General features: G+C 40.0%; 6 protein-coding genes across 10 annotated transcripts; 4 read left to right on the top strand and 2 right to left on the bottom strand.

Annotated features, from left to right (window-relative positions):
• The first annotated feature begins 10551 nt into the window (after positions 1-10551).
• itprip (inositol 1,4,5-trisphosphate receptor interacting protein) lies at positions 10552-14468 on the top strand. The gene is made up of 2 exons (XM_010870119.4): positions 10552-10683; positions 11652-14468. Exon 2 carries the CDS (start codon positions 11726-11728, stop codon positions 13331-13333), a length of 1608 nt encoding a protein of 535 aa, XP_010868421.2. The 5' UTR covers positions 10552-10683; positions 11652-11725; the 3' UTR covers positions 13334-14468.
• Positions 14469-20185: 5717 nt separating this feature from the next.
• Positions 20186-40826, top strand: cfap43 (cilia and flagella associated protein 43). Its single transcript, XM_034292930.1, has 36 exons — positions 20186-20278; positions 20890-21143; positions 21266-21362; positions 21463-21630; positions 21820-21970; positions 22092-22233; positions 24249-24325; positions 24489-24620; positions 24706-24822; positions 24917-24997; positions 26073-26221; positions 26314-26417; positions 26864-27016; positions 27136-27299; positions 27448-27612; positions 27789-27919; positions 28133-28304; positions 28543-28653; positions 29243-29320; positions 31159-31284; positions 31379-31483; positions 31860-31976; positions 32135-32326; positions 32472-32678; positions 32767-32856; positions 33903-33983; positions 34200-34328; positions 34454-34573; positions 34676-34783; positions 35049-35135; positions 35228-35316; positions 35442-35652; positions 35897-36009; positions 36177-36336; positions 39102-39266; positions 40684-40826. The coding sequence occupies exons 1-36, from the start codon at positions 20250-20252 to the stop codon at positions 40777-40779; spliced, it is 4671 nt and encodes a 1556-aa protein (XP_034148821.1). The 5' UTR covers positions 20186-20249; the 3' UTR covers positions 40780-40826.
• A 27-nt stretch (positions 40827-40853) lies between these two features.
• Positions 40854-41339, top strand: LOC117594592 (cilia- and flagella-associated protein 43-like). Its single transcript, XM_034292832.1, has 2 exons — positions 40854-41017; positions 41164-41339. Exons 1-2 carry the CDS (start codon positions 40855-40857, stop codon positions 41337-41339), a joined length of 339 nt encoding a protein of 112 aa, XP_034148723.1. The 5' UTR covers position 40854.
• A 6-nt stretch (positions 41340-41345) lies between these two features.
• Positions 41346-46839, bottom strand: sfr1 (SWI5-dependent homologous recombination repair protein 1). 2 transcript variants are annotated; one of them, XM_010870121.4, is made up of 4 exons: positions 46635-46700; positions 43575-43761; positions 42808-43122; positions 41346-41765 (listed from the first exon to the last, which is right to left on the bottom strand). In XM_010870121.4, exons 3-4 carry the CDS (start codon positions 43108-43110, stop codon positions 41574-41576), a joined length of 495 nt encoding a protein of 164 aa, XP_010868423.1. In that variant the 5' UTR covers positions 43111-43122; positions 43575-43761; positions 46635-46700; the 3' UTR covers positions 41346-41573. The 2 variants fall into 2 exon arrangements, with proteins under 2 accessions (XP_010868423.1, XP_010868422.1); XM_010870120.5 differs by lacking the exon at positions 43575-43761 and having other exon boundaries at positions 46635-46839.
• A 4403-nt stretch (positions 46840-51242) lies between these two features.
• col17a1b (collagen, type XVII, alpha 1b) lies at positions 51243-83201 on the top strand. 2 transcript variants are annotated; one of them, XM_010870130.3, is made up of 55 exons: positions 51243-51401; positions 53118-53185; positions 54131-54181; positions 54326-54445; positions 54563-54898; positions 55031-55078; positions 55360-55398; positions 58079-58129; positions 58313-58459; positions 59055-59252; positions 59583-59669; positions 59757-59825; positions 60072-60224; positions 60310-60405; positions 60635-60676; positions 63282-63425; positions 63644-63910; positions 64006-64056; positions 64239-64265; positions 64360-64386; positions 64524-64577; positions 64731-64835; positions 64988-65050; positions 65201-65236; positions 65368-65421; positions 65528-65563; positions 65724-65759; positions 68527-68580; positions 69972-70007; positions 70559-70630; positions 70782-70808; positions 70928-70963; positions 71045-71080; positions 71166-71246; positions 71339-71374; positions 71482-71571; positions 72756-72878; positions 72979-73041; positions 73163-73222; positions 73887-73913; positions 75136-75195; positions 77583-77660; positions 77779-77826; positions 77987-78112; positions 78591-78713; positions 78798-78905; positions 78991-79122; positions 79238-79342; positions 79428-79589; positions 79703-79858; positions 80219-80467; positions 80563-80727; positions 80882-80962; positions 81103-81174; positions 81271-83201. In XM_010870130.3, exons 2-55 carry the CDS (start codon positions 53128-53130, stop codon positions 81312-81314), a joined length of 4845 nt encoding a protein of 1614 aa, XP_010868432.2. In that variant the 5' UTR covers positions 51243-51401; positions 53118-53127; the 3' UTR covers positions 81315-83201. The 2 variants fall into 2 exon arrangements, with proteins under 2 accessions (XP_010868432.2, XP_019902974.2); XM_020047415.2 differs by having other exon boundaries at positions 55357-55398.
• On the bottom strand, positions 82292-109625 carry slka (STE20-like kinase a). Of its 3 annotated transcripts, none has more exons than XM_010870125.5 (19): positions 108810-109625; positions 105044-105208; positions 103473-103521; positions 102351-102500; positions 101016-101088; positions 100614-100808; positions 100408-100489; positions 100049-100180; positions 98736-99932; positions 98466-98596; positions 96691-96814; positions 96059-96238; positions 94448-94540; positions 91558-91687; positions 90484-90608; positions 90108-90299; positions 88481-88606; positions 86015-86128; positions 82292-85480 (listed from the first exon to the last, which is right to left on the bottom strand). In XM_010870125.5, the coding sequence occupies exons 1-19, from the start codon at positions 108960-108962 to the stop codon at positions 85334-85336; spliced, it is 3558 nt and encodes a 1185-aa protein (XP_010868427.2). In that variant the 5' UTR covers positions 108963-109625; the 3' UTR covers positions 82292-85333. The 3 variants fall into 3 exon arrangements, with proteins under 3 accessions (XP_010868427.2, XP_010868428.2, XP_010868429.2); XM_010870126.5 differs by lacking the exon at positions 94448-94540 and adding an exon at positions 93483-93554; XM_010870127.5 differs by lacking the exon at positions 94448-94540.
• Positions 109626-110511: the final 886 nt, after the last annotated feature.

Here is a 110511-nt window from a genome sequence, read left to right as displayed (position 1 = left end):
TTAATACATCCACAGCATAATACAGATATAAAATGCCTGATTTGTTATTGCTAACGATACTGCCCCTTTCATAAGACTTAAGAAAAGCTCCCTGGTTTTGCGGGAAATTAATACTTGAGTCACTTTCAAGATGTCTGTATGGGGGGACAGAGGAAGGGGTAAATCACAGATTCTCAAAATCCCTGTTATATTTTAAAGCCAATATTACTTATTATTTAAACCAAATTTGACTCCTAAATTAACTAAGGTTTGCCTAAATAATTATGCATCAACTGTATCTTTTAAAAGGAATGCATCTTTTTATTTTCACTTAAGAAATTATAGAGTGTCTTGATAAAGCGCCAAAAAACCCGAAACTATCAATCACAGTTAATGCAGGGCTTCTCAATCTTGTTGTTTGGAGGGCTAGTTGTGGATTTTTTTTTTTCAACCCCAGTTGTGAATGGCATAGTTTATCCAGGGTTGGGGTTAGAGAAAACCTCCAATAAGGCCCTCTGGTAATGTAACACAATGTGTAAAAGGTTTTCAACTGCTAGACCTGGAATGTCATTCAAATCCACACTTAACACAGGTGCATTTTAACGCTACAGTTTGTGGGAGATGATTGTGGTGTTGACAGTCCATCAAGAATGCAAACTTACTGAGGAAAGCCTCAAAAGCCATGTTCACCTGTGATCTATGCTGATACAATTTTGGAACTGAACTGAATGAAAGATTGAAAGAAGTGGCTAGCAATGTGAAAGTTAGTCAGCAAAGTATAGTTTTGAAATTAGGTAGGTTTTCTTTTAACTCCGGAAGAATTAGGCAGGTTGAGTGGAACCAATTGCTACAACATAAAGCCTAATTGGCTAATCAAGATTAAAATGTTACAACCAAAAAACTTAAAACATGTTGTCCAATTTTTACAAATGGTGACAATAACTATTACTAAAACAAAAATAATTTTCAATAAACTTGTAAAGAATTATAATATTTGTAATTGTATTAATGTAAGGTCTTTGCATGCCACAGGATGCTGACCCCTGAAAGCAAATCATTCATACTTTAATTGGTCTTTTCAATGTAATCACCAATTAAGAACAGGGTGGGAACTTTTTCTTTATTTACAGTGCCTTTGGAAAGTATTTAGACCCCTTCACTTTCTCCATATTTTGTTGTGTTATAGACTTAATTTATTTAATATTTAATTTATTTGTTGTCAATTTACATAAAAAAAATGTTTATAAAAGTTTGTGACTGAAGTATACTGAATTTATTTAGTGAAAATACAAAACTTAGACATCTGATGTACAGAATGATTTTGACCCTATATTCAGTACTTTGTACAAGCACCTGGCAGCGATTACAACTTTGATTTTCTTGGGTATACCTGTTTTCAGATCTTCGGGTCTCCCCACTGATGATCATTTGGGTTTATGTACAGGCTTTGACTCTGCCACTCAGGGACCAACAGGGACATTCACTAACTTGTTGCAAAGCCAATCCAGCACTGTTCTGGCTATGTGCTTCAGGTTGTTGGTGAATTTTTGCCCCACCAAATTCCAGGTCAACCGATTTCAACATCTATAGCAATTCTTTGGAGACCAAAACTAGATTGATCGGTTTATTGTAGTATTTTCTTAAAATAAAAACAATTACAACAATATGCCTACTGAATGAAAGATAAACACTTGTAACTTACCATCATAGATTCAATAGATTATCTGCAATAAATAAGGAAACCTTTTCAGTTTGGTTTAAATAATGCAAAAAACAACGGACTTGGACCTCAAAGAAAATTTGTGCAAACAATTTTTGGACGGTGTGTCAGACCTAACAAGTTGCGCATCTTAATAGTCGAATACCAATAGCTTTTTATGCTGAAACTGGCGGCCAGGGTTGGGTAGGTTACTTTTAAATGTAATCTGTTACAGTTACAAGTTTCCTGTCCAGATTTGTAATATGTAACCTTACTTTTTGATTACTCAAACTCAGTAACATAATCTGATTACTTTGAATTACTTTTAGATTACTTTAATATTAAGAGGCATTAGAAAACAAATAGGAATAGCCTATAACCAATTGAACACATTTTGCGGGACCAATCAATGTTAGAGTTTACATAGCTGGCCAAAAACAGGATCACATAACCTACCTCTATGGACGGAGTTGGGGTTGGCTGCGTCAAATGCAAATCATCATCATTATTTGGCAAAATGCTTCCCAACACATTGTCTCCTCAAATGTCGTGACAAATTACTTATAATGTTTTATCTTGAAGGTAGCGCCATGTTACAGTTTCAAACAAATAGTTGCCTAATCTTCGAAACAATTTATTTCTGAGTTCGGTGCTTTAGACAAATAGACCTTAAACTTGGTAGGCCCAGTTGCGTCGTTAGCCCTGGGCGTCCGCTATAGCCTCGTTTCTTTTATGAATAGCCCCAGATCTCAAATGGAACAAAAATAATAATAAAAAATAGCCCCTGATTTATTCATCTATAATTCCAATCGAGCATTATGACAATGTAGAAGTGTAGGGCGCTAGTGTTAACATCGATATTTTCCACATACATATTTGAAGTACCTTCTGTCCCGGGGCGGGCTGGAGGGTGGGCTAAGCCCCGAATGTATTGTGATCCTATAGCGACGCCTCTGGGTAGGCCTATCGCCGATCATTGTTCTGAGAAAGATGCGTCGGGTCAACCTGGGTCGAGTGGATAACTAAATCACGTTTTATATGGTTAGGTTTATATTATCGTAGACACACTCTGTTTTTACCAATTAAACTCGCTTCGTCGGTCACTAATCAGGTTATGCGCGCCCACCTTTGCGCGTATGATGATAACACCCAACAAATCAGGCGCGCAATTGTTATTTTGGTTCAAATAACGATGTATTTAAAACATATAAAAATCTAACATGCAACGTGTCATACTTTCATTTGAAGTAATTCAAAAGCAATAATATATTTTTTCAAAAGTATCTGTTATCCGATTACAATATTTTAGTTGGTAATGTAACCGATTAGAGTTACTTTTTTTCTGTAATCCTTGTAATCGGTTACTCCCCAACTCTGCTGGCGGTTGTGCTTGAAACTCCGGCTTAATTACCAGAATAATTTATTTATTATTTTTACAAGGTTTCTCAATGGAAGAGGGTAGCATTTTCTCAGTCTTGTTACCAAAACTCTTACAACTATTTAAATGTAAATTAAAAGTCATGCCAACTAGTTTATTTGTTTTTCTCTCAATTAAGAGGGTATTTTACAGAAATAATGAAGGATTCTAATCATTATATTTCTTGGTGAAGTGTGGTGTTAGAGAGTGGGGATGAGCTAAAAATCATATTTTTTCAGTGTTCTAGGTGGTTTTTATCAAGGTTATACATGATGTATCATCAAATTGCAATTAGGACAAAGTGCAGGACAATTTGCATGATAATATATTGTGTTAAACATATACTTTTCATGCATATTTATGCTTGTACAGTAATGGCCTGAGGACGGAAAAGGCACAGATTCGGCGGAATGGCACATAAAATTATCCCCGCACCTCATCGTTACTACGACAAAGGTGTAGCTGGAAGCAACTCAGCTGACAGTTCAACATGCTTGAACGCATGAACACAGCTTGGCTCAAAACAGGTGTGAGGTGTCTTGAGCTGATCAATGACAAGATACATTTTAGGCTTTTCTAACCAGCCGGATAATCTTGGTCGTTTCATGTATAGTCAGTGGTTTGCTGTGATGCAACTTGCAACTTCTCTATTGCTTGGGTTCATCCACAGAGTTGGTGGGCCACAACACCTAGCAGAAAAGCTTTTTAAAAAGCCTTTTATGTGACTGTCAAAGTCACTAGTAGCCTACATTATTTGCAATTTGGCCTTCTAGTTAAACAAATAGGGTAGTAGGGGGTATCTAGCCCCCTGGGGTAACTTGCCCCCCCTACATGTAATTCACAAAAATTACCAAATTTTTTGCCCAACACTTTCCCTGGCTGCCACTGGTTTTGCTTAACTAAAAATGTTCTCTGTGTCATCACAACTTTTGGACATATTTCCACAAAATGACTAAGTTTGTTTGAAATGTTTAAAGATTTCCAGATACACTGATCAGCCATAACATTATGACCACTGACAGGTGAAGCGAATAACACTGATAATCTCATTATCATGGCACCTGTCAGTGGGTGGGATTGATTAGGCAGCAAGTGAACATTCTGTCCTCAAAGTTGATGTGTTAGAAGCAGGAAAAATGGGCAAGCGTAAGGATCTGAGCGACTTTGACAAGAGCCAAATTGTGTTGGCTAGACGACTGGGTCAGAGCATCTCCAAAACTGCAGCCCTTCTGGGATCCTGGTCTGTAGTGGTCAGTACCTATCAAAAGTGGTCCAAAGAAGGAAAAGCAGTGAACCAGCGACAGGTTTCGATGGCGGCCAAGGCTCACTGATGCATGTGACTGAAGGCTGGCCGTGTGGTCCGATCCAACAGACGAGCTACTGTAGCTCCTATCGCTGAAAAAGTTAATGCTGGTACTGATAGAAAGGTGTCAGAACACACAGTGCATCACAGTTTCTTGTGTATGGGGCTGAATAGCTGCAGACCAGTCAGGGTGCCCATGCTGACCCCTGTCCACTGCCAAAAGCACCTACTATGGGCACATGAGCATCAGAACTGGACCACCGAGCAATGGAAGAAGGTGGCCTAGTCTAATTAATCATGTTTTCTTTTACATTACATGGATGGCCGGGTGCGTGTCACTTACCTGGAGAACACATGACACCAGGATGCACTATGGGAAGAAGGCAAGCCAGCGGAGGCAGTGTGATGCTTTGGACAATGTTCTGTTGGGAAACCTTGGGTCCTGCCATTCATGTGGATGTTACTTTGCAACGTACCACCTACCTGAGCATTGTTGCAGACCATGTGCACCCTTTCATGGCAACAGTATTCCCTGATGGCATTGGCCTCTTTCAGCAGGATAATGCGCCCTGCCACAAAGCAATTTTTTTATGTACAAGTAGTAAAGCCTTCAGATAAATAATACACTTGTTTATAGAGAACATTTTGAATACTTTTTTAAATAAAAGTAGTAATATGTTAGATGAGTGAGCTGGGGGTAATTGACCTCCTTATACAAGGGGTCACTGGTCCCCAGGGGCTAATTACCCCCTTTATGGTTATGCATGTCATTTGTACAATCATAAGCTCAGTTTGTGCTTGCTAACTGTAATTAGTATTAATTACAAAAAATGTATGCATAAAACTGATTAAATGGATTTTAATACATGTGTAAAACCCTATTGGGTAACTAGCCCACCCTTTACCCCTGTACAATTTTACCCCATCTTATCCCACCTATTTGGTTATTTAATTCACCAGATGAAAATGATAGACCCAGTCTGAACAGCATCTATTTCCTCAAGATTGTCTGAAAATAATTTAGACCTTGATATTGTGGACCTTTATTTAATGCAGAGGACAAAATATATTCACAGCTTATTCTATAATATTAATTTACAATAATTTTCTCCATAAACAGTTTATTTCATACCTAGCTATGTATATCATGCCAGTGGGATGGCAGTCTTTTTCTTTCCTTTTGTCCAGATTTTCTCAATCCTACTAGCTGAATAATAGCTAACCATATCATATCCTGATAATTGTGATTAATCCCTGTAGAGAAAGTGCTGCCTGTGCCTGGATAAATTAGCTTCCTCCACTCCTCACATTTATGTGGCTCCTTAAATGAAAGAGTAATAGGATTAACTACCATGTCATTTTGATAGGAGTGACAGAGTGGCAGGACCCTGGCTACACCATGGCCGGGTTCCCTGATAACAGAATAAAACACTGTTTTTTATTTTATTTCTCACCCCAGGGACCAACAGTAACACAATCCCACTCTGCTCTATTAAAAGTGACTTCCCCAGACTCCTCATGTTGATCAACATCAAAGACACATGCCTCGGCAGCAAATGAGACTGTCAGGAGTCGGTGGGGCCTTACTGTAATTGGCTTGAGCAAATGAAGAGTCTCTGGTTTGATTAATAATGAATGTTTTTTGATGGGAGAGACCAACAGAGAGAAGCCTCAGTCCTCTGTGGGCGAATGAAGACTGAAGTGAAATACATATTCCTTTCTAGAACATTCCAGACATGTTGTCTTGAAGATAATGAATATGATTCCTCTAGAAAAGGTATTTCTAGTATATTGTTCTTCGTTGAATTTCATTGAATCTCTTTGGCTTAACCATCGCACATTTACTTGCACTGTGTCTCTTTCAGAGTCTAAACTTATGAGGGATAGAGCATACATTAAATATAGATTACACAAAATGTTATAATCAGATGGAGGTTAATTTATCCTAGAAAGGTGAAAATAAGCCCAAACCAGCAACCAGTTTTTTCCTAGCAACTGCTGCTACGGGATGCAACATATGTCTCAACAAAGAAAGCCCTGGCAACCCTCTCCCACCTCTCTTTTCCTGACTGCACAGCTGCATTGCATTTGGATTAGGTAAAGAAGGAAACAAGTCTATATTAAACTAAAATGGTGAAAAAACACAGCTGATGCAAGTTACTAAAGACATAGTAAGCATGACTGACACACTGTGGAACAAACACACAGACACAGTACACTTCAACCTACAGGGCTTGACATTAACCTTTTGTCTTTTGAACAAATGGGTCAGATTATAAGTATGCTTTATACAATACAGTACATTATAAACTGAGTGGTTCAAACCTAAAATGCTGATACTGTGGTCCGAAAGCTGTTGTACATGTTAGCAAAAAAGTGTGGTGTATGTCCAATACTGTACTGAGAGCTGTTCTTAGGCACAAAGCATTTATGTAATATATTTGCAATATATCACAAACAGTTAGAACCAATGCAGTTAGAACTGTAAAGATAATGTAATGTAATACTAGTGTCTCATGTACCACTGCTTTCATCCAATCTGTATTCAGGATTCAAATCTCCCAATTTATATGAGACAGTATACAACAGGTATGACCAAAAAAGTATGAATACTGTTCTAACTGATTTAATAACAGGTTTATTAGCAATAAGTTATCTTTTTATTATAGCCAATATAACACAGCTAAAGGCTGTATCCAGGCCCATTGTGTTTAGGTCAGCCCTCAAGAGTGGTATATTGACCATACTGTACGTTTGGAAAGTATTCAGACCCCTTAAATTTTTCCAAAACCAAGAAAAAACTGTTTTTTAATTCAGGTTTTGCGATTACTGCCATGAGTCCACGTAGGTGTGACGCTACAGGCTTGGCACCCTGTGTATTTGGGGAATTTCTCCCATTATTCTCTGCAGATCCTCCCAAGGTTGGATGGGAAATGTTGCTGCAAAGCAAATTTTTCATCTCACCAAAGATGTTCAATTGGGTTCAAGTCCAGGCTCCAGCTGTGCCTCTCACAGAATCCTACGTTCTCTTGTCTTTGTGTTTAGGGATTTTGTCCTGTTGGAAGTTGAACCTTCACCCCAGTCTGAGGTCCTGAGCGCTCGGGAGCAGGTTTTCATCAATGATTTGTCTGGACTTTGGTCTGTTCATTTTTCCTTCAATCCTGACTAGCCTCCCAGCTAATTATAAAACATCACAAACTCATAATGTTAAAAAGAAGACATTAGCATTCAGTTGTAACGCTTGAATTGGTAACATTTTGTGAATTTAGTCAGTAAACACACATGCTACAATATTATTTTGTGTGTATGTGCTTGTTTCCATAAATTTTCACACCAAAATTCACCAGAGTGTATAGACATTACATGAAAATATAAAACCTTGTGAAAATGTAAGACTTTTCGACAGTCCTAGTTTTGCCAGCCAATGGGTTAGCATTAGGGTTTGGTATACAATAACATTTTCATTCACACGCAATTAGGCTTCATAGTACAGAAACACACATACACAGGAATGTGCAATGTGATTGGCTTGGGTCAGGAGTGTCATGGTCAAATATCTCTTTGTTCCCAGTGTTGGCCTGTGTTTTCATTTGAACTGATTAGTTGTGTTTTTACTTTAATTGACAATAATCCTTTTTTGTTTGCTATTCTTTTTTTCGTGTTATACACAGGATATTTTTTCAAGATCTTTAGTCTGCTGGACTAGAGGATCTTGCATTTTCTAAACTGCCACATGATCAGACAAAAACTTTCAGGGGCCCAAGGATGCTCTAAGACAGTGTTTCTTAATCCTGGTCCTAGGGACCCAAAGGGGTGCACGTTTTTGTTTTTGCCCTAGACTTCACACACTTTTAGACAGCCTTTAAAGCACAGACCAAAAGATCTGAGGGGTTTGAAAGATTCTGTAAGGAGGAATGGTCTTACAGTATCTCACAAAAGGGAGTACACCCCTCACATTTTTGTAAATATTTGATTATATCTGTTCATGTGACAACACTGAAGAAATGACACTGTGCTACAATGTAAAGTAGTAAGTGTACAGCTTGTATAACAGTGTAAATTTGCTGTCCCCTCAAAATAAAACAACACAGCCATTTATGTCTAAACCGCTGCCAACAAAAGTGAGTACACCCCTAAGTGAAAATGTCCAAATTGGGCCCAAAGTGTCAATATTTTGTGTGGCCACCATCATTTACCAGCACTGCCTTAACCCTCTTGGGCATGGAGTTCACCAAAGCTTCACAGGTTGCCACTGGGGTCCTCTTCCACTCCTCCATGATGACATCACGGAACTGGTGGATGTTAGAGACCTTGCGCTCCTCCACCTTCCGTTTGAGAATGCCCCACAGATGCTCAATAGGGTTTAGGTCTGGAGACATGCTTGGCCAGTCCATCACCTTTACCCTAAGTGTCTTTAGCAAGGCAGTGGTTGTCTTGGAGGTGTGTTTGGGGTCATTATCATGTTGGAATACTGCCCTGCGGCCCAGTCTCCGAAGAAAGGGGATCATGCTCTGCTTCAGTATGTCACAGTTCATGTTGGCATTCATTGTTCCCTCAATGAACTGTAGCTCCCCAATGCCGGCAGCACTCATGCAGCCCCAGACCATGACACTCCCACCACCATACTTGACTGTAGGCAAGACACACTTGTGTTTGTACTCCTCACCTGGTTGCCACCCCACACGCTTGACACCATCTGAACCAAATAGGTTCATCTTGGTCTCATCAGACCACAGGACATGGTTCCAGTAATCCATGTCCTTACTCTGCTTGTCTTCAGCAAATTGTTTGCAGGCTTTCTTGTGCATCATCTTTAGAAGAGGCTTCCTTCTGGGATGACAGCAATGCAGACCAATTTGATGCAGTGTGTGGCGTATGGTCTGAGCACTGACAGGCCCCCCACCCCTTCAACTTCTGCAGCAATGCTGGCAGTACTCATATGTCTATGTGAGATATGGACACGTGGAAAGTGTGTGTAAAAGAAATAAACATGGTTCTGTGAAGAGTCTGGAAAAACACCCCCAAGATACTATAATTGTAAGGGTACTCATTTCCCTGAATTACCAGCCTGTCCTGCAAGGGTGAGGGAGGTTGCAGCAACTAAGATTTGGACTGTGGGTACCCTTTGTGTAAGCTGTGCCAAAGAGTGGAGATGAGTGGAGAGGACATAATACCAATAAAGAAGGTTGATTTTGTTGCATTTATTGCAGTAGTGATTAACTGAACTGGAACACTAGATAAGTGACGCCTGCTAAAATATATTTTTTAAATAATCCACTTGTTTATAGAGAAAATGTTCAATACATTTTACATAAAGTAGTAATATGTTAGATGAGTGAGCTGGGGGTAATTGACCTCCTTCTACAAGGGGTTACTGGTCTCCAGGGGCTAATTACCCCCTTTATGGTTATGCATGTCATTTGTACAATCATAAGCTCAGTTTGTGCTTGCTAACTGTAATTAGTGTTAATTACAAAAAATGTATGCATAAAACTGATTAAGTGGATTTTAATACATGTGTAAAACCCTATTGGGTAACTAGACCCCCGTTACCCCTGTACAATTTTACCCCATCTTACCCTACCTATTTTGTTATTTATTTCACCAGATGATAATGATAGACCCAGTCTGAACAGCATCTATTTCCTCAAGATTGTCTGAAAATTATTTAGACCTTGATATTGTGGACCTTTATTTAATGCAGAGGACAACAGAGGACATCTTATTCTATAATTCTAATTTACAATAATTTTCTCTATTAACAGTTGATTTCATACCTAGCTATGTATATCATGCCAGTGGGATGGCAGTCTTTTTCTTTCCTTTTGTTCAGATTTTCTCAATCCTACTAGATGAATAATAGCTAACCATATCATACCCTGATAATTGTGATTAATCCCTGTAGAGAAAGTGCTGCCTGTGCCTGGATAAATTAGCTCCTTAAATGAGAGTAATAGGATTAACTACCATGTCATTTTGATAGGAGGGACAGAGTGGTAGGACCCTGGCTACACCATGGCCGGGTTCCCTGATAACATTACACGGCCGAAACGTTTCACGAGATAGCCAGTGATCCGTTATTTACATCCCGCACAGTAGGTGGCGAGTACACAACTTTCATTTGTTTGTAGTCTGCAAAAAACGAAGAAAAAAGTAGACCCACCCCTCCTGAACACTCTCCTCATGAGCTTTCCTCGGTTCAATCAAATAGACAACTTTATTTTTCTTTGCTGTTTGTCCTCAAGAATACATTGTGTTCAACGAAATCTGACATACATTTTTAAGGTAAGTGATTGTATTTAAGATTTTTCAATGTCCTCATTCAGTTGAGAATATCTGTTTATATCCTGTTCCTTTATTCGACACGTTTTCGGTCTAAACTTTGTTGCAAATAGAGCAAACTTCGGTAATTTATAATACTTTTGTTTATCCCGTAATAAAGTGTTGTGCAAAATTCAGAGAAAATAATAACTGGTTAATTATTTTACTATTAGCTAAGCAACTTTGCAACTGTTATAGGCCTTCTCAGAAACAGGATCTCGATTCTCTAATACGGTTACTTTGACGTATAGGATGCCAGCCATAATAGGAGTAAGCCTCGATAGTGGCTCTGCCTTCATAATAAAAGCCCCGCATTTAATGTGATGAAGAAAATGGATGTGATTAAATATTTGAAACGGTACCCATTTTTAACACAAAATGGTAATGAATATTGGAATGTTGTTTAATAACAATAAATTCGAAATATTTATGACAGAAAATATGAAATTCCACTGTGGATGTAATAAACTGCATAATTGCATTGACATTATACTAGAATAGGCCTACCCTGAATATTGTACATTCAGTTCATAGTGGACTGTACATTCTAAGTTAAAGACTGTGCAATCATGAAGGGGGTTTTCAACACTCACAGAATACAACTTTGAAGAGTGAACAAATAATAGCGTCTTCGCACAGGTGTCTCATCTTAGGACACGGTTGCAATACTTCGTATTTATTTTCATCTTACTCCCTGAAATGTTGCCCTACAGTACGTCATTCTGCTCTATATCTATATTTAGAGGTGTACAGCTTTCCTAAAAAGGCTGGGTCTCTTCGGAATTAAAGTGGTTGTTCTTCTGAATCACCTCACAATGCCCAGTAAATTATCGCATTACCAAATAGTAGCTCATTAAACTAAGTGAAATGCTGTAGCTCTATATCTTGTTGTGACATTTCATAATGTTTTTTTTTGTTGTTGTATTTTTCAGGTTCTAATCAGAGTCCGTGAGATGCTGGTGTGAATGGTGACAGGTTTTGTCTTTTCCCTGAGACCCAGGGAGCCATGATGCAGGGGGCCATAGCACGGGTGTTTGTGGTAATGGCAGCGGCCATCATGAACAACCCTCTGCTCTTCCCCCGGGAGAACACCACCCTGCCAGAGCAAGACCCGGCGCTGCTGACCCGCATGAGGGAGCATGAGGAGAAGCTTAACCTGGAGAAGGTGCGGTTGGAGCAAGAGCTTTTGAATACAGACACGGAGCAGCAGGACCTTGACTCAGAGACTGGCTACAGCTGGTACTTTTGTAGCGCCCTCTCGCTGTTAATTTTCTTCGCTATTGAGGTGTTCCGGCAGGATCTGACAGACATGGAATCCCGATACATTGATGATGAGGATGGGTTTGTTGAGGGGATATCTATCAGTTCCAAGGCACTCATGCTTGATAAGGAAGTCCTAAATGGCTTCTGTGAGAGATGCATCCACACCTCAGCCCATGAGAACTGGAGGGTGCGGGAGTTTGTGGAGGGCTTTGCTGACGACCTTCTAGAGTCCCTGAGAAGTGTGTGTGACAGGGAGGTTGACATGGAGGTGGGGGACTTTGTGGGCATCGGGAGCATGTTTGAGTCGTGGAGGGTGAGCAAACCCCTGATGTGTGATCTCATCGTCCCTTTTGCCCCACCAGAACCGTACTCATTCCAGTTCCAGCTGTGGTGCAGCCCCTCCAGTGATGTCCCCCTGGATATGCAGGGCTGTGCCAGGATCAAGGTGACCAAGGTCAGGAAGAATGAGGATGCCTGCCTCTGCGGTTCTGCCAACCTGGGTGAGGACTTGTTATGTTTGCTGCATGGCAAAAATGAGCAGCCTAGAGCAGACTACACTCCAGATGACCTTCTGTGCTGCAGGAACACGCCTTATCTAGGAAAGGACCAAGTCATGAAGTGGTTTCAGGTCTCCGTGACCAAAGCCTGGGGACGTATTTCTCATAAATATGAATTTGAGCTCACTTTTCGCGACCTTGACGCTGTTGGAGCGCTGAAGGTCCGATTCCGCTCAGGAAAGGTTGTTGTGATGAACATCGTCCCTGTCGTGCAACTAAAGGACACCGATTCCTACTTTGTGTCACACTTCCCCTTTGACAACAGCAGCAGCTCAGACACTTACTGGACCCTTTCCTTCGCTGTCTATGAGAGAAACCTGCTCAGACATTTTGCTAAAAGCCTGCCTGAAAATGCCTGCCACCTCCACTGCCTCCAAATCGTCACTTTCCTACACCAGAAACAGATTGGTCTAACGGGCATGTGTGCTTTGACAAACTACCACCTGAAGACGACTCTGTTGCACCTGTTGTTAAGTAGAGGCTCCTCTAGCTGGAGCTCTGAGAATCTGAAGCACAGACTGCAGGACATGCTTGGTTTCATACACAGGAGTCTTCAGGAGAAAAGACTCTGTCACGCTATTGTCGGAAATTGCAAAGTTCCATCAGAAATCCAGGTTCCCACAATGTTCCGCACGGTGGAACCCATCAATCTTTTTCGTCCACTGGTATTACAGAGAAAGCTTTATACTGACACCCTTCAGCATTTCCAGGAGATGCTCAGGAATGCTTCTGTTCTGATAAGAGAGTACACACCTTTGTTACAAAATGGAGACATCAGAGTCAACTCAATGTAACAGTATGACTGCTTTGATGCACTGGAATTAGTGGAGGTATACATTTGTTAAAATGTTCTAAGCGATGACCAATAATTATTTTGAGATGGATGTTAAGGGTTAGTTTTTTGTAAGTTACCAAAGAGTATTTTTAGTAACAGTACTGTTTCAAAGATTTATTGATGGCATACAAATTAGCAGATGACATCTCAGGGGAACCAAAATGCTTGGACTGACCCATGAGCAACATGGTTGATTTTAATGAAGTAACTAACATAAAACAAAATTAGAAATGTTTATTTAGATATATTATTTATACATTTGAATTCTAACAAGGACCATATATGTTGTAGTATGGATATATTTTTTACAAGACAATTTTAGGATTATTATGCTTTTTGGCAGGAAAGTGGTGAAAGAAAGTCACTGCTTTCTGTGACTGTAGTGCTGTAGTATGAGTTTGAAATAGAACGTTTTTGGGGAAATAATATATTTCCCCAAAAATGTAGTTTTAAAATGATTGTTATCCCCCTTTTCATTCCTTTGTGCACCCTCCCTTGCAAAGATAACCACACTGACGTTTAAAAATGCTTTGCTTCATGCAGAGTTTTCCCAGATCGTTCAATCTGCACTTTTAGATTACCATCTTTGAATCAGTTCTGGGACTAAGGTGGCTATTGTAAATGTTGATTTCTGTGGTTAATTAACCATTTTCAATGTGATTTCAATGTGTGTGTAAGCTCATTGTCATAATAGAAGATTATCTCCTGACGGAGACAACCAGGATTTGGCCAAAACAACTTGGTACTACTAATGTTTATAATGCTGTTGACCTTAACAAGGGGAAGTGGGCTTTCAAATGGGTCTTAATTTAAAATGTGTAAAAGAAATCCGAACAAAAACTGCAGGTCTCCAGTGGAAAGTCCCAAATGTAGGCTAAGATAGTAAAATGCTAATTAAATTAGTCTACATATTTACCTGGTGTAATTTTAAAATATTTTTATGTGGACCAGAAGGATTCTTTTATACTTATTCTTATTTTATTCTTTTTATTGTTTCCACATTGGGAATACACTATATAGATCTCTCTCTCTCACACTCTCTCTCTCACACACACACGCTCTCTCTCACACACACGCGCGCTCTCTCTCACACACACGCGCTCTCTCTCACACACGCGCTCTCTCTCACACACGCGCTCTCTCTCACACACGCGCTCTCTCTCACACACACGCGCTCTCTCTCACACACACGCGCTCTCTCTCACACACACGCGCTCTCTCTCACACACACGCGCTCTCTCTCACACACACGCGCTCTCTCTCACACACACGCGCTCTCTCTCACACACACGCGCGCTCTCTCTCACACACGCGCGCTCTCTCTCACACACGCGCTCTCTCTCTCACACACACGCGCTCTCTCTCACACACGCGCTCTCTCTCTCACACACACGCGCTCTCTCACACACACACACACACGCGCTCTCTCTCACACACACACACGCGCTCTCTCTCACACACACACACGCGCTCTCTCTCACACACACACACGCGCTCTCTCTCACACACACACACGCGCTCTCTCTCACACACACACACGCGCTCTCTCTCACACACACACACGCGCTCTCTCTCACACACACACACGCGCTCTCTCTCACACACACACACGCGCTCTCTCTCACTCACTCACTCTCATTGAGAGAGATAGATATATAGTGATAAAAAAGAATATGCAAATCAGACAGCCATTGTGATTCGGCACCCAATGTTAGCCATTAAGAACTGTTGAAAAATAACTATTATTTCTCAAGCAACTCCTTTCTAAGGACTCTGGGACCAGCGGAGGCCGAATAGCCTCATCGACAGGGCAGGCTCCAGGCATAAGCGATATAAGATGTCACTTAGGTCCTCCGACGGCTAGGTGGCCTCTGAATGCTGGGGGACACCCCGACCAATTGGGGAGAGGGGGCCCCCAAATAAAATCTTGCTTAGGGCCCTCAAAGGGCTAGAGCCGGCACCGCCCATCAACGATCCACCACCATATTAGAAAGGAGGTATGGGGGTATTTTTTGCTAGTGCATTTTCATGACAGTGCCAAATCTACTACTTGTGTGCATGGCCAAAGATACGTGAATGTGAGGAGTCTGCTAAATTAAACTGCCACTTGGATTGAAACAGTTGCCTTGAGTATGAGACGTAAAAGTTAATCTCTTTGGCCACGCATTATTTGTTTTGGTATCAAAATAAGAAGTAATCTCCGAAGGCCAGTCACTTCGGCACAGACTAGCATTGGCTGGGATTGAATATGGCAAATATAAGTGCATGGTTAGAAATGGAAATTGAAAGCACTTGTTAAAGTATTATTTTTGTATACATGTTGTTTTTTATTAAATAAAAAATATATTTTTATTTACAGAATCTTTCCTATTTATTTTATTTTACCTACAGCAAAATGTGCTTAATGTCATTGTTTTCATTATTAGTTTTTCTATGATTTTTAGATGCTGAAGGCAGCTTTCTGAATTTTGTCAGTTTGTATGATGAACTGTTTATTTGTTTGGAGACCTGACATAATTGATAGCTACACATTAACTTTTTTAACCTTGGTTGAAGCTCCAAAGCTTTAAGGAAATACAATTTAACAATGTGACAGTCAAGACAGTGTGGCAATACCAATTCCTGAACATTAGAATAATCCAGTGTTTTTTCCACCATCTGTTCACAGGCCACAGGTGTTTGTTAAGTTAACCAATTTTAGCTTGCCACAGTGTATAGTTATAATTTTACTGTTGTAAATATTCTATATAGTTGAAAGGCTGTCAAGGAAAATAGTAATTCATTTCTGTCCTGTCACTTGAAGCTCTCAATCACATGCCCTTACTTCCAGAAAGCTTGTCAAAAACCAAACCTCCCAGTGAAAGGTTGTGTATAACTATTAAAGATGCAGTCTGTGATTTGAGCCCACTTGTTGTAAAAGTAGTGCTTTCTATCCAAGAAGTGTTCCCGCAAAATCAGCGATGTTGTGTATTACACATCCAGCCCAAAATGGGAGGTTTAAAAAACAATTAAGTCCCAGTCTGCTTCTTTAATCAATACGTTTTGAATGTTGGGTTTGTGTCTACCAGCTTTGCGCACATCAAGGACCCTTTATCCTTCCCTCATTTCTAAACTGGTTCCAATATTTAAAATGTGTATGTCCCTTGGCCATCTGAGAATTCCCAGCGTTCAGTCGCAAAAAAATGTTTTTTCATTGCAGGGACTTTGCTATCACTTTCCATGTTTAGTCCAGTCATCAGGAAAAGCTAGTACCTGACTGAGATTTCAGCCATGGAAATTGGTTGCATTACTGTAGTGCAGCCGATAAACGTGTACCCACCCCCAAAATGAATATTTATGGTTGGATTTTTTTGGGAGGGGATTTATAAAAGTTTACTTAACACAGTTTGCATGTCTTAAAATCTCCTTATACTCGCTTTATACAGTCGCAGTAGCATTCCACCCGAAACCATCCTGGACTAGGTAATAATTTATTAAGGCAGGAGGACGAAACAACAAGTTGTGTTATTATTTACAGGCAGGATTCAACACAGTGCCCCTTTAAGGATGGTTCTATAATCAGTGTCTTATTTGACAGGTCAAATAGCATTATTTAATGTGTTAATTTAGATTTACCTGTGCAGGACTCCAGCCTTCCTTACTGTGTGCAGTAAAATTACACATGTAATATCAAGATATTGCCACATGAGGGAGGCATAACCTTATCGCAAACGCATATCCATACTGTAGGTTATTTATTTTACTGGCAGAGTACCATTCTTGGCTGTGCACACTGCAATGTGTTTGACAATTAGGCCTAGAGCAGGCCGGCTTAAAAATATTTTGCCTTCGGCCCAGGAAACAAAAATGGGATTGGCTACTGCTACCCAATCCTCAAGTCTTTCCTGCAAAATCTCTGTAACTAAAAAAGTTGGATAACGCGGGTCTAATATTTTATAAATGAATATGTAGTATCAGATTTTATCTAAGTCAAAGACAACAATTGGGTACTATCTAGAAAGCCTTACATCACAGATGCACTGACGAACTTGCTCTATTCGTTTTCTTGAAACAGATGACCTTGGGATATCTTGTCAAATTGTGCAAGCCAGTAATGACCTTTATTTCCCAGACCTCTCTGCATATCCTGGTGCCTGCCCTGGCCTGCAGACTGAGGGTGAAAGAGGATGACACTGACTCAACCAAGAGTGACAGCAGTGCAAAACCCTTTGCTCCCTTTCAGCAGGCAAGACTGGAGCTCATAAGGGATGTGAAATACACGACGAAGCCGATACATAAGAGTGACAGCGGCGCACACACTTTCAGGTCCTGAACACCCTATCCCAATAGGAATGTTCCCAGCGTTGTCTGTGTGTCTATAATAATTTAATTGTGAAAACACTATTTTATTTTACAGCTTTCTGCAGGTGCATTTTATGATATCCAGTGCAGTATTGAACAATGTATTATTATTTACATTATCCATGCAGGGTTGAATTCATGTTAATGTTAAATGAATGTCCTGATCTGACAGCTGCAGTGGCCACACAGGAGGATATTATATCTCAAGGAAGGATTGGTCCCCTCTTATGTGATCTTTCTACCAAGTAAACTGCATTGTTTCTGACAGTCCCCCCTGGTTCTGACAGTGTCAACTGGAAAGAGTGCATCCGATATGGCTCTTGATGAACTGGAAAGGAAGGACAAAAGTTAGTTCAGCTGTTTGCTGTGGAGTCAGAAACACATGCTTCCTAGCCTTCTGCCTTCATTATCTTCACTGAGTTTCTTTCAGAGGGTCAGCCTTTTGGCTACTGTGTCTGAAGATTTCATGGTCCTCCTATTCATCAGAGTTCATTGAAACTGCCAGCCTTTTTAAAGTATTGGTGAGCCAGGTCATGGAATCTGTGGTTTCTGATGCCAAAAACGGAGTATCATCTCCACGTGAGAGGCCAGAGACCACTGTAGCACAAGGCTTTGGGGACAACACAGATGGAGAGAAGGAGGATGCCAAAAATTGTTCTGATGTAGCATCACTTTCTGTGATAACCTGTCAACCAGCCCTGATTCTGCACCTCTACCCTGATCCTCTGATCACTTACACAGTGACAATGTAAAAGATTCAATCCAAAACAGATCTGCTGACATTGCACGCAAATCACCAGACCTGATCCGAAGATCATGGCTGCCTTCTGTGCAATGTCAGACTACTCAGAGACCCAGGTTTAACCATAAAGTGTACAGGGCAATGTATAATAATATTTTGGAGTTTGGCTCAGAGAAAATTGTGCAAAAGCTGTATCACCTCAGAAGGCAACAAGGGCCACCTCCAGAACATTGTTCAAAGCTACATGACCCGAGGCTCTTCCTTGCATGAATTTATGGCCTTTCTTATTCTTTGTGGTAGCTGATAATGGGCCTTTGTACACCTATGTAGATATTCCATTGAAAATCAGCCGTTTCCAGCTACAAAAGTAATTTGCAACATTAACAATGTCTGCACTGTATTTCTGATCAATTATATATTTTAATGGACAAAAAAATTGATTTTCTTTCGAAGACCAAAGCAACCCCAAACTTTTGAACGGTAGTGTACATATTATGTAATAAATATAATTCACAGATTATAAAGTTTATCTTTTCTAACAATATCTCCAAAGTCTTTTTTAAGACCCACTGTAATTCAACATTGATGTGTCATTCAGTGAGGTAGTTAAGGGCTCTAAGATGTCTTTTTGATCATCAATCACTTTGTCTGCACCTGAAGGTCCAGATGATATCGTACAGCTACATGTACAGCTGCCCGGGGACGGCATCCACTTCCAGGTCACGGGACAGATTGAGCCAGAGCCAAACCGGTTACCGTAATCACAGTGACACCGGGTTCCCTCTAGCTGATCGTGAGGATGACAGCCACTGACAATAGGAAGTCAATTAAATATCAGGGATATCAGCTTGTCCAGTTAGGAAGCATAAGCAATTGTGAATCAATGTCACTTGTTTTGGTACAAATGAAAGTGACAACAGGTGCACTGGAGAGGCAACAGCTAGACAACCCCCAAAAAGGGAATGGTTTTGCTTGTGGTGGCCATAGACAGTTGCTCTCTCCTTATCATTCCTGAGCGTTTCTTCACAAGTTTGCATTTTGCTAGTGTCCTTGTCACTACTGGTAGCATGAGGCGGTACCTGTAGCCCATTCAGGTTGCACAGGTAGTCCACCTCCTCCAGGATGGCACATCCATACGTACCGTTGCAAGGTTTGTTGTGTCTCCCAATATAGTCTCAAGAGCATGGAAATTATACCAGGTGATATAATTTACACAAATTACACAATGTACAGTAAAGATTTTGATCATTATTTTCTTCATCGAGACCTGATATGTGATTTAAGTGTTCCTTCAATTGTTTTGAACAGTGTACAATACAAACCTATGCCCTTGGACAGAAGCCAAATAGTTTCTTCATACTGAAAAGGTACATAAGCATATTCAAAATAATTAATGCAGAACGTGTTTATATATTAAAACATTAACCTGACGATATGAATGAAACCTTTGGGAACAAATGGGTTAATCCAGTCGACGTAAACGCAAGTCCCACAGCTTTGGGCAATGTGCTGTTGCTAAACTTTGTTTTAGATATAAATTGTATGAAAAGAGCATGGTCCCTAGATTCTACATGTAGGCATTCTACTCTACGAAATTCATGTTTGTTCTATGTAGTGAATTTCTATCTGAACGTCCCAGGACGTTAAAACGTGGTGAACCAAGACCAGTACAAAGGACGTCGTAGTCAAGGTAACACAAGCAAGCCTTAGCGCCTGCATTGCCGTTCAGTTGATTTGTCTTGCACAGTTTTGTTAACTCTTTGCTACTTAGTCTATAAATATATTTTCAGAAATGGACGTATTGGGCAATTTAGAAGTCAGGTAAGATCAAATGCATAGTTTTGATGATCATTTTAATGATTTTGTTATGCTTCTTGATTCCTAAAAAGTCTCTGTTAATTTAGCCACCAGCAAATAGTACAGCTGATTCAATGTTTTTTGCTATAGAATTTAATGTTAATTTCTCTACGGTAAGCCAACATTGTTTTAGAGAATTTGGCAGTACACACAACTGGCCTCACAACTGCAGACCATGTAACCTACAGTACAGCATACGGGATCGTCTGAGACCGGACACCCGGACAGCTGATGTAACTGGTTTTTGTACAGCTGAAACAAATTGCTACAGAATCTGTCAGAAACCATGCCAGGGAAGCTTATCTGCATGTTTGTCGCTTTCACCAGTGTCTTGGCCAGATTGCTGCTCCTCACAGATGAAGCCCTGGTTTCTACTGTGCAGTTTCTTGAAATTGTTGGATATCGCATTTCTGTACATACAGTATTTGTAATAAAAATTATTTAGCAAATCAATGCCTATTGTCGGGGGTATCTCACGATTTGCTTATTTATTGGCTTTCAAAGTTTGACGCATTGTTCCACCAGACCTTTCTCACATTTTTTACCTTCTTTCTAAAATGTGCTTTGTTTCTTAGGTGGGCCCAGGGTTTGACAAGCACAAATGTTGAATTTGTTGACAAGAATACAGCCTGCTACGTCTGTGGGAACTACATCGTTTTTCTGAATATGGAGACAGAAATAAGAAGTGTTCTGCAGTGTCCTGGTCGAGGTATTGGTTCGTTCACAGCAAATGGACATTCCCGGACCTTTGCATTCTCTGACCATAAACTGAATCCCTCCATATTTGTGTACAATTATCCTGAACTTAAGCTGAAGAATGAACTAAAGGGTATGTCTTTTTCTGACACAATCATTTTAACATTACCTAATATATGAGTTACATTGCATTTAGCTTTTCAAATGCTCACTGTTATAAGCAATATTAATAAAGTGTTTTGTTTCCATTTACAGGAGCAGCCAAACTGGACTACACATCTCTGGCACTAAGTACTGCTGGTACTTATTTGGCCTGCTGCTCATCACTACCGGACCACACCTTAACAGTATGGTAACTACTATTAATACCTTTTTTGCATGTCCTTTTTAGTTTTTGTACAATTTGTATAGTAAAGCACATTTTATACACTATTTGTGGTACATTGTTTTAGGAATTGGGAAACCGGGAATCCAGTTTGCAACCAACCACAAGCTGGAAAAGACATCACCTCTTTAACATTTAACCCAGTGAATTGGCTCCAGATTTGCACTTTGAGTGCTTCATCCCTTACAGTTTGGAACATTGAGAAGTGTGACAGCTTTCATTTAATGAAACCGAGGTAACTGAGGTTAATTGAAACTAAATAAACATTTGTGATTCTACTGACATACAACCAACCTATGATTATATAAGTGACCAAAACTGAGGTTAATATTGTCAAGATGTTGTAATCAATTCAAATTTTATTGTGTGTACACTTTATTTAATGAATGTGGTATTTATTATGTTTTACATTGTTAATCGTTAGTGTGATAGAGCTTCCTGTGACGGATGGCTCTCTGGTTGAGAGGGAGAGGAACCCCTCTCATATCCCTACTGGAAAGCTTACCTACTTGGGACCTCAGATGCCAATCTCAGCCATTGCAGGGCTTGCAGGAGCCAAGACAGAAGCATTTGTGGTACTTTTCTTAATCACTGGAACTATTTGCACAGACTTGTCTCATGTCTAACCTTTGTAGTTTACTTGTCTTTCCGTTTTAATTCTTCCACAATAATTGAATTCTTTCTCTGTTTTCTAAGCCCAAAGATCACGTCAAGACCAAGCTGAAGCCTAGTGCAATCTGCTGGACAGCCTCAGAGCTTTTTGTGGGCTGTCAGGAAGGCCACCTACTGCAGGTTGACTCAGATTCCCTGACTGTCTTTGTTCTCATCAGCCCCTCAGGTACAACCTGTTTTAACAAAGCGCTATCAAGGTTGTTTTAACAGAGTTTCCAATCTTAGAAACATTGCCCAAAAGACTGTAGATCATAATCTGTTTCAGTGTTTGTTTAGACTATATCTGCATGGACATCAAATCAGTATTCTTAAATATACAGTGGATATAAAAGGTCTACATACCCCTGTTAAAATGCCAGGTTTTTGTGATGTAAAATATTGAGACAAAGTTAAATCATGTCAGTACTTTTTCCACTTTTAATGTGACCTAAAATGTGAACAATTCAATTGAAAAACAAACTGAAATCTTCAAGGGGGAAAAATGAAAAATAAAAACCTTACAATAACCTGGTTGCATTAGTGTGCACACCCTCTTATAACAGGGGATGTGGCTGTGTTCATAATTAACCAATCACATTCAAACTCACGATAAATAGAAGTCATTACTCACCTAGCTTCATTTAAAGTGACTGATTAATCACAAATAAAGTGCAGCTGTTCTAGTAGGATTTCCCTGACATTTTCTTAGTTGCATCACAGAGCAAAACCCATGGTCCGCAGAGAGCTTCCAAAGCATCAGAGGGATCTCATTGTTGAAGGATATCAGTCAGGAGAAGGGTACAAAATAATTTCCAAAGCATTAGATATACCATGGAAAACAGTGAAGACAGTCATCATCAAGTGGAGAAATATGGCACAACAGAGACATTACCAAGAATTGGACGTCCCTCCAAAATTTATGAGAAGACGAGAAGAAAACTGGCCAGGGAGGCTTCCAAGAGGCCTACAGCAACATTAAAGGAACTGCAGGAATTTCTGTCAAGTACTGGCTGTGTGCTACATGTGACAACAATTTCCCGTATTCTTCATATGAATGGGATCTGGGGTAGGGTGGCAAGACAGAAGCCTTTTCTTACAAAGAAAAACATCCAAGCCTGGCTGAAGTTTGCAAAAACAAACATCAAGTCCCCCAAAAGTATGTGGGAAAATGTGTTATGGTCTGATGAAACCAAGGTTGAAGTTCTTGGCCATAATTCCAAAAGGTATGTTTGGCGCAAAACCACACTGCACATCACCCAAAGAACACCAAACCCACAGTGAAGCATGGTGGTGTCAGCATCATGCTTTGGGGCTGTTTTTCTTCAGCTGGAACCGGGCCTTAGTCAGGGTGGAGGGAATTATGAACAGTTCCAAATACCAGGCAATTTTGGCAGAAAAGCTTCAGGCGTCCGTTAGACAGCTGAAGATGAAGAGGAAGTTGACCTTTCAGGACAACAACGACCCAAAGCACACATCCAAATCCACAAAATTATGGCTTCACCCAGAAGATTAACGTTTTGGAATGGTCTAGCCAGACCCTGGACCTGAATCCAATTCAACATCTGTGGGGTTATCTGAAGAGGGCTGTGCACAGGAGATGTCCTTGCAATGTACAGTAACAGATTTGGAGCGCTTTTGCAAAGAAGAGTGAGCAAATATTGCCACGTCAAGATGTGCCATGCTAAAAGACCCCTACCCAAAAAGACTGAGTGCTGTAATAAAATCAAAAGGTGTTTCAACAAAGTATTAGTTTAAGGGTGTGCACACTTATGCAACCAGGTTATTGTGAGTTTTTTATTTTTTATTTTTCCCCCTCAAAGATTTCAGTTTGTTTTTCAATTGAATTGTTCACATTATAGGTCCCATTAAAGGTGAAAAAAGTTCTGACATGATTTATCTTTGTCTCATTCTTTTACATCACAAGAACCTGGCATTTTAACAGGGGTGTGTAAACTTTTTATATCCACTGTACTCCAGGATGGATATCAAAGGTCTACACACATTGAAAATGCATCTTCTGATTATTTAAAGGCTGACGGTCTACTTTCTTTCATCAGTAATACGATCCTTTTACCAACAGTATTAAAGTGAAACACAAATGGTTAATTTCTCTGCAGCTTACATACATTATTTTTTTTAATAAAGGTGTGTAGACTTGATTGATAAACTGATGATAAAATATGTGTCTCTACCATTGTCCAGGTGACTGTCCTGAGTTTCAGCAAGGCAGTTTCCAGAGCTTAGCGCTACACAAAGATGGACTGTTCGTGGCAGGAAAGGTAACAATTTCTGCTTCTCACAAAAATTGGAGGATGCACAAGTTCTAGTTGTTTCAAGAGAATGACGTCTGTTTCTAGAGTTTGATGGTCTTAACCACATTTTTATAGCCATCAATAACATATCCCAGATTTGTATTAATTTAAATTGACTTCTGTTTTACAGGAGAATGTTCTACGCTGCTTGCAAATTAAGGGGAACCAAGTAGAGGTTACACAAACATGGAAATTGGAAGAACCAGCCACTACCATAATATATTCCCCAGACTATGAAATTCTGCTGTTAGCTTCCAGTACAGTGAGTACTATGTACATTTTGCTATTATGGATACGTATTGTCATTATTTCCTGGCTCTTGTTAGTTGGCATTTGTTTTCCACCAGGGGCGCATCTACAGGCATAAACCATCCCAGTCTGAAAAGGTGGTGAAAGTCCTGGATATTCTCAGTGGGGACTTTGTGGCAGCAGCTTCTCTGTATACTGATAAGAACGTCTGTGTGGTAGGAAGTCATTGATGTCAATCATGTTAAGTCATACATTAACTGTCATACATTGTCAATTATAATTTGATGTTGTTTGTTCTCCTTGTTACAGTCAGTCAGGGACTCTGGAGAGTTGCAGCTTTGGTCTGTAGATGCTGGCTTCTGTATCGGTTCCTTACCCCTTCATGTAAAGGTTTGTTTTCAGTTCAGCTTATTCCTGTGGTCTCCAACATGTCGATCGCAATTTACCAGTAGCCCATAATCAATTTAGCTTGCCCAATAATTGTGTATGTACATTCAGTTTTCCCATATTCCATAGCAAATGTGTCAAAGACAAATCTCACAACTATAACTTTCCCTTTTGGATGAAGAGCTGTTTCAAAGAAATGCCTGGAAGTTCAGCATTACATTTTTCAGGTGGGACAGAACTTTATGGCTGCTTGGTGACATCAAACGGTGGTAAATTATTTCTTAGAACAGTAAGACAGTTTCACACCTCTCTGCCAATAACATCATTTTTTGAAGGATTCTTCTTAAGATTTTAACCACTACTAAACAGCTCTGTCAAAATTATTTGTTAAGATGCTATTTTTCCTTTTGGTTATTACCATTGAAAAATTACAGTAAGGTACCTAGAAATGATTTGATATGAAAAAAACAGCTCTGAGGCCTTAAATATGATTTGAGATACATGTAAACAGATTTTATAATCCGTTTTACCAGGTATATTTATAGAACGTCATGCAGTACTTTTTATTGTATAATAAAGGCATAAACCGCCGTAAACCACTGACAGGTGAAGTGAATAACACTGATAATCTCGTTATCATGGCACCTGTCAGTGGGTGGGATTTATTAGGCAGCAAGTGAACATACTGCCCTCAAAGTTGATGTGTTAGAAGCAGGAGAAATGGGCAAGCGTAAGGATCTGTGCGACTTTGACAAGAGCCAAATTGTGATGGCTAGACGACTGGGTCAGAGCATCTCCAAAACTGCAGCCCTTGTGGGGTGTTCCCAGTCTGCAGTGGTCAGTACCTATCAAAAGTGGACCAAGGAAGGAAATGCGATGAACCGGCGACAGGGTCATGGGCAGCCAAGGCTCATGGGCAGCCAAGGCTCATTGATGCACACAGGCTAGGGAAGGCTAGCCTGTGTGGTCCGATTCAACAGACGAGCTAGCTCAAATTGCTGCTGGTACTGATAGAAAGGTGTCAGAACACACAGTGCATCATATTTTGTTGAAAAACCAAATAACTACTTGTGTCTAGGCAACCAGTTTGGCCTGCTGTCCGATTGCTCAATACGTTGCTGTGGGAACAGTGTCGGGGCATGTCCTGTTCATTGAGCTGACCAGGAAACAGCTGCCTCGTCTGGTGCACAGGGTTAAGCTCTACTACACTCCTGTGGACCACCTACTGCAAGTATCTTCAATGAATGACTGTTTTATTTTTTATTGTCCTATTATGGTGTTCCATTTACTCCATTTTAAATGTTTTGTTTTGGTGACAGTTTTGATCAGGGAGGAAACTTTCTTGTCACTGGTGCTTCGGATGGGAATATAGTGGTCTTAAATGCAAGGCCTTCCAGAACATTTGAGATAATTGGATACACAGGTACATTGATGTGCTCTCGAAATAGTCTGTTTGTTTATCCCCTTTTATTTATTTTCCCCCTTCCTTTCCAATTTTGTGATGTCCAATGTGCCATGATGGCCACAGCAACTGGTTCTGGTAGGCCGAAGATTGAGACATGTCCCCACAATTGCACATCTTGCTAAGCCATTCTGCTTCTTATCACATTGCTTTGTCAACCAGGAGTTATTTCGAAGTTGACAAACACTAGAGGAGAGCGCACGATTGAGCATGCATGCTTCTGTCCAACCACAAAGAATCGCTACTGTAGGGTGCGATTAGAGGAAAAAGTAGCAGCCCGGTCTGACATCATACCAATCCATCCAAGATGATGCTCACCTAATTTTATTTGCCCTCTGTGACCACTCAGAAGCTCCAAACTTGTAGTTCTTCACCTCACTTTAGGCCGTTACATTTGTTTTCCCCAGCTGTTGAAGGAGCCATTCTGTCCCTGTCGACCCAGTACAGAAGGGACATTAAGCAGGTCCAACTGCTGGCTCTTTGTGCCGGAGAGAAGAGAAGAGGCAACGAGGAGGGCAGACTGCTTACACATCTTACACTTCCTGTACAAGAGCTCACAGGTAAGGACTGTTCTGTGTGTGTGAGGGAGGGGCCTGTTTTACCTATTTCTTTCATATCTGTATTGACATGCTGGAACCAAAAAGAAATGGAATGTATGTGTGCTGCTGTTGGTTTGCAGAAGCAGGAGTGTGTGCAGATTTGAGAGGATGTCTGTACAATAACGTTCTACAAAGGTGCACGTATGAGGTTGCTTACCCACTCAGCTGTTCTGCCCTGGGAGCCAATAGGATCTTTGGCTACTGCCACAAGAAGAAAGTTTTCCAGAGGTTCCAGCTACCTGAGGTAAGGTCTCATTCATTACCTGACTGACTAGGGTTTAAAACCGCAAACATCTTATATCAAACAATCGACCAGTTGTTGGTGTTGGGTGGTTTGTATGTTTTGTTTTTCTCTGTTCATACCAACAACATTTGTCATGTCTTATTCCCAGGGAACAAAAAGGTCCTCTGACCAGGAGGTGGTCCAGCTGAACCCAGAGAAGGAGGTGGAGGGTCACCCTATGGGCCCCGCCTCCATCCTCCTGTCACCTCATCAGTTATGGCTGGCCTCCGTGGGCCAAGATGGGCTGCTGCGTATTCGGGAGATATCCAGTCTGGTATAACATCTTTCACTTCAGGCAGTACAGACTTATTTAACACCTTTCAATGTGTTATACAGTTAGTATTGCACGTACGTCTTAAAAGAGATCTGGTAAAGCAAGAGAAGGATATGTATTTGTTGTAACTGCTCATAATGTTATTTACATGAGTATATTGTAACTGTCATTTACAGGACCGATATGTTCAGATCCAGTGCCACTCGTGTTGGCTGGGAGGGGTGAGAAGTGTCTCCTTCACCTCAGACAGCCAGACTATAATCACTACAGGCTTGAAAGATGGCTCTCTGGTCTGCACTAGACTCAGGTGAAGTAACATCCACCAGTCTGAATGCAATGCAGCTGTTGCACCCTAGAGGTCACTGTAGCGCGTGAACATGTGGCAGTTCTCAGCTTTCCTTATAAACACCCATAGATTATTAAACAATTTCCCATTTTCTGCTGTTATAAGGAGAACGTTTCTCATTATAATACATTGAAGTATAATATATATATATTTTTTAATGTATTTCGTATGAAGTCTGAAAATAGCTGGTGCTGGCAAAGCGAATGCAGCTACACAGCACAGCCAGTCTATAGCCAACACCCAGGATAGCGTGATTACGACAGAGGACCCTGTTCTCACTAGTATGGCTGACTGGGACCCAGAGGCCCTGTCCACCCCTGGGTCAGCAGACCGACAAGGAACTGAGGTAGGCTAGGTTACCATTCTTATAGATTGTGTATCTTCAAAATTCACTTGGTACATCTCGCTGCTCCAGCTATACACCCAAACTATTCACATGGGCCTTGTCGTTTGAGTCAGTGGGAAGAAGATACTTTAAGATCAATCAAATCCTCTTTTAGTCAGCTCGTTTATCCCCTCTCTCCGATATGTTTTGTGAGTTCACACATACAGTTGAGTTAATGTGTTTGTCCCCTTGTCTTCAGGCCAGTCTTAAGGGACAGGTTGTTGATTTGACAGAACAGGAGGAGAGTTACACCACCCTACCCTCAGTCACATCCTCAGACTCTACCTGGTTGGACAAAAAGCTGCAAGCGGTCAGTAACACTGCTTACGTCTCTTTACCACGAACACATCATTCACAAGATGTTAGTATGTTCAGGTTTACTGTTTCTTTTGTGTGAAGTTCCTTTGACATGTCAAGTCTGCTCCAAGACTGAAGGTGTGACTTGGTTTCCAGCGTTACCACAGTATCGCTAAAGGAATGTTCCCATTCAGAAATACTTGTGTACCCGATGTTATATAACATAAAACTGATATCAATAGTGTGGTATTATTTGTGTTCTGGGGTTGAACATTTTTGTAAACAATAAGTAATGTAACATGAAACAGCCAATGTTGGGTATAGCTCCTTTACTTTATTCAGTATTTTATTTTAAGATAGATTTTGGTGACTTGTTTGGTGTATGCTATTCAAGTCACATCATGTTGAGTAGTGAAAGAGGGTGTAATTTTATATCTGACGCATTCTGAAATATCATAACCTGCATACCATTTAGTTGAGAGTCAGTGTTGGCCGAGGTACTTAAAAAACAATGTACCATTTTTTAACAACAAACTGACTCCCACACAAAATTGTCTTTGGACAATACAAACATTGCAACTAACACTACCATATATTCATAGGTTATGAAGGAGGAGAGCCAGCAGTTTTCTGAGACAAAGAAAAGCCTGAGGAAAAATATCAAACAGTTGCGTGACACAGTAAGCAGAGCCCATATTTTCTCCTTATGTTTTTGTTTTACATCAGATATGCATGTCCTTGACGGTGCATGGGTAAAACCAAGCGTGCCGCACAAGCCCTGAAAAGTGAAGCCAAAACGTCTCGATCGCCCCCTGGTGAGTGGTCCCAGTATAGGTCATAAACCACGCCCTCCCCATGTTATTCAATGGGACGCGAGACCAACTAAACAATTAAATTACCCTTCAATTATCTTTTTTCCGAAGCTGGTTTCTGTCATTTACTGTAGTTTGTATCACGCTAATGTAAATTCAAGAGTTTGTTTTTAAAATAAGTTGGTTTTTAGTTAGTTATTTAATGCTCTAAAAACGGTGGTGTGACGTCGTGATTCACAGCTTTGATTGACAGCTATCTGAGCCAAGGAGCCACTGAAGCGCCATCCTCCTTCGGAGGACTGAGGAGATTGGAGCTTAACATTTAATCTCAAAATTTCTATAATTGAAATAATTTCACACGGACATAATGGGTTGTTCTGCAGTACATTGTGCTAACCGATCTGGCATTTCCAATCGATCTTTGAATTTGTTTCGGTAAGTAAAATTTATAAGCTATTTAATTAGTAAATAAATGTAATGGGCTAGCTAACTTTAGCTAAAAGACAACAAGCCTCGTTAATAGCTAGCAGGTGATCGTTAGCTAGAAGTTACCAATTCTTTTTGTATTAGGCCTATTCTAAATTAAGGTTAAACATGATGTAAGTTAGGCTTTAACATATCGTCTAGGTTTAACAAGCAAAGGTTCTACTGTACTTGGACTTGCGATTGATTACGGTATGCGCATTCTGCGAGGGAGAGTGAGGGCGGGGCACAGGGGAGGGGACGTTGATTTTGCGGCTTTAAGGCTTTACTTCCTGCTCGCTACTGCGCATAACTACTGCGCAGAACTGGTCCCAAGATCGCTATCTGCGCAGACGCAAGTCCAAGATGTCAGCGCCGTATCGGGACACTGGCGGCTTCAGTTTTCACCAATGGAAAAGAGCGAAAGGGCGTCGTCTATGGGTAAAACCACTGGTGAAACCAAATAAAATATAGCCACATTTTAACCTATGTTGTGATAATTGTGTTGTTTGCTCTAAGCTGTTATTAGGAAACCAACAAGGCAACAGTTGTTAAATACATTCATTCACACATTTCTTTAATCACAAAACTGGAGAGCAACATCTGTCTGGTGAAGTCCATAAAGCATGGCCAAGCAAATTCATGTGTTTTAAAAGTACCAGTAGGCTTCTTCATGTCATGCCCTGGCACAATGGGAATTAAGCACACTCTCTCCCGCAGAGTTCTTTGTTATCATTGCCATGACCTGTGTCCCCTGATCACCTTCCCTATTAAAGTTTCTCCTTCCATGTGTTTGTAACCCATTCAGTTTTTACCTTAATTCCTATATCTTGTTTTGTTCATCTGCGTTTCTTTATTAGTTTATTAGCTATATCCACAAAATTTTATGTTTTACCTCAAATGTATAAATACCGCTACATTAAGTTATTAGTAGCTATCTACTACTATTAAACGTACAGTAGTTAGCTAGCTAACCAAATGGCACTTGTTTACATTATCCAGACTATATGCAGGCCCGGCTCCAGGATGAAATGACCTGCGGGGTGGGGGCATATCTAATTCATATACCATTTATCAGTGTTTATGGGGGAAACAAAACTGGGGAGGGGCACAAATTGCCCCCTTTTGCCTCATTGTCGAGTCGGGCCTACCTATATGCCTGAAAGTCCCAAAATGCAGCTGCTGCCATCATTTTGGGGGGAGTTGTAGGAGAGGAATTGTATTATTTGTTTAATTTTTTCTAGATCCAGATGATGATGAGAGAAAACGAGATGTTACCTGTCATGGAGAAGCTTGAGCAGCAGGAGTTCAACCTGGATGTTGATGAGCAAAAAAGACTGCAGGCAGAGGGAGAGCAGGAGGTTACCAGGGTAAGACACACACGTACACACACACACGTACACACACACACACACACACACAGTGAGAGTGAGTGAGATAGTGTTCTTCATGACTGCCTTTCAGGTCCGAAATGAGATTGAGTTGGAGAACCTAGCCAAATGTTATCTACGTGACGTCCTCAAGAAAGAATGCTGGGATTCTATGAAAGTCAAAGGGCAAGCTATTAAGGTAACTTGAGTCACATCCAAAATGCGATCTAAAATGAATCTTGGTATGATGAAGTGCAAAGACCCACCTGAACATCAAACCTTTATAAATTAAAATAAAAATGTATTGGAATGTATTGGGTGAAAACACTGTCTATTGTATTTTTTTATACTAATACAATTGTTTAGAGAAAGTGTAGATTTTTTTTCTTGTGAGGATAAGTACTGGGCCATTTTCTTAAAATGTTTTGCATTGGGCAGGATGATCGAGCTTTCCTCCATATACTGAGTCTTTCTACAGTAGGTCCTTGATATCTTTTACTCCTATCAAGGTGGTCAAGTAATTTCAAAACCCTACTATATCTTTTACAACTTCTTGTTTTTTGGCCTTGCCTTAGGCCTTCCACTCTGAAAACGAGGTGAAGAACTACCCTATGAAGGAACGGACACAGCAGGAGCTTGGTGAACTTCACAGAGTGGAGAGTATCAGGAAGATAGAACGTGCTGATAGCATTGTGGGTTACAACGTGCCTGTTATGTTGCTATAGTCCTAGTGCAGTTGTTGAGGTTCTGGCCCATCCGGGTACCTTCACTTGCAATAACCCTAAGCCATGTATACTGTATACATATCATTCTTTTTACCTGCCATTCAACCTCTACCCAAACATTTTAGCTCCAGCAGGAGATTCTGGAGAAGAAAAACAGGAGTGTGGCAGAAGAAGAGGAGGAGGAAGGACGTGAGATGGAGAGTGCCGCCCTCACAGGTAGCCTCAGTGCACAGTACGGAGGCTCAAACCCCTACCTCTACAATCAGTTCAACTTGCACATCAGAGAGCAGAAGATCAACCAGATCACTTTGCTACAGGTGAACATACTCTTGGGCAGCATTTACTCAACATTTAATTATACATGCATTTGTATGAAGCCTGTATTAACAACAGTGAGTTTAAGTATTTCACTAAATGACTTGCTAGACTCCATTTGTACTCATGCCTATACTTACAAACTAGGATGTTATCTACAAAGTGAAGACAGCCTTCAACACAGATTTTGATAGAGTGCACAAACAGAAGGAGCAAGAGATCAACCGTGTAATGGATAAAAACCGCCGTATTAGAGAGATCATGTCAGAGCTGGACCTGAAGGGGGAGCCGTGGGAGCCTAGCCTGTCGGACAGCGAGCGGCCAGAGAGGGCGCTGTCTGTGGAGGACTCTGAGGTTAGACTTGGTTAAACAGTTTTTTGGGGTTTAATACCAATATGCCTTACTGCTTCTCAAATTATGATTTATGCCTCCCCATCATCAGATTCCGTTTGAAAAGCACCTTACCCCAGATCAAAGAAGTAAAGAAGAAGAGAAGAAGAAAGAAGAGGAACAAAGACGGCTTGCGGCCAAGGTAATGTTTCACTGGCTTCTTACCTTTCCTTCTCCCAAATCAGTATGTATCATATCGCACTTAATCCATGTTTACTTATTGGCAGTGGTGTGGTGGAGGCTATACACAGTTATTCCTATGTTTTTTCAATAGGGATTGCACATACGTAATATATTTGTGTAGTGGAGGTAAATGGATAATTGATGAAGGATGATTAAACAAATCAAAATGTTTAGCTTAAAATTATTCTAAATAATGTCTACATAATTTAAGCATAGCAATGTGTATATGTCGATAGGCCAATGTGCATTACACAGTAAAACACAGTTCTACTGTGCAGAGATTTCATGGACAGAGATGGACATATATATATAAAAAAAACATTATGTCCTTCCATATGTTTTGTTACACCTTCAGAAAAAGGCAACTACTGGCAACTGAGCTGCCACCAACTTTAAGGTGACAATCTTAAAGGGGTTTTTCACCAAAACTCACCCACTTAATGTACAAAAATGTTTTGGACGCAAACAAAACTGTTCAGAAGAACGTACCTTTTTAATTGTAAACTGTTTAAAACCATAGTAACACCATATCTTTGAAACACCAACATTGATGTGGTGTTCTGTGCCTGGCTGTGCTAAGTGAGTGCATAAAAGTGCCTGGCATTTTGATTGCCTGGTGGTGTAGCTCTTTGCGCTTTGATGTACCCCTTTGTTTCCAGACCTCACGGGTAAACACCTCTTTTGGATTTCATGGATGCCTTCCTTCCAGTGATACAGTAAATTGAAAAAGAATTCGACCACAAATAAGCTATTTATAACAGAATGTGGTGTCTTTTGGTGCTGATATTGCGATATTTGTTTATTGGAAAACTATAGAAACACAACTAACCCAACAACTAGGTGTTCTCCTGATCTAATTTAAGCATTGTGATGGAGCCAGAACATAGAAATCTTCTGTTACAGAAGCGTGAACTTTAGAGCAAACAGCTAAACATTGTCTGAAAAATCATAAACCTTTGAATTGCTTATTTACTGATATAATTTGTAGTACTTTTTTAACCTTAGAGCGACAATATAAGAGAGAGAGGTCTGGATCAAATGATGGCTGGAGTACTTGAGCTGAAAAAAGAGGACATCTTGAGGATGGTATGGTGGTGTTCTAAATAAAATACTGTAATCTTAAATGTACTGTAGAAAGGGATATTGATTGAAAAAAGTTTGCATGATACACATATTTTAACTGTGTGTTATACACATGTATTATGTATTGACATCAATTTCATAAAGAGAAGTAAATTGAATTACACAAATTGTAGTGAATGTGTTTGAATGTATTTTCTGACTCTGCTCTTTAATTTCAAGGAGGTGCCTCAACCTGAATTCATTGTGTCAAAACCAGACATTCAGTGGAAAGAGGATGAGAAAAAGATCTACAAAGAGTATGAGAAGAGAGTTAAAGAACTGAATGAGGAGAAGGAGAAGTACAGAAAGGTATGATTCTGTTGTGAAAACATCCTCTTTTCAGTTTTATAAAAATAAATATGCAGTATAACAACAAACATAAAGGGACCCTAACTTAATGTAAGTCACATGTTGCGTTGTCTTTCTTTTTCCAGACTCTGGAAGCTGAAATGAAGAAACTCCAAGCGTCCATCATGGAAGCGACACAGGGGTTCGATGAAACCTTGACCAAGCTCTTTGAGAGGAAGGTCAAATCTGAGATGGTGATATACCAGGTAAGATAGCGCAGATAAAGAAAACATTTTTGAAGCAAATATGCAATTCATAATTATCACGTATCAGTGATATCAGTGTTGTTTTATTATATAATTTTCTAGGAAGAGCTCAAGATTGCCAATCTAGTATACTCCATTTTGATAGAGGAGGAAATGATCAATAGAGAGACAGAGCTCAGCCTCAAACTTGAAGAAGTAAGGGTCTACAAGGTGAGATTGTTTTACTATTTACATATAACTCATTATTCATATAGTTTCTCATGGAGATGGTATACAATTCTTCAGTAAGAGCTCTTAAGTTAGCTACGCATGTCTGCTTTATCTTCAGGAAGATATTAGACTGTTGCTCTGTCTTAGATTGGCATATTTTTCAAGTGCCTACAAGTGGCATTTTAATGTCTTTCCCTTCAGGTTTTCTTGAGTTCTAGTAATCCTTCACCATGTCTTAACATTCCCTATTACATTCCCTATCCAGAGTAAAACTGGAGAAGAGCTCAACAAGCACAAACAGAACGTAGAAATGTTCCGGGAGACCTACGACAATGTTGTTGCAGAAGACAAAGTATGGCTGGCAGTCACTTCTACCCTCTCATGTCAGTTACTGTTATACACTAATTGATGCAAGTTACTATCTGACACATTTTATACCCCTAGCTTCTTGACAGGGGATTCAGGAAGGAGTTCTTTGATGTTCCAGGCCATGTTGTTGATCAGCTGTTTAAGTTATACAAGCGCCGTCCCAGGTACTGCATATAGGAATGAAAGGACTACAATGTCATAAAGTATCTCCAATACAAGTGCTTAGGTAGGTATTTAGATGTTTAGAGGAGGTTGCCACTGTGTAACATCACAGTCCTTGATTGCCCAGAGTCCAGAGGATGAGGACCCAGGCAGACAACAGTACCAATCCTTTTAAAGAGCGGCCCCTTCAGGGCCCAGTGGCAGCCGAAGGCCTCTGTCAGATGATGAAGGCCATGGAGGAGCTGGACACTCCAGAAAACATGCCTGAAGGTCTGGATCCATCAATTTGGGAGAGGTTCTGCCTTGCCCGCAGAGCCAAAGTAGAGAGTGAGCAGCAGGTAATGGAAAAGAAGTCAGGTTGTCTGAGGAAATGTCAATATATGGACTTTTTTGTAACTGATAGTTACAAACCTACTTTGTAAACCTACTTTGAAACCTACTATTCATTTAATAGAATAAATAACCTACTTTCCAAGAATGACAGATCCGGCCTGTTAATTATCCTGTTTTGTGGAGTAATGTAATAGATTTACTTAATTCCCCCGTTAATTATTGTCTTACTTTATGTATTGTTTTTTTTAGGTGAAAATAAAAGCTTTGATTCTGGCTGAAATTCAGGCTTTCCTGCAGAAGAGGAGTGATGAGGATGAGAGTGCAAGACTGGAAATTATAAGTTTAATTGATGAAATCAATGGGTAAAAGTGTTTTAGAGTTCTATTCTTAAATGCACAGTAAATTGTACTGTGAGCACAAATGTTTCGTTTGTACAGTTCTTTTTGGGCAATTGATACAGCTTAACATGCAAGGCTAGTTCAGGTGTCTCACTGACCGGTCATGGTCTTTAAACCCTTGGTGTCCACAGGCTGCGAGAGGAGAAGATGCGTTTCCGTTTAGACATCATGGTCCAGATCCTAATCAGACAGGGCCAAGTTGAAATAGAGAATGGGGACTTCATTGCCGACTACTCGGACTCTTTGCTGATCCATAAGTGTGTGGTGGAGGATCTCAACAAAACCATCCGGGTAAGACCCATAGATATTCTCTATTCATTTACACACTGCCAAACTTGGAACCTTTGTAAATGCGGGAAACCAGGCAAATGAATAGCAAATTCCAAAGTCATAAGCCAGTATTATTTCCATGTCTGGTCACACATTTCCTCGTTAGCAAAAGTCCAAATTCATTGTAATAAACACCCAGCTCAGTGACCCATAGACATTCTTTATTTTAATTGACCCTAGGTGAGTCATACTAGCACTGTAGCAGATTTAAAACAGGGCAATATTTTTCCTAAAGTATGTAATGTGTTGTCTGCTCTGATCTGTCTGATAACAAGCTGTGATTGTTTGAAATTATTGTTGTAACAGCATAAACATTTTAATAATATGTAAAATAACAATACTAGTGGTATTAGTAGTAGTTATCAGAATTGTAATAAACCTTAGAGTGCACTGAAATCCACAGACTACAAATAGATGTTAATAGATGGATATATAGTTGGAACACTGGCAGTTTATAATTAAACTGAATTGCTGTACAGCTTACATAAATGAACATGATTAAGTCACTAACACAGGCCTAAAATTATCCAGAGGTTTAAGACTATATATGTATAGCACGTACTGCAGCAGCTTGAATCTGGCCCCGCTCTTTCAGCAAAACATCAACAGAACTCTTTACCCAAACACAGGAGAGAATTGTGTAAAAGTCTTATATACACAAGTGCCCACCAGAATGACTGCTCCCTTGGAAAATATGAGGATAAAAAGCAGTGGAAATATATTTATTTTATCAGCTTGACCTTTAATAATGAAACATTGTTCTGAGAAAAAGAAACATACATTATCTCTCATAATTAGGAAAACATATCTTAATTACTAAAATACAATGCATCTCAGTAGAGCATTGATTAATGTTAGTGGACAGTCTGCAGAAAGTCTCAGATCAAGGTAAGCTGACTAGGTGGTTACCTGCAAGCTGATTGTTGTCTAGTCAGGGATTTTACCAGTTTCCCACCACATTCCCTGCAATTCAACACATTTTTTAAAGTGTGATCACATGATACCAATGATCAAATCCAATGATAAGTTTCAAGGGTTCACATTTTTTTGTTTACACATACATACATACAGTAGATATAAAAAGTCTACACACCCCTGTTAAAATGCCAGGTTCTTGTGATGTAAAAGAATGAGACAAAGATAAATCATGTCAGAACTTTTTTCACCTTTAATGTGACCTATAACGTGAACAATTCAATTGAAAAACAAACTGAAATAACCTGGTTGCATAAGTGTGCACACACTTAAACTAATACTTTGTTGAAGCACCTTTTGATTTTATTACAGCACTCAGTCTTTTGGGTAGGAGTCTATTAGCATGACGTGACAATATTTGCCCACTCCTCTTTGCAAAAGAGCTCCAAATCTCTCAGATTGTGTGGACATCTCCTGTGCACAGCCCTCTTCAGATCACCCCACGGATTTTCAGTTGGATTCAGGTCTGGGCTCTGGCTGGGCCATTCCAAAATATTAATCTTCTTCAGGTGAAGCCATGCTTTTGTGGATTTGGATGTGTGCTTTGCTTTTGGTCGTTGTCATGCTGAAAGGTGAACTTAATCTTCAGCTTTCTAACGGACGCCTGAAGGTTTTGTGCCAAAATTGCCTGGTATTTGGAACTGTTCATAATTCCCTCCACCCTGACTAAGGCCCCAGTTCCAGCTGAAGAAAAACAACCCCAAAGCATGCTTCTGCCACCACCATGCTTCACTGTGGGTATGGTGTTCTTTGGGTGATGTGCATTGTTGTTTTTGCGCCAAACATACCTTTTGGAATTATGGCCAAAAAGTTCAACCTTGGTTTCATCAGACCATAACACATTTTCCCACGTGCTTTTGGGGGACTTGATGTTTGTTTTTGCAAACATCAGCCAGACTTTGATGTTTTTCTTTGTAAGAAAAGGCTTCCATCTTGCCACCCTACCCCATAGCCCATTCATATGAAGAATACGGGAGATTGCTGTCAAATGTAGCACACAGCCAGTACTTGACAGAAATTCCTGCAGATCCTTTAATGTTGCTGTAGGCCTCTTGGAAGCCTCCCTGGCCAGTTTTCTTCTCATCTTTTGATAAATCTTGAGGGATGTCCAGTTCTTGGTAATGTCTCTGTTGTGCCATATTTCTCCACTTGATGATGACTGTCTTCACTGTGTTCCATGGTATATTTAATGCTTTGGAAATTATTTTGTACCCTTCTGCTGACTGTTATCTTTCAACAATGAGATCCCTCTGATTGTTTGGATGCTCTCTGCGGACCCTGGCTTTTGCTCTGAGATGCAACTAAGAAAATGTCAGGAAAATCCTACTAGAACAGCTGAACTTTATTTATGATTAATCAGAGTCACTTTAAATGATGGCAGGTGTGTAATGACTTCTATTTAACATTATTTTTTATGTTATTGGTTAATTCTGAACACAGCCACATCCCCAGTTATAAGACCTGGTTGCACACTTATGCAACCAGGTTATTGTAAGGTTTTTATTTTTCATTTTTCTCCCTTGAAGACTTTTTGTTCACATTATAGGTCACATTAAAAGTGGAAAAAGGTTTGACATGATTTATCTTTGACCCATTCTTTCACATCACAAAAACCTAGCATTTTCACAGGGGTGTGTAGACTTTTTATATCCACTGTGTACACACACATATATACATTCATATACACATACAAATCAGGCAGTTATCTATAGAGCTCATAGGATGCATATTGACCTGTTCTCTTCTGTCAGGCTCTGGGAGAGCAGAAAATAGACAGCATGGTTGAGTGCAAGGACTTCCGTAAGGGCATCATCCAGCAGGAATGGGAGCACAAGAGAATGAGGATGCAGATGGAGGACCTGAACAACACCGCTAGGGACATCCAGATGCTGCACGTCTCTCAGGAGCTGCAAGAGGTATGCTGTGGTCTGGTTAGCTCCGTTTTTCTCATTAATACCGATATGCTAGAAATACCGTGGTCAGGTAAGTTGCTGGTACATGTGTAGATTTATAAACACCCTTTGCCTTAAAGGAGAAATATGTAGAATATTTGCATAATAATTGCAGTACATTTCTGTAATAGTGGAATAACAGTTTAACGTTATTTTTTGACACAGACAGGGTACCCCTCTTGTTAACAGTCAAGAGTTTTCACTGAGTCAGTCCACAGAAAAAGAGGTCCTTCATGTTTAGTAGTAATGACACTAAGAAAAACATAGGGGCTGACAAACTTGACACAGGTCTGCTGGTTACTGCTGCCCCTCTGATCTCTGGAGCTCTAGCGCATATGTTTAATCTAACTCTCATTTCTGGGGTTATTCCAAAAGAATGGAAAACTGCCCGTGTGCTGCCGCTACTTAAGGATGGGAATAGTGACCTTAACCATTATTGTCTGATCTCAAAATTTTCTTGCCTGCTAAAATTCTAAAATGCATAATTCTTATCTGACAGTCATATCCAGAACTGTATTCTTTCCTACAAAGCAGCTGTAATGATCGTGAATTATATTGCCAAAACTTTGAAAGGAAAATCACAGTGTTGCAAATTTTATGACCTGTCAAAGGCTTTTGCGTCAGTGCTGTCGAACAATAAAAATTATTTATCGTATTTAATGATTAAAAAAAAAATCTGTTTGAAAACCTTTGAATTATCTTGACATTAAATTAAGTGCAGGAGCTGTTTCCCCCCCCCCCCCCAATCGATCCAATCAGTGTGTCATGGCCCTTAGATTTCTCCCCACAAATGACCTATTATCTTCTTTCACTTTTGTAAATTCTGCTATTAGGTTGTTTTGGAGGAAACACGACTGGCAACAACATTAATGTGTAGCTTAAGCTAGAAAAACATTCAACAATAACTTACCATGCCACAAACTAGGTGTAAGCAGGTGGATTCACACACACACACACACACACACACACACACACACACACACACACACACACACACACACACACAGTCTCGTATCCATTAGCAGAAGGGAGGCATCTTGTTCACAGGATTTTTGGAACGAGACAGGATTAAGGACATAATCAGAGATATTCTAATTTACAACATCCTAGATTATAGTGATATGCTTAATTTGCCCACTTCAGCATCAGTAATAACACCTTTGTACTATGCAGCCTTTCTTGCTGGTCTGAAAACCAGCAAGAAGCAGAAATAAAACAGGAGATCAAGATCGACCACCTACGTGAGACAATTAAATGCATTCATTAATTTCCTTAGACGTCTAACATCTGACATATTTCGTGTTGTTTATTTCATACAGCCTTTTCTCATTATCAACAGTGCCAATCATTTTAGATGACAGTAATGTTTTTTCACCCACAGTATCTAAGTGAGACGGATCATGACAACCGCATATCAAAGCAAGTTTCAACTGTAGAGAAAACCATAACATTACAGGAAAAGGTACATTTTATATAATTTCATAGAACGGATTTCATAAATTTTATTGGATTGTCAAAACGTAACATGTGCTAATAAGAGCTACACCTATGTATGTCAAAGACTCACCAGAAGAATGTTCAGAAATGTAAGAAACTGATCAAACAGCTGAGCAGACAGGCAGCAATAAAGGCAGAGAAGAATGCTGCTTTGGACGAGCAGCTTGCCAACATGCAAGTGACTGTGGCTGAGAGGAGACACATCTATGAAGCCATAGGTAATAAGCAGTCTACTGCATTATGGCTACAACGCACGTCAGCTGTACTATGCAGAGATGGTGGATACTTGGTGGTACCCTTGCACTATTTTAACCCCTGACTGGCGCCTTAATAATCACGTCCTGCTGTTTGCTACTCCGCTCAGCTATGGAGGAGAACCAGGAGAGTGATGCAGAGGAGAGGTACCAGGAGATCATCCAGAGAAAGAAGCTGGTAGACCTGATCAGAGCACAGGCTGAGGAAGTGGCTGTCCTCAGGGCAAAGTTGGAGCGCATGAGGATGAAGACCTTCCCTGTTCTTGACCAGCTTAAACATGACTGACAAGCATTAACATTATTTTACATTCTTTAATAAATCTGAACAGTAAACAACATTTGTATCTTGAAATATGGAACCAATAATAAATAAAACAATGCCAGTATGAAATCAAACAGTGTGTTATGCTTTTTATCTAAAGAGTTGTGTTTCGAATAGTGCATTAGGGGGGAAACATTCTAGTAAAATGTAATATAATGTAAAAGTCTTTGTGATGATAGCAACAGAATAGATGTGGGTCTACGCACTAGTGAAGTCCTCTTCTGTCCGGTCAAAGTGCAGTATGCCGTCCTCTAGGCCAAAGAGGTCAATTAGCTGGGATATGCTCGTTTTCTTGCCGTCTACAAGGACATCTGACTGGAGGTCATACAATGCAGCCTGGCTGCAACGCCGCCACTTGTCAATCAGAATTCTCAACTGTGTCAGGTCATTCTGGGAAGGAACAAAAGACACCAGGAGAAACAAAAAGCTTCAGCACTGGAATATTCACCACCAATTAAGCCACAACTTGTTTTCGAAACACCAGAACTGGAGACAAATACTATCTTAGGTATTAGAGTTATACTTCCATGATTACAAAAGCAGTCTTTTGTATAGGTTTTCCCAGTACCGGTCTTATCTGACTTTGATTGCAATATGCAGGCCACACACTACAATTGCATCTCATGAAAGAGACGATGTCATGTAACATGTCAAACATTCAACATTGACCTTTGAAGATAACCCCAATGCCAAAACAATGGTACTCAAATGTTGTTACTCTAGTAGCAACTGGCTAAATATTGGGTAAATGTGTATTCCAGACTTTCTGAGGATTTGTAGTTGGTGGAAGAGAAGTGTTGAGATAATATCCAGTTTGTTTGCTGTTAGTGGCAACATTTCACCAGCTACATCCCTTAGCAGTTTACCAAAACAGTGGTCAGGTAATTGCCCCTGGTCAAAGAATAATATTATAATAAGAATGGATTGATTTGGTTAGAACATGTATTCAATTAACTATTTTACATGATTAAATTCCAAGGGTATTTAATACATTTTAGAAGAAAGTGTTTCAAGAGGTATTCCAGAATTGTAAAACTACCACAGATGCACTTGGAGGGGAGATAATAGATGAAAAGCAAGGAAAGATTAATGTGCAGGGTAGAACATTATAAACACTGTGTGGTGTGGCTTTTTAACTTTAAATCCACATGAGTGCCTGGAATAAAAAAAAAATATATACAACCCAGTATACATTTTTCCTTGCTTTTAAGGTGTTTCATATATGTTTGATGAAAAGAAAGATGAAATGGTTTTCAAATAGTGATCCAGAAAATAACTGATTAGGAAGATGGAATTTTATTATTAAATAACAAAATCCCTGAATAAAATCGTTTTGGGCTGTGTATTTGAAAATACACAGAAACAAGTGATTTTAATAACATTATTATTATTTGAACCCAGGACTCAATTTGAATTTTAGCGCAGTAATTACCTTGCCCCTGTACATTTTCACCATCTTCAGTCTCCGTAGAGTCTCTGTCCTTTCTTTAACCTCTTTCTGCAGTTGATTTTGTCGTTCTAGCAAATCTGTAGAACTGGGTTGAAATGTTTCAGGCATGCAGCCAGGGACTTCAGCTCTTCTATTCTCTGTGGGTTGTGTATCATTTCTGTTGTCAATATTCATCTGCGGTTGTTGGTCATCATCTTCAGAGATTTTAAGACGTTTGACCACGGACACTGGAGAGGTAAAAGAACGTCTCGACCTTTTCAGTCTCTCCTTCAGAGAAAAGCTCATCTGCTGTTTTGGCTGAGAGAAAATGACACTTATTATACAATACAAAATATAAAAGCATTAGGCCTACCTTATAGAAAGATCCCAGGATCCTTGTTTTGTAGGCTAAAAATAGCTTCACATTTGCACCTTCAATCTATATAAACACATCTATAACATATGGATTCCACAGTTTGAACTCACCACTCAATGTCATTTGCAGACAAGATGCATGAAGCAGAATGGGAACAACCATTTGTAATATAGGCTACAACTCCCACAACATGCATGTCTACCTTCCAACAGCCCGTCTGTGTAGGAAATACCTTTTTCCAATTCCAAAACAGCATTCAGTAAAAAAAGCAGTGTGATCTAAATGAGTTGTTTTTTTCAAATCAGCTTGTTGAACATCAAATAATTTTGTTACAAAAGCATTTGTTATCGATACAATCCATACAAACATCTAATGTTACCATCATTTGACTCACGCAGAGCTATTGTTGTCTATGACCTGGTAAATGTTCTCCTAGGCTTCAATAGTGATGCAAAGTTGAAGAGGCAGCTAGATCCCTCAGAGCGACGTGGATGTCCAGCACGGTCACATGGACGTCCTCGCTAGGGGGAGCCCTCGAGTGGATGTTTAGCAGGACGGACGGAGGATCACGGGATGTTGAGCTAGACGGACGGCGATGAATAATGTTTTGTAATGCAAGCCGGTGGAGGGTACCATTAGGACCAGCACTGCAACCTGTTGCTCACTCGAGAAGTCTGCATTCCCTATTTAGTCCTAAGATTTATCATATTATGTTTAATTAAATATAAAAACTAACAAAAATAGTGGCTACGTTAATATGTTGGAAAAACAGAGTGCCTTATCAATTGATAATAAATACTTAAGAAAAGTTAAACACTCTGTTATGACATTTGTTATGACACAGCAAATATACAAAGTCTACATAAGTGAGCAGTGGACTGTTCTACAATATTGGCAACTATGAAATGTATTCAACGACATTTCATATATTAAAACAGAGAAAACATTTTAGTCAGAGGAAGATTTCAGCAAGAAAGCCGACGGCCTCGACTGTGGATATTGTATCGCACAAGAAGGTCAACGGCACTGGCGAGCTCTCCTTGTGTAAAGGCTCATCTCCTGGTTCTCCTCCATGCTCTTGAGACTGTACTGGGAGACACAGCAAACCTAGCGACGGCACATATGGATGTGCCATCCTGGAGGAGCTGGACTGCCTGTGCAACCTGAATGGGCTGCAGGTACCCCCTCATGCTACCAGTAGTGACAATGACACTAGTAAAACGCCAAACTAAAATGCTGTCATTAATAATTATTTTCTATTTGTAGCACTTACACTACCGTTATTGTTTTGTTGGGAATTTGTATTTCTATTTTAAACATCTAAATAAATCCCCCCAAAAATTGAGTCTAATTTAAAACTCGATACGTAGAAATTACTATTGTTATTCATTATTTTGAAGTGACAATAGGGGGAAATAATTAAATAAAAGGGAACTTGACAGGTTATCTTTCAATTTTTGCGTTTATTCGGTATAAGAAAATGTAAGGTTTAAGCTTACATTTTTCGAATGCATTGACTGATGATAGCTTCATTATCCATTTTATTACATTCAAAATATGCCCAAGACATCCTTTTCGCTTCAATGTTACATCCAGCACAGCATCCCTCGTCGCTCGTTCGTCCGGCTCAACATCCCGCATAACGTCAGTCGTCGCTCGTCCATCCTCCTAAACATCTACTCGAGGGCTCCCCCTAGCGAGGACATCCATGTGACCATGGTGGACGTCCGCGTTGCTCTGAGAGATGTAGCCCCTCCTGCAAAGTTGCGGTATATTGGAAGGAACTGGCACGCCCTCTGTCCAGCGCAGCCCACTCATGCTCAATGGGTGACATGTCTAGTGAGTATGCAGGCCATGCATGAAAATGCATGAGCCATTGTTAGCTTCCAGAAATTGTGTGCAGATCTTATACAAAAACTTCAACTGGTTCAGAACTCTGCCGCTCGTATCATCACCAGAACAGTTCTTCAGCAATTACATTGGATCCCTGTAAAGTACTGCATTGATTTTAAGATTCTGCTCCTCACCTTCAACACCATTCACAACTTCGCTCCTCTGTACCTCACTGACCTCCTTCATATCAACATACCCACCCGTACTCTCAGGTCTTCTTCTATTCACCTCACTGTACCTCCTGCCTTTTTGACCACAATGGGCTTTACAGCCTTCAGCCGCTCTGCCCTCGCCTCTGGAATTCTCTTCCAGCAAACATCCGTAACATCAAATCACTTTTTTCAAAACCTGTCTGAAAACTCATCATTCACACTGATATATCCAACATGATCACTTAACTGCTTATAGCAATGTTCATCATCACGATTAATTCTGCTTTTAGCAATGTTCTGTTTGTTTTTATCTTTATTGTGATTACTGTCTTGTATGGTGACCTTGAGTGCACCATACAAGGTATGGAAAAGGCGCCTAAAAATAAAATGTATTATTATTATTATTATTTAGATCCTTATAACGTAGGGGCAAGCATAACCATGCTGACCAAATGAGGTTATGGTGGCAAATGAAAGGCACGAAAATCTTTGTATTCAAATATGTTGTAGATCAAGTGCTGCTAGTTTACATTGTTATGTATGTTGATATTATACATAATTTATCTTGTATATTGCTATACTTGCTATATCTAATATTCAATAATTCTACCCATATTGTTCACATTCCCCATCCTATTATTTTTTAATTGCTGATAGTTTTGCATTTTACATTATGTATATTATTGCTATATTTTTGCTTATATATAATCTTAATTCTTACTACGTAGATCTTAATTCTTACTACGTAGATGTCGTGTGCCATTTCACATTAATTTCATTGTGCAGGATAACGCTGTGTTATTCGATGCATTTGATCAATAAACTTTGAACTTGAACATGTTTGTTGTCCGTAGCCATACGCCACCACTTGTTCACAAATTCGACACCGGGTTAACGCAATTCACTAACACGCAGAACAAATAACACGCTTTAAGGCACCCCCGGACATACATTTCCAGTGTACTAGCTGTCTGTGAATCCCACACCTACCACTCCGCTCTGTGTACTTTATCCTGGCTCCCAATTGCTGTTTAGAGACACTTCCAGTGTTGTAATCAAGTTTGCATCAATTAAGGAACACACGACTTGAATTATACAATTCAAGTAAAAATGTCAAAAAAAATGAATGACCTCCCTACAATGATACAAGCATTACACTGAATTTAACAAACTGTAACTGTAGAAGAAATGTACCTCAATAACAATTACACAATAGTTTAGGGGTATTTTTCTATATTTTACGTCTGAAATCAGAAAATGTTTTAGTTACTTTGCATTCCATCGAACTCATGGAGGCTGAAAGTATGCACACATCATTGATAAATGTACTCCCTCATCGTTGGCGAAATTTCTTTGAAATCAAGCTTGGCTGCATAAATTGGAACTGGGTTGTTCTAAATCGTCTTTACCTTTTGCGCACTGGATTCACATGGACTTGTCTCCAAATTGCAGGGTGTGCTATACACAGATGTTAATTTGTTTGTCTTTTGTGTGTTCTCCATTTCGTTCACTACTATTAGCTACATCTAGGCATGTAAACCTGTATGAGTTGAGCTTACCTAGCAAACAAATAACATTGTAAATCTGACTACGAATACGATCGACGTCATAAACAACACAAAAGTTTACTTCCGGGTTATGACATATCATAATAAAAGTCTCTTGCGTAAATGTAGAACATGACAATGACCTGTAGTTACTCGTGATATATGAAAAAGGTAATTGTCTAAATATGAACAATTACAAATTTTGCCGTCAGTCAACACAAAGTACCCCATAATGACAAAGCAAAAAACAACATTTTAGAATTTTGTGCCAATTTATTCAAAATGTAAAATGGGAATTTGTAATGTACAGAAGTATTCAGACACTTGCCATTACACTCCAAATTAAGGAATTAAGATGCATCTTGTGTCCTTTAACCATTCTTGAGATGTCTGTTCAACTTTAAGTCCACTCGTGGCAAATTCATTTGATTGGACATTATTTAGACAGGCAAACATCTGTCTGTCCCACACTTCACAGTGTATGTCAGAGTAAAACCAAGCCGTGATGTCCAAGGAAATCTCTGTACACCTAGAGAATTTTGTTGAGAAACAGATCTTGGGACAGTTATAAAAAAAATGCTCAAGCAATGAAATTTCCTAGGAGCTAAGTGGACTTCATCATTGTGAAATGGAAGAATTTTGGAACCAGTAACACTTCCTAGAATTGGCTATCCAGTCAAACTAAATAACCAACGAGAATGGCCTTGATCAGGGAGGTGAGCAAGAACCCAATCACCCCTCTAACAGAGCTTCATAGTTTTTCTGCAGAGATTTCAGGAACTGCCTAGAGGACAACCATCTACAGTATGTAGCACTCCATCAATCAGACCTTTATGGTATTGACTGGACGGAAGCCAGTACAAGTTAAAAGGAATATAACATTCCACCTGGAGTTTACCAAACAGCTCTTAAAGGACTATGAGATCACAAGGGAAAAGATGATCTGGTCTGATAAGACCAAAATGTAGCTTTTAGGCCTGAAATATAATTCGCTACATCTGATGATAACAAGGTGTCGATCACCTAGCTGGCAGGGATTGGGATACTGGTTAGGTTTGAGGGAAGGATGAACAGGAAAAAATACAGCTGCCTTTGAAGTAAACCTGATCCATAGTTTGCAGTACCTCAGACTGGGGGCGAAGATTCTTTGTTCAGCATAACCACGAACCAGAACACAGCCCACACAATGCTGCAGTGGCATCAGGTCTGTGAATCTTCTACAGTGACCCAGCCAAAGGCCAGACACGAACCCAAATTAACATCTGCTGATAGACCTCAAGATTAGTTCTCCGATGCCTCCCTCCAATCGGACAGAGTTCTGCAAGGAAGAATTGGAGAAACTGACCACATCTAGGTATGCAAAGCTGGTAGCGGCATACCAAATTTTTAAAAATAATGTTTTATTATTATTTTAAATATGTAGGGCCTAGCTAAGCCTAGAACATAAGGATTTAATTCCCAGCGATAGTGTACTTCAATGCTTTGGCTTCACTGCTGTGCCAATTGGTAGCCCCATCAAACATAAAAAATCCCCTTGTGGGGACCCTATCAGTCGAGGGCTCCCTAGCAGTTGGAGGCCCCTAGCGGTCCGGGGCCCTTAGCGACCACTTATGTTGCTTATGCCTGGAGCCAGCCCTGGTGTTAGGTTTGTTCAAATAGAACTTATATTTCCCCTAAAAAATGATTGTACACCTTGCTAAAATAGGCAATGAAAAAATTTCACTGTTGTTTATCAGCTTGAGTTATGAGATAATTGTATAATTCAGCCCAAACATTTTTTTATTATTTAATCTCATATGGCATCATATGGTTTGCAATTCGTGTGAGTTTGCTTTAGCTGTGACATTATACAGCCTTGGGGAAAAAGGTGTGGATTAAAATTCTTTCCTGTGTTGACTTGAACATTAGTAGTTGGCCGTCTGTTATTACACTCCTTAGGTAAGGGATATACTGTGTTGAATGAGGATTCTCCCTGAGGGGCTCAGTTGATGATGATTATCCTGTCTGAAGTTAGGAGAGAAGTTTTTTTTTCCCTCCAGAAATTAGAATGTAACTAAAGAAGTGCATGATTAATTTTCTTTAACCACAGTGTTCTTTCAGAGACCATCAGAACAACTAATATCAGGTAAATCAACATAAACATTGCCTTTTGAACTATTAGAAGAAATATTGATGAAAACATGATCATTTCAACACAAAAGTACAAAGTTCCTTAAATAATGAATGAACATGTGTATATAGCTCTAGGGAATGTCTTTGTTGTTGTGGGGTGTGATGGGAAACTAATCTACCAACCAGTGTTCTAGCACTGACGTTTGAGGTTGTTCTGAGGCACAAGTTCTGAGGCAGTACCATGACAACACCCATATAATGTCAATATTTAATGCTTTCAAAAGAAATGTATTGATTATTGACCTCTAAATTAAAAGTATTTCACATTTAACATAATTGCATTAACATAAGCATAACATAAGTCAATATACTGTACGTAGATGCATTTTCTGACACTTTCTGACAGACTGTGTAGGTTTGATGCTACATTAGTCTAGTAGGCCTTATTCAATTACTGTTAAGTGGTATTTAGTTTCCCAGGACAATAAAGACATCCAGCTAATTGAAGTCCCCTCACACAGATGTAATCTTTTTTCTCATGGGAGATTTCAACACAGGTTCATGACAATTATGCTGTGCAATTGGATGTTGGACTTGCTGGTATTCACAGCTCACCTGTGGACATGGCTTAAGCCTAGTCTAGGACTAAAACAATCAAGTTCAAACAAAAACTCCATTGAGCTGGTTGTTTTAGTCTCAGACTAGGCTTAATCCGTGTCGGCGAAACCGGCCCTTAATCTGTATTTGTGCACTTCCTTAGCTAGCTACTGTTGCCAATACATTGCCTACAATTGTTATCAGGGATGTTTGTCTGTAATCCTACTACATTTTTGGTAAGTCCATGCAATTCTGATCAGACACTATGTCAGTCCAGTAAATCATGTCCATTGTAGTGTAAGGAATAAAGTATGTTCCAGTGTAGGTATATAATTACTCTCATTTCCATCAGTGTCAACATTTTACCCACGTTCATAACTGGTTAACTTTTAAGGCAGCCATCTAAGTGAATTGAAGAAGTGGAGGCAACTGACAATTAACAGACAAATTTGGCGCAAACACAGATTCCTTAGCAATTCAACATTCAAGTCTGCACATACCCTCACACGTGCTTTAAGGGCCTCAGGCTTAAATACACTATTTGTTTTTTTTGAGAAGTGCAGATTATGTAGGAGGGGTGTATCGCTGAGAGTCATGGGGTGGGTGGATGTTTCTAGAGGGTGTGGTGGGTGGAGACTGGTACCCACTTGAGAAGAGTGGGATGGGAGCTGAGTCATCTAACCCCTTAGGACAGCAGAAGATGAAACCTGGGACTGCAGGGGCATGGACAGCCTCCCAAATGAAACATTCTCATTTTAAATAGGCGAGCCTCTGTTAGCACCCTCAAGAAACTGGATACTGTGTGTTATGGAGTATCAAGGTTCATTGCCAATACATCTCTGACTGAATTTAAAGTATTGATTGATGAAAATAATGTTGATTTTTATGATTGTTTTTAATAGTTTATTTTGTGTTGCGGTCTTGTATTGCATGTACATACTGACCTTCTTGCCAGGTCCACTTTAAAAAAGAGGTTTTTACCTCCAGGGTTTTCCCCTGGTTGAATAAGGCTGAATAGTCTTTTTTTAAAACAGGTGTTTCATCCTGGCATTCGTACATGCTCCATCTTGTTCTACAGGCGATTGGTGGAAATGGATCAAGTAATTTTGCTTTCATTAACAGGTTTATCTTTCCCTATTCTCACCCAATATCCATGCATCACAAGTATTTTCAAAATAATTGCTAGCTATAGAACATTATAAAATATAACCTAAAGGAAAATGTATTGAAATGTGATCATAAATCAATACTATTCAATTAGAAAAGTACATCTCATACATCTGCGAGGAATACATTTATATTACAGTGTAATAAGTCAAATCTTGTTCAGAGTCGAGCATGTGTGGTGGTATTTTACTATCCTGAGGGGCCCAAAAAAATCTGCATGTGTGTGGGTGTGTCTGTATGCAATATTGAGAAATAGACTGATATAGACTGAGAAGTAAAACTGTAATAAATAAAGAATAATAAATCATGTAAATAAATGCATAGCCTAAAGAAAAGAAGGAATATACAAAAACAAGTAGTTTTTTCAACATTGCATTTTTATAATCAGCTTATCCACTTAGTCTATCACACGGAACGTTAAGAGTGATAGAATGTTTCGAGTTATAGAACAGTTAATTTGCCATTCCCGAGGGCACTGTTTTTTTTCAAGACATACTTGGTAACCTGCCTGTTACCTCCCAAGCAACAGTAATGGGCGCGGTTGGGACAAACCCCCATTGCCCTGTTATGACTTGTCTGCTTAGATGGAGAAAAGTGGGGAGAAAAGAGCCAGATGAGGACAATAAACTTCAGTATCGTGCAGCCATATTTACTACCTGACGAATATTTGTAGGACTGACAGAAGATTTACTGGATTTTATTTTACACTACACTTTTGTTTAGTAAAGATTTTCTTATTGATACATTCTAAAGGTAGGCTATGATGATCATTATATTTTGCTTTTTGATGAACTTTCAGGTTTTAGAATACGACTGCACTTTTAATGCATACAAATAAATTTTTGGTACAAATATCATTTTTGTTTGTTGCTGTATTGAATGCCTGTACATTTTTCTTTAACCCAAAGAAAACTTGATTATTTGTGTAGCTTTAGGCATAACTTACTGTTACATTAGCTTGACTTTAGGACATCACTAGGACAAACTCATTTTGGGGTTGGGTTATCTTCAACTTTCTTCTATCGTTTCTTCATTGACATTCTGTCCAAAGGTAAGTCTAGATGTAAAGTCCAGTGAATAATGAAAGAAGATTTAGATGTTTGATCATTTCATGGACTTTTGATGGATTTAAAAATGCATATTGCTCTGATCATTCAAAAAAATAGATTTTTATAAATTATATTGTGCGTGCTATTGTTGTTTTTTGACCAGGTGTTGGGGAGCTTAGAATTGTGATTTTGCATAATGATTGAGGTCTACTCTATCAGGTTTCTGAACCGATAAAGCGATCAGAAATCTCTACATTCTATAGATGTGGGTGTGTTATAGACAACCTACACTAAGAAAGAATGGTAGTTTTTGTCTTCAGAACTCTTTAAAGCCAAGGCTTTTGTTCTATTGTTACTACGGTTTCTTCAAAGCAGACCAAAGATCTGTGACCTTAGGCCTATTCAAACCTAGTCGCTTACTCATGTGAACACAATCTCCTTTGTGAATAGCATAGCTTAATGGATGATTTTCAATTTACTTATTTCATGCACTTAAAATAAATATTTACTAACACACTATGATTACACAGTTTCTCTTTCAACCAATTCAATTCGCTATGTATATAACCTTTTTCTGATCAAAAAGATCTGGAGCTTTCTGAAGCTTTTGTGCATGTACAGTGTATTGTGCATATTCTCTATGCCCAAGGACACATGGGAAATTTGCTATTTTACTAAGTTATTTAGAAACATTTTAGTGACTCACAATAATGACCAATGTGAACAATATATGTTATGTATATACATACAAAACACAAATATGCAAAAAACATGGATCCTATGTGCAACACAGGGATAATGGGCAAATACCACAGGTGTCAGAAACTCTTAGAGACTTTTGACCCATAGCTTCTAAAGGTGTTCCTAAAATAAATCTTTTTTTTTTTTACTTAGCTAGTTTCAAAAGAGAATGAACACATGAGCAGAAGATTTGGGAGGTTTGGGTAAAGAGCATGACCTGCTGCCAGAACCAAACCCAGGTGTCAGAGGCCTACTTAATGACAAAATAATTATAAAATGTTCAGTATCTACTGGAAAAGTATCAGTTAGACTATAATAGCTATAGCAACAGGTAACCCTTTGAAAGTATTGTTATGTGTCTGTGTTTAATTTGCATTTTCTTATTGTTTGAAGTACATTTAGTATACATTTACATTGAAATAAACCCAAGCTATAATTGCTTTCATGAAAGAATTGACTAGTGTATGGAACAGGGACAAAAAATATGTCTTTGAGTTGTATGCTAAATTTAATTGAAAATTCTTTCAATTAAGGTTGCAATAATTTCAGCCCAAACAGCATTACACTAACCTTGGTATCAAAACAAATTACTTGACCACAACTTAAAGCTTTGAAAAGTTACTAAATACACTGTTGACATTGAACATTTATTTCCCTTGATGTGGTCTCACCTCAACAGACAACATGGGATGGATGATTTAACAACAACACAGAGAAACCCCTTTGGAGAAAGCTCTTGGGGGAACGGTGAGAATGACCTTCTTACAGTTGTATATTCATTCTTGACATACAATCCCATAGAAACTCTATCTATCTTTGCAAATCTTTTGGATCTTAAAACCAAAACCTAATATTGAATGCAGTGAACCTAAATGAATATTTCACTAATACAATATTTCAAGTTATGCAACGCCAATGGAACCATGTGAAAACAAGATTGTCGCTTTACATTCATTATGCCAATGACAATATGTCCTGTAGTTCAAATCAGCTTCTCACATCTGCATGAATTTTGTTCCACAGTTCTGTACAGAACCGCTTTATCTCAGTGGAATTTATGTTTATTTTTCGACTGAGGTACATAATGTAACTTCATTGATGAAAGACTTTCCCAGACTTTCCCTTTCCCAGTGCTTGTCACTACCTAAAAACATGTGATGATTCAAGGCATTTGTGTATTGCATTGAAGGGGCCCACAAATGCTGTGTTTGATTTGAGTAAGAGGTTCACGCAAGAAAATCATTTGTAAATCTCTAACCGTGTGAGTTAGAAAGACAGTATGAAAGCAGAGAGTCTAACCAAACGGGCCATTGTCAGGAGTCTTTTGGACCTTATCACATACAGAACTGTCTGGGTGGAGGAGGGAAGGCTGATGGGAGATTCCTTGCTCTCTGGCAACTCTGTAGTTGATTAACATAGATTAACGTTGATAGCAGAGTGTTCTTCTCTAAGCATGTCGTTCTGGCTGACTTCTAGGTGACTCCTGAGCCCATTTAATATCGCAGGGAGCTGCTGGGATATTACTGCTATGATGTTTTGTCTACATACACTATTGGATTATAACATTTTATAACAAAGATTTGAAACATTGTAACATTGCCAATTGTGTCACTATTGTTTATAATTACATACAAAAATCCTAATTGAAATTCTGTACACATTTGTGAATAATATTTTTCCTTCTATCACTAGTTGAGACAGAAACTACAACTTCAGCAAGTAGATTGCTATCTTTACCTCCAAGTACGTTTTGTGTACTGTTCAATTCAGAAGAATTCAGTTTCAAACTTTTGACATTTGATGATAGTTTTGGTAATGCAGATTTTGTAATAATTAGATTATTGCAAACTATCTCTAAAACCTTCCATGTATTTCTGTAATTACCAGAGGGTGGCAGTGGATCAACAAGTACCCACAGGACCCACATGTCCAATGCTGGAGGCCTGGGGATGGAAAAGAACATTTTAACCCAGAACAGCAGTGGAAGTTATTTTTCCTCATCCTCATGTGAGATGAGATATTTTTTCCCAATTTTCAGCTGTATATTCTAAAACTGTAACACAGACAATAAGTTATGAGTGAAAGTATTCAGGAGGATTAACTTGTGAACTTTGCCCCCCTCAGCTTCTGTAGGCGTCAATGCTGGAGGATCCAACTCCTCATCAGGTATCCACCTGGGACGGGAATATTCTGAGGGGGGTGGGAATGGAGCAGGTGGAGGGGGTGGCGGAGGAGGCGGAGGAGGGAGAGGAGGCGGGGGAGGCGAGGGAGGCTTAGGAGGTGGGGGAGGCGGGGGAGGCTTAGACTATGGAAGAATTTCCGGAGGAAGCTCAAGATCAAAGCTGAAGACAAGTGTATCGGGGGGATCCAGGAAGACCCAGAGCTCTGCCTCAGCTGGGGGTCTTTCACCTATTTTCCTGGAAAGGAAGAATACGGCAAGCCGCTCAGGAGGCTACGACGGTAAGGGAGAGTTGATTGTTGGTTGAATTGTGTCTCTGTCTGGCTGTATGTGTGTGTGTGCAACTTGTGTATGTGTGTAAACTATTGTTGTCAATGCCAGTGGCTAATATGTAATGACATGTTTTCATTCAGGGAGCTCAAGTGGCAACTCCTCCCCTGAGTTTACACGGAAAGACTATGGTAACTGTTTTATATCACGCCTTTTTTACATTTTAGTAATGTGTCTGTATTTTGACCCCGTCGTCCGCAGCACAATAACAATTGTTAAGGAACCAGCACATTTGTACTGTATGTGAACATCTTGTTGAGCAAACTAGGAACAATGGTATTGCAGCCTTACAATTGTACGCTGAATCAAAATATTCTTTCATCCATTTTGTCCACTTTGTAATGATGTCTCTGTAAAATACAACTTGGTCAAAATCTACATGAAAATATTAATGCATGTATCTTGTCAGCAGGTTCAGGTTCCACTAGACAAGGGAGGAGCCAGAGCAGAGGTATACCAATTCAATAATTCTACCAGACCCCGGGCTGTAGTAAAATGGGCCTTAATGGGTTGGGAATTCTCTTTTCAACTTGTACGTTCTGAGACCTTTCAGATGCATTTGCATGAAATTTAGTGTGAAGATTGGCTCTAAACACTGCTATGATTGTTGGTGTTAGTGTAGGTCTCAGGAGGAGTTTTCCACTAGTTGGAAAGTTGGTCAAGATGATTTTTAACTGTTGTATATGACGAATTCTCACTTCCCACTTGTTTAGGAATGCCTCATAAATAACGGTTGGAGGAGGCTATCTTCTGCACTGTTCCACTAATCCAGTAAATATGGAGGATGATTTAAGATGGAGTGTTGCTGTGTAAAGCCAGCTGTCCAATACTTTTAGAACCCTAAAATAAAGGGACTATGTACAAAATGTGCTAACATTTCTAAATGGTTAATCCTAAATTGATGGTTACCCTCAAATTAAAGCTGACAGTCTACACTTTAACCTCTTAGTCACTGTATTTCCAAGCCAGAAAGCTGAAATGGAAAGCCAAAAAATTAAGAAAAATGGTTTTGTCCAATACTTTGGAGGACTGCAATAATGACAGACTGGATGGCTCAGAAATATTCGCATGACCCTTGCCTAATGTTGTATGAAAGTACTGACCCTGCTCCTTAAAAAAGGATTAAAAATAATGATTATGATTAGAAACAGTCATTGTAGCAATACTGTGTTTACAAATGTGGATAGCAACATTACCACATCAGCATAGTTTTGTGACATGCAGAGGTAGCTGTCAGACAGTTCAGGATTCGCCAACTACTATCAACAAACAAAATCCCCTTGCCTGTCTTACAACATTATAACGAAAACCGGCTGCAGACCATAATCAGCTACTGTAGGAGAAAATTTGATATTCTACATTTCCATGAAACATTTTATTTTAGCAATGAGACATGAAGTGGTGTGGTATATGGCCAATATACCACAGCTGAAAGTTGTACTTTGGGAGCATTTAAAGTGTAGTGCATGGATACAGCTCTTAATGTAGTACATTTGTCATAATAACACAAACCCCTAAGATGCCTTATTGTGATTTAGTCTTCCCACCTTGAACCTTGTATTGAAGGCATGACTTGCAAATCTCTGAATGTCACTGCACTTTTTTATGTTTTATGACACTTCTCTTTCAAGTCACATTTATTCATAAAGCACAACAAGTGTCAACCAAAGTAGTGTACGATGAAGTGTCTAGGACAGCCAAAAGAAAACCACACATAAAACATATAGCTAACTAAACATGTTTTCATAGAACATGACAGACATAAACACAACTTCCTAATCAATTGCTGACTCAAATGATAAAGAAAAAAAAGATTGGCCTTAATGTGGGATTTAAATGTGTCACTACTGGTTGAGGAGCTAATATACTGTATAAAGGTGGCCTATTCCACATCTTGGAGCATCAACAGAAAAGGCACGTTCTGCTTTAAACTTCAATTGGGAGTGGGGAGCATTTCATGCAATCAATCCAGAGGAGACCCATAACTAATTTACACCGAATGAAACATTAAAATAATGGGGCTTTCGATGGAAATGTAACTGCAGCTTACACTCATGACCTACAGTTGTGTGCAGTTGTACTTCCTTGAGGATAAGTATTCAGTTGTTTAGACTAGTCTAGACAGGATCATTTTATTGTCTCTCAACAAGGTTCAATTGGGGCTTTCTCAAGTTTCTCCAATGCTATGCCCTTGTGGATTTAGATATATATGGTTTTATGTGTTATAAGAAAATTATAACTATTGCAGATCTAACAAAACTTTTTCCTGACTGTTACTGTCATTGTGTGGCCAGAGAAGAGGCCCTGTGCTGTCTCAGAGTCAGGCTGTCTCAGGGTCAGGCTGTCTCAGGGTCAGGCTGTCTCAGGGTCAGGCTGTCTCAGGGTCAGGCTGTCTCAGAGTCAGGCTGTCTCAGGGTCAGGCTGTCTCAGAGTCAGGCTGTCTCAGGGTCAGGCTGTCTCAGGGTCAGGCTGTCTCAGAGTCAGGCTGTCTCAGAGTCAGGCTGTCTCAGGGTCAGGCTGTCTCAGGGAGTGCTTCTCCCTCTGCTGGCACGTTGTTGATATGTCGATATGCAGGTAGTGAGTTGATATGTGAGCCCCAGTTTGTGTCTAATCCAAACAAAAAGGAGGGCAGGAAGGCAGACATTTGACTGGTAGACTATACTGACCTGAGGTTTAAGTAAGCACGCTGAAAAGTGTTGCACAAAGGTAGAAACATCAACTAGCTGATAGTGGAAGAGTATGCAAATGTGCAAATTTGTCTAGAATGGAAGCAATTCTAAGAAAAATATACAAAATTGGGGAGTGTAAAACAGGAACAAAATGCTTGATTTCCTAACCTGTGCCCAATAATAAATCCACAGCACTCCCAATTCTGAACCACCCTCCCACTCCAGGAAATGTTGAACTGTCCCTGAAGGATTGTTTGATCTTGTAGACATTGATTATGCTTTGATATAACATTCCTAAACAAGCACCATTCACCAGAGAAGCCTATCATCTACAAACAGAATAGAGACTGTGTTAAGTAAATAATCCTGCACACACTCAGCCTCAGGACTTTCAGTCGTCTAAATGTCCCGAAAAGACTGATCGACATGCCTTCTGCAATAATAATGGGGTTTCTATTCCAGAGAGTGAAATCAGAGCCAGACTTCAAAGTGCCTCTCCCTCTGCTGGCAGATGTGAGTAGATAAGACTTCAGGAGGACATGATGGAGTTGATTTGGAGCACATAAACATTCTGAAAGGAAATTATATTATTTTTAATATATTGTTCTGGCAATTAATAGGAGCATTTTAGCTGATACATTTTGATGAGCGGCTATACAATTTATGGAACGGAAATGGTTGACTACTTCCATGCAGGGACTGAGCTGGAGGATGTGAAAAAGCTGCTGAAGGGAGGACGCTCCAACAGTGTTAGTCCAACACGCTCCCACACCTCCTCCACACTACCAGTCCCCAGGAAGGCCACAGTCCCGACTAATATTGTCGCAGAGGCCTCCCAGTCAGGTAGGTAGGCTGTGCAGTGCATACACAGACCAGGTATCACATTCACACATACAGGGTGCCAAATAACAACACCCCTAACAAAGAAAACCCCAATTTGTTGCACGTTAAATAAACGACGTAGGGGATTCTTTTTCCTACAGGTTATCCCATGAAGCACAGGGGTCAAAGGCACTTGTTTGTAGTGCCAAGCAGAACCTTATTCTAGGTTTCAGACTTGACACTGCCACTACAGTAGCTGACTGGGAAATTAAATTAAACATTATTTGCCTTTTGCTTCGTTACAACAGCGCCAGGGATGTATTTAATGATTGTGAATTGTGTGTGTGTGTGTTTATGTCTGTAGGAGCATGATATATAGTCAATACTGAAAGGATAGTTTAGAAAGGCACTATTACAGAGAAGTGTGTTGAGATACAGGCAGCCTTCCCGAGGGAGAATTTGGACCCACCAGTAGTTTGTCAGGACCCCACACTCCACAAAGGAAGCCCCTGCTGACCAAAAAACAGCAGAGACAGAACTGTAGCTATCAAACCTGATGCCGTAGGTTCCAGACCTGCTATATGCTTAATGACATTCTGGGAATCTTTATTTCCAGTAGTTTCAGAGCAGTTTGAAATCCCTAACCTGGAATCTGGGCTGTCCTCTTATTCCTGGACCACCTCGACGCTGCCCATCTCCTCCTCAATGACCTCTACCGGCAGCAGCGCTTACGGTTACCACAGCAACACCAACAACATATCTCTAGGCTTGGGGTCATCCTTGCTTAACACCACCTCACCCTCCTCTCTGTCAGGTGAGATAACCAAACAAGAAAACTGGCACTGAATGACTAACTAGGCTATTCAGGGCTACCAAACTTGTTCTGAATCCAGTTGTATGGAGATGCTGGCCGCAGGAAAGTTCACCTACATGTCTTCACTTTTCATTATTCTCATTGGCAATTAGAAACTAAACACAAAAACACATTGTTTTGGGAGTGCAATGTGCACCTCACAGCAAACTAATCTCTATTTTATAGCACTATTTTAAGTTTTGAGAATATTTGAAGTATAAGTTTATCGTACAACATACAGCATCAAATCTTGGTGTATGATTCTGTTTGTTTTCTGTGTCCTTGCTACAGTCTATGGATTCCAGAATAATTTGACACCCACATCCAGTAGTGTCCTCGCCACCAGTGGGGTTAGCACACACGCAGGCAGTTTGACAGGTATGGTAGGAATGGAAGATTTGAGGTTCCAAGAGACAGTATAAGGAATATGTACATTTTAATGTGTCTATGTGTATGTGTGTGTAGGTTATGGGGTGCAAAAGAATGTATTGAATAGTGGTGGTCTTGTCAACACAGGAGTCTCCACCTCTACAAGTAAGCTAAGTGTCTATGATCAGGCAGATATTATGGTTTTGTATTATTCCTGTATTAGAGAATTGCTTTTCTAAATTAAAAACCCACAACAACATACAATTCTCATGTTTTATTCTCAGATTGGAAATTACATTGCTCATTTGTTGAAATGACAACTGTGTTAATATATATACTTAATAATGGCTCATGATTATTCTATAATTCCTTATGTTATAAAATACTGTTTGTGTTGTTCAATAATGTCAGCCTCCAGGTCTTACACTGATGATGCATACAGAAAAGACTTCAAGTACCTGGTGCTGGAGAAAGAGAACATTCCAGCCAAAAAAGACACTGAGGTGCTCATTCTTGCTAAAGATAGTGGAAAACAGTTCAGTACCAGTGTCCGCAGTGTTGGGGGTAAGAAAGCTACTAGAATATCGGAGTGTTAAATGTTTTATTGTTGTTGAAGTGATATTAAATACAAATTTGAATTTTATCACAGAGTCACTCTCTGGTGATTCTTTGAAGAAGGAGAAAATGATGACCAGCTACAGTGAAGCTGCACCACGCCTTCTGAAGTCTGAGTCCAATCTGCAGTGTAAGCACCAAGTTTATGTGCGCACACACATACACACTTTTGTTTTTCTAACCTTTTTGAGGCTGGAAAAACAGAAATCTATATTCCCTAGTACTGAACCTAATCTCAATATACTAACCGTTATGCTTAAAATTAACCCCAATTCTAACACTATTACCAGCTATTTTACTTTGACACACACACACACACACACACACACATGCTGATATTGCATTTTCTTTTTCTTTAGATGGATCACCAATTTTAACAAAAGACAAAGCAACATATGCAGGTACCTGTGATTTAAATATTTGAGTAGTGAGTCATTCATATATTTTCTTCCTTAACTCTACAGCACTGGGGTAGGGAATAGAAATTACAAGCAATTTTCCAAAGTGAGAGTCTTCACTAATTTGTGTTATTACTAGGTAGTCAATGGCAATCCATGGAAATGTAGAAAACCTTTACTATTCATGCTATCCATTATTAAGATGATTTATTTGTGTCTGTGTTTTTCAATGGCTGGACAATATGCAGTCTCCTTTTTTCCCTGCTACCGGTTTAGCCCCATAACATACACAGCTGAGAGAGATTAAAATATCCAAAATGATCCAACCCCGTTTCCAAAACACAGGGGATGCTGCCTATAATGCAAATAAAAACAGAATTCAATGATGTTTAAATCATTTATTCCTATATTTAATTGAAAATAGTACAAAGACAGAATATCACATGTTTAAACTGAGGAATAACAACATTCCTCAGTTTCAACATTTGATATTCTGTTTTTGGAGAAATATCCTGCCAATTTAAAATTTGATGCCAGCAACACGTTTCCAAAAAAGTTGGAACAGGGGCATGTTTACCACCGTGTTGCATCACCTCTTCTTTTAACAATACTCTTTTACCAAGCATTTGGGAACTGAGGAGACCAATTGCTGTAGTTTGTGAAAGTGAAATCTGTTCCCATTCTTGCTCGATATATGATTCCAGCTGCTCAACAGTTCAGGGTCTCCTTTAACATATTTTTCGTTTCTTAAGGCACCAAATATTGATATAAATATATAAGTCTAGATTGCAGGCAGACCAGTTTAGCACCTTGACTCTTTTACTATGGAACCATGATGTTGTGATATGTGCAGAATGTGTTTTGGCATCGTCTTGCTGAAATAAGCATGGCCTTCCCTGAAAAATATGTTTTCTGGATGGCACCATATGTTGCTCCAAACCTGTATGTATTGTTCAGCATTAATGGTGCCTTCACACCCATGCCACCCATGCCTTATGCACTAATTCACCCCCATTAAATCATGGATGCTGGCTTTTGAACTGTGCGCTGATAAGAAGCCGGATGGTCCCTCTCCTCTTTAGTCCAGAGGACATGGCGCCCATCATTCCCCCCCAAAAAATATTAGTCAGACCACAGGACAGTTTTCCACTTCGCCTCAGTCCATCTTAAATGAGCTCTGGCCCAGAGAAGGCGGCTGCATTTCTGGATTTGTTTACGTGGTTTGTTCTTTACATGAGAGTTTTAAATTGTGCTCACTGACAATAGATTTTGAAGTTATTGGACAATGTTTCACCGTAGATTATGAGATCCCCAAACTCATTGCAATTTTACGTTGAGAAACATTATTCTTAAGCTGTTGTACAATTTGCCTGCACCGTGGTGAACCCCTCCCCATATCTACGCCTGAAAGACTCATCCTCTGGGACGCTGATTTGCAACCAATCATGTTACTGACCTGTTGCCAATTAACCGAATAGTGGGATGTTCCACCAGGTTTTTAGTTTTTGTTTCACACAACTTTTCCAGTCTCTTGTTGCCCCTTTCCCAACTTTTTTGAAACGTGTTGCTGGCATCAAATTCAAATTGGGCATATACCTTTCAAGAAACAATAACATTACTCAGTTTCAACATTTGATATGTTGTCTGTGTACTATTTTATTTTTAATATAGGGTTTAAATGATTTGCACATCACTACATTTTGTTTTTCTTTACATTTTACACAGCGTCCTAACTTTCCTGGAGACGGGGTTGTACCATACATGTTGAATATGCATATTATATATACCCAAACTATATTTCATGCTGAAACCCGCTACACAATAAAAGATCCTTCTAAGATCTTATATTCCACAGGCCACTATCAACAGTTTAATTAATTTAATGGGAAATAAATATGTCCCACTGCAAAAGGCAAATGGTGGTCATACCTTTTTTCAATGTACCTTTAACCAACAGATGCATATTAGATTAGATTAAACTTTATTGTCAATGAATAGTGTCCAGTACAACGAAATCCAGTTAGCATCTAACCAGATGCATATCTATATTTCCAGTAATGTGAAGCCTAATTCATTCATTTCAATTGACTGATGTCCTCAAATGAACTGTATCAAGATCTGAAATTGTTGAATGTTGCGTTCATATTTTTGTTCAGTGAATTTTAACAAGAATAAAGCCACACAGAGGGGCAGAGATAGTTACGGACACCTGTCTACACAGAATTCATGTTTTGCACAATTGGTCTGTAGTCATGAGTACATGTTTAAAGAGAAGAAATCAGAACCACAGCACCACAGCTGAGAGCTTCACCCCTTTCTTCGAAAGATTTTAACACCTGCAAAATTGTGACATGTCTATAGCACCAGAGCTAATCATGCTTGTTAGATCAAAGATGCTATTGTTTCATGACAGACCTACCATGCCATTTGTGTTCATGTATTCTGTCCAACAAAATGTCACAGACACCTGCAATAATCAAAAGAGAAATGCTACACAATACAATCTGATAGTTCTTAAAAAGCTAACTTGTTGGTAAATGGTAACACTTTTAGTGTTATACCTTCACTTTGAAATCCTGACTCCTATTCTTTGCTCCCTCTCTGTTAGAGATCCAGAAAGAAGGAGACTACTACAGTGGAGGAGGTGGTTGGGGCTGCTGTGGGTGTAAGGGATCCTGGTGGAAGTGGCTACTGGGCCTGCTTCTGCTCTCCCTGCTCCTCATGGGCCTGTTCTTTGGACTCATAGCTCTGGGTCAGTCATGCTCAGGGACAAGGGTTTTACGTGCCCATATTACCCGATGAAAAAAACTATTTGGCTATTTGATATTTGATTGATCGAGAGATAACCACAGACACAGGCTGGTCATATGGCCAGTGTTCTTGAATGGATTGCATAAACAGTGATAGTGAACATGCACACCATCTTCTTCACCTCCAGAAATGTTTCTGAAACTGTGGGTCTTTTCACAGCGGAGGATATGAGGAAGCTGAAGTCTCGAATGGCAGCGATAGAGGCTGAGTCTTCCTCCAACAATGCTCACATCGCGCGCCTGCAAGCTTCCGATGACTACACCATCCTCCGGTCTGACATGGCCCGCTCTGACAACAGTTTGAACCAGGGCGACAGCATCGTCACTGGGATGGGAACGGGTACAGCCGGGCTCACAGACAACGCTGCTCTCAGGGGGACCATCCAGGAAGTGCTGAGAGCTGAGATGACGTCTTCGTCATTCAGAGGTTGGTACACACATGAACATGCAACATAAAAAAACACATTGATGTTTTATGGTACATGTGCTGCGTGTTCATTGAATATTTCTGCCTTTTTACAGACCTTTACGCCTCTTCAATGAAGGGGGAAAGAGGAGAGCAGGGACCTAAAGGTAAGATCACCTGTGATAAAGTTTATATTTTAGTTGTATTTTGCATGTACAGAACAGAGACTATTGATTTGTGGAACAAAATCCAAAAAGTTGTCTCTACACCAAGACTGTAAGGATCGATTGTTTCTCATTGCTTTCCCTATTATTGGCTCATGCTTTATATTCCATTTGCTGTGCTTCAGGTGATCCAGGAAGTCATGGACTTAAAGGTTAGTTACCATTTTTAAATGTACTTTTCTATATTTCTAAATTCTTGACTTGTTCCTGTCACTCAGTCTATAACTATGTTTTGTTTTGTTTCAGGTGACACTGGTTTCCCTGGACCACCAGGTATGGACAATAGGGATGTTGCATCATGAGTTACCATTCAGATGGTTCAGTACTAGTTTTACTCACAGTACAGTGCACATTTTAGAACTTTATTTAAGTAACCCATTTTAACCTTTCACCTTTGACTTGTCCTCCAGGTTTCATTGGTCAGCCAGGACAGGAAGGACCCAAAGGGCAAAAGGGAAGTGCAGGTACAATCGCAATAACAAATATGAATGTTCATACGTGTATGGGATCATTTATACATATTATATAATAATTTCCTAACCAGCTTTCATCAATAAGCTAACAGAGATCCATTCAGACAGTTTTAACTAAAACTATGTGTGTTTTTGTGTGTGTAGGTGACCATGGAGCTGAGGGACCACCAGGTCCCAGGGGACGAGAGGGTCCTGCAGGCCCTAGAGGGGAGCCAGGACCAGCAGGGTTCGGAGAAAAGGGAGATAGAGGTAGGGTGAACAATCAGACTGGAATTTGGTTCATCTGTCTTTCAGATCCAGGCTGCACATCTATATGTAGCATGGAGCGCCCATCACCATCACCACCCATTTACCAGGTCAAATGGAGTTTAATGATCTTCCTTTTGCATTTGTCCTCATAGGTTTTCCTGGTAATACAGGATCGATTGGTCCTACTGGTCCAGTTGGCCCAGCTGGACCCAAAGGTAGGTGGAAAAGGAACGATTCACTGTACTGCCAATGTGAAACTGAGAGTGGTCACACAAAATGGTGTTTCTCAAGTTTATTTCAAAATGTAGTAGATTTCATATACTGTGTCAAGCATGTCCCTATCTTCTTTTTAATCTCTGTTTTAGGCTCGTCTGGGGCTCCGGGTATGCCTGGTCTACAAGGTTAGTATCCCTCAATTATTTACTCAGGGTTGAATCTTAACGTCGGAATTTTGAAATTAATTATGCAAGATGGTATGCTCTCACAAGATGCACTGAAAGGCTAAAACATAATTCTGTATATACGCTGCTAGGCCAACCAGGTCCTCAAGGTTTCCGTGGAGATTCTGGACCGGCAGGAGCAAAAGGTGTGTCCTTTTGTCATGCTGTGTGTGACCTAGTGATCCACTGATCAGTGGTTGAATAAATGAAGGAGTCGAATTTTGTTCAATAATACCTTTTCTTACACAACAGGGGAGAAGGGCTCCACTGGATCACAGGGAATCAAAGGTTTGTCTTAAGCATTTTTTGTTAGTGCAGAGAAACAATGACATTATCTTTAATAAAAGATTCATGAGTAACTGCTTAGCATTTGTCAAAAAAAACAACATGTATTCTTTCCATGTAATATCCTGCCGGTCAAATGTCATAACTGTCATTTTTATTACAGGTGACCATGGTGAGAAAGGACCTTGGGGTCCCTCAGGTGTGTATACAAAGTAAAAACTGCAATGAAAACTGACCTGTGCACTTTATACACCGATCAGTCATAACATTATGACCAGTGACAGGTGAAGTGAATAACACTGATTATCATGGCACCTGTCCGTGGGTGGGATATATTAGGCAGCAAGTGAACATTCTTACCTCAAAGTTGATGTGTTAGAAGCAGGAACAATGGGCAAAAGTATAAGGATCTGAGCGACTTTGTGATGGCTAGAAGACTGGGTCAGAGCATCTACAAAACTGCGGCCCTTGTGGGGTGTTCCTGGTCTGAAGTGGTCAGTACTTATCAAAAGGGGTCCAAGGAAACCGGCGACAGGGTCATGGGCGGCCAAGGCTCATTGATGATATTATTAATATCGATATAGAAAAGGATGGTAATGATCTTTGTGTGGGTAGGATTAGATTTTTGTACTACTACAAACCTCTTCCAGAGACTTCAACATTCCTTTCTGATATGTGTATCGATATGGATGCTTCTGTATTTACATGGCAGCAAATGTTGTTATGCAGTTTTGAAAAATAATCAGAATAGAAAACACCATTTTAAGGTCAAAAGTTAAAAAAAACTATTTTCTTTGCACTTATTAATAACTCAAAAGTTATAATAACGTCAAAAGGAGCCAGTTGAGGTGGTTCAGGCATCTGGTAAGGATGCCCCCAGGACGTCTCCCTAGGGAGGTGTTCCAGGCACGTCCAGCTGGGAGGAGACCTCGGGGTAGGCCCAGGACTAGGTGGAGAGATTATATTTCGACACTGGCCTGGGAACGCCTCGGGATTCCCCAGTCAGAGCTGGCAAATGTGGCTCGGGAAAGTTTGGGGTCCCCTGCTGGAGCTGCTGCCCCCACGACCCGATACCGGATAAGCAGATGAAGATGAGAGAGAGACCTATTAATAACTCTGGAATTACAAACTGAAGTGTCTTAAGTTGTCCCAATCTGAAGGCTTTTTCTTCTCTGTTATACAGAATAGTAAAGAATAGCTGTTATAGTAAACTCTGTCTAGGACATCATCATTATTCAAAATCAACGTGGCCTGTTTTGTACAGTACACACACCGCTTCGCTGAGAACAGCACTTACCAGCAGCAGCGGTATTGAAGATCCTCTCCTTCTGGTAGTAGTGCGTGTGCGCGATATTGAAAACCGCGCGTGCGGCAAATCATCCCGGTCAGGATGAGGTCGTCAGGTGAAAGGTCATCATGTGGTTCATTTTATTTACGAATAAATTATTATTCATTAATTTTACTAATAGTTAGATTTGGGCAGGCCTTCACAAAAGGGCCTTTAATAATTTTGTAATTTTTTTTTTGCCTTGTCAAAAGGGCACTTTGGGCATCAAGGGGCAAAGGGGCAGGTGCTCAAGCACCCTCCGCCCCCCCTCTGCACGTGCAAGAACAATGTTGTTGAAGAACAATGGACAGAGATGTACCTGCCCTCTCATCCCAGATATTGTCTATTCATTGTCCTTCAATTTTCTCTGTAGCAAAACCAATGTTTATAAGCATCACTAAGACAACACAGCAAAATAATTTGCTACTCAAGATGAAATACAATACAGCACACAGTGAACCCTGAATGTTATGGTAGTAGCATCATGTCATGGCTATCACTGGAAAGTGCTGGGGAATTAGAGAGGATCAAAAGAAATATGGAAGGAGCAAACCCCAGGAATAAGTCAGAGGAAAACAAGCATAATAATTCTGAATGCCAAATCCTGGTATTGAAATTGCGTGTTGAGAGATCCTGAAGGGTCCAGTCAGAGTCTTGACCACAGACTTTGATAGACAATGAATCTCTGCATCTGTCTCATTCTGGCATTCATGACAACCATTGGTTGATTCATGCAGTGTCTGAGCAGGAGAATGTGACAAGTATCATAAGTAGTGTTGCCATGCCAGCAATTTATGGGTCACATGTAATGTGCTGTTTGGACAGTCAGTAATCCAAAGATGAAATAAACAAACAGATTTAGGTATTAAGGCCTGCAGTGAGAACAATACATGTCTTATTAATGGCAAAATCCCATATTTGCAGCCCACTCACATCAACATATTTGGTCGACCAGCTTACAAAATCAGCAAAAATAATATTTTTTATGTTTTATATATATTTTGTAAGTGATTTAGATGGCCAAATGATTCCTTACACCAGTGCTAAAAATCCAATAGCATTCACCATATTCCTCGCCATTGAATCCTTAGGGAAATCAGTTCCACAAGGTTGTCATGTAATGCAAGTTCCTCCCGTGTTTGACCTCCAGTGACCACTGATCCGCCTCTTGCCCAAACCCAAAACCCAAACCCAGGGCATTGGAATCGTTTCAACATCCTCTGCCAGATGGCTTGGTGCTCTCCTCCCTCTATGCAAGATAACAACAGACACCCACCTGATCACACTTTGTCACTTGTCCTTGTATTGGAAGAAACACATAAGATCCATGCATTATTTACATTTTTAAACAATCTCTATGAGTGAAGACATTCTCAATTACACTGCACACATACCATGTATGTCAACTTTGCATAGATGTTTTGTGAGAAATAAAAATGTTAGACAGGCATATTCAAACAGAGGCCTGATATAAGCTGATGGATGATCTAGTGGTAAAAGCACTTCAGACAACTGATGGCACCGTCTACCATCAGTGATCTGAAGTGCTTTTACCATCTACCTTCTAATGCCCTGGATTTTAGTGGGCGGCATGTGGTGTTGCCAGAATTGTAGTCCAATCAACTGTCTTTGTCCCCAGGTGAACGAGGACTGCCAGGCTTGCCAGGACAAACCGGAGCAAAAGGACCTGCAGGTAAGTAACAGCACACCCATTCTCTAGAACTCTCCCCGAACTCATTCTACAGCTTTAAACTTAAAGCAGTCAACATTCCCATGAGTTGGTAAGACCTGGAAGGGTGGCCTGATGGTCACAAGCTTCCATGCAATATGTCAGTTGGCCACATGGTGGTGCTATATCAAGCGGAGCGGTTGTAAAAGACATTTGCGCCCTCAGCCCTAGGGTTGACACCCGTCCCGTAAAATACGGAATCATCCCGTATTTGACATTTAAATCTTGTGTCCCGTTTTTTAATAAATACGGGACACGATTTTTACAGTATTTTCATAAACTTCCCATACCCAGTAATTAACAAAATAAAACAGGAAATAGTAAGGCCAGCAAATTTATTTTAGGATGAGTCCTGAGCCTGGGTCTCTTTTCTGTGCCAAATACTGTCTGAGCAGGTGCATAGGCTACTGTCACGGTTGTTTCTTGCAGCGTTTTGAAAGACAAACAGCTACTCAGTGCTGCAAAGAGGGATAAGAAGTACACATGGAAAAACACAGCGAGGAAGAGAGAAAGCTGTTGACTATTTACTGCTGTCCACAAAAACAAACAAAGAAATAATTTTAGGCTTTCAAATTGTCTTTTGAATTAGACTTTCTAATAAACATATGACTTTGGAAGAGGGTTGAGGAAAAGGGTAGATTTAAAGTTAAATTGTTCAACCCATTTAGCGTATTTTCAATGTTCCTTGTTCATAAAGCACTTCAAACTTTAAGTACAAATCTAAATGCTTTCTTGAAACAACGTTTTAACTCATGATTTACTTCCACTGGTGCCCCACCCTTTGGCCCGTTGTGGCCCTGAGGAGCTGGGGGGCGTCCTTTATTTTTTGGCATGGAAGGTGGCAACCCTACTTAGGCATGCAGATACGTATTTTATTATTTTCTGCCATTTCGAAAATAAAAGTGCACCAGATTGCACCATGATTGCTCAACCCAACATTTTCCAGACTAGCATGTGAAACAACCTGATCATTACTGACCAATAAAACTTCATGTGGGTGTGCTCGGGTAGATCAACGCGTCTAACTTAGGCATAGATATTCGTATTACCCCGTCCAAAAGTCAGTGTTTCAAAGCACGTTGGGATCAACATAGACACATTTGTATATCTTGATCCATTAGCAAACTTCATTTCACACACATTGTTTCACTAATTGATTGTTTCTCTTTGAAAGATTTGATTTTACTTGGCAATAGTAATTATTGTCATTATGTTTATTAAATTAAGAAAGGGAATTCCATTTACAGTCGTGAAACTTTTTTTTACATACCTGGCAGTTGTATTGCAAGTGCAATGATGAGCAATTGCTCTGTAACAACTTTGACATTTCTTAATACATTTATCTGATTCTCTAGGAGCTCCTGGAATTGATGGTGACAAAGGCCAAAGAGGTAGAGTGAATAATATTATGATGTGCATTGAGTCTGAAAAAAATATATTTACATGTGTATGCTGTGTAGACTTATTTAAATGGTGTGTAAATGCCAAACTCACTTATCTAGAATAAAAAAATGTTTTGCACAAGTAATTATTTCTAGTTATATTTCTTAGGAATGGTAATTATAATTGTGGTAAGAATTGTGCAAAGGAAGCAAGCAATATCTTTTCCCTTAAATAAACTCTTTACCAAACCCTCCCCTTTTACTAATTTCCACTGTGTTATCAAGACAATTTTGTTTCAATTACTTTTATGTTATAGAACATTTTGACCTTTGTGGTTTTTGAATCTATTAGAAATTGCGGATAATTTCAATGGTGAAAATCAATGGCCCCGTTTAAGCATCATTTGTCCAAAACCTCAATGATGAAAACACAATATAATTTCCTAGTAGGAAATGTATCATTCTCTGAGGGCCCTAAACAGATTCTCACTCTTTAATCTGTCCATGAGGATCTGCTCATTATGTGATTATCTCAGTGGTAATGATGATGTCATCCTCAGGTGATCAGGGAGCTACTGGGTTACCAGGGATTAGAGGTCCACCTGGGCCTCCTGGAGACTCAGGCCAACCAGGTACATTGTTAGAAAATGGATCAAGTTCCCTGAAACATCCCTGTCATTCACATATCTGTTCCTCCTGACGTGGCTTATTAAATCAAATGATCACATTGTATTGACTTGACAGAGAAGATTAAAATGTATCCTCACTGCTTTTTCTCCCAAGGAACACCTGGGCTTCAAGGACCACCAGGTAAGTTGTCGCAGATGGTGTTTAGGGTATTAACATAATTACTATGGTAAAAGCTTAAGTTAAGCCATTTTATCAGTCTTGTCATGTACTTCACCACTGACAATTTCTTCCCACTATAGGAATGCCAGGGAACCCTGGACAACCAGGAGCCAAGGGTAAAATAATTATTCCCTAGTATAGATAGCCTTTTAGTCTTTTAACTATGAAGTTGTGATGACTGTCTACCTTTATTTTAGGTGAGACAGGAGAACACGGAAGAGTCATCAATGCAGGTAGGTTGGCTGCCGTGATGCATTGCCCATAGCTGTAAACCAGATTATAGTATATGTGTGAATAGTGTTTGTGGTGCTTCCTCAGGGGGATCCAGTTCTGTGGCCATCCCCGGCCCCCCGGGAAGCCCCGGACCACCCGGCCCTGCAGGACCTCCAGGGTTATCAGGTCAGACTCAGAGACTTCCTGCTTAACCTTATAGACATGTACTTTCTACCTTATGAGCAACATTTCCTAAAACAACGTGTCAACCTTCCCAGGCCCAATCGGTCCCGCTGGTCTTCCTGGACAGTCTGGTAAGTCAGGCCTTCTATGGATCTGTGGATAGCTTATTTCCTGGTCTTATATGGTACATGCGGTTGTGAATCCAGATCATACTAGGCCATGCGTGTACATTTCCCAGGTCCTAAAGGTGAGAAAGGGGAGAAAGGTGACCAGGGACTTCAGGGACTCCAGGGACTCCAGGGAGAGGCAGGTACATCAGTGCAAACCAGTAAGTACTCATAAGACGGCTCTTCATCATTTCATTGACTCTGAACTTGCAGCCTGACATAGGCCTGACATAGGCCTGACATAGCCAAAGGAAATGTTGCCATCTGAATGCTGAGCCTTAACAGCTGATTTGATTCCCTAACTCAATGTCTCTTTTCACTGGACCCACTCTGTGTGGTCCGAACTGGCCGCTGTGCCTCAGGTATTCCAGTTGTTACTGCATGTACCGTTGATTTTATTAAAATTGACTTGTAGGTTCATGCTCTACATCATTTGTAAATTACGCTCTTACTGTGTCACACGAGAAGCAGCACAGATCCTAATTCAGGCACTTCTTATGTCTGCACTACTCACTGTTGGTTGAAGTCTGCATGTGTGATTAAACCACTGCGAGGCTACAACCCACCTGGTGTTCCACCATCCTCAGATCCCCATGGTCTATGATCTTTTTCGTGAACTAATGCTGGCAAATCACCTTTCGCTGGGCCGCGTAAGCGGAGCCAGGCCAAGAAGAGCGAATGTCTTTAACTTGAGTGAGTGAGTGGACTGATTGACCGACCGCTACGCTATCCCATGTTAAATAGCGTAGCAAACTGCCGCAGAACAGGCCCCGCGTTCGAATCTTGTCACAATCAATCGTCACCTATATTGATATAGTATCAATGTCATTCTCAAATTTTTTGTCATTAGCAAACACCCTTATTCAGAGTGACTGACAGGAAGGTCTTTTTCTGAACCTTACTGGTGCTCCCTGGCAACCACATGGGACTCAGCTGATGCTCCTTAGTAGTGACCTAGCAGTCCTTAAAGCTTTAAAATATTGCATTCTGAAGTGAGGTGTCAATCATGCTGCTCAATGAGATGAGGAGCAGAGGAAATAGGGAATGAAAGCTGTGAAGTGATGATATCATTGGCCATTTCAGGTGTGTATGTATCATGTTTCAGAGTGCAATATCGTATAGTGTGTTGAATGACCTACCTTCAAAACAAGGATCAAATTCATGTGTACTGTGTCTGCATAGAATGCATTCTTGAACAGTGCAATGTCAATATCGATAGGGATGTCAGGACGTCTGGTGTTTGTCTTGGTGCCATTGTTCACTGGCAAAGACATCGGGTTCAAACTGGGAGAAAGACGCTGCCCACTTTATTTTCAAGCAAAGATAATATCATTTTAATTTCCAGGATATACAGGACAGTTCAGCGCTCCTGGATTACCAGGTCCCCCTGGACCCCCCGGCAATCCTGGACGTCCAGGTGAATCCCAACGGGGGCCCCCTGGACCAGCGGGACCTCCAGGAGAGCCAGGTAAACTTGAGGAGTGGTAGTTTCATTTTATTGGTTATATTTGGCAAAATGTTGAGTCTTGAGGTCATCTCATAATTTTCCTGGCGCTTCTGTTTCTCAGGATATGGTAGACCTGGTCCAAAAGGAGAGAAAGGAGAACCAGGAAGCTTTGTACCCAATTCAGGTGCATAACAACATTACCAAACTCAATGAATCCATAACCCAATCAAGTTACAGAAATGATCTTCCATTTCTGTTGAGATTTTTTGGGCTTTAATGTAGCAATGTGGTTATCAATCTTTTAGGAACATTCTTTGCTGGACCCCCTGGACCTCCTGGGGCACCCGGGCCTAAAGGATCGCCTGGTAAGCTTTTAATGCCCTATACAGCATATTCAGCATTTGCACGAGCAAGGGGATTGAAATCATACTTCCAATATATTACATCACTCCATTGTTTCTACACTTGGATATCATCATTGAACATAATATAATTAAAACATTAAGTTTGATGAAATGAAATAAAAAAATGGTTCCCTTTTTGAACTAGAAAGTTCTACAGTGATGTGACAGTGTGACATTTTGGTCAAAGATTTACATCAAATGCAAAATGCTTCTTAAGTGATTCTTTGAATTGATGTTTTAAAAGTTTATTTCCATTGAAAAAGTTTGCACAAACCCATTTAAAATGTTTTCTTTGTAATCTAATCAAAAATCATTGGGAATGTAACTAAAAATATATATATTGTATGTAAGTGGTTCATAGTCCTGCCATTTCAGGGGGAACATTGTGTCACTGTCCAAATACCTTTGTAGCTCACTGTAGTATATTTGTCATTTTAGGAACTGTTGCTTTATAAGATGTGTATTGTACATTCATTTATTAACAAGAAATAGTTGGCTATGCTCATCCAAAGAGCACTATACTTTTCATGGATTCGATACATACTAATGGGATTTTATTGCAATTAACAGTGTAGTCCTATGCTCTATATCTAAACATATCTTTTCATATTGGTTACTTCCTCAGGTGCCCCTGGACTTAGAGGATACCAAGGTAAGTGGGACCCCCCCCTTCCCCCCACAAAGAGCACTGTCTCATCAGCGACTGTCTTGAGGAAATTAGGTATCACCTCCATACCAACAAGTTATTTGGACTGCTTTCTATCGACAGCTCTGGTGGGCATTCCTATAGTCAGCACGCCAATTGCACGCTCATTTGAGGCTTGACATGTCTTTGGCGCTGTGTTGTGTGAGAAAGCTACATATTTTAGAGTACAGTAGTGTATCTCTAGGTCTGGGGACATCGGTCTTATGATCATGCTGTTTAAATGAATCATCTTGTTGATGTGTCACACAGTGCAGGCAGATAGATATGTGGCAAAGGACATATTAACACTAACAGGGATGTAAACTCATTTGCACACGAGAAAATTTCTGTGATTTTTAAGTCACTCATGAAATATTTTTTATTTTTGTTCGTTGAATTTCTGTTTCAACAAAAGTAGGGGGAAAGGGCTTGAAATTATTGGAATAACTTTAAGAGACAGTACAATTATAATGTCTTATAAATATAACATACAGACTTATAACCGTATAATAAATAGTGTGGTGGAATTAGTGTGGAGTTAATCTTTTTTAATTTATTGAAAATAACGTAAGAATTCTTATGACCACGATAAATAGGAATTCAGTTTTTTGGTAATTAGTTATTATTCATCATTCACCATGGAAAATGTGTTTTTGATGGCCTCACCGTGAACAGAGTTTTTACATTTGTTAAAACGCTTTTATAACTTAGGTGAAAATGTCACATTCATCCTGTTCACTGACAGTTTGAATGGCGAGACTGAGCTGAATGAGTGGGTTTGGGCAGGGGTTTATGCTGGCCTTTTCTAGGACAAACTGAAATCAATTAGTTTGAACCGGTCCAAACCCACTGCAAGGTCACCTTGTCTGGATACTTCACATTTAAGTGGTTGGCTTGCATTAAAACAAGGTTTTTCATGTTGCCCTGAAATAGTCACTGATCTACTTTTTGAATGCAATTTTCCACTTTTTCCCCTGGCCTCAATTGATTTGGCCACTTTTAACCAGCTGTTAAATAGATTATTTCAGAAATTAAGAATGAACTACAAGCTTTTTTATTTGAACCATCAGTAAAAGTATGTTTTTGATTCTAACTAAATGTCCTTACCAGTAATAACCAACAGTAAACAGTACATCTCTATCTGGCGTAACCACTGTCCTTCATCCCTGTGCCCTACGTTCTCTTGTAGGAGAGCCAGGCCAGCCAGGTCTACAAGGAAGCCCAGGACTACCAGGTGGCTTGGAACGAGGTGAGACTAAACAAAGTTCTTTCAGACAATGCTCCAGATGTTTACATGATATGATCCTCAGTGACATCCTGTGAACTTACAAGGAACTAAACAACAGTCAACAATAATTTTGTCCTGGGACTTTCACCCAGAATTCTATTAACTAGTTACATAAATGTCTTGAATGATATAAACAGGTCCTGACACGGTCTCCAGTGATGTCCTATGAAATTAAAGGAGACTACACAAAGGTCACAATGAGAATGTTTCTTTGGGACTATAAAGCAACTTCTAATGGACAATTAAAATAATTGAGTCTAATGTCTAAATATTTCTATATATTCCCTGTAAGTTCCTAAGTATTTCTTGATATTGTCCTGATATGGATCTTAAGAACTTACAGGGAACTAGACAAAGGTCTTCCAGGGAACATTTGATATCCTTAACTGAACAGTAATGTTCATGTGGTGAGTGTGTCCTACATACAGTGGGGAGAACAAGTATTTGATACACTGCCGGTTTTGCAGGTTTTCCTACTTACAAAGCATGTAGAGGTCTGACATTTTTATCATAGGTACACTTCAACAACAAAAATCCAGAAAATCACATTGTATGATTTTTAAATAATTAATTTGCATGACATAAGTGTTTGATCACCTACCAACCAGTAAGAATTCCGGCTCTCACAGACCTGTTAGTTTTTCTTTAAGAAGTCCTCCTGTTCTCCACTCATTACATGTATTAACTGCACCTGTTTGAACTCGTTACCTGTATAAAAGGCACCTGTCCACACACTCAATCAAACAGACTCCAACCTCTCCACAATGGCCAAGACCAGAGAGCTGTGTAAGGACATCAGAGATAAAATTGTAGACCTGCACAAGGCTGGGATGGGGTACAGGACAATAGGCAAGCAGCTTGGTGAGAAGGCAACAACTGTTGGCGCAATTATTAGAAAATGGGAGAAGTTCAAGATGACGGTCAATCTCCCTCGGTCTGGGGCTCCATGCAAGATCTCACCTCATGGGGCATCAATGATCATGAGGAAGGTGAGGGATCATCCCAGAACTACTCGGCAGGACCTGGTCAATGACCTGAAGAGAGCTGGGACCACAGTCTCAAAGAAAACCATTAGTAACACACTACGCCGTCATGGATTAAAATCCTGCAGCGCACGCGGGTCCCCTGCTCAAGCCCGCGCATGTCCAGGCCTGTCTGAAGTTTGCCAATGACCATCTGGATGATGCAGAGGAGGAATGGGAGAAGGTCATTTGGTCTGATAAGACAAAAATAGAGCTTTTTGATCTAAACTCCACTCGCTGTGTTTGGAGGAAGAAGAAGAAGGATGAGTACAACCCCAAGAACACCATCCCAATCTTGAAGCATGGAGGTGGAAACATTATTCTTTGGGGATGCTTTTCTGCAAAGGGGACAGGACGACTGCACCGTATTTAGGGGAGGATGGATGGGGCCATGTATCGCGAGATCTTGGCCAACAACCTCCTTCCTTCAGTAAGAGCATTGAAGATGGGTCGTGGCTGGGTCTTCCAGCATGACAATGACCCGAAACACACAGCCAGGGCAACTAAGGAGTGGCTGAACCTGAACCCAATACAAAATCTTTGGAGGGAGCTGAAAGTCCGTATTGCCCAGCGACAGCCCCGAAACCTGAAGGATCTGGAGAAGGTCTGTATGAACATGTGGGCCAAAATCCCTGCTGCAGTGTGTGCAAACCTGGTCAAGAACTACAGGAAACTTATGATCTCTGTAATTGCAAACAAATATTTCTGTACCAAATATTAAGTTCTGCTTTTCTGATGTATCAAATACTTATGTCATGCAATAAACTGCAAATTAATTACTTAAAAATCATACAATGTGATTTTCTGGATTTCTGTTTTAGATTCCGTCACTCACAGTTGAAGAGTACCTATGTTAAAAATTACAGACTTCTACATACTTTGTAAGTGGGAAAACTTGCAATATCGGCAGTGTATCAAATACTTGTTCTCCCCACTGTAGGTCCTGCCATGGTTCTTAGTGACGCCCTGTGAACTTACAGACAACTGCACCCATGTTCCAATGTTTCCTTGTGACAATCATGTAACTTCCAAAGGACTATTAAAATAAATGTTTTGAGAAAACAGGTATGTTTCTCAGTGAAGTCCTGGGAACTTAAAATTTCCAGTGGACTTATAACATGAAAGTACAAAGAAAATATGATCTATTTAAAGGCATTCCAGAGAAGGTTCCCAACTTGGTAAGCTACACAGTGGCTGTGTTTTCTGGGATTGATTTACAGTTATTCAGTGTGTACAATGGAGCCAAATCCAAAAATTGTTACGTGCAGAAAATCTGAATACAAACCACAGAGATGTGCTTGAATCTTTGCTTTGCTATTTTATTAGTGTCATCATACAGTGGATCACAGGGGCCACCAGGGCCCCCAGGGGCTCCAGGGATACCTGGACCACAGGGACCCAAAGGTATACAATAAACATTTGGTTAATTAGGAACAAAATACTGTACAGCCTGTACAGTTCTGAAGGTTGTGGTACATGTAAATGTGATAGATCCAGTCAAGTTGTTCTTCTCATATCCCAGGCGAAAATGGAATTCCTGGTTCTCCTGGTCTTCCTGGCACTCCAAGAGGTGAACACACAAACAATTTGTATTCCACTTAAAACATTAAACAAACATCGATAAAGATTTAACCGAAGTTTATAAAGCAATATGCTCTACTTTCATCAGATAATATCACAAATGTGTATATATAATTAAAACGACTGTCTAATTGCATACTCTCTGACAGGTGCGGTAGTGGCAAGCCAAGGGCTCCAAGGGCCTCCTGGCCCACCAGGTTCTCCCGGTCACCCAGGCACCCCAGGAATAGCCTCTCATTCTGATCTACGTCAGTATGTCAATGATTATCTCCAAAGTAAGTCTTCAAAGCGTTCCACAATAATTCATTAAGTAGGAATTCCCACCTAAAGTAAATGAGAGAGCCAGTGTATTTTGAGAGCAGGGTCTTCCACACTGCTGAAGAATTAACATTCTACAGTGTGGTCATGGTCATGTATAACAATAATTTTGACTGCAATGGCTAGCAGAAGAAATCTCATTAACCTGCTGTGATTGTAGTTGCACATTTTACATGCGCATCAGTAACAAAATACTTTACATTTTAAAGCATGTCATGGCTATCTAAACCAGTTTCACACTTATGGGAGTTTGAATGCCGTTAGCATTGGCAGCATTTTCTACCACCATCAACAAAACACTGAACAATGGAATGTGTTGTGGAGTGGCTGGAACCTTTTCCCCTCCAAAGAATTAGTGCTCAGTCACATTAAGACGCGATGTTGGTGTTTCCTTATTTTGGCATTGTAAATGTCTGTTCTACTTGTCTTTTTCAGGTAACGCTAAGAGCATATCCACTGGTCTACCTGGTCCCCGTGGCCCCCCTGGGCCCCCGGGAGCCCCCGGATCTTCTAGCTCTGTGGAGGACATATCCTCTCGTGTCATCGCATATCTGCAGCGTAAGAAGATAACCATCCACTTTTTGGTTTTGTTTTGTTGTTACTCCAGTGGAAGGGCCTGACGATTTTGTTGTCTCGTCTAAGGCTCAGGATCGGGCTTTGGCGGTGGTGCACCGGGTCTTCCAGGCCCTCCAGGACCTCCTGGGGCCTCTAGCTCAATGTCTGTCAACGACCTCATTGTCCTTCTACAAAGTGAGCACTTACTTTACTAAGTCCTTCAGCAGACTCTAATCCACTGCAACGTACAGCTGATTAATTGACTGATTCCTTGGCTCAGGGGATGATGTACGGCGATACGTGATGGGCCCACCTGGACCCCAAGGGCCGGCAGGACCAGCAGCCAGAGGAGGCAGTACAGCAAGCTACGATCCACAGGAAGTGGCCACCTACGTCTTCAGAATGATGAATGGTATGTAGGGACAGCTGCCGCAAAAAACACAGACATGACAGGTAACTGTAATTTTGATAAAACTGCTAACGGACCAGGCTCCAATCTTAACCCTTCATGGTTGGCGTTATTTCAGAGCGTGGAATTGTTGGTGGGCAGTCTGGACCTCCGGGTCCACCCGGGCCACCAGGGTTACCTGGTTCACCCAGCGGTGTTGTTGGCATCTCCTCACTGATGCAAAGTAAGACATCACTCTCTGGGGTTTATGGGTTTCTCCTGGGTTTATGATCATCAAAACATCTTAACTGCTTCCTCCTCTTCCTCAGATTCAGAGTTCCGTGCAATGATTGCACGCTCTGCCGGAGCCCCTGGTCCTCCTGGTTCTCCAGGGATCCAGGGACCCCCAGGCCCCCCTGGTACCCCAGGAAGATCATCATCTGGGGGATCAGGGAGTTTAAGGATAGAAGACATCCAGCACTACATTCACAGTGAGTCTGGTTCACCATAGATGTTTTCCATCCTTTTGTTTCCGGTAGGAACAGAACATTAGGTGTATGAGTTTGATTTCTTGAACATTGGGTGCGTTTATTTCTTGTCTTAGGTTCTGGGATCAGTGGTCCTCCAGGCCCACCTGGCCCCCCAGGCCCTCAGGGGCAACCAGGAAATTCTCAGGGAGTGCTCTCCTATGGAGATAGCAGAAGCATTGGAAACTACCAGCGAGAAAGCATCCGCACAGAAGTCCAGACGTACCTCAGCAGTGAGTAAATCTCTCCAACTAGAATTGCCTCCTCACACCCAGCAAAATAAATCTGTCATTTTTATTTACCTTACATAAATGTGTTATTATTATTATTTTTAAAGTGTTATTGTATGTACGCCAAGATTATACATTCATTGAAGAGGAAAACATTAATTGCCAAGAGAAGAAACATGAACCTGCGAATGTTTAACACATTGTTTAATTTTAAGTAGATGTTTAAACATTCCTTAAACTTTCTCTGTTTGTGATGTTATGTATTTTAGCACACACCTTTGTTACAAACCTGAAGCAAGGAGGGTTGTAATAATATTTCTGAACAGATAGCAGTGTTTTGCTAACAATCTTGTTTTCTTCTAGGTGACAATATTAGGCGATCCTTCATTGGCGCACCAGGTCCGGCTGGGTTACGAGGTCCCCCAGGTCAAAAAGGAGACCGTGGAGAACCTGGTTACATCCAGGGTGGTGTTCAGAATTTCCCACAGAGCTATGCCCAGGGTGACCCACGGTACTATTCTGAGCTTGAGCGGCGTAAGAGTGAAAATGTGAGATTGACTGAGGCAATAGACTACTCCAAAGTTGCCCTCAGAGTCTCAGACTACATCAGGGGTGAGTGAATAACTGCCAATGGTACATTTATGGAGTTGTAACATTTCTGGTACAAATAAAACAGTATATAAACAGCCTGTCTTCTGCTCCTCCAGACCAGGGCTTACTGCAAGACGTCTTGCATCAGGGTCACCAGCAAGGAGGCTCCTGGGTAACCCATGGCCCTCCAGGGCCCCCAGGGCCACCTGGACCCCCTGGGTACAGCCGTGTCATTGGCTCTTACGGCAACGTGACTGCTGACCTCATGGACTTTTTCAGAAGTAAGATTTCGGTTACGTTCTCTGTTTGGTTTAACACTGCAATGTCAGGTATGTTTACCCAGAGATATTGCTGAGCTTTGTTGTTAAAAAAATATTTGCTGGAACGCTACGCAGCATTGCCTCCCATCCTTTGACATTGTGACTACTGCTCTAGCCCACGGCACTATTGTTGGACCTCCTGGGAGAACGGGACAGAAAGGAGACATGGGGTATCCCGGGCCCAAAGGAGACAGAGGTACAATAGTCATACAACATGGTTATGCATTTGAATTCAGCATCCTGCAAAGGGTTTGAAATCCAATGAGGCTGGCCTCCTGTGGCTGCTGGTAGGACTGACACTAAGAAATGACAAAGGTATGTCATTTTTAACTGCAGGTGAGACGGGCAACCCAGGCCCTCCCGGACGGCAGGGGATACCGGGTCGGAATGGAGAGAAGGGAGAGAGAGGTAAGCGGCTCAATTCGCTTTCATCATTTGCAGTGGTTGTGAAACAAAAGACGGCTTAACAAGAGTGCTTTTTCCATTCATCACATTTCTTTCTAGGTGATGTCAGGGTTGGTCGTCGACGTCGGAGTGTCAGTGTTTAAGGTGGATTAAGCATATCTATCAGATAAAGCTTTCTTTCTATTCAGCTCTTCAGTCTGCCCTGTGCATAATCTAGTCAAAATCTCACCTTACATTACAATACGCCCTCTTGCCTTTCACATTGCACGGTTTCTGTTTGGTGTGTATGTGAATACTGTGGAATGATATGGAAATGTTATGATGGTTCTAAGGAATGCATTTAACAGTCTTAAGTACTTAGGGCCTGATATCAGATTTGAGATAAGGATTTTAAACCACTTCAATAATGTGGCAGTTTTGAGATTTCAAATTTTTTACTATCTGATTGCAACTATCATATACATGTAAAACATTTTCTATATTAGACATAGCAGATTCTGAGATTCCCAAAACACTTACCATTTCTTACATACTTGAATGAAAATACTGTTGTACTATTTAAAATATTTTAATGATATCCATGAACCTAACCAAACTATGTATTTAATATATTTATTAGATTGTTACCATCCAAATGACCCTCCAGTGTTCATGTTTTGGCAAATTACGTCCATGTTAAGTCCACTTATCTCATGTCTGATTCAGGCCAGTGTGTTGACTGCTGGTCAGTGTTCTGGTTGCACTCTTCTGATCTAGAAGTATATGATGTTTACCTTTCCAAAGCTTTTTTAACCTGAAGTAAACTTCAGGGGGAAAATATACTTTTCAAAATGATAGTGGAAGTTATAGCGCTTAGCTTACATAGCAATACAGTATTCTTCGCCCAAAACGCATTACTTGGGCACAACTGAAACAACTGTAATATTTTCTTTTTTAATAAATACGCAATGTTTAATAATTATTCACTATGTATTGAAAATTATTAGAATGTACTGTAAAAAAAGGGCACTGAAATGCACTCTGGCTGTTGACCAGGTTTTTGCACCTTTGGTAAACAGCATGAATAGCATTACATGCTGTATTTTTAGTAAAAATAAAGAAAACGGTTTACCATACAAAGTTTTATGTACAGCACATTACGTTTATTAACAAAGACTTCATATATACCTGACCTATACAATGCATATAATTACTCAGAATGTTGACGTCTCACATCAAAATGCAACAAGCTCATGAAACACTATTTCAATCCCCCACTGCATTATCCAGTAACTTGTAATCCTTTTGTGCATGTAGATGTTCAAAAAAGTTACTCCTCCATAAAAATAAACATTAAAAAACGGGATGGCGTCTTAAACTACATTTCCCACTATCCCAATGAAAATCCAGCATTCTAGATGTTATGTTATTGTGATAAAACAGCATTCACCCAGCCATCTGTTTTGTTTGGACATTTTACAGATATCACGTATCATGTATTGTTTAACCACAAACAATGTCAAAAGATTACAATGACATGTACATTGATACAACATGTATACATATTTAAAAAAAAACTGGTATTAATAAAATAGTATTACAGATAAAATTTTGAACTGAAAATAAAAGTATACAAAAACATGCAAAGTGCCACTGATTCAGTCCAGATTTGGGAAAAGGAATGGCAAACCATTGCTTGAAAGAAATAATCTAAGTACAAAATAATTATCTTTCTAACTGTAAGATACAGTCCATTACTTTATATTCTAAGATCACATAAATACTGTAGTATGATCAACTGCATATATTGTTTCAGTATAAGTATGCATGGCTGCGTTGAAACAGACAACCAAAATCTGTTGGGTTTTCTTCAACTGATTTCTACCAATCACTCCAGCTCTTTTCACTGTTTTTTCTTTTTCAGAGCTGACCTGATTGGTCGAGAGACTAATTAGTATAAACAATATCTGAATTGGGCTGCCTGTATAAATGCTAAATAATTTTTGCTATATGTGTGCCAGAATCAGAGTAACATACTAGCCACTCTGTTCAAAGTAAAGCCATAGCCTATAAGCAGGGTTGATATTTAACAGAAAAGGTAGTTGATGTAAAGACCAAACCTATGAGTCTACCCAAAACAACATCTAGTGATTTAGATCTACAGTATGGAAAGAGGCCATATTTGTTCAAATATACAGAAATGTTTGTTATAATTGATTGATTCAATAATTCAATAGCACATTATCTTTAAATAAAATACAACTCTATACATTCATACCTTGAATAAGCAATTTTTTTCTCTCTGAAAATCCACATTCCTTTGATTTATAGCTACCCATTAACAGCCTAAGAATTAATTTATGTTAGCACCATCTTATATGCATTATGTAATGTAAAGGTTTGATGGAATTTCATGGAGCAGCAGGCAACTGTTAAAATAACATTACACACAAGCCTCTCCATTCTACATGTTCACAAACTGCTCTCACAAACATCCTCTTTCACATTAAGACACATACATACACACACACACAGACCATGTTTAAATTACTTTTCAGAACCAAAGCATATTTTTTTTTATGTTCTCAAACCTGTAACCCGAAACCTAGCCTACAGCATTTGGAACAGGCAAGATTAGCAAAAAGTTTGGATGTTTTCATTACATTTTTGTGATTTTTTTCTTGAAGCAGTAGGGAAATATGTGGACACACAGTATGTAATCTCTTTAAGTAGCTAGTCATGCAGATCTCTCAGTTTTCAGTTACTTCTGTACACATAGCCTAGCTAGTGTTCGAAGTTATCAGCCTGTTAGCTAACTAGTATAACTAATCATTCTTTTTGTCAACACCAAAGCAATGTTGTCTCACCAGTAGTTATTTTAAAACGGTGCATATTGGGATTGAACTACATAAAATACATACAAATCAGTTACAAAAAAGAAAACACATAGCTGCAGTAATATTGGGTATAACCTAATTATTCACACTGGAGGCACAATGTTCAGCATTTAGCTGTTCTAAGTGATCAGCTTTTAAATGTCCAACAACTGTGCAGAGACAAAATAATGAAACTTTTACCACAGAGAAACTGCCTTATCTAGACGGTTGATTGGCCAGGTCATCCTCCTCAGGACTACATACTATTCCATGGCATTTTCTATAAAGCCGTTTAAGGAGTGAATGGTTTCTTACTCCAAATTAATGCCATTATTATATAAGAGCTGACAGTACTGTGTAGGCGAGCTTGTATGGCTGCAGTCACCACCTGTTATAAGCTGTATAAAATAAACAGAGGAAATAGGCTATATTTTACGCTGATAAATATGAGCATAATACATTTTTTACTAATACAATTTCTCAGAAGAAATAACTTTTCTCAAAAGGATAGGGGTCTTTACAATTATCACCCCAAGGGAGTGCATTAACAATGCATTTTTAAGGACATTTTAGTCTTAAAGAACTGTATCGTGGCCTTCCAAACACTGCAGTATAAAAATGAGGACACAAATGAAAAGAGAGAAATTGTTATTTACCTTCATTAATCAGGTAATTGGTACAAAAACAATGCTAAAAACAATAATTAACAGATTAAAAACCAGGTAAAAAGTGGTATACCTGCCTTGTAGACGATGCAAGTGGCTTTTCAACCTGCTCACAGAAGCCTTGGGAGGCAAAGAACAATCTACATTGGCCCCAGTTGGACAGTTACAGAGGACGATTTAGTAAGAGATCCCTTCAAATTAATTCTTAAAATAATATATATAGGAAAAGGCTCAGTGCAAGCGGAAAGTGCATACAGGACTGAAAACAAGTGTGCCAATAATTTGTAGACTTAATTTTGCAGTAAATAATTGTATAATTAGATTCACAGATGTTGATTATTTTGAATGATCATTGAAGTGCAGTACATCTTATGTTGGGAAATGTCAATAACTCATCGCACGTTTTTTTTATACAGCATTTTCCCCCTGATCTTTATCAAGGGTAACGATCATTTTGTAGTTGTCTATGTGTGCAGGCTTGTGTGAAGCCATTACATTCGGCCAAGTGCCACAGTAAATCAACGCTAGTCTCCAGTAGATAACAGCAAAAGAGGAGGTCCCCCCCACCACCCACCAGGGGGTACACAATGTATGAGCACAGTCTGTTCTTGTTCCTGAGAGAAAGCGCTGCACTGAGGAAGACTATGAGCCAGAGTTGTGCACACTAGGGATTGAGTAGAACTTGGACACTCTGCTTTGGGTCGTGGGGTTAAGGCACTCAGACTCCCCGCTCATCTTGAAAAACACTTCCTGCTCCTGAAGCTTGCGCGTGAATTCCTCCTCCAAGGCCTGCATGTGGAAGAACAAAACGTCTTTATGCATAAGTAGGCAACAAGATTCAGTTGTGGTTACATTTCTATCGGAGCAGATGGTCAGTGGGCTGTGTATTGGAAATTCACCAATTTTCTTTTTTTTTAAAAGAAGAAAAAGTACTTTTACCCATTGAGACAATCACAATGTCATATTTGGTGTGAGTATTTAGCAACTTTAGCCTGATTTAATGTTGTTTTTGCTGTTTGCTGTTTGTTTTTTAATCACCAAATAATGTTTGTATTTGTTTTACAAAAAGTGTTGCTACATTACGTTAAGGCTAACAGACCACATTCCGATTCACCACTTTTCTCCTTTTGTTTCAGTTATGGATTTAAACACAATTAAATCCATGAAATCAATGATCAGAGGGAGTTTCCACCACTATTAAATCAATAACATTCATGCAAGTACACAATTTGGGAGTGGTGCAGAAAGTTAATGTATTCTGACACTAAAGAAGGATGACATAATAGGTTGCACGGAGATCAAAATTGATTCTCTCTCTCTTACCTTCTTCCTGGGCCGAAGTTTTTCTCTCCACTCCTTTAACTCCTGGCTGTGCTCTTCATCTAGCTCCTTCAGCTTCTGAGTCTCATGTTCAATCAGGATATGGCACTTCTCATTCTGAAACACACACAACAGGAACAAGCTTGACCTACTGACACAGCAATGAATCTATAAGAACCCAGCCCCCAACACAAATAAAATATATATTCCTGTGTGGTTCTGTTGGTAGAGTATGGTGCTTGGAACGCCACAGATTGTCGGTTTGACTACCCTGGGGGAACTGGTTGGTATTGTATGCAACCACTACTGTAAGTTGCTCTGGATAAGAATGCCAGCTAAATGACTAAAGTGTAAGTGTAAAATGCAAGTTCAGGGTAACAAATCACAGTAATTGATTTAACTAATTATTTATGAATTACTTGGTGTGAAATAACACGGATATACATTATTTTTTTTATTACTAGTGCCTCCCATATCCCCCATAAATTCAGCGTCTGTAATGTCCCTCAGTCGGTTATTGAATTTCAAGCACAGATTCAAAGTTAATTTTTTTGGAAGTCAGACATTAAGTATTACTTTAAGCAGGCAGTTAATAATAAAGCTGTGGGTGATGTATTAAACCTGCTAGTCACATCACAGATAGTCTTTCTGCTGAACAAAGGTGAAGGGCAGGAATGAAACGGTTGCGGCGATGCCTGTCTTTGGCCACTGGTGATTTTAAAACAGCTGCAGTTAAATTATTGAGATAAGAGCCATTTAAGATGGGTGAACAACATTGTAGTGACTCTACAATAATTGCCGAAATTACAGAATGAAAAGAATACAAATATACATCTAAATAAAATTATACCAAAACACTTCTGCATTGTGCTTTTTCATGTGTTCAATAGATTTTTTTTTAATTATTATTCCTAAACACACATCCTACAAGGGTCTAATGTAATAATAGGAAAGATATGCAGAAGAAATCAAAATGTTGATGCAGATGTAAATTGACTCATTACTAAATTACTGCCTTGTTTTCAAGCATGGTGAAGCAAGCAAGGAAAATAGAAAGTGACCTGTTGTGCCCTTGACTAAAGCCCTATTTGGTCTTACTGTCTTTCTGGATAATATCTGCTAAATGTTGACATTGGCAAAGGCGTTTTCAGAGTTTTTCAGATAAAAAGAAAAATATTTTAGTAAAACCTGCTTCAGTTTGCTTTACAGCAGACACAGACAGAGGATTTCACATGTATGCTGATTTACAAGGTCAAATCTTTGGTTTTACCACACAACCCAGACAAAAATGTATGGTGAAAAGTAGGGCTGCCCCCTTTTCTACACACCTTTAAGTTCAGAAAGCAGTCTCCCTGAAATCTAAAGCAAATGTAGTATTTACACTATTTATAAAGTTAAATAATTTATTACAGATTACTTAAATTATAAAGCTGTTAGTAAGTGATTATTTATCACCAGCAAGCTATGGTTCCAAATGAACAGACTTGGTATTTGTAATGTGTATTTGTATTTGCTTTATTTAAGAATCTCAAATAATTATAAAATCAACCATAAAAAACATTGGGAAGGATTGGCCTACTTCTTGAGTCACTCTCCTTTTCTACTGTATTGTTTCATGCTTGTATTGGGAGTGTCACCTCTGATTGTCCTTTGGGACTGTCACCTCTGAGCCATGGCTCTCCATTATACAGTGGGGAGAACAAGTATTTGATACACTGCCGATTTTGCAGGTTTTCCTACTTACAAAGCATGTAGAGGTCTGTCATTTTTACCATAGGTACACTTCAACTGTGAGAGACGGAATCTAAAATCCAGAAAATCACATTGTATGATTTTTAAATAATTAATTTGCATTTTATTGCATGACATAAGTATTTGATCACCTACCAACCAGAAAAAAACCGGCTAAAAAGACACCTGTTCACACACTCAATTAAACAGACTGCAACCTCTCCACAATGGCCAAGACCAGAGAGCTGTGTAAGGACATCAGGGATAAAATTGTAGACCTGCACAAGGCTGGGATGGGCTACAGGACAATAGGCAAGCAGCTTGGTGAGAAGGCAACAACTGTTGGCGCAATTATTAGAAAATGGAAGAAGTTCAAGATGACGGTTCAAGATGATCTCCCTCGGTCTGGGGCTCCATGCAAGATCTCACCTCGTGGGGCATCAATGATCATGATCATACAATGTGATTTTCTGGATTTTTGTTTTAGATTCCATCACTCACAGTTCCATCACTCGGCAGTGTATCAAATACTTGTTCTCCCCACTGTATAGTTGAGAGCCATGTGACAGTCTCAGAGGACACTCAGAGGTGACACTCCCAGCTCTATGCATACGTGGGGGTAAGTGGGAAAACCTGCAAAATCGGCAGTGTATCAAATACTTGTTCTCCCCACTGTAAGTCTGTCTGTCTGTGTGTGTAGATACACATAAAACAGTGTGTGTGTGTGTGTGTGTCTACCTGAAGCTGCTGCAGCTCTCTGATGTTGGAGTCACACTGTAGCTGCAGGTCCCTCATCTGGTTCTCGTGTTTCTGGTGCTGATGGAGTCTCTCATTCTTCTGCCTTTTTTCTTCCTGGGCAGCAAACTGGACCACACGTACACACATATGGACAGGGTCAATTACCAGGCCTTGTATTCTTTCTTATTTTGTTCAATAAACAGGATGATACGATAACATTTGGAGAAGGGGTAAAGATTTTCTATTTATAAAAGTAATCATATTTTCAATCAATTCTGCTCAAGCCAAATTGATCTGTGATATTCCTAACCGATACTGTAAATCAGTACATCAGTAGATTTTCATCTTCGAACATAACTTCTGAGTTCTTCAATATTTCACAATCTTTAACAATGAATTATGGTTGCAGCTATTGATTATTCTTATAATTATTCTATGCATAACATATTTAATTGTGTATTAGTGTTGGTTTTTCCAAAGAACAAAAATATAAGCAGAATGTAAATTCAGAATGTAAAGTCCTATATGAAATAGAAGGTCTCAGATATTCTCATATGCGCATATCTGTAATATTATTTCCCATATGAAATCCAAAGTAGGACCAAATTCATTTATGTCAACTGACTGATGTTGTTGTAAACTGAAATACTGTAAAATATTAGAAATTATTTCAGGTTGCGTTTGTATTTTTGTTCAGTATACTAAGAGAAAGATAGAGAAAAACAATATAAATCTGAGGAAAATAGTAAACAAACAAGGTCATAAACCAGTCCTGTTTCCACAAGAAACAGCTAATGAAGTTAAAGCAGCCAATAGATTAATCTATTTGTACCTTGTTTGAATGGACTGGGTCCAAACACAACAATCAACTAACAGATCTTATACATCAGGGCCATCACAATTTGCATGTTATCTGCATGTTATCTTTCTGGGCCAAGTAATGCGTTTCTCCATTTTCATACAGCAGCAGTACAAGTTAAGAAGCGTCCTAGTAATATTTGTGTTCTTACTGGAATGTTTTTGACATGTACAATTGTGTTATTTTTAGTGAACAGCATTCCATATGGTTATCATTATTTCTCATTGAAATTATCCACCACTTTGGATTCCTTTGTCTGTGTTTTGGGTCACTGTGTAGGCTCACTGCTGCCTGCAGGCTCAGAAAAGGAGTGGGAGTTATGCTGACAGTATTGACTGATTTTACTAGACAAATAAGTTGACTAATCGTTGCACCCCTACAATCAATTAAATTAATTTTATAAAACCTTTTCTACATTGTTTCAAAGTTCTCACACAGATCACCAGCCTAGAAACCCCAAAGAGCAAGCAACAACAAGAAATTGACGCACAATGTCTAGGACAAACCTATGAAGAAAACTAGAGAGGAGTTGGCCAGTCCATTTCTGGCCGTGCCGGCTTGAGATAAGAGCACATTAACTTCCTAGACCACGTCAATATCCTTGCATTTAACTCTGATCGGAGATTTATTGCCACTTAGTTTGATCTGATCCAGGATCGGAGGGTCAATTACATGAGGTTTGGATGAAACACAGTTGGATATCTGGCCTAAAGTAATCAAGTTCAGTTGCATCCATGCAGACCTCTACTGTCTGTATTCGTACACTACCTGTTTGATCTTCTCCCTCTCCTGCTCTGGGGTGCCAGGCGCACAGGTAATGCGGAGGCTTTTCTTGAACATGGCCATTCGTGTCTTGGCCTCGCCTCGCTGGATCTTAGGCAGTCGCCCTCTCTCCTGGGCCTGCCTGCTCTTCATGTCCTCGATCAGACGCTGGTTGTAACGCTGCATCTGCTCCATTTCCTAGGTAATATCAATATCACAATATCAATACTTCACCTGGATCAGCCATGAAACGCGCTCAAAACTAAAGCTCAAAAGTCTCTGCACTCATCGCAGATTACTTCCAGGTCGTAATGCGCTCCCGGTCGCCTAAGGACTGATGTACAGAACCAGAGATTGTTCAGTAAGTCCCATAGCATTTTACCTTCTCATGCCTCTTGAGGAGCTGGTGTCTCTGCATGAAGTACTGGTCTTTGAGCTGCTGCTTGAGCAGCTGGTGCTTCTCCTGCAGGTGGCGCTCCTCCAGCTCCCACATGGCTGCCTCTCGAGCTGAGGGAGGAGACAAGAGGTGTAGGACGGTATCTCATGCACACACACAAACGTGCGTATCCAAGCAGCATTGCCAGTAAAGAGCACAATCTTGAGATGGCCAGAATTAAGCCACTCAGGAAATTACATCACTCTGCTGACAACTTCTCCATTTACACTTTTCTTTTCATTATCACATCCTTTGATTGCACTTTTTTTTTGAAGCACTTTAGTGCTTCTCCATTTACAGGGCTGAGAAGGAAATAACTGAAACACCTTACTAGAACTAGCAATAAGGAATATATTTTGAACTTTCATAGAAAAACATTAGAAACGTGCTGTGTGTGGGCCTTTTTAAAAATCATACCCTTTACTAAAATAATTAACCATTAGGGCCTTTAATAAATAACGAGAAGGTTTGGAAAGATAATGATTATTGCTAAAGAGGAAAATATATCCATTCAGGGATTTTCATTGGTGGTCTTTTGGTGGATAGACAGACCTAAAAGGCTCAGTCAACTATTGGTTACGCCTTCAGAATGTCATCAAGGCAGCATTTTGGTGTTACAATAGAATTAACTGCGAGGCTGCGATTGTGCCATTCACTGGCCCTCTTAAACAGGATAGTGTGTCCAAAAATCATATTTCAGTGACAGTCCCCTTACCCAGAGTAGGTCCTTCAGTCATTTTTTAAAACTATGAGAAAGATGAGAAATCCTGTATACCAGGATATAGGCCTGTTGAGTTAAGTGAGATTGTTACAACTCCCTCCCCTGGGGCTTCCCCTGCTGGTGAACCTGGCAAGCTACCTCCCTGGGTGTGACTCCTGCTTCCAGATGACAGAATGTGACAGAGGTGTCATATTAAATGAAAGTTCTGTCTTCATCACTCTGTAGTCTATGAATAGTGGTTTGTACCTTCCTGCCCAGTGCTATACGAATAGCCCTCTATGGTTCTGCAGATCGCTCACCTCTCATGAGCTGTTGTTTGTGGTTGAGGCAGTCTTTCTCGATGGTGGCAATCTCATGTTTGTGTTGCTGGATGATCTTTTTCAGGGCTCCATCCAGTTCCTGCTGCTGTTTCTGTAAAAACTCTTGTTCCTGAGGATGTTTTGAAGCAGGTAGAGAGACAATGGAGAGGGGAAAGGCCGATAGGTGGAGATGATGGTGATGGATGATATAAGGGAGTGAAATACAGAGCGTAGAGAGGGGTAGAGGAATCAAGGGAAAAAAGGGGGCAAGGTAAAGGGGGGTGGGGGGGGTGGAGATGGTACGTTAAAGGGAATGAGTTGAGATATGGAAATTAGTAAAAGACAAAGAGAGAATAGAGAAGGAAAGAGGCAAGCATTAGTGTTTTCATCTAGTGTGCATTACACACCAAGGACAGCCAGAACAGTACAGACTACATGACTATCATAAACACCATGCCACTCCATCAGTAATAGACACCAATACAGGACAGTACTTGTACACAGTAACTTCAATAAATAAGGCCAAGAGAAGTCATGGAAATGAACATTTGAGGAATGGATGAACAGAGAGAGAAACATTTTTACAACACAGTTAATATCCACATTTCCCATATATGACAACATCTAAATTGACATTCACAGACAGAAGAAAGAGTAAATGAAACATCACTATATTTATATTGGGTTCTTTTGGTTGAGATGTACAGTATGTTTGCATTTTAAAAATGAAGTCAGCTGGTTATGCCTTCCTGAGACAACACGGATGAAATAACCTTCAGTGTAAAATTAAGTTTAACAATGATTTTTCTGTGGTATTTCTCATCAGGTTATACATCCAGACTATCTAGAATATTATGCATATTCATTTATTAGGTTGTAAACTTGTAGTTAACACTGGAGTTAGCCAACCCTAACCTCGACTTGCTCTCATCAAAAAACATGGTTTCAAGAATATTAAAAGTTTCAGTTCAGTTTTTTTTGGGTGGGGTAGTATACAGGAAACATGGGTCTTTCTATAAACTCACCTACCAGAGAGCATTTCTTGTAGTGTTTGAATCCGTTACAAAGTCATTAATAACAATTTGGCATTACGGAGTAGATATCAAACGTAAGTCGTAATCTGTTAAAGCTGATGTAAATAGGGTTTTATAAAATACATTAATTTTAATAGCATTCAACAAATCAATTACACATTGAACTTGATGTCAAATCCCGCTATTTAGTATGGAGATCACAGAAATGCATTCACTTCTAGGCCATTGGGAGAATCTCAATGGCATTCTTGCCCTCCCCCTTCTTATCCAATACGTTTTGAGAAAGAAGCCAGAGGAGAGGACATTAGGTTTGAAGGAGTGAATTGAGATTATCACATTGTTTATTCGATTCCACATCATCCTCACAAAACACTTTGGGGGACAGGAGTCAAGGTTTTGATGGCTTGAAGAGTTTCCTGATATTAATGTCATTATTGATTATTATTGCCAATAATTTTTCTTGATACAACCAATTTATTACATTATCGTATTATGATATATATTTTTTTTATGCATCAGGAATGTTTAGCACGGCTATAAATTATATAAGTTGATTAAATCCCAAACAGACTGGGCTAACATTAATTACATGTATGTGTTTCAATGTTTCTACGTGGGACTATGGCCATATTCTCTGTGTATTCATGCTACAATATTTTCTTTTAAAAGTATATCAAATCACTTTACCCTGAAGTTACACCGTGGCCCATTTATTTATAGAAAGACCCATCCACAGTAATGTTACGCGGCAGAAGAAACCCACTGCACCAACACAGCGACAACACGGCAACACATCAGCACCCTCCTGCTCACATGTGCCGCCTCGCATTGTCCATGACAGGCACATGTGACCAGGAAGCAGACAGAGATTGGAGGGGAGTGACAACTTACATCCTGCATCTGAGCGTTGAAGAGAGCACATGAGGACAACTGAAAAGACTGTATCATAACCTGGGCCACCCCCTGTTGAGGAGAGCACACAGCGCACTCATCCAGATCAGGGCCATAGGCTGAGGAACACACACACGCACGCACACACGTGCACACACACACACACACACACACTCTACCGAACACACTGCGGATTTAGATAGACAGTCAATCGCCAAGACACAGTCTTAGAAACACCACACCACACACAGAAACGCACACTCCAAAACACTCCTTCAGTCTACACAAGAAGTCCAAGGAACAAACTCGTGCATACTTTCACACTCACACAGAGACTCTGCCTCAAGGTCTAAACCTTATCTAGTTTAGATATAGACGGTTTAAAGCAAGATTGAGGCAAATGGTTGGAGAAAAATGTCAATTAATGATGTTATTCATGTGCATAAAGAATACTAGACCTCCTTCTCATGCATGGTCATATGGAGTGGTCATTGCCACTGGTCTTTAAACTAAGCCTGGGTCTCCCAGACATCCCATCCATCTGATCTATTGCAGAACTAAAACAGCTGACCCAACTTGTCCACTAATCAGTGTGCCGTAGCTTTACTGAATCAGGTGAGCTAGTTCAGATGTAAACTGAAAAGTCTGGGATTTTCCAGGTAGTGGTCTGAGAACCACAGGCCTGTGCTCCATGCTTTATTAGTCTTTTCTATTCCAGCGAAACATATGCCAGTGTGTTAGACGTCCATGCTATCTTTCTGATTGCATCCTTACTTAATGGTTGGGGGAAAAGACTGAGCAAACTAACTCCTGAAAATAAACGAGGGTACAAGTAACAAAAAGAGAGTGCAGATCCTCATTGAGTGATCCGAAGTATTTGTAGAGAGATGTATTCTGGGGATAAGAGAGTGGGTTAGGGACGTATGCGTGCATGTGTGTGAGACGGAGACCCAGTGGAGATTTACCTCTGCAGTCTGAATGAGAGAAAGGTCTTCCTTTAAGCGTTTCAAGAGTTCTCTCCTCATGAATTTGGGTGACTGTTCAACTTCCTGTTTCACCTATAGTGTGGGAAAACTGGGAGTTTTCTGGACAGCTATGTTTTATGCTGTAATAACTAGAAGAAAGCCAGGCTTTTTTTTTTTGGTATCCACAAACCCGAGTTTGATTATTAAACAAATTTGATTATTATATCTCCAAGGGGTCAGTGTTTGATTAAATGAGGAAATGTTTAGCATTTGATTAGTATTATTGTTCACAAAACCTTAAATTTTGTACCTGTATAATTATATCAGCATGCAGTGTTAAAATAGAAAAATACATTTAAAGAATCCCAGGTTTTATCTCCTCACCATGCAAGAGTGTTAGAGAGGGTCAGATCTGAAGTCATGAATTGCACAATACACAGTGATCACTAAGCAGATGCACATTACGAATCCAGTCTAGTTTTAATGACAGACATCTAAGGCAGTTCTGTTGAGACATGGCACAAAGATAATTGTCATAGGTTTTCTCCAAAGCACATTTAATTGGTCAGACCATTCTTTTGGGATATCAAGGTATTTTAATGTGCATCAACCTTTGGATCACTGGGCAGTAAGGAAATCCCCAACAGGAGAACGCCTAAACTGCTAAGATAACTTCAAACAGCCACTGAAGTGTTAAATCAAAGATGGAATCCTCAGAGCCTTTAACCATATCAGGATCACCCATAGTTCATCCCATCATCAATCCCAAATCACACACACTCACACAAGATACTTGGTTGGTTACTTACATAGAAATACAATACAGTCAAATACATTTGGGGAATTATATATAACTTAGATTATATATCTGAATAGAAATATAATACAGAATGTAATTTTACTATATATTAAACAACAATGCCAAAATAAATATGATTTTAAAGATTGTTAATTGAGCAGTTGAGCTGTGAGAACAGTTAGGCCTGTCAGATTGCCATGCATGTATCATACAAATAGTAACACCACCAGAGAGTAAGTTAGGCTTGGCCTCAAGAATTTCCCAAGCACACTTCAGCAACTTGACAGAATACTTAAAGCTTCCCGGATAGCGAATTAAGTTATGAGCAGCATAAACTGTAGTTACAGTCCAACTACATTGCTTGACCTCCAGTCAAAACAATTATGCATAGTATAGAAATGCACAGTATAGAACTTGGCATAAGAAGCCAACATGTTTACAATGCAAGTGGCATGAAATAAAAAACTGAAATACTTCAGCACCCTTGTCCCTCGGAATGAAGCATTGCATATCAAAGCTGATGAGTAGAGAATCACCATAGTAAGCAAGAAGAAAAAGTAAGAAAAAAGCATGGTAACACCTAACATCACAGTAAGAAAAAGGCATGGTAACATCTAGTAAAATGTGTTTAAAACTTAGAATTAGTATGTAAGGTATCAACAGCTAAGCAAAAGGAGTTTATTTTGATATCAGCACACCAGCTCATGTAAACGACACCCAGTCCTTCACAGTACCATGCATTGTACATTCATGACAAAGAGTTTGATGCTTTGAACATGCATAGCCCGACATGACACATGGTGCCTCCTTACCTCCTTCTTGCGGTTCTTGAGCATGTTCTGGAACTTGGAGAGCTCCTTGTCCTGCTCTGCTTTGATGCGTTTGGCCTCATCCCTCAGCCGGTTGGTGTGGTCCTGCTCCAGACGTTCAATGGTCTGCTTCTGTTTCTTCTCCAGGTTCTCCACCTCCTGGTCGTACTGACGCTTCTTACCCTGAAGGGAACACAACAGATGGGATTAAGATCATGCTTTCCGTTCCATGTTGTTTGATGCCTTGCACCAAGAATTGTTTTTATTTTTAAAGTGCCCTCCAGAAAGATTGTCACCCATGATAATGAGTAAGAAAGGTATACAAAAATGCAATTGCTGTTTATTAGCCTTATATTATTCTCAAAATATAAAATAAATCCAACCTATAATTGAGGAAAATGTTTTGCGACAAAACTAGTTTCAAGTACCAGGAGATTTTACTGCAAAATCTGGCTGAACAATGGAGCATGGAATGGAAAGAAGAGAAACATTGTACTGTCCCAGTGTTTACAGATGGTAATGTATTAATGTAGGATAACAACCCATTGATATGAATTATTTGGTTTCCAAAGAGACATCCCTAGAAAACAACAACAACACAAACACAGATAGATCCAGTATCATGGATGACTCACGCTCATCTCTTGCTCGAAGCGGCGGTAGATCTGTTCTCTCTGCTGCTGCAGCTTGTTGCTGAGCTCCTGATGGGCTCTCTGCTCCTCCTTCTGCAGGAGACGCAGCTCTCGCAGCTCCTGGCGCCTGAGAACACATACAGCAACAGTTATTGGAACTCAGCACATTTCCACCTACAACAAATGACCTGTACAACATGCTATTCAAGAAGATATGGAATCTTTCCATAGATGGGTAAGGTCCCCAATTAAAATATGAATCAAAACAAAAATGGAGTTAAAATGAAATGAATCCAGCTCTCAGAGCAGAGGATGACAAAGCGGGTAATTCATGGGCAGAGAACAGAAAAATCACAGATAAACATGGAACACCTATAACTGGCATTTCAAACTCCCGAAACAGGGTTCCCAAGTGACACAGTGGTCTGGCAAAGTTAATCATTCTCAAACCTATCCTCAGGGACTGGCACTCATTTCTGTAATAGCCCTAAATCAACTGGTTAGACTCACCTTAACAAGAAAGTGATCATTAGTTTTCAAGGTGACTCAGGTGCGCCTGCTATGAAAAAGCCCAAAAACTTGGAATGACTGCCAGTCCCTGGCGAGAGGTTCGACCCCACCTGGTCTTAGTTACTGCCCTCAAAATACAGCTGCATCATTGTGGGCAAAAGTTCAAATCCTGGTTGCGGATTTACAGTGTCAGAGGGTCTCACAGATCTGGAAAAATGGTCTCATCGCTGTCCCGGAGGAATGAGAAGTATGTCAGGCAAAACTACCTTGTGTTGATACGCTCTAGCGCCTCTGTGTGGTAGGCCAGACACCAACAAGCTCAAATGTGGTTGTTGGCCAGAGAATGCGCTCTCCGCCAAGCACCCATCTGCTGTCGAATACTTAGTGGTTCAGCAAAAAAGGGTGATGAGAAGCTGGCTTATAAATGGCTTAGCGAGATGTGCAGAGGACACATGTCAATCTCCCTGGGGAGATGATTCAATAAGGACAGGACATGATAGTGTATAAGAACATCACAGAAATTTGAGGGGGGAAAAACAGGGAAAACACTAAACACATCATTGAATAAATAAAATAAAAAACTCACGGAGTCAATCACACAAATTCTACCAATCATAATTGTTCATTAATCCTAATTAGTAAAAGCCAGGTGTGAGGAGCTAATGTGAAGGAAAGGAATCGTGGGCACTCAAGGAGCCAGAGGGAGGCCAGCAGGAGGGGTTAATAGGGTGTAGATATTTTCACTCACCTGTTTACACTAATGGCTGACTTGTCACTACACTACTTAAGCAACCCCAAGCTGGAGTTTCTTTCTGTATGGATCAGCTACGGGGAGGGAACCTTATTACGTGCTACAGGGAGATGCGTACCCTCTTTAGATGGACTGAAATGCAACTTGTGCTAAACTGTCTGGAGTATCGCCTAGTTTTTGCTAATCCCATGGTTTTTGTAAATTCCCTCCCATAGATTTATTAAACAGTGCGGTGTAGCTTAGAAATAGCAAATTGCTGTTTACAAGAATTTTTTGGCTGTTATGGTTTAAGACCCAAAGGTTTTTCTGTTAACCTGCGCTGCTGTTTGCCTTTATTTGGAACAAGTCTCCTCAACACAACCTGAGAACGTTCTTTTTGTCATATTTTCAACCGTCCCACATTGTTTATTTTCGGGGTAAAAGTCAACCCATTACAATAGGTTAATGGAGACTCATTTTGGCTGTGCTATGAAATGGGTCAGATGCCATATTTAGCCACAGCAGACAGGAGACCTACCTCAGGAATCTCATCTCCTCACTCTTGGTGTCGTTATCGGTGACTATCTTTGACGTGGTCACACTGACCTCCACTCCGTCCACCATGAACTTACGAGTCTTCTTAAGAGTCTTCTTCTGTCGTCTTGTGTCCTGCAGAGAGAAATACATTTTAATTTATAACCTGAAGTGGGAAAATTATTGCCTCTAAATTGCAGTTTAATTGGACAGATGTGAATTAACACTGGACTAATTTGTACTCACTGGCTAACGTTTGCCTTGAAAATATTACCTGTATGGACATAGATCCGGCCTCTGCCTTTCTGGAAAGGAAACTCGAAATGGACAGGTTGAGGTCCATACTGTTGTTATCGGCTGCAGAACTGCTTCCAGAGTCAGAGTCTTTCCCCACATCTTGCTTTGACACAGGAGTGCTTTCCTGGTCAGTTTTTGATTCCATTTCACTCTCAGGAACAGAGTTATCTTCTTCGGGTGAAGCTTCCTCATCTGGAGTATTCTTCTCCCTTTCCTCTGTCACTCCCCCCTCAATCACCACAGGGTTCACGTTATTTTCCTCACCTGGTCCATTTATTGACTCAGGTTCTTGTGGTTGGGTTGACTTTTCTTTGTCTGAATCGGGCAGTGGCTGCTGTATTTCCTCCTTTAAGGTCTCGGTGGTGTTCTCCTGGGGCTCCTCACTGGGCTCTTCGCTCTGGGTTTCAGTATCTATAGGCACCTCTGTGTTGCCCTCATCTGCATCGTCCTTAGAAGCTGTGTTGAAATGTAATTCCGTCTTTCTGTCTTTGTCTCCATTAGCACTGGCATCTGTGGTTATATTGGCAGCACCATTAGTGTCTGTTTGAACCTCTTTGGTCATCTCATCTGTGAGTGCTTCCCTTTCAGTCTCCTTCTCTTCTGGTTTAGCATTGATCTCTGTCAATACAGAGCCAGGTTCATCTGAAGGACATTCAGGTCGGTCCAGTAAATCTGTGAATTCAACGGGGGGCTGGTGAATGACTTCTAATTCTCGTGTAATTGTGTCTTTGTCCACCTCCTCTTCTTTCTGCTCCTCCTGTACTTCTCCTTTCCCCTGCGAGACTCCTTGTTGAGTCCCGTCCAGCGCTTTCTCCTCTTCCCCGGTCTCTTCACTGACGAACACAGTCTCCTGTGAATCAGGAATCTTCTCAGGGTGTCCTGCAAGGCTTTGCTCAGGTGTGGGCTCCGTTGGCACCACCTGTCCAATGGTTAATTCCTCTTCACTGGCATCAGAAATCTCACTCAGTTTCTCAGCCGCAACCCTGTCCCCCTCGCTGGACCCCAGGACCTCATCAGACTCCTTATCGGCAGTCTTGCCAGCCTTGTCCTCTGCAGTCTCAGGCTCGGTCTTCTCTGTGACTGAGTCCAGCGTTGAGGTGGTCTGTGAGAGGGTCTCATCGTCAGAGCTGGCCATGCTGACATCGGACGGTGCTCGCTGATGTTCAGGCACCAGCTTGGCACACACAGGAAAAACACAGTTCCATCAACGTTGTTGGGCTTTCATTCCTTTTACTTTATTGACGGACAATACCATAAGAGCTTTCGAAAATAGTGCAGTTTGATACATACCAGAGTTGCATCCATCTCTTCTTCTTCCTCTTCCTCTTTGCCTTCTTCAATCTCCTCTAAGACTTCTGCATTTGCTTCAGCGATCAATTCTCTCAGAGGTTTGTTGTCAACCACATTGCTAACAAATGGATGCTGAATGGAAACACAATGTCCGGAAACACAATGATATGTACCTAACACAGGGCATACTGTAAACATCTGCACATATTTAAATGCACTGTCAGGGTGGGGTATTCAAGGTGATTGGTAAGTGCAAGCAACAATAAAGACGTAATGAATACTTGAAAACAATAAAGCAAGTTTTACTTGCAGGTTCTACTTGTAGCTCTGTAGTTTCTGATACACGTTAAATGTCTCACCTGTAAGAGCTGAACTGTGCCCCACCTACGGTCCACATTCTTATCCAGCGCCTTCCTCAGAAAGTCACTGAATTCTAATGACCTGTCAAACACAGGGGGACAATTCTTTCAGAATACAACGATTTTATTCGAGGTAGTTTCTATGACACCAGTCCTGATTCAATAAAACACCAGTTTCTCTCTGCAAAATCACTCAATAACCTCACCAGCGTGAAGGCTGCATTAGAGTGGGTGGATCGGCCTTGGCAATTTTCAGCAGGACTCTCATGGGGTTCATCTCGTGGTTGGGAGGTTCGATCTGAGCCAGCTCAATAAGTGTGACCCCCAGAGACCAAATGTCAGCTTTGTAGTCGTACGGACGGTCCTTCGACGTCTCACACATCACCACCTCCGGGGCCATCCTGGAGGGCCAGAGAAGGCAGACGTTGTGTGTGTGCTTGAAAGTGGAGTGAGTGCAAAAGTAAATGAATTCCCATGTTCCATCAGTTGGTGTGTGAGTGGGTGAAAACAGGAATGTATAATTGTGTAAACTGGGTATTTCGCTGCTGCAAGACAAGTTGTGAGTCCTTGACAATGAAAAACACCACATAAAAGCTTTGTTAACTCACCAATATGGAGTACCAATGAAAGAATCTCTTCTCTGTAAAGTATTGGTATTCTTAGCCGATACACCAAAGTCAGCTGAAAAGGGAAATTGATTCGGAATACAGTCATTTGGCAGTTTGGTGGAGAGGGAGAATGATTGAGAGACATTTAACCAGCCTACAGATGGCTGGGTAAACCATTTGATGCTCATTTGGCATTCTTGTTTACATACAAGTACTTTAACAGATGCTCTTATTCTGAGCAACTAAGAACATCTAATTACAAACATCTGCTATTCCACAGGATTGGAAAGCAACTGCAGTCACCTAAAATGGGGCGACAGGCTAGTTTTGGAATGCCCAGTCAAAAAGAATGAATTTGCCATTTTGAGTCCCACAATATTATACACAATACATTTGGCCAACCCTCACAACCTAACTCAGAGGACTGTCTAGCCTGGATTGAACACTATTTCTCTGACCGTGTAGAATGTGTCAAATCGAAAGGCCTGCGGTCATCTACACCTCCGGCCGCTTCTATGTGTATTCCTCTAGGTTTGATTCTTGGGCCAACCCTATTCTTGATGAATATAAATAATGTTGTACTTGCTGCTGATAACGTCTTCATTAACCGTTAGGCCCACAACACTATCCTGTATAGAACAGCACCCTCACTGAATTCCGTGCTGTCCACCCAACAATATTCCTTTAATAACATCCGACATGTCTTCTGTGACCTCTACCTGCTCCTTAAAATGAAAAGAATTAAACATATGCAGGCCCTCTAGACACACAACAACACTCAACAACACCCAGCAAAAAAAAGTTTCTTTTAGTTAAATGGCTCCTCTTCCTCAGGTCATTCATTAACATTTAGTATTCCAATGGTAGCCTGCCTATCCATAGATACTTCCCTCTCGTCATTAGTTTCAGTTAGCCGCCTCCAATGACTGGAATGAATGAACTATATGAGCTGATATATTGGTAATACACGTTCTGAATTTGAGAGACATACAGTGGATATAGAAAGTCCACACACCCCTGTTAAAATGCCAGCTTTTTGTGATGTAAAAGAATGAGACAAAGATAAATCATGCCAGAACTTTGTTACCACTTTGAATGCGATCTATAATGTGAACAATTCAATAGAAAAAAATACTGAAATCTTCGTGGGGGAAAAATGAAAAATAAAAACCTTACAATAACCTGGTTGTATAAATGTTTTATATCCACTGTAGCTGTATACTCCATGTGTCTTGCTGTATATTGTGTAAGAAATGTTTTTAATCAACTTACGTGGTGAAACAAATGTTAGCTTAGGGAACATTTACAGGCTATTCCTATCTGACATAACCTTACCAAGTTTGATGTCTCCCTCCTGTGAAAGTAGGATGTTCCCAGCTTTTAGGTCTCTGTGGATGACCTTCATCTCATGGAGGTAGGCCAGGGCCTCTAATGTCTGCCTGCACACCACCTGGATCTGAGGCTCTGTCAGCGGCCTCTCCAGCTCTGCAGAGGCATACAAAAACCACATCCATTCATTTAGTTTACCACGAATCTTTACTCACGGTTCTTTCAACCTGTCATTTTCTTAACAACACGATGAACTGCGTCCATTATAGTACATGGTAAACTCAAACTGGACATAACAATTTGGAGTGATGGAACTGCAACCCTTAGCAACTGCAAAATAACACTGCCCCACCCTCCCTCTCCAAGCTGGTCATGACTGACCCAGCAGCAGGGAAGAGTGAGACACCATCGTCAAACAGAAGACGTCACGACATATTCCCACTTTATAACACCACCTCCTACAGCACATACTTTCATGCTTAACTGAAGGGCAGCAGCCAAAATATTAACTCACTAAACCCGAAGTCATTCTGCTTTTATTAATAGCTGATTTGAATTGTGATCCACAGCTCCAGAAAAGATTAAGAGACCACAGCAACTTTTTCTTTCCTTTCCAAAAAAGTTGAAAAGGAAGGTTTTGAGTGAGGAACAGAAGGGTTAAAATTAAAAGACCACTGCAAATTGAACGCTTCTGTTCCTCACTCAAAACTTTCCATTTCAACTTTTTAGGAAAGGAATGAAAAAGGTGCAGTGGTCTATACATTTTTTCTGGAGCTGTATGTTCTAAACACAGAATGTACTTTAGACCTGAAGTGAGTCATAGTTTGCCCACAAAGAAATGTGGTACAATAAAATGAAAGTATGCTACTAAAAATGGAGGATAAGTAGTCATCTCAAAACCTCACAGTGTAAAGGCTGACAGACACATCTGACAGACATAGTTCATTGAATCAGTATATCCCTGAACAAATGGTGGGTGGTTCTTAAAATGTCTAAATAACAAAAAGGGAATTAAAACTGAAATAATCTAGAAATGGCAGCTATGGGCAATTTTTTAAGAACAGGTGAATTCCTATTATTTTCATGCATTCCTTTTTTACTGACTTTGTATTCATTTAAAATACTCACCCAACATAACTGCATCGACTGCCCCTCCTGCACAGAACTCAATCAGAATCTGAGAGAAAAGTAGCATACACAGTGTTATGTGCGTTCCAGGGTTAGACTCAAATCTTGAGATATCAGAGTTGCTATGGAGAGGTTGACTTCACTTGAGGTCAAATTATTTGAGCGAGAGACCCTAAACCTATCCCTAGAGGGGCACACTTATCATTTCATTTCACTAGGCAATTCGAGGAGTGGATTTCACACTGAGTGCTTAACTTCAAAACATCTGCTTGTTTCTGAGATGTATAGATCACAATATATGGTCTATACCTGGCCTGTAGGTTTTTCAGCCATGGGTGACACACAATGGAATGTGCATATGCTACATCCGGTTTTGAAAGTGTGGAGACTGTGGATAGCAACCCTTCCACATCTTCCTGTAATTTGTATTACGGGAAGATGTGGGGCTTTTGAGCTCTGCTTCAGTGTTCTTCCAAACAGTGGGGGTCCTTTAAGCAGCCATAACTCTAGCAAACATCCCATCTTATCATCTGCATTACAATAACTCATGTTATTGAGCTGCATCTCATTTTATTATAGACTTATACTGGTCTGGTAAGTGCACCAGGCCACTGGTGAAACAGCCTAGTGTATGACAGTGTCATGAACTAATGTGTTATGAGCTATACTCTCACACAATACATGTAGCTTAGTTAGGACATGTCAGTCAGCAGCTAAAGGTATCTAATGACACCAAAATCAAAAAAAAGAAACACCAAACAATGGCCATTCAGCAAGTTAAACAATAAAGACGGAAAGAGTTTCGAATTCTATGATGTTAATTACATCAATGGAAGGCTAACAGTTAAAAAAACATTTACAAGTGTAAACCAAATTACTAGTGTTATTATGATACAACTATTTTTTAACTCCTGTATTGCTTTCAACGCCTTAAAGAGTACCTAGTCACTACATACAAGCTGACATATTTCTGTCAGAACATATATAAAGTATATAATGAATACAGGTTGAATGGAATGTTTTCACACACCAAGTTAATGCCTGATAAATTTAAAAGTAGAAGCCACACATGAATTCCTCTCAGAACTTGACCAGTGGGACACACATGCCATTCTGCCTCTAAATTATTCAACCGCACTTTCTCTGGCCCAGGGAAGCGGTCCATTATGTTCCCATGGCTGTAGCCCCACAGTGGGGATCACCTGATAGCGCCTGAATGTGAACAGGGGTCACATAGCGGACTATAAACTGTTGGTATCCCACGTGAAGTTTGGGCTTCCAAAGAGAATAGGGGATAATTGACAAAAGGCGAGGTGAAATTTGTGAAACCCCATGGTTAAAGCCCTCGTTTGTGTACAAATGATGACTATCGTTATGTTTGGCTTGTGTAATGTGTGTGACATGACGCGTGTGGATCCATATTTCTCAAGTATGGGACGCTGCACTGTTCACCCCCACCTCAGCAGGACGAGGAGAATTCACACTAACGTGTCAGCTGTGTGAGCTGTAAACACTTATTGTGCTCCGGTTTTCCACATCTGATGAATCAAACTAATTGGTACGCTACTTACCCACAGTTTGCTTTCATAATAAAAGGCATCCAGCAGTTTGACTATGTAATGGTGATCGCAGGAAGCCAGAATGTCAATCTCCACCATGTAATCCTCCAGTTCCTCTTCTGTCTTTGTGTCAATCACCTTGGCAGCAGCCATGATTCCAGTATGCTTGTTTTGGGCCTGAAACAACCAAAGAGAACGACACACTCAGAAAAGGTATGGGTAGCACAACATTCAGAGTAGTACCTTTAAGGGCCTTTAGAGTTTGTGGCACCGAAAAATACCCCAACAAATGCACTTAAAAGAACCCTGTTAGAGTTGAATTTAATTGAAATAACAAAAGAGCTGCTTTCAGTACATTTTTATATTTAGACACTTTATAAATATTACACACATAGGACAAAAGTACCTTTCCACAGAATTGGGAATCTACTCTATTCCTGAAATGTTTACCTGCAGGACTTGGGGCTTTTCTGTGAATTTGCATCGTATAATGATGTTCACTGACAATTAAATCACTGTTTCTATTTTATTGTAATCTGATTAGTATGAATAATATTAACAGTAATACTCCTAGTTTCAATTTAAAGACCTCTGTTTTAGAAGGAAATGTCTGAATGTTTTCTTAGAACAAGAAGCACCATGCAATCAAATTCCCATTGCAGATGAACAGCAGTGGTAAATGTGAACACATGAATCAACTACAGCATTCAAGAAAAAGCCACTGGCATTTACGACATGCAGCATTGAGCAGTTTATGGTAACACAGCTAAAACAGATTTTCAGAAGTCATATTTTTCTGTAGAAGTATTTATACAGACACAAATGCATAGGAAAGGGCATTCTATTTGGATGACAAACAGGACAAATTCCCATCTGCGGTTAAGACAATTACAATGTTGAGTTGTGGAGAAAATGTGTCCTATTTTGTTGTAAACTATATCCACTAGCCCCTCTCAAAGTTGACAGTGACCATGAAAATGAACAGGTAAAACTATTACCATATTCCCAAGAATGTAACTCAGATCAAGATATGAGAGAAGTAAGTAAAAGTGTGATTCAGTGGAGATTTTTTATCAATGGCTTTAGGAACCATTAACAGATAACAATGTACACTGTTCAAAGCTTTTCCTTTGGCGGCTTGCAACGGGATTTCAATGGAATACTGACAAGTTCTTTCAATCTCCCCTTCCTCTTTTCATTGTAGAGGTATTTTGAGCTACGGTTCAGTCTTCATATTTATGGAAACAGAACCAATCAGTGAAGTTCAGGAAAAAGAGGGTGGGAGTGCCAGTGAGGCAGGCCGTTTTTGTGTGTCAGACTTTATATTTCCACACTGTCACACCCTCTTTTTCTTTGTACCAGCTGTACAGACCCTGCAGTTAAGCGGCTACCCACTCAACACAAGGTCATACCAGTGACACAGGCTACTTATTTAAAGGATTCTATGACCTCAGATTTACTGTCCATCAGCCTCTTTAAGGTTTATATCCAAGAAACAGACGACTGACTTTTAGTAAAGCAGATCCTAAACACGTGCAGCGACGAACAGAAGTCAAACACAGGTCCAAGCAATTAGAAGGAAGGCATGCCTCTCTCAAACTAACAATGGGAAAGTAACTTAGCTTTGTGATCACGAATGTGCTGTGTCATTTCGTCACGCCCAGCACAGCAGCTGTGCTCCACCAACAGTCATGGTGTAAGAACTGTGCTCAGAACTGTGACTAAGGCTGAATGCCTGCTCTCACCCCCTCCCAGAACCAGCCAACTGATTCACCCACTGCAGCCGGCTCTACACCACCATACCTCAGCGTGACACACCCACCACAAGGCTGTGAAACAACACACGGAATATGAAGGCACAATGATGGTTCTTGGCCTTACATTTAGGGACACGTTGAAGGCACTGACTGAGATGGCTAGACAAACAGGTTTGTCAAACTTCGGAAAACCTGATGCCAAACAACTGGTGAAAGTGGTGATTGATCATGGCAAACCAGAGTTTGCAGCTGGTAAACAGAAATCTTTGATTTTAATATGAATGTTTTCTAGCTGTAGTGGACAGTGACACGGACATTGACTTCATTCTATCAATTACCAAGAAGCTAAGCAGTTCATGCATTTTCCTCACTGTCTCCCTGCTTCAGTCTTGCAATGTCCAGTGTATTCGTACAAAAACTCTTGTACGTTTTTAAGTGATCATTATGTTGGAAAGTTTTGCTGAACCTGGAAACCCTGCCCTCCTTGCAGTTCTGTTTTGCTTGTTGCCACAGCTACCTGGTAAACACAGATTTAAGATAGAAGCTAAATCTTTACAAGGATTAACATGGTATATTCCTAACTTCTAAAGTGATAATGGAGTTTGTTTAAGAGGTTTTACAATTAGATAACTACTTCACATGCTGATATTGACCCTGCCTGTGTAGAGAGAGCACTGCATTGAGTTCTCAGTGCAAACTTACTATAACCGTGAAATGCAGAACAATATCACTATTTATAAACAGTTCCTGTCTTATATTAGCATTACTAAACAATCTATATCAGCCATTTTTGGTTTTAGGTGGATTACGCCTGTAACGTTTGTATCGCATCTGTATCACATTTTGGAGAGGTCTAGGCACAAGGCATACATGCTCTGCTTCTGTTTGCCGATAAATTCCTCAATTCACTATTTCTGCAGACATCTTTCATCTAATTTACGAGAAGATATTTAAAAAAGTTGTTGAGAGAACTAGGTTCACATAAAAAATGTATAGTTAAACAAAAAACTACTTTGGAGACAAGGACTACAATACTTTGTTTTTATTCTAGTAGTTGTTTTTATTCTATTGTATTTTTAATATTTTTCTTTTTCTTTGTAGGGCACACCGAATTGCTTCTATGTATGAACTGTGCTATATAAATACACTTGCTTGCTTGATAATAATTCCCACTGAACAATTTACAAAAACACAGTTTAAGAACATTGCAGATGCAAAGTTTGGGAACAGAATGACTTTCACAAACAACTTTGGTGTGCACTGTATGCTGGTGCTGACAACGTACTTAACATAGTATCACGGTTTCTGCACTGCTGGGGAATCTGACCGATAAGGCCTCCTTATCTAGGGAAGTCTTCAACTACAGTATATCCAGTTTCCTAGGTTTTAGTGCTTGCTAGCAATACTTATTAACCTTATCTACACATTCTGCAAAAAGCTCTGCTCTGGTGACTAAATTAGTTGGATTGTATAGCACCTTTTTATCAACTGAGGTACTCAAAGTGCTTTACAAATAATGGGTGAAACTCCCCATGCACCTCACTACCATGTACCATCCACCTGATTGGTGCTTTACAGGTTAAAACTAGAACAATCACCAAACATAAGCTGAGGTAGAGACGTGTGAAGTTATATATGCCAATTTTGAATTAGTGGAATGACTAAGTGGCCTTATTAAGAATAAGGTTAATAATTCAGCCAGGACACTGAGGTTAACACCCCTATTCTTGTCATATTCAATGTCATTTATAGAATGGCTGTGAGATGTACTGTTTAGGCTAGCAATATCAGCAATATTTAATGTTGACATAGCTTAGTTTTGAATGCTACGGGTAAATAAAAATGACAAGATGGACTGGGCCAGCATAAACTGAACTTGAGACATGTTGTTGATAAGAGTTGAGTTCTGGCACAGTGTAGCTTCCTGTGTAAACTTATAACCTCAAATATCACAAGTCACAGTCTTGAGCTTTTGTTAATTGCAATTACATTTAAATGTAATATAATAAAACAGTTATTACCTTGTACACTTTCCCAAAGGCCCCATCTCCCAGTTCCCCAATAATCTCCCAGATTTCCTCAGGGTTCTCGTCTCTGTGCACATGTTCATACTGTTTCTTTTTCTTATCTGACCCCAATTTGAAGATTTTACGAAAATTAAAGAATGAAGACATTTTCAATGATTTTCGTCAGTGTTCTCCAACACAAAATACAAAATACCAAATAACGTCAAAGTGGCTATCAGGCAGAATTTGGGCAGCTAGCTCATTCCACTATAAAGACAAATTCAGATTATTGTAATGAGCCCAATAAGACTCACTACCCACAATTACACGATCTGAAACATCAATCGCGCATAACAGTAACATACAGAGATACAATGTAACAGTTCACGTAAGTCATTAGTCACATTTGATCAAGGAAATTTCCCGAGTGGGGTGGGCTTGGAATGGTTACTTCCCAAACGAAGACGACAATCCTTCGATAATGCAACAACCGGATGAATAAATTGATATCAGAGTATCAGCATCCGCCTGAAGTTAGCAGTAGCAGTTTCATGCAACTACTCCCTTCGAAGACATGATCAAACGCGAGTCACGTCACGGCTCAACAACGCCTGGCTTATTATTAGGAAACTCCTCGGTCTTCACAGGAACCAAAAAATGTATGCGATAATGAAAAGTTTTTTAGCGTTGAAGCTCCAAGAGTCAGTTGTCCCCTATGGTGTTACGGCCATTTATTCGAATTCCATTTCCTGCCGATTGGTTTATAATAGTGGTTATTAGCGAACCAACTTCAGAATTGATGATAGCACGTTTTCTGTACGTGTAAGAAGTAAGACACAATAGGAGTTAGACACAATAGTGTACTCCCAGCATCTCTAAATTTTACCTTCAAAATAAAGGTTTGTAACATTTGAAACTACCAACCTCTTCGCAGTTGAGTGTTCTTAGTGTCACTGAATAAGCTGATACCCCCTTTTATGGAATCACAATCTCTAGCTGAGGCTACAAAGCCCAATATATATGGTCAAAACCAATAATTGCCAAAATATGTATGGCGGCTAACTAAAGACTGAAATAGTAAATGCATCATAATCCCCATAAAACCTAGCAGACAAAAAATAAGATACTGGTTCTTTTTGTATTTCACTATTTATTTATTCAATGAGGAATTTCACTTCAAATCAGGTTTGTTTTTCATTTAGACTTACCGTGGCTCTGCGTTTTGACAACCGTTTAAATATTGTCAGGGCAAGGTGACATTTGTCAATGTATATTGCCTCAGTTAGCTCTGTTAAAATATAATTGCTTATAGCCAATATTTTCAACTTGTCCAATAGATATTTAGAATAGATTAGATTCAACGTTATTGTGATTGAACAGTACAAGCAAAGTACAAAATGCAGCTAGCACCTAACCAGAAGTCCAAATAGAAGATGGCAGAAAATGTACAAGTATTAACTATAATGTAATATTTACACGGTTATCAAAATCTTTAACAGGATAAAAAAAAATACCCTATGGAAGAAATTAATGGGGTAAGAACCGAAAGTGATGCTTTTTCAGCTGCGCCGCAAGGTTTTATGGGAATTATGAATAATATTATTCAGACAATTTGAAGACCTATACCTTTTAATTGGAATCTTCAAAGTATAATCTTTAAAGTTGTATTCTGTGAGGATTATACCACATTTCATGGGTGCACAGTGTTTGGCTTCGG

This window comes from Esox lucius, chromosome 6 (assembly GCF_011004845.1).
Source record: "Esox lucius isolate fEsoLuc1 chromosome 6, fEsoLuc1.pri, whole genome shotgun sequence".
Lineage (NCBI taxonomy): Eukaryota > Metazoa > Chordata > Actinopteri > Esociformes > Esocidae > Esox > Esox lucius.
This window is presented reverse-complemented; position numbering and strand designations above follow the sequence as displayed.

Excerpts from the sequence above, each read along its gene's own strand:
- sfr1 (XM_010870120.5), bottom strand. The coding sequence starts at position 46,727 with ATGGAGAACACACAAAAGACAAACAAATTAACATCTGTGTATAGCACA. Across the intron at positions 43,123-46,634 it reads GTGAATCCAGTGCGCAAAAG|CCAAAACAGCAGATGAGCTT; the intron begins GTAAAGACGATT and ends ATTTTCTCTCAG. Across the intron at positions 41,766-42,807 it reads TGAAAATGTACAGGGGCAAG|AATGACCTGACACAGTTGAG; the intron begins GTAATTACTGCG and ends GTTCCTTCCCAG.
- cfap43 (XM_034292930.1), top strand. The coding sequence starts at position 20,250 with ATGGACGTATTGGGCAATTTAGAAGTCAG. Across the intron at positions 21,144-21,265 it reads GCTGAAGAATGAACTAAAGG|GAGCAGCCAAACTGGACTAC; the intron begins GTATGTCTTTTT and ends TTCCATTTACAG. Across the intron at positions 26,222-26,313 it reads ACTCCTGTGGACCACCTACT|TTTTGATCAGGGAGGAAACT; the intron begins GCAAGTATCTTC and ends TTTTGGTGACAG.
- LOC117594592 (XM_034292832.1), top strand. The coding sequence starts at position 40,855 with ATGTCAAAGACTCACCAGAAGAATGTTCAGAAATGTAAGAAACTGATC. Across the intron at positions 41,018-41,163 it reads ACACATCTATGAAGCCATAG|CTATGGAGGAGAACCAGGAG; the intron begins GTAATAAGCAGT and ends TACTCCGCTCAG.
- slka (XM_010870125.5), bottom strand. The coding sequence starts at position 108,962 with ATGTCTTCATTCTTTAATTTTCGTAAAATCTTCAAATTGGGGTCAGAT. Across the intron at positions 102,501-103,472 it reads AGTCGATGCAGTTATGTTGG|AGCTGGAGAGGCCGCTGACA; the intron begins GTGAGTATTTTA and ends ATGCCTCTGCAG. Across the intron at positions 99,933-100,048 it reads AAGAGATGGATGCAACTCTG|CTGGTGCCTGAACATCAGCG; the intron begins GTATGTATCAAA and ends GTGTGTGCCAAG.
- itprip (XM_010870119.4), top strand. The coding sequence starts at position 11,726 with ATGATGCAGGGGGCCATAGCACGGGTGTTTGTGGTAATGGCAGCGGCC.
- col17a1b (XM_020047415.2), top strand. The coding sequence starts at position 53,128 with ATGGATGATTTAACAACAACACAGAGAAACCCCTTTGGAGAAAGCTCT. Across the intron at positions 54,446-54,562 it reads TTATTTTTCCTCATCCTCAT|CTTCTGTAGGCGTCAATGCT; the intron begins GTGAGATGAGAT and ends TGCCCCCCTCAG. Across the intron at positions 79,123-79,237 it reads CGTCTTCAGAATGATGAATG|AGCGTGGAATTGTTGGTGGG; the intron begins GTATGTAGGGAC and ends GCGTTATTTCAG.